This window comes from Ylistrum balloti, unplaced genomic scaffold (genome assembly GCF_031769215.1).
Source record: "Ylistrum balloti isolate Yb309-2 unplaced genomic scaffold, AGI_CSIRO_Ybal_v1 Utg370892, whole genome shotgun sequence".
NCBI classification, from domain to species: Eukaryota; Metazoa; Mollusca; class Bivalvia; order Pectinida; family Pectinidae; genus Ylistrum; species Ylistrum balloti.
Window position 1 is genome coordinate 695,094 of NW_026782507.1, and position 110,804 is coordinate 805,897.

A 110,804-nucleotide genomic window follows, 5' to 3' on the forward strand; every position below is an offset into this window, starting at 1 on the left:
GGCTGATTAAACAGAACAAATCAGACAGATGTTATGTCAGAACTACGCAGAAACACAAGTATGAATTCCTTATATGTTGGGGTTTTTTTTCATTTTAACATTCTTGTAACATTATCTATAGTGATACGAAAAAATTGATTTTTTTATGCGCTGAAGAACTCATGCTGTAATTTTTCATAAATTTTACATTTTTTTTTATTCTTATTATTTTACCGATAGACATTCACATTTTAACTTTTGAATTTTTGCTCAGTTTAATGAAAGGTTCCAAATTAATTATCCACACACACAAAGATATCATAATACTCAGTACATAGTGGTACACTCTACAGAAACTAATTACGGCTTCAAATTGAAATATTTTCCTATTCCAAAAACACGTAATTTATCTAATCACTGAACCATCAACACACTATACTTAACACGAAACAGTCGCGTAAGTGACCAAAATTTTAATGCGAGTTATCTCCCTTGTTTACAGTATGCATTTGTTCACTCTAAATATATCTACTAGCAACAACGAACCAGTGACGGAAAAATTTAAATGCATTAATCAAAAATCTTAAACATGTTCTAATGGTCAGAATGCATTGATAAAATCATATATAACATCAGAATTTGATGGATAGAACGACAAAATATAAACAGCAAGGAAGTACTGAGAAAGGAAGAACACGTGTTTCGTCAGGGTAAAGCATCATGGAAGCAAGCGATATCCAATTTCACATCCCAAAAGGAAATTTAATAATTCCCACCAAAGCCATTGGGATGACCATGAAACTACCATATGATTTTCCTCAGCCTGTAATATCTCTTTAAACAATGTGTTGAGAATTTATCTGTCAGTTTTCGACATTTTCTACGGGCACAGAGATATAGGACACAAACCCTCGAAACCGATTCAACTGTAACCCGTAAAAATCACAGGTGTGGGAAACAGATATTCACCTATCTGAAAATTGAAAAATTCACAATATGAAAATTGAAAGCATCAGACTTTATACAGCTTGGTTGAAATCTGTCCCCGTTAGTGGCTGAAGTAGAAATGTCTGTCGTGTTCTTAATTTCCGATTCTGTTGGCATATTTAGGATGAACGTGGTCAATACATTTGTTGTAGGTTTACAATGAACGAGAAGATTCGTTAGTTGCAATAATTTTTTTTTCAAAACAGAATACAAAAATTATTCGAGTCCTTCATATTCAGTTTTAGCTGTGACCATGTACATCCTACATATCCACACCTTCTTTTTAAACATACAGAAGACCTTGATTAAACATAAATACAAACCACAATGCACAGTAGCATATAAAGTCAAGTCACGCAGTCTTTGATACCACTCTTACAATATTCAAGTGCGAGAAAATGGCACGCTCACCTTTACGTTGTTATATCTATAGATGTCGTGTTTTGATACATCCAATGTTACCCAGCTTAACCAGCATATATAAATATTTATACCAGCAATTCCCGATCTCCTTTAAAATGTATCGGATTTCTTAATACTATTCAACATTTACCTACATATAAAGAGGAAAAACCGAGCAGTCATTGGAGGCAGACAACCATGACCCGATTACCATAAGGATGAAACGGAAAGACCGTGAAAGATTTTTCTCTGTTTACTACCCCTGCTATCTCAGGTCCAATACAGACAAGGTTTACAGTGTTGATCTTAAGCACATGTGACTGCCATTTACCTGACAACTCGTAATTATTAAATTCTTCAATCATAGGGCTAGTTCACCTACCCATTTAGATTTTACATTTTCTTTCGATCACCTTGGATTTTCTTCAGTCGTTTCCTATGCTTCAAAATGTCGGCCATTAGCATCACCGACGAGCCCTAGAAGGACGAGACAGCTGTATGATGCTGTTTAATTAACTTTAAATTTGTTTAAAATGTGCTTTCTTTCTTTTGTTATGAGGGCTTTCTTTGAACGGAGGTACAAATATATGGTTGTGTATACTGAAGTGAATTTCGTTTCCAGTTGACAACATCTTCGTCGTGTTTGGTGGTAAGATCTTCCAATAGGCTATTGGCATACCAATAAATGCGAGTCCATCTGTTGGCCGACTTGTTTTTATTACCATACATGGTTGAATTTGTCGAAGAGCTTATCAAAACAGGTCCCAAAATCCTTTAAAATCCTTCTTTTTCACTTTCAGATACAGTGATGTCTTTCCTTTAAATAACATGAGATTTAATGACCACATCTAAACTCTACTACATCAGCAGCTTATCTCGATCTTTATCTGCAACGAAACCAAAACAGACAGTATGATATGCATAATGACTTCAATTGTCGTTTTCCATTTAATTTTCCATTTCTGGATAGCAGTATTACTAAATCCTCAACCTATTGTCTTTACAGGTCACAGTTGATTCGGTTTTTTCGCGATTTTGTTTAATATTGTTTAAGATATAAAGTTTATGAATACATTTAGATTGAAACATTTATAATTGGTGATCATAAGCTGAGACACATATTCAGGCAAACTTTGTTGTGTTTCTTTTACTAAAAATTAAACAATTTGCTACCCAAGCGAAATCTAGAAAACGAATTTATGAACTGATGAGAAAAATAGTAAAGCAATAAATTATCAAATGCTATGTCGCCAAAACGAATCTCAAGTTATATATATGTTAATATTTAAGGAACCGCAACTTAACATTGTAATTACGGTAGAAATATTGTACTAGAAAGGAAAAGAAAAAAGTGAATATATAATGTATATCAGGACGTTGAACTAACATTTTTCACATTTGGTTTGATCCGGGATAAAAATTGTTTTCCTTTCTATTTCGGAATCAGATAAATCTGATTTACATTTATCTTTCAGCATTAGGTAGACTTGTAAAAGATATAAGATAAAAAACAGACACAGACGTTATCTCATATCTACAGGTAAGACGATACATATACCATACCCGTGTAATGATATGATACAGTGAAAAAGGTCGTTAACATAGGAACAACGTCTCGCGTCAAGATTAACAGTTCATTATCGCTTCCATATTAGGTAAGTCAATAATGTGTTTATAAGTTATAGTCTCATTCTAGATTCAGTGTCAGTTGGCGCGTAGGACATTTAATGTGATGTTCAACTTGACCTTTCACACATAAATTGATTTGGTATTTTAACCTGGCAGAGGAGGACAATTCTGTAAAGTTCACGGCACATCAACCGACGACTGCGCAGGTATGTGATCCATGAGAAAACAAACTTGGTAACAAAGTTGAAGTATCACGCTGATGACACTTGTTTAAAAGATAGGTATATCTTACCTGATAACAACTATTTTACCTAGTCAGTATGATCATAATATCACGTTTTAATTCATTCGAATAACGACTCGGTTCAAAATATCCGCCAGCACCTGACGCTTTTCTAAGATTGTATTATGATATTTCAAAATAATTTTAGTTTGGGTCTAATAACCTTCCTATCTAAATTTTCATATATTTTTCGACAAAATTCTAAATCCTCTGTCGTCTTATATGTTTTAGCACGTTAGGCCCCTGTCATTACTGACTAGTTCTGGAAAGACGAATCAGCTGAGTGATGCAGTTAAAATATGTGTTAAAAGCCACCAATCACTGCTGTGTGTTTTGTACAATCATAAGATATATTTAAAATTATGTAATCATTTGTAATACATGTTGGTAATATAATTATTTAAATGTTGTTTTATCCATAAGTCAGATATAAGCATATATTTATCATAGGATACTTGATATTGTAGACTGGGTATGTTGTAATAACATATGAAGTGTTCACTTCGTCATCGTTATTAGTATATACCCCCTATACATCATTATGCAAAAAATAAAGTTCGCCTACACTTTGCTTTCATCGTCATTCAGTGATCTGATGTCGCTCCAAATGGGTGACATTTTCTAAAAGTAGACTGTTTTAGGACAACGACGAAATGTGTTTCCTTAGAATGGCTTCAGTCATATTCGATGAGAGGATATGAAAAATAAAGCACAATGTATAAGACTTGACAGATTTGCCCACTGGATCAGCCACTTCTAGATATCTTTGTTGTTCCTATATATTCTAATGAAGAACGTTCCGTCGTGATGTTAAAAATCCTGCAGCAGCTGTTCGATTGGTTGGTGGATGATCGACTCTGAAACATTGGTACAGCCAATCAAATTAGTCTTCGTCAGATCTCCGCGTGACGAAGAAGATCGTGAACAACATTACATCACGACAGAGAGAGAAGATTACACATGGACATATTCACCATCTCACAATACAAAATATTCGCAATGAAATATACTTAGATATGTTATAATGTCAGGTATGGTATTTTTTATTAAATGGGTGAAGCATACTAGATATTATGCATTCTCTTGCGTATTTCCTCCAATGTTTAACAGCCTTACAAAATTTGTTCTCCTTGTTACTTCACTTTGAGAAATAGTATATCGAAACAACAAGATATTGATGTGAATTGAATATCAATTATGCGTTTAATTGTAAAAGTAAGAGTACTATTTGAATGATTAAAGAGTTATAATGTTTACATCACACTTCTGTGATGGTCTGTAGATATGCTACCTAATATAGATCCAACAAACACTCTCTTCTGTAATTGACATAGATTGATTGTAACTCACACTTGTAGTTAAGTATAAATAGTTATGTATACTAAAAGTTAAGTATCGATAGTAACATATACTAATAGTTAGGTATTAGTAATTACATGGAGAACTTATAAAATTATCTTATCGGTCTGAGAGAAAAACTGCGGCATGTAGACTATGGACACTCTACTGTGATTTTTTAAAGTGTCTATATCATTATTTGATGTAAAACATAGGAGACAGCCCATGTAAATTTCTACAAAGGGGAAATAAGGAAAGTATGTTTGTCTGTTGTCTGTCCGTCTGTCAGGCTGTCTGTCCTTCTGTCTGTCAATATACGCATTTTATTTGTAGACTGTCAATGTAGAATTTTACGCATGGAGGAAATTTGCACTAAATGTACCTAGAGTTTGTCTGTTGAAACTGCGTAATTTACTCCTGGCTGAATTAATAATGGCACAAAGTTTCTATTTATCTATAAGTGTAACACTGTAGCGTAAACGATCCCAAGTTAGGTATTTGAATATCCTGTATATCAGGTTATGTGTTCACATATCTGACAATGTTTTTAGCTTCAAATGATTGTGAATGCGCGACTGAGCGATTGTTTTTGCAAATATTCTTGTAAATCATTAATTTCTCTGTAGGTGTACACTCTGTGCATTCATTTCGCTTAAACCAAAATGTTCGTGTCACAGTGTTTTTGCTGGCTACTGGCTACAGCACAGATCTCTCCTACTACGTGACATACATACACAACGTTTATTTCCATATCAAATTACTATACAGTTTATCATATCTTTAAAGAGGGCACCCGCATAGACCTGGAGGTGATCTCGGCCTCGACAAAATATTCATCTTCGTATTTTGAGGACGAACCCTTGAAAGATGGCAGTGAACGTTATCGGGTTGGTGGTTATAGGAGTGTTTTATGTAATCATACTCATCATTGGCATCGTTGCTGGACGTAAGAGTACAAAAACCAATGATGCTGAGGAACTCTTCGTCGCCAACAGGAGCTTCGGTCTGTTTGTGGCCAGTTTCACCACAGCTGGTAAGTACTAGATTCCAATTTCTCAATATTTTCCACGTACAAATTTCATCTGGACATTTTACACTGGATTTAGCAGAACTTGCTATTTGCAGGAATTTTCCTGTATTGAACATTTTTTTTAAAAAAGCGATCAAGCAATATAATTGTTTAATGGTATAGTATAACCGTTCTACCTTCCATTAGCTACCATGGTCGGAGGTGGCTATATCAACGGAACAGCCGAGGCTATGGGAAGAGACGGATTGGTCTGGGCGATCGGACCCATAGGCTACAATATTGGCATGGCGATTGGTAAGACAATTGTGATGAATGTATCATTTGAGTGTAATAATACAGACGTGGGTTTGGAATACAGTAGAATACATATGTGCTAATTAATCATTGCGCTGATTTGTTAAAACAGTGCGCGAAAATTTGATAGTACCAAATTAAGTACTTTTACAGAAGACAACAGATAAGTTTTTGTACTGATATAATGTGAATTATTCTGAATGATAAACACATCAATTATCAATTCGAAGTCCAAATCATGTGTTTGAAATTCTTCGTACCAAATACAACAATGCCTTGAAGCACAGCAGGAATTTCCTAACCACCCTGAAATATGTATTATCATTGGCGTAAATATTGCAAATATTACTGGAAATGGTAAATATTTAAACGTGTTTTTTTCAGTCAGATTTGTTTAAAGATGTGTACTTTGGTTTTATATTAATTTTTTTTTATGTTTTAGCTGGTGTAGTAATTGCACCTAAAGTCCGGCGTATGGAATACTCGACCATCTTTGACCCGTTCCAGCAAAAGTATGGCGAGAAAATGGGCGGTCTGCTCTTCTTCCCCGAGTTGATGGGAGACTTATTTTGGGAGGCAGCCATACTAGGAGCTTTAGGTATCATAAAACTAACCATCGTGTATTTAATATTGTACTTCCGAGATGAACTTTAAACTAATTCGACACCTCATTAAGAATTTTTTTTATCCCTGATATCGATTTAATGTTAAAATACTTTCAAAATACTACAAGGAGTTACACAACGTCCTCATTATTTTGTGTTAATATTTTGTTTTAAGCACTATTGTTGGTTTTTAGATATGTTTGATATCAATATCAGTCATTTTCTTGTATTGAACTTATGTTATGACGTATTTCCGGTTCCTAGGTACGACACTTTCCATAGTTCTTGGTCTTGATATGACCATGTCCGTTATCGTGTCTGCTTGTGTGGCCGTCGTCTATACCTTTTTCGGTGGTCTCTACGCCGTAGCTTACACTGACGTCATACAGCTCTTCTTCATGGCAGTTGGCTTGGTAGGTAGCGTCCTCTATGACCCCATACACGTATGTTTTTCACACTTCATGATATCAGAAGAAACATATATCTTAATTCTAAATTGTTGAAACAAGGCGCTTCATTGGTTTGTAACCTATTATACTAACGAACAATCTCCGCTGTACTCATCTGACTTTAAATCAGCGTTGCTTCCATGACCCATGTTAAGTACGATGGCAGTTATGTTCATTTTGCACGGGATAAAATACCACCATAGTCTTTACCCTAAATCGTTCCATATTACATCTACTAGACAACAGTCCATGTGATATACATGGGTTTGAAAAGTCAAACCTGATACATGTAAATAGATCATTATATATAACTTCAATCATCTTTCCTGTCGATGAGTATGATAATGGCATCCAGTGCGTCTCCATCGTACTAAATGTTCCCATTGTCTGTGGCTTGTAAATTTGACATTCAGCCTTCACATTTATATATATATCATAACTTCTTTGACTTGTCTATTAGTCACATAAAGTTACATGATGAAAAAATTATACAGAAGCCGAAAATTGAACAATGTTTATATCCGAGATGGTTGGTCACTGTGTTCAGAATATCATTCGATGTCTAGAATTGTCATTCTACTGGAAAATGTGATCAATTTTATGTTAGATCGGAATGTGTAACAAAAAATAATCATCATTGTTATCTCCACTTCACTTCTTATGTCGGGGTCGGTCTACTATCACAGCAGGAAAGATGGCGCCATATTTGACCTCCTCGAGGCAGAAAAATATTGTAATGACAACAATAGATAATGAAAAATTTGTTACATAACCATTATTATAGACTGTTTGTTTGTAACAGTTTTCTCGTGTTTTCTTTTCTCATTTTTGTTTTATTAATTACCAAATAAGACGTAAATGTCATACAAACCTGTTGATTTCGTCAAATACCTCGGTAAAGGTCATAGTTCAAATGTTAGATAGCTATATACTAATTTTCAAATACATAATATATTCAGAGAGAAATATGTAGGTATGGATGTGAAAGTTAAGCGAGTGCAAGGATCTCATCTTCTTCTAGGACGCTTTAATGAATTCTGTTTCGGGACCCCGTCTTCTTCTGGAACGCTTTAATGAATTCTGTTTCAGAACCCGATCTTCTTCTGGAACGCTTTAATGAATTCTGTTTCAGAACCCGATCTTCTTCGGGAATGCTTAAATGGATTCCGTTTCGGGACCCGATCTTCTTCTGGAACGCTTTGATGAATTCTGTTTCGGAACCCGATCTTCTTCTGGAACGCTTTAATGAATTCTGTTTCGGGACCCGATCTTCTTCTGGAACGCTTTAATGAATTCTGTTTCGGGACCCGATCTTCTTCTGGAACGCTTTAATGAATTCTGTTTCGGGACCCGATCTTCTTCTGGAACGCTTTAATGAATTCTGTTTCGGGACCCGATCTTCTTCTGGAACGCTTTAATGAATTCTGTTTCGGAACCCGATCTTCTTCTGGAACGCTTTAATGAATTCTGTTTCAGAACCCGATCTTCTTCTGGAACGCTTAAATGGATTCCGTTTCGGGACCCGATCTTCTTCTGGAACGCTTTAATGAATTCTGTTTCTGCTTTAATGAATTCTGTTTCGGAACCCGATCTTCTTCTGGAACGCTTTAATGAATTCTGTTTCGGGACCCCATCTTCTTTTAGAACGTTTAAACGAATTCCGTTTCGGGACCCCATCTTCATCTAGAACGCTTTAATGAATTCCGTTTCGGGACCCCATCATCATCCAGAACGCTTTAATGAATTCCGTTTTGGGACGTAAGGCTGAAATTAGAACCAGAATGGTACACTTATATGAGTGTGTGGTAGGTAACAGTATAACACATATGTAGGTATGTATTATAACCAGTAATGTTGTAACACTACCTGGTAATCTATCATCATTTCAATGGGTTTGGAGCGCCTGTGTAATAACCTCTTCAGATACCCTTAATATATTCTTTCAAGACAATTATTCTCACAGCAAGCGGGATTTTAGCCTGGGGCAGTGGCTGGTACAACCTCGTATCACTTTTATATGAAGGTTTTGTATCAGATTGTTTAGTCCGTAACACTATAGAATTTAGAACTTTTGCTGTCTTTAAATACGAAATGTTTAAAATGATGTCAAACATTTTATCAGAGCTTGAATTTATTTCTTTTTGTTTGATTTCGTTTTCTTTTTGTTTTGTTTTTTTGTTTTTGTTTTTGTTTTTTTTTTGTTTTTGTTTTTTTGTTTATTTTTGGGGGGTTTTGTTTTTGTTTTTTTTCTCTCTCTCTTTTTGTGTTTTGTTTGTTTGTTTGTTTGTTTTCATTTTGTGTATTTGTTTGTTTGGTTATGTTTTAACAGTGTTTTTTAGATAATATTTTATACCTTCATTGCTTTTCACAATTTTGTCACAGTGGTTTTAGCGTCTTGTTGTTTGATCTATATGTAAATCATGAAGTTTTCTATTGTAACTTACTCAAATGTAACCGACCCTCACAATGATTTCGACAAAGACTTCTGTCCTGTATACTGCAAAGTCAAAGCGTTCACATATAACTTACTGTCTCAATAAAATCACACCATTTGATTTGACAGCTACTAGCGATACCATTCGGCCTCCAGAATCCTGTTGTTGATTTGTCACGTGTGAAGGAGTCATGGGCTGGAAATCTGGAACCAGAAATGATAGGAGTTTACATAGATACAATCTGTATGCTGATTATGGGAGGAATGCCTTGGCAGGTAAGACAACAACTTCGGTGCAGGATATAGATATATGTGGTAGTATAAGTTATATTTGGTTACCATGAGAAACGATTTCATATTATCAGACACTTTGTAGCAGTAGATGGTTTCAGTTATAGTAAGATATTTTGTAGCATTAGATGGTTTCAGTTATAGTAAGATACTTTGTAGCATTAGATGGTTTCAGTTATAATAAGATACTTTGTAGCAGTAGATGGTTTCAGTTATAGTAAGATACTTTGTAGCAGTAGATGGTTTCAGTTATAGTAAGATACTTTGTAGCAGTAGATGATTTCAGTTATAATAAGATACTTTGTAGCAGTAGATGGTTTCAGTTATAGTAAGATACTTTGTAGCAGTAGATGGTTTCAGTTATAGTAAGATACTTTGTAGCATTAGATGGTTTCAGTTATAGTAAGATACTTTGTAGCATTAGATGGTTTCAGTTATAATAAGATACTTTGTAGCAGTAGTTGGTTTCAGTTATAGTAAGACACTTTGTAGCATTAGATGGTCTCAGTTATAATAAGATACTTTGTAGCAGTAGATGTTTTCAGTTATAATAAGATACTTTGTAGCAGTAGATGTTTTCAGTTATATTAGATACTTTGTAGCAGTAGATGGTTTCAGTTATATAAGACACTTTGTAGCAGTAGATTGTTCAAGTTATAATTACACACTTTGTAGCATTAGATGGTTTCAGTTATATTTAGATACTTTGTAGCTGCTATCACATGATCTGTAATTAATATAAAAATACATTGTAACATTAAATGGTTTTATCTGTTATAAAATACTTTCTAGTTATTATTACAAAAAACATTAGATACCTTGTCATTATTCGTATCAGAAAAAAGTCATGTAGAGGCAACAAGCTCATAAGTAGGGACGACCGAAAAAATCAAATAGAGCCGATCAACAAAGGTTATAGGTAAAGACAACCTAAAAGGTCATATAGAGGCAATCATTAAAGGTCATAGGTAGGGACGACCAGAAAGGTCATATAGAGGCAATCATTAAAGGTCATAGGTAGGGACGACCAGAAAGGTCATATAGAGGCAATCATTAAAGGTCATAGGTAGGGACGACCAGAAAGGTCATATAGAGGCAATCATTAAAGGTCATAGGTAGGGACGACCAGAAAGGTCATATAGAGGCAATCAGTTAAAGGTCATAGGTAGGGACGACCAGAAAGGTCATATAGAGGCAATCAGTTAAAGGTCATTGGTAGGAACGACCTCAAAGAACATATAGCGGTAACCTTCAAATGTTCTACATTGAGACAATCGGAAAGGTCATCGGAAAGGTCATTTATTGCTAATGTTAATATAGAGGACACTGTCAAATGTCACACAAAAAGAAAGGTAATGATCAGAGGTCTTGCGTCTTATGACGAATGTCCTATTTCATACGCAGGTAACCGAGTCACTGTTGAGTGAGTTTAAACAATATGTTGGATAATAATACAACCTTTCTTGGATTAGGCATTGTACCAGCGTGTGTTGGCCTGTAAGAGTCCAACGCTTGCTCGGAATGCTACTCTGTTAGCTGCCGTCATCTCTCTTCTCCTTGCGATTCCTCCTGCTATCGTCGGGGTCATAGGTTCTGCTGCAGGTACGCCTACTCCTTAGCTACCCTTATCATGTATGTAATATTGCCTACATAAGCGATGCTTTTGTATCCTTTTAGTCACCATACCATGTTTCACCGAAAATATCCAAAAAATTATTTGAAGCCAGTGATTCATTTCGATTCAATGAAAATCGCACCACCGAGCATTGTACAATTCTATAAAATGGTTTCTCTTTCTTAGATTGGAATGCAACTGACTACAATGGCAACATACCGCTGGAATACCAACAGTGGACACATATTTTCCCCATGGTGCTTCAGTACCTCTGCCCTATGTCCGTCTCCATCGTCGGTATAGGGGCCGTCTCGGCAGCTGTTATGTCTTCGGCCGATTCCTGTGTGCTCGCTACAGGAACTGTATTTGCAAATAATATATACAAAAATATATTCCGACCGAAGGTAAATTAGGATTACCTATAATGGACGTTTGTTTGTTACACGTACATAATTTTTCTGTAGGTAATGCTAAATCATGCAAATGTCTCGTTTTACCAAATATTTGGGTTTTTTTTAAAAACAGACTGCTATATCTAAGGCCGTGGTTTTATATCGGGGTCTTTTAGAGTTTCTTGGTTTTTGTTTCTGTGTTTTATTGGGTATTTCTTGTTTGTTTTTTTTTAAGATGGGAGGATTGTTGTGTGTTTGTGTGTGTGTGTGTGTGTGTGTGTGTGTGTGTGTGTGTGTGTGTGTGTGTGTGTGTGTGTGTGTGTGTGTGTGTGAGGGTGTGTGAGTGAGGGTGTGTGTGTGTTTTGTTTGTCGCAGTTCGTTATCATCACATATGATCAGATGATGTACTTTTTTTATTTTACCATATACCATATTGAAATTCTAATACCTTCTATATTTGTTGAATTCCAGGCAACTCAGCGAGAGATTGTATGGGTCCTTCGCGTGACCATAATCGTTGTGGGCACTGTTGGAGCTATTATTGCCCTCACAGTGGGCAGCGTGTACGGATTGTTTATACTGTGTGCTGACCTGATGTATGTCGTGCAGTTTCCGCAGCTTGTCTGCGTCCTCTATGTTAAATGCGCTAACACATACGGCAGTCTAACTGGCTTTATCATCGGTATGTTCCTCCGGGTTGCAGGTGGAGAACCGTTCCTCAATATCGGTTCCTTAATCAATTATCCTATGTACCATGAAGAATATGGTCAGCTTTTCCCTTTTAAAACTCTCGCAATGCTGTGTTCTCTCTTCTCCATCATTGGCGTGTCCTATGTAACGGAGCGGCTGTTTACTTGCGGGACGATATCTAAAAGATATGACTTATTTCGGTGTTATACAGACAAACAGGTTGTGGAGAAGACGGAAGACACTGAATTGGATAAGAAAGAACCTCTTATGAAAAATACAGAGCCAGATCTTTGTTTAAAGTTAACAACTTGAAAAACATACACGAAATTAAGGAATGTACCAATTTTGAAAATCGGATATATTTCCTAGCTGACTGGTGTGAATATCGACAGAACACTTGTAATCCCAGAAAATTTAAAACGTCTTTTTTGTTAACCGGAGTCAGTTTAATACAACGTTTATAATTATCGACTATTTTATTGTAAAAAACTGTTCTGTATGAAATGTACATCAGGTTTTACTGTGCTGTATGAAATGTACATCAGGTGAAATTGATTTTGATTCGGTCATAAATGATTTGTGATCCATACCTTACTACCTTCGGTTAAGTAGGAATTTCCCTTTAGTCAAGCAGTAGATTTTTCGAGTAGAAACCAACGGGTCGTCAGTTCGAACCTCAGCGGGGCCGTGTTTTTTTTTTATTTCTACTTCCTATAAACATGAAAATTTCGATACATCTTGATCTTATTAATGCTGTTTAAACATACACAAAGTAGCATTTTCTCTGGCGCCAATAATGTTTGTAAAAACCATTCATGAAATATAAACATTGAAATACATTATCTATATAAGCTACTCTGCTATCTTTTTTGTACTTATATTTTACAGAAGGGTCCTGCAATATATTCACTACTTTGAACGAAAAAAGAAAAATAACAAAATCTTAAAAACCATAGTCAGTCGGCAGTTGACAAACTGCCTGACCTAGTATGTTCCATAGTAACCATTATTTTCATTCCTAGATGACGATCTATCACTTCCAGTTCAGATACTTACAAGAGACAATATTGACAGGTCGAATACATCATTTGTCACTCCGTAAGGAGGGTGTAATGATGTAGAATTAGATCGCAAATATACATGTTACTGGGGTTTAATCGAATAGACATTTAGAGGGGTATAAATATTGACATCGGAAGACCTGTGTTCCCGAACATATCCTTTAGATGTACAGTATCTACGTCAATAGCAAGCTGTTAAAGCATTTTGTTGAAAAAGTAAAATGACAAAAACAAAAGAACTACTGGCTGTTATGAAAGGCGATGAGTCTGCCGATGTCAAGGTCGGTTCAAGTGAATGGACAATCACCGGACAGCTGTTGTTCTGTGAAACATAAACTTGACCTCGGATTAAGTGAGAATGTGTATCTAGAAACAGATTATCAACAACTACGATGTCACAGCAAACATCTATGGTGCTCCAACCGACAGGAAGAAATATACCAAACATCGCCTCGATTTCGGGAACTTCACAGCTAGAAAAACTATGGTGCTTCAACCGACAGGAGGAAGTATACCAAACATCGCCTCGATTTCGGGAACTTCACAGCTAGAAAAACTATGGTGCTTCAACCGACAGGAGGAAGTATACCAAACATCGCCTCGATTTCGGGAACTTCACAGCTAGAAAAACTATGTTGCTTCAAACGACAGGAGGAAGTATACCAAACATCGCCTCGATTTCGGGAACTTCACAGCTAGAAAAACTATGGTGCTTCAAACGACAGGAGAAAGTATACCAAACAACGCCTCGATTTCGGGAACTTCACAGCTAGAAAAACTATGGTGCTTCAACCGACAGGAGGAAGTATACAAAACATCGCCTCGATTTCGGGAACCACAGCTAGAAAAACTATGGTGCTTCATCCGACAGGAGGAAGTATACCAAACATCGCCTCGATTTCAGGAACCACAGCTAGAAAAACTATGGTGCTTCAACCGACAGGAGGAAGTATACCAAACATCGCTTCAACCGACAGGAGGAAGTATACCAAACATCGCCTCGATTTCGGGAACTTCACAGCTAGAAAAACTATGGTGCCTCAACCGACAGGAGGAAGTATACCAAACATCGCCTCGATTTCAGGAACCACAGCTAGAAAAACTATGGTGCCTCAACCGACAGGAGGAAGTATACCAAACATCATCTGGATGTCAGGAACTTCACATCTAGAAAAACTATGGTGCCTCAACCGACAGGAGAAAGTATACCAAGCATCGCCTCGATGTCAAGAACTTCACAGCTAGAACATCTCTGGTGCTCCAACCGACAGGAGGAAGTATACAAAACATCATCTTGATGTCAAGAACTTCACAGCTAGAACATCTATGGTGCTTCAACCGACAGGAGGAAGTATACCAAACATCGTCTTGATGTCAAGAACGTCACAGCTAGAAAAACTATGGTGCTTCAACCGACAGGAGGAAGTATACCAAACATCGCCTTGATTTCAGGAACCACAGCTAGAAAAACTATGGTGCTTCAACCGACAGGAGGAAGTATACCAAACATCGCCTTGATTTCAGGAACCACAGCTAGAAAAACTATGGTGCCTCAACCGACAGGAGGAAATATAAAAAAAAACATATGAAGTAAATCTATTGAGGCATTCATGAGATACAAGTATCTTATACGTGATTTTTTTTTGCTTCAAAACTGTTCAATGGAGACATTTGACCTTTAACCTTAACCATTGACATGTTAATAGAATCTTATTTCAAACTGATGAGTACAAAATGAACAAGGTTCCCTTCTGCATCTTCAACGATACCGCCATGTAAATCTTGGTTAATCCAGTAGACTACATCAATACTCTACAATTGTTTGGTTCTGCTAAGTCTGTGACACTTTGGGGGGCAATGTAAGAAGTTATGCACTGGTGCTATCGGTAAGCTAAATTGGTTAATAGGATATCGACACATCGAATTGATGTGTATTCTGAATCAGCACCATTATTCGTCAGAATTCAAGCATGACCGAAAAAAAGCAGTATCGAACAATTTATTTCCTGGGAAATGTAGACTGAATAATGCATGAAACGAAATTATGCGACTGTGACCTGTTTTAAGAATCATTAGAAGTCCTTCTCTACATAATGAAAAAACAACCCACTCAAGTTTACATTTTTAAACGATTCATTTTTACACAACAGCTTTCTATTTTGTTCCCTTAACTACGTTCTGTAAGGGCTGAAGCACGTTATCTGAAAAACTTCAGATCCCCATTCATTAAGATTTAAGTTTAAATCTATCTACCATTTTTTTCAAATGTTCAGGTATCAAAAATGTTTCATAATACAGGCCTTCCATGTACAGACTTGTAAAGACAAAGAAATGCAATAAATTGATAAAGACATGAATTTAACAGCTCATAAATAACACAAATCCTACTGTGATAGATAAAGAGGATTTTAATCTTGATCAATTAAAGATGAAAAAAGATACATCACAGAAACTTTTATGATGATTAAAACAACATAGAGTATATATTAAAATTACACCCTATTTTGACATACGTGATTATAAAAATATATTGACAATAATTACATAGATCTTTAAAGCACCATGATATTTTCATATCAATTAACAATAAAAAAATATATCAATCTTCATTGCTATTTATAAATTCTATATTAAAAAGGAAGACGGGGTTAATAGACACATAAAATTGGTCAGAATTATAAACATTTTGTCAAATTAATTTCATTGGTTTAATGTTGTTACAAATTATTTAGCAATTAAAGCCTGGCGTCCACCATTGATAAATCATGGAATGTAAAATTATAAAGTTCTGGGTTTAGATGTAAAAAGAGAAAAAGATGTCAACTGTTAATGTCACATTTCACTTATTATCACATTTTCCCCTGGCAAATGGAACGTGATATTAAGCAAGTTCTCCTGTATTCATAATGTAGAAATTACTGGTAATGTTTGAGATATACAGGTAAAGCAGTCTGGTCATGAAAAATACATCCTTACATGTATACATATACTACAATAACAATTACATTGATATTAGAAAGACGATCAAAAATGTTCTTTGATTTCTGACATGTGATTGCCATGGTTGCCAACTCAAAAAATGCTAAAAATGCAAAAATACTGCTTATACCAACCTAATATTGCCACTCTGTATAAGAAATTTATCTCTGAACACTTGTCTTAAAATCATGAATACGTCACTTTTCAAAAGTTTAATAACTTTTTTCATTAGATCCATCACTTTTCGAAAAACAATTTGCGAAATTAGAATAGACAAAAATCAAGAAATTTACAGTAATACAAAAATTGTTGATATATATACATTCAGGTCCTACATAATCAAAGTGAAATAATGATATGAAAATATTTAAAATTGAGGCAGAACAAGGGACATTAAAAAAAACCCAAAAAAAAAACAAAAAACAAAAAAAAAAAACCCGCTGAAATAAATATCTTTCAATCAAAATAGTAAACAGTCAATTAACATATTGTTACCAGGGTTACAGTTTTATCTAGTGTCATGTAATATTTAAAGGTAAGGTGAAAAATGTGAATTGTTGTAAATTCAGGCTTATAACAATCAAAGCACTACACACATGCACATTCATTCAGTCTGTATCTAACCAAAGCTGATTCAGAGAAATAGGATAGGAAAGATAAGTGGTCAGCCATCTTTGAACTTTATGGTTAAAATCATTTATGAATTAAAAGGGTTACGATTCAGAACCAAAAGGAATGAAAAAAGAGCACTTTTTCCCTTAGTGGTGTCCCAGTAGCTCTATACAGCTTACAATGATCATAAAACTTGTGAGTAAAGAACAAACATTCAAAAACACCAGGATTAACTTTACTTACTGAGGTATAACACAAGAAATGGCGTTTACTTTCAACAAACTATGAAGTGGTTTAATGCCAAGAGTATACTCCATTTTCATGTTATGGGTCAATATATAACATAAAAAATACAAAGAAAGTTAATCCATCTTCGATATTTTTGACATTTAAAATGGACCATTTGCTTTGAATATTTCTTATTCTGCCCAAATGGCCAATCAAACGTGACGTTACAAAATGACATCAGTATCTTTTTAGTTATTAGTTGACAACATAAACATATTAGCCAATGAAAATGCTTGTTCCCTAGAGAATTACATTGTAACAAGACAGATAAGTAATTATCAACCAATCACAGAAATCTCATAACAGTATAGTATGTATGGTTTTCCTTTTTCTATAGTCTTTTAACTGTGACATATCATCTGCATATTGACCAAGATTTAGGTCCAATGGATTTTTAAGTGGATCCAGCAGGTTTTTCATTTTTTTAATTTATTTTCTTTTTTTATATAACATCATACAAATATCCACATCCCTAGTTTTCCAAACATAAACATGAATATAACTTACCCATACCCCGGTATCTTCCCAAATTTCCCACTATGATTGTTCTGCAGGTTTCGCTACCCAGCTTCAAATATAAAAACCACATGCATTGATCAGGTTTTACTATAAAGATGAATAGTGTTCCTAATTTATGAAATATCATGATAAATAAAAAAATAAATATATTTGTATTTGCTAAGGGTTATAAAATATTCCAGATTTAGAATAAATTCTCAAGAGTGCACTAGCTGCCACATCAGCAGAGAAGAAAATATAAGATTCATATATGTATCTTTCTATGAAATAAAGATTTTAAAATTGAGAAAAAAAATGATAAATTTGCCATAATGGTTTACACTCAGTTGTGTTCAAACTATTTCCTATTAGTTTTAACACATACGTTTTATAAATGACTAGTTTTACAATCCCCTCTATATAATATTTAAACACTGGGACATTTGTAAAAAATAAATGCAACATTTTAACAAAACCCACTGCAGACTCTCCTCACCCACTCACAGGTCAATGTTTCCTGGAGTCAAAAAATAATTGTGAAAATCCAATAACCATTTACCTTTTTACAGTAAATCATAATTTTTTTTTACTTAACAAATGTTTTTCTGTTTCAAAACACCACATTTTACTGGTATCTTGTCGTTCTTTGAAGTTTTCCACAAAATTGTGAAACATTTGAAACACGATTTCAAAAAATGATAAAATACTCCTTTTTGCCGAGTTGTATTTTCTATGTTACAAATATATCAATAAAAATATTGCTGTGTTCTATATGGTTCACTGAAGTCACAGAAAATGTAAAATGTTCAAATAGTGAATTAAGGGAAAAAATTTACATTTCTTAAAAGTTATTGATTCTTAACTATTTTTTTGGTAAATAAAAAAACTTAACAATGGCAATATGAATATCAAAGTTAATATAATATATCTTTGTTAATCACACTTACTTACATTGTCATGTTTTACAATTATAAATATAGAGTGCAAATATCATACACATATAATATTATATCACAAAATATCTTTTTCCTGTTTAAAAAAATATATGGAATCATACCTGCTTTAATGACTGCTGGCAGATAACAGATACCTGTCTATAAAGACCAATGATTACATGTACTTACAGTTTAAAATTATTTTCCCTCGATATAAACCTGTCTGCCTAAAAAGGTCAGTTTTCTTAACACCCTTAAGTGGTCCTTATAGACAGGTATAGAAAGGTGTAATAGTATTGCAAGGAGACAAATCTCTGAACAGACAAGTATAACAATTGGTATTTGGACAGAAAAGTTTTTAAGACGAGTAAGAGCTAACGACAGTGGATAAAGGATATTTGGGGTGATATATATAACTCCAACACAAGTGACTTCCTGTGGTATTGCACATGCTCAATAGCCTCCCTGATCTCCAAAGATGGCATGGATCTTGTCATTGAATGGGTTAATAGGACCAATAGCTTCAGGGTACTGGGTCTCCAAATTCTGCCATAATGCCTGGGCTGTGAGTGCTTGTCCCAGCTGATGTAGAAATGACAGTGTATTTAATGGATCTGAAGCACTTTTTTATCAAATGAGTTTCTTTTTACCAGGAATAGACTATATATAGACATCAGCAATTGATATCAACTGTAGATAATTTTAAATGAGTGTAAATGAATGTCAATTTCAATCTCAGACTATGAACATCTTCCTTACATGATATAGAAAGAACATTAACAATACCATCCTCAATACCTCAGGGGTTACGATCTTTGTAATTCACTCTCTGCACCCCTCGAATATGTCACAGCAAGGCACAAGCGAAGAAATGTGATTGGTTTCCAAAACAAGAGGCCCCATGGGCCTTTACGGTCATCTGACATAAAATACAAGATTTCAAATTTTGAATTAATTTAATCTTGATTTAAAAATCAAGTCACTTATCTACCACATTGAAAAGTTGGTCAAGGCATTTCAACAAACTTCGCAGACCTTCATTTCAGCATGGTACAAGCTAAATATCATTACCTTGAGCTTCCTGGTTATTCAGAAGATGTTTCCTGTAGGTTTTATACACATTTGACCCATGGGAGCTTGGAAAGGGGTCAAGAAAATTTAATTTAACAAACTTGGTAGCCCATCATCCCAGCATCCTACAGGTCAAATATCATTACCCTGGGTCTTCTGGTGAATGAGAATTTTTTTAATGGTTTGGTACATATATCACCGTGTGACTTAGGAAGTTGGTCAAAGTCATTCATTTTAAAAAACTTGGTAGTCCGTTGTTTTGGCATACTATAGGCCTAATATTAGTACGTTGGCCTTTCTGGTTATTCAGAAAAGTTTTTTAGAAGATGGTAAGACGTAAGACCCCTGTGACTTTGAAAATGGGTCAAGATCATTTATTTTAACAACGGAGGTTAGATCTAACAAGCCAAACCTAGAAAGTGGGTTGAGGTCATTCATTTGAACAAACTTGGTAGCCTCTCCTCCAAGCATCTTACAGGCCCAATATCAGCACTCATGGACTTTTGCTTGTTGAGAAGAAGTCTTGAAAGTGGGTTGTATATTTTAACTTGGTAGCCTTTCCTCCCAGCATGCTACAGACCCAATATCGGCACTCATAGACTTTTGCTTATTGAGAAGTCCTTTGTATATTTTAACATATTGTGACCTTGAAAGTGGTGTTGAGGTCATTCATTTGAATAAACTTGGTAGCCTTTCCTCCCAGCATGCTACAGACCCAATATCGGCACTCATAGACTTTTGCTTATTGAGATGAAGTCCTTTGTACATTTTAACATATTTGACCCCTGTGACCTTGAAAGTGGGCCAAGGTCATTCATTTGAACAAACTTTGTAGGGCTCCATGCCAGCATGCTATGGGCCAAGTATTAGCCCCCTAGGCCTTCTAGTATTTGAGAAGAAGTTATTTAAAGATTTTGACATATTTGACCCCTGCGACCTTGAAAGTTGTTCAAGGTCATTCATTTAAATAAACTTGGTAGCCTTTCCTCCCAGCATGCTACAGACCCAATATCGGCACTCATAGACTTTTGCTTATTGAGATGAAGTCCTTTGTATATTTTAACATATTTGACCCCTGTGACCTTGAAAGTGGGCCAAGGTCATTCATTTGAACAAACTTTGTAGGGCTCCATGCCAGCATGCTTTGGGCCAAGTATTAGCCCCCTAGGCCTTCTAGTATTTGAGAAAAAGTTATTTAAAGATTTTGACATATTTGACCCCTGTGACCTTGAAAGTTGTTCAAGGTCATTCATTTAAACAAACTTGATAGCCCTTCATCCCAGCATGCCACAGGCACAATATCAGCAATCTGAGCCTTTTGGTTATTGAGAAGAAGTTGTTTAAAGATTTTAACATATTTGACCCCTGTGACCTTTAAAGTGGGTCAAGGTCATTCATTTGAACAAACTTGGTAGTCCTTCATCCCAGCATGCTACAGGCCTTATTTTAGTTGCCTGGGCCTTTTGATTACTGAGAAGAAGTCCTTTGAAGATTTAAAGACATTTGACCCCTGTGACCTTGAATGAAGGTCAAGGTCATTCATTTGAACAAACTTGGTAGGGTTTCATCAAAGCAAGCTACAGGCTAAATATTAGTTGCCTGGGCCCTCCAGTTATTGAGAAGAAGTCGTTTGAAGATTTTAAGACATTTGACCCCTGTGACCTTGAATGAAGGTCAAGGTCATTCTTTTTAACAAACTTGGTAGGGCTTCATCAAAGCAAGCTACAGGCCAAATATTAGTTGCCTGGGCCTTCCAATTATTGAGAAGAAGTCGTTTGAATGAAAAGTTTATGGACGGCGCACGGCCCACGGCGGACGAAGCATGATGACTATAGGTCATCGGACCCTTCGGGTCAGATGACCTAAAAAACCAACTGACCAATCACAGGCTGATACCCTCCCTTTGAAGATTACAAAGGAGTGACACCCAACTTCAAAGTCATTACAATATACCATTATGCAATCTTGAGATTCGTTTGTTGTACATCAAAGGATCAAACTAGACTTTTTGTCTTGTCCACAATGGGTTGCACATGGAACATTCAGTTTCGTCATGTCATGTACGAAGGGTGCAGAGAGCAAACATGATCGTAAACCTTGTAGTATCGAGGATGTAGCAATGCATGAAATACATTTCTGAAATAATCTGGTACAGTAAAATGAGGTCGCATCCACCTCTTGTTTCAATAACTTTTTTAAAATTCCAATATATGCTATGTTGTAAAATGTTACTGTAGACATTTATTCCAACAGTTTACCTGATTTGAATGAAAGCCATCGACAGGTTCCAGCACCTCCCAAATTTGACCACCACGTTTCTTCAAAGCATCAATAGCTGGAATATATATATAGTAATAAGAGGTCAAATTCTATGTCCTCAAAAAATAGAGGTTAAATATCACCCTGACAACAAAGGTCAAAGGTCATACCTACAACCAAGGTTAGATCAAAAGTCATATTACTAACAAATGTTCATTAACAATTATATCACAAAACCATTTTGAGGTTAGGGCATATCTCTTCCCCCCCCCATCCCCCCTCCCCAAATCACAAGTACTACATTGTTGTAATAGACAGTTAAACATCACACCACCAAGAAATATGATCAAAGATCAATGACCACACTACCAAGATATCACCAACAAAAAATAGGATCCAGCATTACATCATCGACTTAGAGAGGTCAAAGGTCACATCACCAACAAATACGGCTAAAGAGCAAGCCATCAATGAATCACAGGTCAACAACAGCAGAACTCAAATGGCCGATAAAATTGTCACAGGTCCTGCCACTTACAAAAGGCTTTACCACCTCAAGCATGTCAAAGAATGCTGTACGCCATTCATGCATGTTTATAAAACTGACTTAACAGGAATCATACTGTACCTTGAAAAATAGGGTTTTCCATGTATGCCAATTTAAAGTTGCTGTACTTGTCTGCTTGGGTCTGTGCTACCTCCTTCAGGACATTACTTAGCTGCATGGCTCTCTGTTACCCAAACATACATAACTATCAGTTATCAAAATATCAGAAATTCCTTTTGCAACAAAAAGATAAAATAAATACACAGGAGCAACAAGAGAACTTAGTCAGAGGCAGCCATATTGTCTCCACTGCTCTTTTAGGATAATCTTGTACATTCTGTATTTAAGTCTGGTAGTTGTCATGAAGTTTTTTATGCTTAAGCTGAGAACATGATAAGTTCTCTTGTAATTTTATAAACATGTACATTACAGTGTATTTCCTAGTCTTAGTGTGTACTTCTGTAATGCAGGTCAATATTTATTTCAATGCCTCTGCTAGGATTCGAACCCGGGACCTTTGGCTGACTAGCGTGAAGCTCAACGGATCAAGTTAAACAGAAGACCTCCCTAGCTGAGTGAAATATCGCAGTTAATATTTTACCTTGGCTACCTACATTTATTTCTACAAAATAAGATGGCGAGGTTTATTCTTTAGTCCAAGAATATGTGAACGAAAGTAGTATGCCAAGCCAAGTTGTCTTTTTTTAATGCACAATATTGATCCTGTGCTTGACTAAATTATTTAAAATATCTAATTTACTAGATAAGATATATTCTATACCTGTTGATAAGATGTCTTATATTTTAACAAGATATCTTATTCAACATACAATTTGGTAAAGTACAGAATCAATATTTCTCCATGAATGAATGAAACTTGGCTTTACACACAGCAGGTTACTTCAATTCTGAAAGTTCTGTCTAAGATATAATTTACATATGAGGAGAAAACCCATTTTTTTGTGATCATTTATTACTGAAAGTATGTACGAAATTAAAATTTAAATTTGAATTTAAAATTTCAATATGAATATTACTGAAAATATTCTCTTTTTTTTTTAGATGTATTGTATCCAGGTCAATACCGTATTGTAACTATGTCAACATTCTGTGGTTACCATGGCTACATTGTATTCTAATAATTTCTATACTGTAACACACAAACAGAAAATTTATTTCCCGAGGGATACAGCATATTTCCTTCAATGGTTACCTCTGTTGTCATATTTCTAATCGTCTCGTTGGTATTCATCCATCCAACACACGGAGATATCTGCATAGAGATATAAAACACAAAAACATTTTAGTCTGAAAATATTCTGACGTTCTATCACCATCGGCACATCAACTCAATACCAATATACAAAAGTTGACAGAATGTCTGAATAATTCAGACCAAAAAATTTACTCAGGGAACTATGTTTTTCGCTGGAAGCCAAGTTCAGATTGTTTTTGTTGAGGTTGAATCCTTTTGCAAGTTACTTTCTCCAAAAGGCTCATATTGGCATGTTAGGACTTCCTGTATTATGTTTAGTGAGGTAGCTACCAACTCCTTCAAGAAAACTCAGACCCTTGCTGTTTATGGGAGAACAGATCAAACATACAAACTTTTCCCTCAGAACAGTCTCTATACAAAAATTGTCTCATGTAATTAAACATAGTGTCAATGTCTTTACCTCCAAGCAGTTGAAATAATCGTAGAAGTTTGAATATGTGACATCATTCCTCAAGGAACCAATCGGGTGAATTCTATCCTTGAGACTGTCATAAAGGACTCTTCCATCGGCCAAACCGATCAGAAAAACGTGACTCCCACGGGGTAGGTTTTTCTCCTGTAGAAGATACGAAAATATTGTTCACATTGTATTTTACTCGGCATTCATCAGTATTGACCAGTATATTCAAAATCATATCATTAAAGACATGAAAGTAGTGGGTCACCAACCTTGATGATGATAAATATTTTTGGTAAAAATGTACTTCCATCATAGGTCAAAGAAAATTCTTAATGGAACAGAAAATTCATTGGGTAAGGTATGCAGTACATGTATTCTAAAAATAGTACATTTAATAAACTTGGACAGACTAAGGTCTGGAAATTTGAAATCTGAAACAGATATTTAAACCTGTCTATTATAAAGCCAATGTAAAAAAGCCTATGAAATTTAAAAAAAATCTGAGGTAATATTACTGCTAGAGTGATGATAACAAGTGTGATGGACATGTCAGAAGTCATTATCTATTTCAATGTCTCCTCTAGGATTTGAACCTGGGACCTCTGGCGTACTAGACTGGCGCTCAACTGATTGATCTAAAGAGAAGTTCTCTCCAGCCGAGCGGTATATTGCGGCTAGTATTTACAAGGGTTACATACTCCCTCTCCAGGAAATAACTTGTCCCCAAGTTTCCAGGGGTTACAGCAATGCTGGCGGGGCATGGCTAAGTACTATTCATGGGTCCCTCCATGGGCACCGATGTCACAGAGGTCATTATTTATTTCAATGCCTCCGCTAGGCTTTGAACCTGGGACCTCTGGTGTACTGGACTGATACCCAACCGATCAGGCTAATGAGAAGTTCTCTTTAATGGAGCTGTATACAGCTAGTATCTACCAGGGTTACAGACAGATGGACAGACATACATGACAAAGACATAACACACTGTAGTCCTAACTGAACCAAAGCTGAGGGTATAAAAAGATCCTCACCAGAAACTGTAAAGTTTTCATGGAGTTGTTCTTCATTTCGTCTGGCGTTGTCATGTGGGCAAACGTATCTGGATGACTAAATCAGATTTTTATCATTTGTATAATTTGAACATAAAATGATAAAACATGATCTATTTTCTAAGACTGACAATTATTCAGTGAAATACCCTGTTTAGAGAAACCTTCCAAAAACCAATAAATTGTTTATAAAGACTCCCAATGATTGACTTAAATCTTAAGGATGAATTAAGAAATTATTCTGAGAAAAGACTTACCCGGTACATACAGAATTATAATTCTAAAGGAGCCCAAAAAAAAAAAAAAAATGTCACTGAGACTATAGTGAAAAAAATAACATTACAACATTTACAGAATACCAAAATGAATTTATCTCCAGAATTTTTCTGTTTTTTCAAATGTTTACGATCACTGCATATTCTGATTCTATATATACATGCAATGGTGCATTTTTTCTATCGCATTCATTAAATCGCTCGAACTATTTAAAAATATTATTTAACAGGTTTTACATCCACAAGACTTTCAGCGGACGAGAAATATACATAGTAAAATGAGTGGAAAACTGTGACAGGGTTATCTATTTAATCCTATTTCTGTGATAATTGATAGTTTAATAAAGCAAAAAGGAAGACACTACTCATTTAATCCTATACAGATCCACCTGAGGACACTGCTCTACTGAATCCTATACAGATCCACCAGCAGACACTACTCTACTGAATCCTATACAGATTAACCCGAGGACACTACTCTATTTAATCCTACACAGATACACCCGAGGACACTACTCTATTTAATCCTATACAGATCCAGCTGAGGACACTACTCTATTTAATCCTATACAGATCCACATGGGGACACTACTCTATTTAATCCTCCGAGGACATACTCGATTCCACCTGAGGACACTACTCTATTTAATCCTATACAGATCCACCTGGGGACACTACTCTATTTAATCCTATACAGATCCACCTGAGGACACTACTCTATTTAATCCTACACAGATCCATCCGTGGACACTATTCTATTTAATCCTACACAGATCCACCTGAGGACACTACTCTATTTAATCCTACACAGATCCATCCGAGGACACTATTCTATTTAATCCTACACAGATACACCCGAGGACACTACTCTATTTAATCCTATACAGATCCACCTGAGGACACTACTCTATTTAATCCTACACAGATCCACCTGAGGACACTACTCTATTTAATCCTTTACTGATCCACCCTAGGAAACAACTCTGTTTAATCCTATACAGATCTACCCGAGGACACAACTCTATTTAATCCTATACAGATCAAGCTGAGGACACTACTCTATTTAATCCTATACAGATCCAGCTGAGGACACTACTCTATTTAATCCTACACAGATCAACCTGGGGACACTACTCTATTTAATCCTACACAGATCCACCTGAGGACACTACTCTATTTAATCCTACACAGATCCACCTGAGGACACTACTCTATTTAATCCTATACAGATCCACCCGAGGACACTACTCTATTTAATCCTATACAGATCTACCCGAGGACACTACTCTATTTAATCCTATACAGATCCACCTGAGGACACTACTCTATTTAATCCTATACAGATCCACCTGAGGACACTACTCTATTTAATCCTATACAGATCCACCTGAGGACACTACTCTATTTAATCCTACACAGATCCACCCAAGGACACTACTCTATTTAATCCTACACAGATCCACCTGAGGACACTACTCTATTTAATCCTCTACAGATCCACACTAGGACACTACTCTATTTAATCCTATACAGATCCACCTGTGGACACAACTCTATTTAATCCTATACAGATCAAGCTGAGGACACTACTCTATTTAATCCTATACAGATCCACCTGAGGACACTACTCTATTTAATCCTATACAGATCCACCCGAGGACACTACTCTATTTAATCCTATACAGATCCACCCGAGGACACTACTCTATTTAATCCTACACAGATCCACCCGAGGACACTACTCTATTTAATCCTATACAGATCCACCTGAGGACACTACTCTATTTAATCCTATACAGATCCACCTGAGGACACTACTCTATTTAATCCTATACTGATCCACCCGAGGACACTACTCTATTTAATCCTAAACTGATCCACCCGAGGACACTACTCTATTTAATCCTACACTGATCCACCCGGGGACACTACTCTATTTAATCTTATACAGATCCACCCGGGGACACTACTCTTTTTAATCCTACACAGATCTACCTGAGGACACTACTCTATTTAATCCTATACTGATCCACCTGAAGACACTACTCTATTTAATCCTACACAGATCTACACGAGGACACTACTCTATTTAATCCTATACAGATCCACACGAGGACACTACTCTATTTAATCCTATACTGATCCACCCGAGGACACTACTCTATTTAATCCTATACTGATCCACCTGAAGACACTACTCTATTTAATCCTATACAGATCCACCTGAGGACACTACTCTATTTAATCCTGTACAGATCCACCTGAGGACACTACTCTATTTAATCCTATACTGAGGATCTACTCTATTTAACCTGAGGACACACTATTTAATCCTATTCCACCCGAGGACATCTCTAATCCTACACAGATCCACCTGAGGACACTACTCTATTTAATCCTATACAGACCCATCCGTGGACACTATTCTATCTAATCCTACACAGATCTACCCGAGGACACAACTCTATTTAATCCTATACTGATCCACCCGAGGACACTACTCTATTTAATCCTATACAGATCCACATGGGGACACTACTCTATTTAATCCTATACTGATTCACCTGAGGACACTACTCTATTTAATCCTACACAGATCCATCCGTGGACACTATTCTATCTAATCCTACACAGATCTACCCGAGGACACTACTCTATTTAATCCTACACAGATCCACCTGAGGACACTACTCTATTTAATCCTACACAGATCCATCCGTGGACACTATTCTATTTAATCCTACACAGATCCACCTGGGGACACTACTCTATTTAATCCTACACAGATCCACCTGAGGACACTACTCTATTTAATCCTACACAGATCCACCGAGGACACTATTCTATTTAATCCTGTACAGATCCACCTGAGGACACTACTCTATTTAATCCTATACTGATCCACCTGAAGACACTACTCTATTTAATCCTATAAACAGATCCACCTGAAGACACTATTCTATTTAATCCTATAAACAGATCCACCTGAGGACACTACTCTATTTAATCCTATACAGATCCACACAAGGACACTACTCTATTTAATCCTCTACAGATCTAACCAAAGACACTACACTATTTAATCCTATAGAGATCTAACCAAGGACACTACCCTATTTAATCCTATACAGATCCACCTGAGGACACTACCCTATTTAATCCTATACAGATCTACCTGAGGACACTACAATATTTAATCCTATACAGATCCACCCGAGGACACTACCCTATTTAATCCTACACAGATCCACCTGAGGACACTGCTCTATTTAATCCTATACAGATCTAACCAAGGACACTACTCTATTTAATCCTATACAGATCCACCTGAGGACACTACTCTATTTAATCCTACACAGATCCATCCGTGGACACTATTCTATCTAATCCTACACAGATCTACCCGAGGACACTACTCTATTTAATCCTACACAGATACACCCGAGGACACTACTCTATTTAATCCTATACAGATCCACCCGAGGACACTACTCTATTTAATCCTATACAGATCCACCCGAGGACACTACTCTATTTAATCCTACACAGATCCACCCGAGGACACTACTCTATTTAATCCTACACCTGAGGACACTATCCATCCTGAGGACACTACTCTATTTAATATTATACTGATCCACCCGAGGACACTACTCTATTTAATCCTAAACAGATCCACCCGAGGACACTACTCTATTTAATCCTATACAGATCCACACGAGGACACTACTCTATTTAATATTATACAGATCCACCCGAGGACACTACCCTATTTAATCCTACACAGATCCACCTGAGGACACTACTCTATTTAATCCTATACAGATCCACCTGAGGACACTACTCTATTTAATCTTATACAGATCCACTCGTGGATTCTACCACAAAGTTCCACATTCGAACTGTTGGATTAATCTTTATTTATTAAACTTGATAATATGAAACATATGTATGAAACATGAAATTCCACATGGAGTGTTGAGTGATGCTATATTTGTTTTGAAAGCACGAGTGTTTTGTCATCATTTAACAAACAATCATGAGTAAATATCTGTAACAAAAGCATCTAATTGATTTAATTGTATCTTTTAAGTAGCATAACATCCTGGATTTTATTCAACCTCCAACCCCCTAAAAATGTTAAAGAAATCTGAGATTGAAGGAAATATATAACTTGTAGTTTAAAAATCTGTTACCTCTTCTCTATAGTGTCAGCCATAGCACTAGATCTGGCACCTGTAAACATTCATTCTGATATATACATATAAAATCTAGTAAGGAATATCGACGGTATGGTTCAATATTGGTACTGGATCCTAACTAACATATGTTCGTTGGAATACTGAAATAGTTATATGATCAATGAAGTAATAGCAACAGTACAGAGAAATGAATTGTCAATATTATTGTATATTGATAATATTATTACCAGGTAAATATTGATATATCGATTACATATATATATATATATATATATATACACAAAAAAAAAAAAAAAAATCATGTACTTTAACTTTCTAAACACAGGAAGGCACATATCAACCATTTTCTTTTTTCAACAATTCTCAAAATCAAAGCAATTGAGAAAGATTCGCTAAATGCTTATCAAGAAATAGCAACATCAATGATTGTTTGATGGTGCAAGAAGGCAATCTGATGATGGTTGGCTAACATGCCAGGACATCTGAGTTATTCTTGCGGTTAACTCACCATTAACACTGAGGTTTTGGTAATCCCTGTGATTACAACGATTCCTTTGCCATAGATAGTTGTAGACAGAATACATGGGGCCATGAATTACGTTAGAATAGCTGTTGTTCATGAAACCTTAAATGATAAGAAATTTAAAAAGTACCACACATGAAAAAAAAATCACTACCATTTGGAATATCAAGCTAACAGTATTTTACTACACAGAAGATCCAAGTGATTTCCATAATCGAATAAAATTTTCAATTTTTCAAAAAATGTTACAGAGCTGATAACAGTTTACGAGGTTGTGAAATGATGTTGGAACAATCGATAAAATTTGTAAAAAAATTAAATGATCTTAACTGAATTTGAAAAGACATTCTTCTCCATTTTTAATTCTTTTTAATTATGAAAACCTGTCATTTGAAATGAAAATTTAATTAACTCTCAACTTTTTGAATTTGAAATTGAAATGAAAATTTAATTTTTGTTTTTTCTCAAATAATTTCATTTTTTCTGACATTTTTTTCTGCAGATGGAAAAGAAAAAATAGCATGACCCCCACCCCCCACTCTCTCTCTACCCCTACAGTCAGTTTTATGACTTCCACTGATAAGACATCCTCTAGCTACAAAAATTTGGATCATGGGGAACAAAACTTTACAGGTATGACACAATAGCACATAGTGTTGCCTAGAGTCTGGTCATCAACAATTCTATACAAAGCACTTATCTAATTTCAGTACAAATAGAAGTGTTTAGCATTATGCAACATTTAAAAGTCACAACGTTAGAGTGAAATTAGTAATTATTAAGGAGACCAACAGGTATGACCTTACCTGTGCCAGAAGACAATTCTGGCCAATCAAATTCATTCTCCAATATGAATGGTAATGGCTCAAAAACTGCCTTATTAAAAAAAAATACAAAAAACAAAAATTAGAAATGAAACTGGAGTAAACAGCCAATATATCTGTGAATACCATCAGTTCAATACCAAGAAAATTAGTCAAACCTGTCTACAGAGATCACTCAAGGGAGCAGAGAAAAGTGACCTTTATACACAGGTGGCCTTTACATAGAGGTTTGAATACTTTGAATTGTATTACATAGGAAACTTAAAAAGTGGCCTTTATAGACAGGTAGCCTTTGAATAAAGGTGGCTTAAGACAGGTTTGGCTGTACATTAAAACTATGGACATGATAAGTTTCTTTATGGAATTGTCAAAATTTATAAAAAGTTAATCCAACTGATCTATCATAAGTAACAGAGAAAATGACTAAAAGCACAAACATATTTGCTCATATTTTTTTTTCATTAACATACTAATTTGACTGACAAGTAAACTCACTGCTGATATTTCTGTGGTGTTGAGCCACTCCCTTGGAACATGGAAGTGAGCACTTAGGGAGTCACCAAGGATGACAATGCCTCTGGCTTGACTCTTCTTACAGTACAGATCCTCGTACGCCTGGCCACTGACCGGATCAATTCCCTAAACATGATCAGAATATGTATGATATAATAATATTTTACACAGGTGCAGGTTAAGTTTTACATGATGATGATGATGAGTCATGTGTATGAATGTTACAAGTCTCACACCACTGACATGGTCCTACTCTACCTACACACCATTAAAGTTAATGTCTAACACCACAGACATGGTCCTTCTCTACCTACACACCATTACAGTTACTGTTTCACACCACTGACATGGTCCTACTCTACCTACCTACACACCATTACAGTTACTGTCTCACACCACTGACATGGTCCTTCTCTACCTACCTACACACCATTACAGTTACTGTCTCACACCACTGACATGGTCCTTCTCTACCTACACACCATTACAGTTACTGTCTCACACCACAGACATGGTCCTTCTCTACCTACACACCATTACAGTTACTGTCTCACACCACTGACATGGTCCTACTCTACCTACACACCATTACAGTTACTGTCTCACACCACTGACATGGTCATTCTCTACCTACCTACACACCATTACAGTTACTGTCTTACACCACTGACATGGTCCTACTCTACCTACCTACACACCATTACAGTTACTGTCTCACACCACTGACATGGTCCTTCTCTACCTACCTACACACCATTACAGTTACTGTCTCACACCACTGACATGGTCCTACTCTACCTACCTACACACCATTACAGTTACTGTTTCACACCACTGACATGGTCCTACTCTACCTACACACCATTACAGTTACTGTCTCACACCACTGATATGGTCCTACTCTACCTACCTACACACCATTACAGTTACTGTCTCACACCACTGACATGGTCCTACTCTACCTACCTACACACCATTATAGTTACTGTCTCACACCACTGATATGGTCCTTCTCTACCTACCTACACACCATTACAGTTACTGTCTCACACCACAGACATGGTCCTTCTCTACCTACACACCATTACAGTTACTGTCTCACACCACAGACATGGTCCTACTCTACCTACACACCATTACAGTTACTGTCTCACACCACAGACATGGTCCTTCTCTACCTACACACCATTACAGTTACTGTCTCACACCACAGACATGGTCCTTCTCTACCTACACACCATTACAGTTACTGTCTCACACCACAGACATGGTCCTACTCTACCTACACACCATTACAGTTACTGTCTCACACCACTGATATGGCCCTACTCTACCTATCCACACACCATTACAGTTACTGTCTCACACCACTGATATGGTCCTACTCTACCTACCTACACACCATTACAGTTACTGTCTCACCACAGACATGGTCCTACTCTACCTACACACCATTACAGTTACTGTCTCACACCACTGACATGGTCCTACTCTACCTACCTACACACCATTACAGTTACTGTCCCACACCACTGACATGGTCCTACTCTACCTACCTACACACCATTACAGTTACTGTCTCACACCACTGACATGGTCATTCTCTATCTACATACACACCATTACAGTTACTGTCTCACACCACTGACATGATCCTACTCTATCTACCTACACACCATTACAGTTACTGTCCGTCCCACACTACAGACATGGTCCTACTCTACCTACACACCATTACAGTTACTGTCTCACACCACTGATATGGCCCTACTCTACCTACCTACACACCATTACAGTTACTGTCTCACACCACTGACATGGTCCTATTCTACCTACCTACATACCATACCAGTTACTGTCTCACACCACTGACATGGTCCTACTCTACCTACCATGATACCATTACAGTTACTGTCTCTGCTTTTATCTGCCTGGAGTGGTCTGAAAAAGAAATGTGACATTTTAACCATCTCAATTGTTATTGTTTTAATTACACATTTTATACTGATGTTGAACTTATTGGCTATGCTACTCACTTCACATTTATCATCTCTCTTCTATTTTGTTGTTGTTTTTTTAGAGGGTGGGGCTGTAGGGGTAGAATAGGGGAGCTGAATATGGCATGCAAGTACCATAGTTATACTACAATAAGGCTGTAGTTAGGGAGAGGTAGAAATACTACAAAAAGCTCTAGTGTAGAGGGGAAAAAATACTACAATAAGGCTGTAGTTGGGGAGAGGTAGAAATACTACAATATGGCTCTAGTGTGGAGGGGCAAAAATACTACAATAAGGCTGTAGTTGGGGGAGGGGCAAAAAAACTACAATAAGGCTGTAGTGTGGAGGGGGCAAAAATACTACAATAAGGCTGTAGTGTGGAGTTACAAAAAAATACGACAATAAGGCTGCAGTTGGGGGAGGGGCAAAAAATATTACAATAAGGTTGTAGTTGGGGGAGGGGCAACAAATACTACAATAAGGCTATACTTGGGGGAGGGCTACAAATACTACAATAAGGTTGTAGTTGGGGAGGGGCAACAAATACTACAATAAGGCTATACTTGGGGGGAGGGCTACAAATACTACAATAAGGCTATACTTGGGGGAGGGGCAAAAAATACTACAATAAGGTTGTAGTTGGGGGAGGGGCAACAAATACTACAATAAGGCTGTAGTGTGGAGTTACAAAAAAATACGACAATAAGGCTGCAGTTGGGGGAGGGGCAAAAAATACTACAATAAGGTTGTAGTTGGGGGAGGGGCAACAAATACTACAATAAGGCTATACTTGGGGGAGGGGCAACAAATACTACAATAAGGCTATACTTGGGGGAGGGCTACAAATACTACAATAAGGCTATACTTGGGGGAGGGCTACAAATACTACAATAAGGTTCTAGTGTAGAGGGGCAACAAACACTACAATAAGGCTGTAGTGTGGAGGGGCAACAAATACTACAATAAGGCTGTAGTTGGGGGAGGGGCAACAAATACTACAATAAGGCTGTAGTTGGGGGAGGGGCAACAAATACTATAATAAGGCTGTAGTTGGGGGAGGGGCAACAAATACTACAATAAGGCTGTAGTGTGGAGGGGCAACAAATACTATAATAAGGCTGTAGTTGGGGGAGGGGCAACAAAACAAATTTAGATTCAAAAGGGGAGGCAGGGTATATTTTATTTTAGTTAAAGACAATTTAATAACACTGTATTTGTACACAACGATGAAAAATGTTGTCAACTTAGGATAAATATGGTATGTACACAGTCACCTGATTTATCTATAGGACTGAATTCTTATACAAGAACACATCTCTAAATGACTAATGCAGATGTGCGGGTCAATCCAGGTCAGGATATTGGATAATTGAGTTTCACCGGTGACTTTGTTTAATAGGTTCAAGTAGTGATAGTTCAACAACAACATGGTCATTAAGTTAATCTGACCCCTTTGTGACAATACACACTAAGTATCTACATGACCGATAGGGAAATAGCCCTTGGACATTTTGGTCAATTAAATTATTAATGGACACATACATTTGATATTATATCCATGACTCTGAAACTGACGAAACTATTACGAAATTTCATGTTTAGAAACAAACGAAGATTTCATCTAATGTGTTGATGTGCTATATCATATTTCGTAAATAGCTTTATGCTTACACTGTATAATCCCTCACTGATACAAGTTATTAATTTATGAACTTTATTTATAACACATCATTTATACAGAAACTTCTATAAACTTTATATATCAATCACTTTAGCAGGTCTAGACTTTAGTGTATGAAATGTCTTAATGTGGAGGGACACTGGAGAATGGTTAACGTCCAGTCAATTTGAACAAAGTTGAATAAATATTGTGAAGAGAGTTCAAAATGTGCGAAAATATAGCGAGGAAAAATGAAAGAGAGTTTGAATCAATATCGACATAATTCATAGTCAACACATGGCAAATTGTTTTAACAAGCTAGCCAACTATAAATCTAGTGTAACATTTGCAAAATATTAGACAACAGTCTGTGACTGAAATTGTACATGTTGATGATTTCAAATTAATTTACATACACTGTTCGTCTCTGAATTTCATCATGAACCACAGCGTTAGCTCATGTTGGAAGCCATGTTGAAGGCCCCGTAACTAGGGAAAACTGTGTGATTTGGCAGGTGATTACATACCATTTCACATACAATTAGTGAAACAAACCCCTGTCATTTAAGTGAAAGCCAAGTATATTATTGCTGTGCTAATTCAAAACATGCTTAAAGCATTAGAACTTTTTTTTTCACTAGCAGAGAGTGTATTTCATATGATGGACAAGTTCTAAAATATTCAATTTCACTTTAAGACTGTGTTATGATATTACAATAAATTTTATATTTTGCAAGCTGAGAAAATATATAAGTGATGATTAGGATTCTAAAACATTTTTTCTGTGTCACTGACCTACTTCCAGGGTGAATGTCCTTGCGAGAATCATCACAGTCTTTTCCTCTCCAAGAGCTTCCCCGAAGAGTCTGTACAACAAAGTTTCCGACAAAACAATATATATTACTTCAAATGATCAAAACTATTAAGAGGACCCAGATATATAATAATTTCTGTTAAAGATGAGGTTTTACTTGTCTCTGAAATATCAGATTTCATTTAAAAGAAAATTAATAAAAATAACTTCATAACTGGTTGAAAAAGTTCAATTTGGATGTTTGAATCTGCGTGATAGGTAAAGCTCACGGGTCCCAGGCCTTTGATACAGGAATATCCCTCAGATACTATGACTTCTTATTTAATTGCCATGGAAATTAAACCAAGAGGTCCCAGGACTTAAATTGATAACATTTGTTTTACAATTTTTTAGGTAAATCTGTTTTCTATGTCTTTCAGAACAGTGCATCTACATGTCACATATATCAAACAAGAGATTGAGGACAACATTATTACCAATTAGCACACAGAAAATGGCTCACCTGATATGTGCTAAATCTATCATCATCCAAATCAATGGCAGGGTCATGTTTCTCAAATATCCTGATAAGATAGAACACATATTTCAGTATCTGTACATTTAAAAATATACTTCAATGTCAATGAAATCTCCATATTTTTGAAAAAAAAAACTCTCAAGAATTCACACTCATTGTCAATTGTTTACTTTGGAAATGAAAAGAATTCTCAATATATTGATTCTGTGCTTGGATTAAATTATTATATAGAACAGTTTAAGTATTAACATACTACTAAACAAAACAGTTTAAATTATCATTTTTACTCAGTGACCTTGTCAACGGTTGTTGTAAATATTTTCCAAATTTAATGCAGTTTCTGTCATGATTGCGTATAATTTCAATTCAAATTTATTTGGGAAAAATATATTGGTACAACAAAATATTTTACATAATATATATATATATGAGGTTAGGAAAATATTTGCACCTGAAAGAAAAAACATCATATAGCAGTTCACAACACGAAATAATTATTACTTTCTTTTTTTTCCTCATTGGCTAACATTGTATATCAAATACAATCATTCTAACTATAATTATGTATTTTCCATTTTTTCTAGTGAAAAACTTGAAAGCGCTTACAAAAATTTTATGTATATATATATTGTTTATCATATATTGTTTGTAATCTAACTAACCATATTATTTATCACAACACGATTTATATTTAAGTAAAATATCTTAGTCATAGTCTAAACAAACTTTCGTATTTATGAATTCAAACATGCAATTCCAATCCGTTCTGTACAATTAAACTATATACATGTTCATCTGACTAGATGGGCGTGTCTATCTCTATACATATTGTAACTCACATTTCTATCCAATCACAAATAGCTTTAATTCCTGGCAATTCACATATCTTAGGGTCTTGGTGTATCTATGAAAAAAAGCAAGCATGATGACGGAAATGTAGTCAGATCAAAATCAAATAATCAGTATTTAATGCTAAAAAATATTGCTACCTGTACAGAACAACATACATAACTGTGTAAAAAAACCTTCTCTATAATAAAATTTACAGTATCTCAGAAGACTCTTAAATTGTAACATTTTGGCAAAACAAAATATAAAGATACACACATATATATGTAGCCTTTTACACAAATAATCAAAAATTCACACAAGATTTGTACAAATGTAGCCTTTTATGTAAATATTATCAAACTTTTTTAAGTCTTTTTTCAATTTCATTATATGTTGTTCTATATATCAATTGGAAATTGGAAATCACTGATAACAAACTGTATCTCTAAAGATCAATATCATCTAAGATTAGTTTTCGCTCACTGACCTTGTACGGAGTTTGCTTCATTTTGTAAGTTAAAACTTCTTTGAGGATTCCTGTGTGAACATTTCGTGGACTCTGTCAAAAAAAAAATTTAAAGGAGAAAAATTGTACAGAATTTCTCACATTTTCTACATTTAACTGGAAAAGACATTTAACTTCAACCAATATCTACACACTTGAAAATTGAGTAAATAACGTTATTAGCCCTTTATCATACTTACTACAAACCCAATGTCAGTATTTGTACCATCCAATTGGGGCTATTTCAAACTTTTAACACATTTGATCTCAGTGACTTTGAAAGAGGGTCAAAGTCATACATTTGTAGGGACCTGAGAAACCTTATTCTACGCATACAATAGGCCAAATATAAGTATCTACAGGGTTTGTTAGTTCTTGTGAAGAAATTATTGGAATGTTAAAGATTTTAACTCATTTGAGATATGTGACCTTGAGAAATAGGGCAAGGCCATTCATTTAGGAAAAAAACAGGTATTCTTTTTTCCAACCTTGCTGCAGGACCCATGTCAGTATCATGAGTCTCTTGGTTATTGAGAAGAATTTTTCACAACATTTCAACACATTTGACCCTTGTGACCTTGAAAGTGGGTCAAGGTCATTGAATTGGACAAACATGAAAGCATTCATCCCAATAATCTACAGGCCCAATATCAGTATTCTGGGTCAATAATTTATTGAGAAGATGTTGGTTTAAAGATTTTAACACATTTGACTCCCATGACTTTCAGAGCTAACTGACCTGTGAGCTGTTTTAAGCAGGACCAAACTGACCCGTAAAACTTGACACTTAGTGTTTATGCATTAAGTAGGACCAAGCTTGACACTTGGTGTGTATAGATTTACTCATCATTGATAAAGTTTTCACTTCAATTATCTAAAATTTATTTATTATTTATTACTATCTTAACAGCCCGTCATCACATAAAAAAGGTCATTCCGGCCATCAATTAGTGAAAAACACAGCATTCCATAAAATGTTATTTATTTGAGTCCAATAAGAACAGTGATATTATTTTAAGATGAATGCTTTTCTGACATTGACCATTCTATAGAATTCTACAAAATTACCCTAGATTTTGGCTTGGGGAAGATGCTGCATTCCTGTTTTCCTGGTTCGGTGAAGCAGAAATGAATCTTATGGCAAAATGTGTCAGGGTTGTCTTCCTTTGTGAAACTGGAAACATAAATATGTGTAGACATTATTCAATATTATACACACATGAGAAGTGTCATGAAATAAAGAAAAATACATTTTGCAGATGTGTCAAATGTGTCTAGGTAAAAAGATAAATAAAAAAAATATTGACCACAAGATTTTATTCATCTGTCTCTCAAATGGACAGGATACTACGTCTTCTGTGAACCTGTCATTTTGATAATGTAAATGAATAATAAAGAAGACACTGTACTATTAATCTGTGTTGTGTGAGTAACAATTAGGACAACTGTGATTTGTTGTTTGATTGGTACTCCTTAGATGTGGGGAACATGCAGACAGTCAAAGAACAACTCCAGGACATAAGGAAACATACTCAGTGTCAAAAAGCACCTAAAGGACATTAGAGAGCATACAGACAGTCAAAGAACACTTACAGGACATCAGGAAACATACAGACAGTCAAAGAACACCTACAGGACAGCAGCAAACATACAGACAGTCAAAGGACACCTCCAGCACATTAGGAAACATACAGACAGTCAAAGAACACTTACAGGACATTAGGAAACATACAGACAGTCAAAGAACACTTACAGGACATTAGGAAACATACAGACAGTCAAAGAACACTTACAGGACAGCAGGAAACATACAGACAGTCAAAGAACACTTACAGGACATTAGGAAACAAACAGACAGTCAAAGAACACTTACAGGACAGCAGGAAACATACAGACAGTCAAAGAACACCTACAGGACATAAGGAAACATACAGACAGTCAAAGAACACCTACAGGACAGCAGGAAACCTCCAGGATATAAGGAAACATACAGACACAGTCAAAGGAAACACAGACTACAGGACAGCAGCAAACATACAGACAGTCAAAGAACACCTCCAGGACAGCAGCAAACATACAGACAGTCAAAGAACACCTACAGGACATAAGGAAACATACAGACAGTCAAAGAACACCTACAGGATATAAGGAAACATACAGACAGTCAAAGAACATCTACAGGATATAAGGAAACATACAGACAGTCAAAGAACACCTACAGGACATTAGGAAACATACAGACAGTCAAAGAACACCTACAGGACAGCAGCAAACATACAGACAGTCAAAGAACACCTCCAGGACAGCAGCAAACATACAGGACAGGACATTAGGGAGACAGTCAAAGAACACCTACAGACAGTCAAAGAACACCTACAGGATATAAGGAAACATACAGACAGTCAAAGAACACCTACAGGACAGCAGGAAACATACAGACAGTCAAAGAACACCTACAGGATATAAGGAAACATACAGACAGTCAAAGAACATCTACAGGATATAAGGAAACATGCAGACAGTCAAAGAACATCTACAAGATATAAGGAAACATACAGACAGTCAAAGAACATCTACAAGACAGCAGGAAACATACAGACAGTCAAAGAACACCTACAGGACAGGATATACAGGACAGCAGGAAACATACAGACAGTCAAAGGACACCTACATGACAGCAGGAAACATACAGACAGTCAAAGAACACCTACAGGACAGCAGGAAACATACAGACAGTCAAAGAACACCTACAGGACAGCAGGAAACATACAGACAGTCAAAGAACACCTACAGGACAGCAGGAAACATACAGACAGTCAAAGAACATCTACAGGACATTAGGAAACATACAGACAGTCAAAGAACACCTACAGGACAGCAGGAAACATACAGACAGTCAAAGAACACCTACAGGACAGCAGGAAACATACAGACAGTCAAAGAACACCTACAGGACATTAGGAAACATACAGACAGTCAAAGAACACCTACAGGACAGCAGGAAACATACAGACAGTCAAAGAACACCTACAGGACAGCAGGAAACATACAGACAGTCAAAAAAAAACCTACAGGACAGCAGGAAACATACAGACAGTCAAAGAACACCTACAGGACAGCAGGAAACATACAGACAGTCAAAGAACACCTACAGGACAGCAGGAAACATACAGACAGTCAAAAAACACCTACAGGACAGCAGGAAACATACAGACAGTCAAAGAACACCTACAGGACAGCAGGAAACATACAGACAGTCAAAGAACACCTACAGGACATTAGGAAACATGCAGACAGTCAAAGAACACCTACAGGATATAAGGAAACATACAGACAGTCAAAGAACACCTACAGGACAGCAGGAAACATACAGACAGTCAAAGAACACCTACAGGACAGCAGGAAACATACAGACAGTCAAAGAACACCTACAGGACAGCAGGAAACATACAGACAGTCAAAGAACACTTACAGGACAGCAGGAAACATACAGACAGTCAAAGAACACTTACAGGACAGCAGGAAACATACAGACAGTCAAAGAACATCTAGAGAACATTAGGAAACATACAGATAGTCAAAGAACACCTACAGGACAGCAGGAAACATACAGACAGTCAAAGAACACCTACAGGATATAAGGAAACATACAGACAGTCAAAGAACACCTACAGGATATAAGGAAACATACAGACAGTCAAAGAACATCTACAGGACAGCAGGAAACATACAGACAGTCAAAGAACACCTACAGGACAGCAGCAAACATACAGACAGTCAAAGAACACCTACAGGACAGCAGGAAACATACAGACAGTCAAAGAACACCTCCAGGACATAAGGAAACATACAGACAGTCAAAGAACACCTACAGGACATTAGGAAACATACAGACAGTCAAAGAACACCTACAGGATATAAGGAAACATACAGACAGTCAAAGAACATCTACAGGATATAAGGAAACATACAGACAGTCAAAGAACACCTACAGGATATAAGGAAATATACAGACAGTCGAAGAACACTTACAGGACAGCAGCAAACATACAGACAGTCAAAGAACACTTACAGGATATAAGGAAACATACAGACAGTCAAAGAACATCTACAAGACAGCAGGAAACATACAGACAGTCAAAGAACACCTACAGGATATAAGGAAACATACAGACAGTCAAAGAACACCTCCAGGACATTAGGAAACATACAGACAGTCAAAGAACATCTACAGGATATAAGGAAATATACAGACAGTCAAAGAACACCTACAGGATATAAGGAAATATACAGACAGTCAAAGAACATCTACAGGACAGCAGGAAACATACAGACAGTCAAAGAACACCTACAGGATATAAGGAAACATACAGACAGTCAAAGAACATCTACAGGATATAAGGAAACATACAGACAGTCAAAGAACATCTACAGGACATTAGGAAACATACAGACAGTCAAAGAACACCTCCAGGATATAAGGAAACATACAGACAGTCAAAGAACACCTCCAGGATATAAGGAAACATACAGACAGTCAAAGAACATCTACAGGACAGCAGGAAACATACAGACAGCCCAGTAGCACTCCACAAATCATTGATATCCTCCACATGGACCTCTCATTCTACTGGTCTACTACCAAGAGGAGAAAACTGGAACATTACTGAATACAATAACTCAACACTTTGACATCACTAAGGATCAATGTTCGAGCTATACCATTCCTGTCATTTATTAATCTTTGTAATTTTAATAAGTTGATGTTAATTAATATTCAAATATAACAAATCCTTACATATAACATTGTTTACCTTTCTATGAGAATTTTCCCGAAGAATTCCGCAAATATCTGACATTGCTGTCTATATTTGTCTGGGAGGTATTTACATAGTCGCTCTAGGGAATGTATAATGGTCTCATTATGAATCACTGACAGTTGTTCCGTCAAACTCATAATTACTGTACATGCTGTGAAAATAATATTAAGACAACAAATTAAAACAATAAAACCCCATCATACACTTCAACCCATCATATATTTCAACCTAATCATACACTTCAACCCATCATATATTTCAACCTAATCATACACTTCAACCCATCATATATTTCAACCTGATCATACACTTCAACCCATCATATATTTCAACCTAATCATACACATCAACACCATCATACATCCTAACCCCATCATACACTTCAACCTCATCATTCGTCCCTTGTCATCTGACACCCTACCCTTATTATACCATTCAACTACATCATTCACCAAAACTCCATCATACACTCACCCAATCATACACTTCAACCACATCAAACACCCCAATCCCATCTTACACCCAAACCCCATCACACATTTCAACCACATCATACACCCATCCCCGTCTTACTTCCAAACTCCATTTTATACTCCAACCCCTATCATCACTTTGGACAGCTCTGCCATGAGCTCAGTCAGAGACCCCACCTCAAAATGACCCTGACTTCTCAGCAGGCAATACACTTAGTAAACAAACAAATATCTCTGTTTAACTAAAACTTAAAAAGTTTATATTTGGCAGTGTATACTATCATTATCATAACATAAATGTTTTCTAAAAAGAATTAAAGTAATATAAAGTATTATTTCTCAGACCTAAAAATTTGCTTTGTGATTGCATTAAGGCATCCACATATCTGAAAAGGCAAAGAGTTTATTCAGGGCTCTCGATCTGCCTGATTTGGGGCTGATATTCGGCCCCATTCCCAATGCAAAATAGTATCTTTTTTCCCAATTTAGACCCCAAGTTTTCCCAATTCTAAGGAAAACACCATTATTTTTCCCAATTCAAAGGGCCCCGGGCCTCAGTCCCAAAATGGGGTGTGAGAGCCCTGTTATTATGTGATCTATGTGAAATAACTCTTGGTTTTAACACACTTAAAATATGATTGATTATACAACAAGAACTACAGCTGTTTAATTTCAATAACAAGGAAGGGTTTGAATTCAGATGTTACTAATAATTATTCCTCTTTTATTGAAAACTCACCAAGAAACAATGATCTTTTTTAGTTAAGCAGAAATAAATAAAGACATACCTATATAATTTTTTTTTTCAAATATTTTTTTTTTTTTTTTGTTATTAATTTATTTTTTGAGAAGTTTTTACATATTACAGAATACACTATATACAAGAGAATCCACACAAAAACATACACACACACTCTCACACTTGTGTGCTCTGACTTGAATATGTCTTACAGTATATACATGCATCATCATCATCATAATCATCTTTATCATCATGCACTGTATCTACTACTTACTGCACACAAACTCACTCATCAACATTCACACCCACTTACACTCACATAGCAAACTTACATGTACTTAACAAAACACTCACACACACAAGTACAATATCATATCACTGACACTTATCAAAGTTATTTCGTCACAGAGAGAGAGAATTGGGAGGGTTATAAGCATTATTAAATAAAATTAGCACTAATTTTGTGGAAATTAAATAAAAAAGTCAGTTTGGTAAAGTCAAGGCCATGGCCATTGGGAACAGACTTGCTAGCATACATACTATAGTTCTAAAATGGGCATACATTTTTCAAGTTATTCTCAAAATTTGTTTTCATAATAGTGTTTTTGCTAGAAATGTTGTACTTTTGAACATGGAAATGATCCTTAATCTTATTTATAAGAGCATTTAAATTAAGAGATTTTTGTAGACATCTTGACATATAAACATAGTGTTTAATGAGAATTAAAATTTCATTATCTACAGTGTTAGCATTAGGATAGATAATTCCAAATAAATATGTTTCTTTGTTTATCCAGAAAGGAATCAGATGAATATCAAGAAGAGATTCAAATCTCTCCAATAGAGTCTGTACCTCTATACACTCCCATAGACAGTGAATGATTGTTTCTCTTTCCATATTACACAGTGTACATAAAGGGCTAGGAATTAGATTAATATTGAAAAGAAAGGAGTTCATAACCAGAATGTGATGTATAATCCTTATTTGAAACCACTGTAGCTTAGAAATTTTTGTAATAGTAAACAGATTTATAAATATATCTTTCCACTTCTGATCATCAAAGTCAAACTCATCACTCCATTTTCGAATACCAGTAGAGGTTAGTGCTGGTTTTATAATAGAATTGTAGAAATCTTTGGCACCTTTTTCACTTTTATAAAAAAATTCACATAGAAGTGGTATAAAAGGCTGAAATAGCCCTAATGGATGGAAGTCATGTTTTCTCAAGAAACACTTGACGGCTGTAATCAAGCCACGATACTGTAAATAGTTGGTATTGATTAAAAATTTATGAAGAAACTCATCAAAGGAAAAAAATGTCAAATGATCAGAATTTTTAATTAGGTCATTGATGGTATATATACCAGCATTAAACCATACTGGATAGAAGACATATCTATTGCCCACTTGAATGTCATTATTGTACCATAAAGGGGTTTTTAAAATTGACTCTGGCATACTTTGCCTCATAGGAAAGGAATTATTCAATATAACCCAACTTTTAAAAACATCTTTCCAGAAAATATTGCTACAATTGTTACCACATGACGTAACATACTCCTTTCCACAAAATTTTTCAAAATTTTTGCATGATACATAACAACATTCACAAATATGACTTGTCGTCATCATCATCATCATCATCATCATCATCATCATCATCATCATCATCAATCAATCAATAAATCAATAAATCAATCCTATATAATTTAATTATAAAACCACTGTCAAATTGTAGAAAATAACTCAAGATTATAAGAGAAAAATATGTATCATAATAACCTTATTCTTTAATAAGTAATATCTAATCTTTAAAACAACATTTTGATGTAAAAAAATCCAGTAATTATTTTATAACTTAATTTTTCAGCAAATAATAAAAATGAAATAAAATCACATTTCATGTTATTTTCCAATTCCGTGAGTATTTGGTCTTTACATGTATCCTATTTATAATCTATCTCTTACAGGGATGTTTAATACAGATACGCCCATGCTCTTTAATGAAAAATAATTAAATAAACAAAACAACAAAATGATTTTATCACAATAAAATAATTAATCGCTATAAAATCCTTACTGTTTTTAATCGATGCTATACGTTATACGAAGGATAATTAAAGAAACTGTATGTCAGCTAAATAATACCGAAAATAAAACTCTTTTCCCACTTGTCTTACTAGGATATTATTAGCGAAGACTCGTCACACGGAATCCCCAACACGAAGAATGAGTACTTTCTTTCTCCAAAATATCTAATATACAAATAATAACTATTTATATCTCACTTGCACACGAAATCCCGCCATTTCCTCCAAAATGTATCGTCAAATCTTTCACAGAAGTTGAGGTAGATGTTGGTATAACAAAACAAAATAACAAGGGAACCGAAAGTACAAGTGCTCTGCTGTAAAACATTTTGCGTACTATTTAATCACATGATAGTCACGTGATAAGAATTCGAATATAATCTCGTTCGGTTAGTCCTCGATAATAAAATCGCGCAGTCCGCGAGAAATTACGATACTTAAAACCGCCAATTTCAAACGTTGTAAACAGAGAAGGAAGGAAGCGGTGTGGTGGATACCGTACTGCATTTGAATATTTGAACAGAATTCACGATCGTTTCATGAATTCCGTGGCCTAGAGAAGGACAAACAATGGATCCATATACAGAGGTAAGCGTAGAAAACAATTAAACTGTGAATTGTGTTCAGAATCCAGAAAACAAAATGCTATTTGATTTGGAAAGTGCAGGCACTTATTTGAAGATATCGCTGCGGACATTCGACAGGATCTGTTGGAAGGGGACTTTCTTTTGTGATTTCTTTTTCAGAAGCAGAAAGAAGGAGGTTGTTTATTAGATATTTGTGTCGGTCGATGTTGTCTTTGTAAGGTTTAATTAGAAACTGTTTTAATGGATAATCTCTTTCCAACCAACAAAGACAAAAAGCATTAATAAATTACAAATCTAAGAAGTCCACGAGAGCAACACGAAACATCGATGATTATTTTGGGAAGGATATGGAAACCGACGAAGATGTTCAGGTGCACTTAACGGAATGTATAGCAATCAAATTCCAGGTTTTAATTTTAGTGTAGGTCAACTGTATATTAGGTCACATGGTCACATGCTTCGCAAGCCTTCGGGCGTATCTGATGAATTGTAGCCTAACTTTTAAATTCGTTGGATTGTAGCCAAATCTTCGTAGCCCAATCTTCGTAGCCCATAGGTAATAGCCAAGTCAGAGTTAGACTCGTGTACATAGAAGATAACTGACTTATCATATGTGTAATAAAATGAACTAGTTGTCGTCAGTAAAATAAAAATCCGTTGGATGATAATTGAAATCTGTTTTATCAATTAACAATAACAATTATCAAGCAAAATGTATAGTAGTGGTAATGATTGTTTTCTTCAAATTATTTTTTTATTCGTTTTGTAATTTTTACAGTCACTTGAATTTGTTTTGAAAACAAGTTAAGTGTATCTTGTTTAATGTACTTTGCCCATTATGTTGATTTAATTTTTTTTTTAATATTGAAAAATTAGGCCTGCACAGTATTTTCTACAGAAAAGCTATCATTGCTCAGTTAGAAGAGTAATTGCTTTAGCTATGTTACCCATATAGAAATGCCCCATGTTATAGTTGATTATCATTATTCTGCAACTTATCGGACAGTCCATCAAATAATATCGACATGAAACATGGTATGGATTTGTATTATGGTCATATTAGCAACATATCTTTTTACATCTGACTTCATCAAGAACTTTTCAAAGAAATTTTGTGAAGATGGTTTACAATGCTTGTTGCTGATCATATATAGGCCTACAGTATATATTTATATTCCAACAAAATTATAGATTTACAAATTTAAATGTGGCTTTATATAATAAATGTAAATATATTAATGTATGGACAAATTATCTCACACTTGCATTTTTCATATTGAGTTTTATATGCCATTAATTTAATTAAGTTTGATTAATAAATTTCATGCCATACATCGGAAAATAATAGTGTCTTATCACTTAAAATCATGCAAAGCTTTTTCTCACAATTTTGGAAGAGAGCGTTTTTATTGCATTTTGTGAAGAAATACTCCCACAGAGCCCTCAAAAACAGCGCTGCCCTGAACCTTTGTAAAAATTGAGCATACAAGGGTGTATGAAAAGTATCAGTAACATGTTGCCTTCCATTTTTCTAGGGTTTCTGTGGAAACATGAAATAAATCACTAAAAACTGTTTTATTATTTTTCATTTAATAACAATTTTTGACAAATAAGGTTCATATACCGAAACATATTTCTTGTCATTGCAATTGTCTACTATTATAGCATCTATGTAGTGTCTATACTTTTATAGACATGGGAGCCAAGGTCAGTATATATATTTTTGGAATTGGCTTCTAAATGTTGAATAATGAAGTCTTGTTTAAAAGATTTTTTAGAAGAAAATCCTGATCCAATGTTTATTACTATCTGGTAGAGGTTACTGGAACGTACCAGACAAAGACGAGAGATGCTGAATCAGAAGCTTGGGAAAACCCCAGAGCCTGCTCCTAGGAAACGCATACTGGAGGATAGCACTTCAGAAAATGTTGTGTTCAAGAGCAAGGATGAAGGTAAGATATCGACTTAACAAATCACATTTAAATTCTAGTATTGATTTTGGAAAACACAACATATTGTTTTTAGGGATGAAACATTAGTGTGAGAGTATTTTTCCTGGATATTTTGGCTTTGTCACATGCTTGTTCTGAAGTTGTAGGTTTGTGAAAATTGGCAATGTATGGTTACATATGAATTGATTTTTCCATTTCTTTTTAAGAATGCTCAATTATCTCTGTAAATTGTAAGGACTGAAAAAAGTATTTCTTGTGAAAATCTTTTAGAAATATACCTCTACCTTATTTTATTACAATATCTGTTTTTGTGCAGTTTGGTTTTGTTGTTGATATTTTAGATTTGTGCTGCGGATGTGATATCAATTTTTTAGCTGCAGTTCTCCTTTCAAATGAAGTCAATCAATTTTTCATACATGTACCAAATAACATTGGTAAAGTGTACTGGTTTGACCAAATATAGTGTCTTTAACTGCACTCATGCATTATGTAGTAATTTGCAATTGACAATATATATCTGCAAGAAATCCAGGTTTCTTTGTTTCACGTTTAAAAAATGTTAGGAAATGAAATCAGTTGTTTAATTGTTACAGAATCTCCTGGGAAAAGACAATGTTTGAGGGAAGAAGTGATGCAGATCAAAGCAGATACACCTGCTATCAGTAGTGTTAAGTCACGCATGCAGCAGATTGCGAAAGCCAGGGAGGAACAAGGTACAGAGACAGTGTTTACAATATGTAATCAGGTTCTTGAGGTCATACATGACGATAAATCCTACTGTAGATAAAGTCAGGTCTATTTAACTGAATATTTCAATAATATGATGTTATGAAATTCTTCAAAAAATTGAAATACTTGTATCATCTAATGTTTATTAAACAGGTGAAATACCTACTGCACCAGTTACACAGAATCACGAGTCACCAGTTAAAGAAAATGGGGGAAAAAATTCAAGGAGAGGCAGATTAGCCAAATTGGCAGCCAACATTAATAACTGGGAAGATGATCTTAGTCACCCAGTTATACAGTAAGTCTTACTGCAGGTTATCACAACCTGCATATGGAAATTTTGATATTGGTATCTGTTTCAAAGTTGTTTGTTTCATCTCTATTTATGATACATCATAAATGTATATATCTAAAATCAAACAACATACAGTCAGACAATTGATCTAATGGGTTTTGAGCATGCAGATAAGGAAATGTATAGAAAAAAATCATTACATATAGTGGGATATCATTTGAAGATAAACAACCTTTTTCCCCTTTCAGTGTATTTTCTGATTGTTAATTAATGCAAGTTGTTGTGGTGAAGTGGTTATATCATAAATGACATATGAGATAAATAAAGGATGCAACCTGATTTTTATAAGGGGTTGCTACATGAGATGAAGATGCAGCACTATTTTGAGTGATGTTTTAGAATAAAAGCTCATGTATGCTATCTTCTCACTGTGGAAAACATCCTTTTCTTTCTTTATGGATCTGGAATCCCTCCGTGAAGCAATACATCAGAAAATGAAAGCCACTTACAGAGTTTATTATCATATATGTACCTGATCTGTTTAAACACATGTATGTACAAATATATTTATGTTTATTTAGCAAACAAGAAGAGAAGAAGCCAAAGTGGCAGCCGCCTAGGATTGACTCGGGATCTGATAGTGCTGGGTCTCCTTCTCGCTCACCTGTAAAAGCCCATAATCCAAGCAAGGCTGTTGCACCCCCACCCCCACCACCTCCTCCAGCGGTCAGCTCACCTGCTGTTTCCTCACCTAAGAGGACCACAGTCTCCTCTGCCTCACCTGCAAAACATGTGAGTCAGCATTCTGTTCGTCTGAATTCTCCAGCAAGAGACTCCCAGCCAAAGCATAAAGTTCGTCAGGTGGTTGATCAAGTTCCTGTCAACTGTAGAGATCAGGAGGAGTCACAAGATAGTGAAGAAGATCCAACAGAAAAACCAATCAGAGAGCGACTGAATTCTTGGAAAAATGCAGATACACCAAAAGAGAAACCTGTGGATCCCTCGGAAAAACCTATGTCTTCCAAACTGGCGAACTGGGAAAAAGTGTCCAGCACCCCATCCAAAACAGCAGTGACTAAGAAGGTCCACTTACCAGCCCGACAATTGGCTACTGCTGTAGCTGACAAACCACCTCTGCCAAGGCCTGTGTCAGTCTCGTCGCAGCCTAAAGAGGCAACAGAGAGCTCAGAAATGAGGGAAGACCCAGCATCTAGGCCCGTGTCATCGCGAATGGCATCTTGGCAGCAAAGAGTTGATGACGAGACCCCACAGAAAGAGGAGGAGCCGACTGCCTACTCTGTAGGAGCCAGGATGTCAGCATGGGAGGACATGTCATCCAATAACAAGGTGGCACATATAAAGAAAGTCGATCCAGGGTCCTCCTCTCCAACCAAATCTCCTCTGAAAACACCTGCTCCAGTTGATAAAACACCCAACAAGAAGAACAAAAATCTAACCCCTCATAAAAGCTTCAAAGACAGTATTGTAGAGAAAGCAGGACAGCTGAAGAGCTCACCTGTCAAGTGTACACCTGTAAAATCCACCCCAGTGAAATTACAGCCAGGAGCATCCCCTGGTAAAGTAGGCAGTGCAACCAAGATGATGCAGCAGCGCTTGTTGGAGAAGGCCCAGCACAGTAAGACAGATGACATAGCAGACAAGCTTAGAAGGGAAAGGATGAATGAATTGGCAACCCTGCAGAACAGATGGCAAAACGGCATTCTGAAGGAAGACATGAAACCAACACAGCAGTCTGACCAGGTGAGGGTCTTCAGGGTATCTTCGTACTCCCTTCTGGAGTTGATGGACTAGTTCTATTACAGTGATTTGTGTAGTTTTTACTTAAGACATGTATCCTGGTTTTACACTTGTAGAACCGACAAGTTTAAAGCAATCAAACAGCAAGTTGTAAGCTAAAGCAAAGAAAGAAAATAAGCTACCCTTACTTATATATCTAGATGTGTGATATGAGATTATCAATTTCAGAATAAGCCTGTGCCTTATGAGACAAAGTTGTCCGAGTCAGAGGAAGAGTCTGTGAAGGGAGAGGACAGACGAGAGGCTATCAAGGCTCGAGCTAGGGCAGGTAAGTCACCATGTAATGGTATCTCAAAATATTAGTCATACATAGATGCTCTCCTGTTTTATTTTCTTAACGAAACTGAACGGTGAAGCTGTGGTGTCATGCTCTATAACATCAAAGCCAGTATTTTTAGATAAGTGTTAATACTATCTGTCAGTGTAATAATTATTCCCTGACACATAAGAAAAAAGTACTTACATCACAACCAGTAAGAAAGTACAATATTTTTGATATTGATAAATTGTATAGTGTAGCAAACAACAAAATAAAAGATAATTTACAAATGTCTGAAAATTCGTTTGCAAAAATGATATATCATATAACTGACAATTTTTTAACATTTACACTGTATATACAATTTGTTTAGCACATACATTTATTTTTCCTCAATATTCTACACATCATACCTTTCATGGCTACAGCGCTTGCAGCTTTTGAGAATCAATTGTTCAAGGAGATTCATTAAGGATTGATTACGAATATCTATAAGTGAATCCATCACCCTTGCACTAGTTTGTAAAATCCACCAGTACACATGGTTTCAAATTCGTGAATAAAATCTATTCACATGAGTGATATTTATTGTTGGAACTTAAAGATTCTAAAGTTAATCAGGGATGCATATTTCAACACAGCACTTTGCACAAAAAAGATATGCTGTTAAATTTGGATATGTGAATTTCATTCAATTATGAAATGTTTTATCATTTATTCTTTATTATACATTTGCCACAAATTGCTTCACTAGTTTGCCTGCATGCATGCCATTCATGGGATAATGAACTGTATACATAGGAATATTATGTGGTGACGGCTCTTGTCATTTACAGGATTATATACCAGTAGATTCTATAAGAATATTGTGGTGACGGCTCTCTGTCATTTACAGAATAATAAATGAATCATATAGGAATATTTATATGATAATGGCTAGTTATCTATCGTGCACACCCTGTTATTCAGGGCATGATAAACTTTTTATTTGAGGATATTGCACAGATTTTGATTTTGTGGGATTGCTTGTCATGCTTTTCTTGCTTCTTGTACTCTTCACTGCTTTGCTTGGTGCTAACATTGTGTTTCCTTCACCCTTTGCTGCCAGATTTTGAGAGAAAACTTGCTGCAATGGGATTTGATATTTCAGATGAATCTGCTACCTACACCTTTACAAACCAGGATAGACCAAAATCTAACAGTCAGCCACCAGCACGACCCCCCGCTCCTAAAACAGGAGCACAGCAAGGTCAAGGCAGTATTTATAGACTGATTTCACAGAAACGTGGTGGTAATGAAAAACCAGATGTCACTCGTAGCGAATCCACAAAACGTGTACAGTTTGAAGAGGGTGATAGTTTTGACAGTACCGACGGCGAGGATTTGGTTCCCCGGAGTCGAAATCAGCCTCCACCTGTAATGTCAACAGAAGAGGAAACAGATGACATGGACTACACAGACACACAGTCAGAGGGAACTACAACCCAGGATGAGGAGGAATATACTTCAAATAATGACAAACATGATTTAATGGATGATGAATCAGACAGTGATGATGTTAGTCTGAGTGCCTTTGTACCTGCCTCTGTCCGTAGACAGAGTGTGCTACCTCATCGTCCAAATGAACAACAGCAGAAAAGTCAAAGCCGGCAGCAAAGAGTGCATGAACCTGTGGCATCAGTACCAGCTAGTGTGCGTCACCAAAGTACCACAAACTTAAGGAGTCTTGCGCAAGAGGATAGCTCCAGCAGTCTGGATAGTGAGAGCTCTGCCTCCAGCAGTCAAAGTTCATTAGGTCAACCACCTCAGCGTCATAGAGGCTACACAGATGATGACTCAGATGATGGAGATGAACAAGGAGTGAGCGACCTCCTGGATGAGGCAATAGGTGCTGAGGATGATACTGAGGATGAAGTTGTGTACAGACGCAAACAACCTGTGGCTGCCCCGGTAAGTGTTAACATTATTCTAAACTTCTTGTGCACGCAAAACACTCAATTTAGGAAAAGTTAAATGCAACTATTTCAAGATGTCTTATGTCATTTAGAATGGAAAGACTGCAAGACTTTAAATGCTGTGGTATTATTGGGTCATTGATCTTTATGTTTTGTGTATTGTTAGCGCCATCACAGACACCAGAGTTATGCCATGGCTAACGAAAGCCAGCCTGTATACAGTGTCAGCGGCTACAGAAACTCACAGTGAGTAATACAGCTAGTGCAGGTGTATTTTAGTGTTAATTGTAATGCCAAACATCAAACAGAATTTATGTGAACTCTCTCTCTCTCCAATCCTTAACGATCACTGATGTGTTGTTACAAAATGTAGTTAGTCACAGATAATGGAAACATTTACTACTTGTGAATTTCCATTAATTTAGGAACTATTAAACACATCTATCATTGATGTGCTACTTCTTTATAAATGTGGTACAAATATGCACTGTGAGCTATATGCTTTGCTCCCTATGCTACAGTTTGTTGTGCATGTGTTACAGGAACATGGATCTGAGTTCAGGTGCACATAAAAAGATTGTGAGAAACAGGACTTACTCAGCTGATGTAGTAGAGGAGGATATACAGATGCCGACCAGTCTCCCCAGAGATATGGAGCGTAAATCTATCAAGGAGAGGATACAGGTAAACAAATTCTTCAATTAGGTCAAGGAAGGAGAAAATAATTCAGTGTTGTGCGTTCAATCAAATGCACAATTGCCAGAATATTAATTAATAAGGCACTTTCCAATTCTATTTAAACTATGAATTTTAGAGAATTTCATATGTAAATGATCATGAACATGTTAAGGTAATCCAAACAGAATCAAATCTACCAGTTTTAATGTATTTTTGGTATAATGCAATTTCTTACCCAAATTTTGATAGCGACCATTACTGTGAATCTGTTGTTATATATTCATTCTTTTAAAATTGTCAACATCTTCTAAGTATTTGGACTACAATTCCATCCTATTCAGTTCAGACTTGCATCTCATTTTCAAACTTTAAATCTATTTTAGGAGTTGAATGAGTTGGTAAGCCAGGAGCAGAGTGTAATAATGCAGACAAGCAATGCCCTAAACCAGTGCTGTGCTGCCAACTCTCATTTTGCAGGCTCAGCCGAGCAAGTGGAGTGTCACAGATTGCTGCTTCTCTCATGTATGTGTAATGTCTAGATATATTGTACTTTTATTAGTAATAGCTTTTTTTCTGTCTTTTAAGTTTTCTTGGTGTTTTAGTACAATGTATGTTAGTGCATGTTTATTCAATTAAATGATATAATTGATTCCTAGTGTGCAGTATATCAGTGGTTCCTTGTGTGAGGGATATCAGTGATTCCTTGTGTGAGGATATCAGTGATTCCTTGTGTGAGGATATCAGTGGTTCCTTGTGTGAGGGATATCAATGATTCCTTGTGTGACGGATATCAATGATTCCTTGTGTGACGGACATCAGTGATTCCTTGTCTGAGGATATCAGTGATTCCTTGTGTGACGGATATCAGTGATTCCTTGTCTGAGGATATCAGTGATTCCTTGTCTGAGGGATACCAGTGATTCCTTGTGTGAGGATATCAGTGGTTCCTTGTGTGAGGGATATCAATGATTCCTTGTGTGAGGATATCAGTGATTCCTTGTGTGACGGATATCAGTGATTCCTTGTCTGAGGATATCAGTGATTCCTTGTCTGAGGATATCAGTGATTCCTTGTCTGAGGATATCAGTGATTCCTTGTCTGAGGGATATCATTGATTCCTTGTGTGAGGATATCAGTGGTTCCTTGTGTGAGGGATATCGGTGATTCCTTGTGTGAGGGATATCAATGATTCCTTGTGTGACGGATATCAGTGATTCCTTGTGTGAGGGATATCAGTGATTCCTTGTGTGACGAATATCAGTGATTCCTTGTGTGAGGGATCTCAGTGATTCCTTGTGTGACGGATATCAATGATTCCTTGTGTGACGGATATCAATGATTCCTTGTGTGACGGACATCAGTGATTCCTTGTGTGAGGATATCAGTGATTCCTTGTGTGAGGGACATCAATGATTCCTTGTGTGAGGATATCAGTGATTCCTTGTGTGAGGGACATCAATGATTCCTTGTGTGACGGATATCAGTGATTCCTTGTGTGACGGATATCAATGATTCCTTGTGTGACGGACATCAGTGATTCCTTGTGTGAGGGATATCAATGATTCCTTGTGTGACGATTATCGGTGATTCCTTGTGTGAGGGAAATCAGTGATTCCTTGTGTGAGGGAAATCAGTGATTCCTTGTGTGAGGGATATCGGTGATTCCTTGTGTGAGGGATATCAGTGATTCCTTGTGTGAGGGATATCAGTGATTCCTTGTGTGAGGGATATCAGTGATTCCTTGTGTGAGGGATGTCAGTGATTCTTTGTGTGAGGGATATCAATGATTCCTTATGTGAGGGATGTCAGTGATTCCTTGTGGTAGGGATATCAGTGATTCCTTATGTGAGGGATATCGGTGATTCCTTGTGTGACGGATATCAGTGATTCCTTGTGTGAGGGATATCAGTGATTCCTTGTGTGACGGATATCAGTGATTCCTTGTGTGAAGGATAAATACATTGGGTTTTTAGTTGTGTCTGGCTGTGTCTAGACAGAGACTAAGAAGATTATTTTATCATTATTAAAGAAGCATGCTTTCAAAATTTTCTACTTCAGGCCAGAAGAGACAAGCTTATCTGACAGAGGTACAAAGACTGAAGGATACAGGCCAGTTGGACCCCCCTGGCAGTGGACCAAAGGGCTCACTTACCATAAGTGACATCAGACTGCCTCTCAAAAAGGATTTTGTTACTAGGATAGGTACAGCACAAGGTAAGACAGCCTTGGTTGCTAGGATAGAAAACAGAGGATGAGAGATGTGTTGTTACTAGGATAGGTAACACAGGGTAAGATAACCTCTGTTACTAGGATAGGTAACACAGGGTAATATAACCTCTGTTACTAGGATAGGTAACACAGGATAAGAGATGTGTTGTTACTAGGATAGGTAACACAGGGTAAGATGACCTGTGTTACTAGGATAGGTAACACAGGGTAAGATAACCTCTGTTACTAGGATAGGTAACACAGGGTAAGATAACCTCTGTTACTAGGATAGGTAACACAGGATAAGAGATGTGTTGTTACTAGGATAGGTAACACAGGATAAGAGATGTGTTGTTACTAGGATAGGTAACACAGGATAAGAGATGTGTTGTTACTAGGATAGGTAACACAGGATAAGAGATGTGTTGTTACTAGGATAGGTAACACAGGTTAAGACATCCTTTTAACTGTTATTGTTTGAGAACTTGCCTTATGTCATTTGATGCACTTGACTTGACTTCTTGCTTTAGCGCTGGTAAGACACAGCTGAGAAATCATAGGATATAATACACAATACTGTGACATCTTAGAGTTGCTCATTCTAACTAGGACCTTCATTCCTTAATTGATTATACTATTGGGATTTAGGCTGAAAAACACTACTCCATTATATTAGTCAGTAGCTGTGAAGACACTAACAGGAGCTGTTTTTGATATTACAGATAACACCGTACATTACTTCCTGATGTTGATACGGAACCACACACAAGTGATTGTTACTCAGATGCTGTCCACACATGACCCGATGATGAGGGGCAGTCTTGACTTTCCAAATCTCATTAAGATTCACGGCATATCAGGCAGCTTTAAACTTTGTATGGAAATCTATAGTATGGTGAGTTTTATTATTCAAGACCACTCATCAGAATAAACCGTAAGCATTATTTTGTCGGTGGATATTTATTAAATGAAATGAGAATATATATAAATTGAAATAAATTTGTTAGCATTTTGAAAAAAAGGAAGAAACAAATAAAAGTTTCCAAGAGATCATCTACACCATACAATCAAGAGGTTGTTTAAATTAGATCATGTAAAAAAAGTTAGTTTAGTTTTTTGTTCTGTTTTTTTTTTTTTTTTTTATCCTAATAAGTATTGCACCGTATTTTACAGTCTGTTTCAAAGGAGTTTTCTACAAAAGACAAAAAGAAGAAAACACCAAAGAAACCATTGAAATCAACAAGTCTGACAGGTGAGAAACATCTACAATATTGTCGGTTTCCATGTCAGGTTTTTAGTTTTAATGTTTTCCTAATCAAATCAACTCTAATCAGATAGCTGAGAGGATGTAGGTCACATTAATTGTTAGTAGTGGTAGATCTCAAATATGATATGCACAATTGGTATTCAAAAGATTTAGACAGACGGAAGAAAATGAATAAACATTTCAGTAATGAAAACCTGCCACCGTACTATAGTTAGAATGGAGATATTGACAGGTGATTGGACTAGAAGTCTATTTACTGATATATATATACAGTATCATATTGACACTTGAGTTTCCATTTAATGCATGAATTATGAAATAAGTTAAAATGAAAATTTCTTCAATTCACTTTATATATGACACAGCAAGTGGAACCAACTTAGTAATTTCAGCTCTATATCAATGCATTCTGTGAGTGTGTAACATCTCTTCATTATCCAAGCCCTAAGTGGTCAAGGATATATTACACATATGTGAAAAGTGAAAATATGAGATAGGTATATTCATTGCATATCAAGCCAATCATTTAGTTTGCAGTCTGGTGTGAAACTCTGAGCCTGATTTACTTTGTTTTTTACATATCAATTAGATCATTACAGTGGAGTGTTATTTTCCACACATGTATTTTTGTAAGTGAATCATAATTGTGTTGACAGGTCCAAGTCCTGGGGGTCCAACTGCTGTTAGAACAACAAGCTTCACTCTCATCACCTCCTTACCCATCACAATGAGACACCTGGACAAAAGCAGCTTCACATTAGAGAGGGTTGGTATAGTCTCTGGCACTAAAATCATTTGTCTCTTGAGGAACATTAGCAAAGCAAAATAGTCTCAATATGTTTCCTAGGAAAGATTAGCAGGGCAAAATAGTCTCAATATGTGTCTCCTAGGAAAGGTTGGCAAGGCTAAAATAGTCTCAATATGCATTTCCTAGGAAAGATTAGCGAGGCAAAAATAATCTCAATATGCATCTTGTAAGGAAGATCAGCAAGGCAAAAACAGTCTCAATATGTGTCTTTTTGGGAAGATTAGAAGGACAATGATAGTCTCAGTATGTGTCTTGTAGGGAAGATTAGCACAGCAAAATAGTCTTAATATGTGTCTCCTATCGAAGATTAGTAAGACAATTATGTGTCTCCTGGTAAGACTAGCAATGAAAAAATAGTTACAATGATTGTCAGAGTATTTGGTCTTGATTTGCAATTGATATAAATCATATCAATCCTGTCTTTTGATTGTTTATTTGAAGATCTGTCCATGATACCTATAGATATGATTCAATGAATATTACTTGAAATAATGATTGCTTCCTGTGATATCTACATTAGCTTAATAATTTCTTTACAACAGATACCCTACCTGTCACCACTGCATGGCACCATTTACATGAGACTCAAGTGCTTGATGGAGCAGAATGTAGAAGAACGTGGATTCCTGGTAATGAAAAAATTGTCACACAATTTGACAATATTCTATCTTTTTAAGAATTTCATAAAAATACTGTTATTATCAGGTGTCGTTTATCATATTTTCATAAAACAAGTATCAAGTAGAATGTCACCAGTAGAAGATTTATATCCTGATTGCTAGGTTTCAGTCTCAGCCTTGTCACTTTTCAACTTCGCATATATATCTAAATCATAATTAGGCTTCAGATGCAGTCTGGTGACTATTAGAGCAGAAAGGAACGTTGAAATGTTCACTAATTAATACCTAAGCCTGAACATTCAAATAATAAAATGGTTTCAAATATTTGGTACCTCCCCTTATTGCGAACATGAACAAAATGTGTAAACTGGGTCTGGAAATATTTCTAACAGAATTCAGAGGATGAACATCAGAATGATGGAGACGATTAAGTGTAGCCCAGTTGCCTCTTAGGCACCTAACTGACAAATGTAAATTCACTTTGTGAGCCGTTTGTATTTTTGTTTTATCTCGGCATATAGGTGCATGTTATAGTGTAATATGTAAATGTATGACACAGATCTATGAATCCAATGCATTGTACATCAAAATTAGATTATTTACTGGAATTACAAACAAATTGTTCATTACTCTTTAAAGCAGTAACAAAGATGAGCAGGCAGGCCATCAGGTAGACTTCTGCTGTACGATCTACCTTTTTTACTTCTTGTCCTTCAAAATTTGAATGGTATATAGCTGAGTATATGTATATACATTATAGTCGGCATTACCATCCACATATTCAAATACTTTTCAAATACATTAAAGAATATTTAATTACCAAAATCTGCTATACATTTCAGCTCTAATCACCATCCCACTGTACTGTAAATGTTCTTATTTTGGTAAACACAGTGTACCTTTTTCTAGAATGTATTGGGGGTTTAATAACATGTTATTGTTGGTTCTATCTACAGACAATGTTTGAGGATGTCAGTGGTCTTGGGGCGTGGCATAGGAGATGGTGTGTACTCACTGGTAACAAACTCTGTTGGTGGAAATACCCTAACGACGAGACAAGAAAGGTGAGGTGGCCAACAGCTACTATGATATCAAGAATAGAAGACAGTAGAAAGTATACTTGGTGTAATCATTGTAATTATTCAGTAAGACAATCTGTAATGTCTAATTTGGTTTTTTATGTTATACAAGTATAAATCCAGAAAATATATCAGTTTGGAAGGAAAGATATTTTATCATAAACTGATAAATATTTTGTATGGGAAAGATGGAGCATATTGAAATATAAATTGCTAAGATTAAATTGCAATGTTTCTTATATTAGATCTGTTTTATAACCTGATGAGTTGTGGGGCTACTGAACTAACTCCTATTCCTCCCATGCTGTTGATTTAAGAACATCTCTTTATTTGTGTTTGTTGATGTATTTTGTGGTGTAGGAACCAATAGGATTAATGGACCTGAAAAGATGTATAACAGAGAAGGTTGGTCTGATTCCGCGGGACATCTGTGCCAGACCAAACACATTTGAGTTGGTTACTGTAAGACAGCCACGTAAGGGAGAACCAGACACATTGGTCACAAAAACCTACAACACCATGACAACCACACGGTTAGTTATCTCATTAAAAGCTATTTTGTAACTGTCAAAAAATCTTCAGTAATTTCATTGAGGCAAAAATATTCCTTTGATGTGTGTTGCAATGTACTTGTTCATTACCAGTACATGAAACAATGATGTATTTTAAGGAAACATGAATATTACTAATGTTTTAAGAAAAAGGTTTTTTTATATTGTAGACACAGGCTATCTGCTGATACTAAAGAGGAGAGGATCATGTGGTGCAACAAAATCAACAGAGCGCTGGCCAACATACGCACCTGGCACTCTGATGCCATGCGACCCGTTAAAGCCTCCAGGATAAACTGATGTGTTTCTTTGTCTGCAAAATTTTACACGCATGTCTTTCATCATTCATCTAAAATCATTAGAAAGCATGGTGGTAGATTGCCATTTTTGCTTTGTCGTTTTGCTCCAGTGCTACAAAATCGTAAATTTTTAACCATGTTTTTAGAGTCTTAGTATAATTAACTCTCCTATCATGATATTATAAAATTAATCAGAACTGGTATAATGATTAATGTACTTGGCTGATTGAAGATGTACCTCCTATTACTTATATATATATATATATGCAGGCTCCATAACGTCAACTTTTTAGGTTTTCATAACAAGGTAGATCTATATAACACCATAGTCCTCTTTATCTGTGATTATGTGCATAGTTTGTGTAATAGCTCATTTGCCATAATTAGCCCATCGTTGTTTATTACTGCAATAAATCTATCTCCCTACTTTGAGTTTGAGGTGATGGGCTCCTTGTAGGATAAATAGGTTAAACAATGTCTGTGCTTCCCGCAGTTTGTGATTTTCTCTCTGATTTCTTTCTTTTTTATCCTGTTGTCACATCTATCCTATATAGTCGTAAGGTATGGATTGCTTTAATCTCATCTAGTATTATATATGTGTCAATGTATTTTAAGAACTTTTCTTTTACTTTCTCCTTGTCTTTCTTTTCTGTCTTTCCATGTGTATTTGTCAATATAGTAGAGGTGTGTGAAATGTTTGTGCCAGTGACTATAGCATTGTCTATTTAATGTATACAAAAATAGTATCAATAGACTGGGATTTACGACTCTTCATGCAGGACAGGTGTTCAGTGGTAAAATTTGCATGTTTAGGACGATAGCCCAGACTTTAAAAAACTTATTATGTATCCTTATATAGCCCAAGCAGTCAAAACTGTCTTCTACCATTCACTTACGATATGGTTTAAAACAGTCCTTAGTGAATAGCATTGAAACATCGCAGTAAAGGTGCTGTGTGCACCAGGATTTATCGCATTTCATAGGAATGTGTTTCCTACAAACTGGGCATTGATCCTATTTCATGGGAATGTTTCCTGAAAACTGGAACAATTATTATTTTTTTTTTTTTTTTAAGGTTGGGATCTACTACTCAGATTTGTAATCTTAAATCACAAATCATTAAAAATGTTCATATCTAGATAGAATTCTTTCATAGAAATGTGATAATGTAGGTATATATATGTATTATATGTAGCATTTACAAAGAGCATGGCCCCAGACTCATCTGTGAGTATGTCAAACTATCGTCAGATTTAACAGGCCTGGACTTTTTAAATGATGGCCTGTACAGGAGTGAGAGTAAGCTCTGGAAGATAGATTTTCAGACCAGGTCTGAATCTCTTAAATATGTTCATATTAAATGTATAAGACTTGATGAGACTGAATTTATATCCTGTTTATCTGTCTTAATGATTGGTTCACAAATAAGCTGTCTTGATAAGTTGCTGATGTTTGAACATTTGGGCCAGGTGGTATGTTCTGCAGCAAATATATCCTTTGTGTATCACTAAAAAATAGAATTTGTGTATCACTCAAAAAGGCACATTTTGCATTTCTGAACAGAATGAAGGAACAAAATATATTTGATATTAGATGTATCCATACTTTAATGAGGCTTTTTCCACTAACTGCTGGAAAGTTTAGTGAGGTCATTGAAGGAGTCGGTATAGCATGTCTAATATCTTGTATCTTTTATTGCATTGTAATTTATTGTTATCAGAAAGATTGATGAGCGAGTTGCTCATGTGTCAGGTTTCTAATAAATCATTTTTAACTGACAAATATTTTAGAGTTTTCATTGTTAATTTTACTTGTCCTTGACTGAAGATAGTAACTACCTCTACAAATGTACAGCCAGAAACTGATCTCACTTTCAACTACTATTGGTACATATAGCTCTCATGTCCTTGAATCTCTTTGCATTTAAAAGAAACGAAATCCCTGCAAATCTGTTTTAAAATGTTAAATAATGCAGATTTTTCACCAAAGAGATTATGGCGTGCCTGAAGAGATAAGATTTTAGAAATGAACTGAGCTAGTTACAATCTTCTGTCAAAAAACAAGATAAAGACACTCCCATTTTGATAACACTAGTTTCTTGGTCAATATTTCAATTTCAGTGCTTCTGCTAGGATTCAAACCCAAGACCTTTGGTTCATTAGTCTTATGCTCAACTGATCAAGCAAAAGAGACTAGCTGAACAGTATATTGAGGCTAGTATTTACCAGGGTTACATACTCCCCTCTCCAGGAAAGAACCTATCAAGTTTGCAAAAGTGTTGCAATGTTTATAGGAATAGCTAAGCATTACTCCAAAGTCCCTACACTGGCACCAAAATAATGGAAGTCATTTATTTCCATGCTGTCACTGCCATTCAAATCCTGGGACTTCTGGTTAATTGGTCTTAACTACAACGATCAAGCTAAAGAGAAGATCTCTCTAGCCGAGCGATATATTGGGGATAGTATTTCCCAGGATTGTAATTAAATGATTACTAATTGGATTCAGTAGAAACTCTTTACAGTAGATAGCTAAACTTTGACCCGTAAGTTTTTTTTAATACCTCTACATGCTCATACGTGAGTGTTATAACATTCCAACAACAACAAAAACAAATAAAACGTAATAATTTTATTTACATTAGAATGAACAGAAATGACAACATTTCTGCCTAATTTCATACACTTTTGATTTGTTCTGACAAATTATATGTATTTATCATTCAGACACATTCCAAAAGTTTTAATTCATACATACACACTTTTAAGACTTTTTAACACTTTACAACACAATAACAAACAACATCAAGTCATGAGAATGCCTCCACTCAAACCTTAGACAAAATCTGATGAAATCTTATTTTTATGATTAACACTGACAAGGATTAGTTTGGATATCGTGACTGCACACTTTCTTCATGATAAAAAGCACTTACTTTTGAAAAAATATAGTATCAATGATAAAAAGTTGAAACAAAGCAATGACAAATATATATACACAAAGTTATATAACATTAATCTCTTACATCTTATTACACAGTTTGTGAACTGCATTTTCTGAAGTAGTGATCTCTTATAGTCATAAACTTTCGGCTAACTGCAAAAAATACTTTCTCTAATAAAACATTCAAGTTTGTAAAACTAGATCAATTGATATAGGCCTGTATATGCCAGTGAAACCCGTTTTGTTGTGTTGACTTCATCGATGTATTCTATATATAATATATATATATTCATATCGTTATTTTATTTCAAACCTTGGGGGGAAAAAAAGAGTCACAGTACTATCTTCAGACACTATGAAATGATGAGCCATGTACTTTAATACTGCAAAGTGAACACAACAAGTTAAGATTAGTTCGATTTATTGTAGCTTTACATCCTATTAAGAGCCAGGATCATTAAAGGATGTGTCAGGTTTGGGTGGTGGAGGAAAGCTGAGTTCCCAGAGAAAAACTATCAACTTGCGTCCATCACCTGGTGACTGCTCCACGTAGGCCTCAAACACTTGACCCAGAGGTGGAGGGTTAGTGATAAAGATAAAGACAACAAAACGCCTTGACCACTCTGGTACCACTGCCCCTAAAACAACATCAATGGTGGAATATCTGATAAATGCCAATACAGAATTTGTATAAAATGTTTTCTTGCGGCCCTGTAACACAAGCCGAAACAACTCACAGCAAAGAAAACACTTAAACACACCACCATTATCAATTACCTGTAATTATTTGATATATACCTGGCACTTTTCCATGGAATTTTATAGAATAAATGTTCTTATATTAAAACTGATAAGAAAATTATGTATGACATTTTAATGACCACATGGTCACCTTCAAATGACTGACCAGTACAAAGCACACCAGCACAAATGCGTTCAGTGCATAATACGGGAAAGAATCAACAGGACTATCTAGTTGTACCAGTACACCAGGATCATTAGGGTGGAAAATGGCATGATGACTGACAACAAGATCGCAGTGCTATATTTTTGGCTCTATTTTGTGTTATTCATTCATTTAATGAAAGTGTTCAATGAAATGTTGCACATTATTCTCTTACTGGTCGCGATATAAAGAACTTTTATTGAATGTTACAAAATATTTACATAGACGTAAATGACAATCAACACCAAGTAAAATTTCAACTGTCATCAAGTGGTCAACCATTAAAACATGATTGGCAAGCAATATGTTTGCCTGCAAAGCTATATCATTTAAATGACCATAATTTGTTCCACACCATGATAGTTCAATGCTTAAAATTCTAAACTGTTGTATATATGGTCCGGAGGGGACATTTCAAAATGGCAGCAATGAAGACCTATATGGTAGTACCAACATTCTGACCTTAATCTCTACAATCTCTATGACTTATTGTGCGATGTTCTGCATCAGAGATCTCGTGACTGATCATGACTCACCCCATCATCCAAGTGGAAGGTACAAAGAAGCTAGAAAATTTATTCAATAAATGTGTGTATTTCACATCTTATTTATACAGTAAGTATCAACGTATACTATTCATTCAAATTTAGAAGTGTTTTTCAATGGAGGGGGCTTTCAGCAGAAATTTAAAAAAAACAAAATGTCCACTCTGTTGACACATTGTTTCATTTTAGCAGAAAAAATTGTACAAATAATGTCAAAGAATAACTTTTATAAGTAAATCAGTACACAATGTGCAGGCATCACTCCATTGTCTGATTTCCATCGAAGCACACTTCCAAATGACTGTAAAGTTGACGTTGCTCAAAATGTCTGCTAAAAGACACTATAACTATTTTGTAAAAATTGTCTCTGAAACACTTGATAAATGTATTGAAATCAAGTACATTGCTTCTCAATTGTTTACGTGCCATAATCTTGAAATATCCTCTCCAGACTACGTATAAAATCAAAAATTAATTTAATGTTTTACTGCATGCTGTTTCAGCAGGAAATTCAGTAAATTGATAACCACACCAGAGGGAGGTAAAGCCTAACTGTGGTTATAGTATAGTTAGAAAGCCACAAAACTCTGCTAATTTCATTACACTGCAACAACAAGAGCAAAATCTCTGGTGTTTCCGACGAATAGGTAAATAGTTTCGTTGGACAAACATCAATATTTTGTCACAGGACCAACAGATATCAACAGAAATATTTTGGAGATATGTCATGATCTAAAGTTGAAAAATCTGGTACACTGATAAACCTGTAAACGTATTATATCTCACAATTGTAATACTTCTGTATAATGCTAAAGTCCAATCAAAGGGCTGGGTCAGAGCCTGTATGTTATATAAATATAACAGACAGACGTACAGGTGTAAATTTTATCAATACTTACATATGAAGTAATTTTTATAACATCTTACTTAAACCCGACAAAATAATGGTGGGACATTTCACATTGATGGATCACATTTTACATGACGCCATAGTAACAGGGATTGTGAAAGAAACCAGCTGTCGTCTTTGAACAGAAAAGAGCTGGATACACATGTTTCAGACCACTGTTCCAGATGGTCTCAACATAATTTCATAATGGCTAATACGAAGGAAACACCACAAAGAGAAACCAAATGGACAACTGTGAAGATGGCAATCCCCTGTATCAAATGTGGAAAAAAGGTCTGTGCATCTATGCAACCTTAGAAGACACGCCAACATGGCTCATTGCCTTATTGCTACTTGGTACAGATGTAAAATATGCAAACACAAATACGACAGAAAAGAAACCTACAATCACCATTTAAAGAATATGCGTCCTGGATACAGTGTGGAGCTGGAATTGTTTAAAGATGAAACAAGAATGCAAGCAAAAAAGACAGACAACTATTGTCCCTTCCAATCTCTAACAAGGAAACAAATAAACCAGGTAAAATTCAGAATTGGACTGGACAGTATGGTCGGTCCACAATACAAGCAACATCAACCTGTTTTGGACATCATTATAGAATTACTGAAGGATGATCTAGCCCTTCTGACAGTGAGGACACTGCTTCCTCGCCTATCCCCAAGAAATGGACAACTGCAATTGCAGGACATCAGAGTCCTCTACTAAAGCAGACATAGAAGATGTTAATCCAGAATACAAACCAACACAGAAGTCAGAATCTATGTCTACTTTGTGTCAAGATGAACTGGTCCTATGAATTGGTTTATCACTAGTTTGCTAAACTTGTTAATTTTGTTATTTCATTTCTTTGATTTGTATTCATCTGAAGAGACATTCAATTTTCTCAGTAATTTTACCATGAAAGAAGAAGTTAACCCACAAGGTTTAATTGCTAACCCTTATAGAGTCTATAAAAGGCCAAAGAAGGTCACACACATGATCCCCTTAACTAAGGTCACAATACCTATATGTTTGTCCACATTCTGCATAGTTTAGGAGAACATTTTCTTACTTGAGAGTCCTGATGAAGCCCACAGTTCTGGCTGTAACCATTTGATGATACATGATAAATAAATATTAACTTACTTCAAGCTTGTTGTGATCATCATTCTACTTGGCTTCTATCATTAATGTAACATACTCCTGTGGTAAAGTTAAACACCATGCATCAAGAGTTTCAATTTCTTTTTCAGTGGTATGTTCTTAATTGATTGCCAATTAATTGTTTAACAAAGAAGAATCTTACCAGGAAATATTTCTCTTAAGGTAGAGAATGTTGGATTCCTTTACTTCTAAATCAATGTGTTGAGGAAAAGTAATGCTGTTTAGAACATCCTATAAATAATGATATTATCTTATTTCAAAAGGTTATTTTAGGACTTTAAAGTATTCTTTGTGACATTACAATTATGGAAAATAAGGGAGGGTAGTAGAGCCGACATCATTAACTGTTAAATGGTGGATAGATAGGTCCTAGGCCTCTCACCTGTATACCCGAGGGTACGCAAGGGATTGATGCGATAGGGTGAGCTAAAATCCGCAGAATTGATCATAAGAGGCTGGAGGCGGTTTCTAGCTTGGAAGGCCAAGTTTTTAGGGCGAAACAGCTAGACAATACCTCATAAACTACTAGAAACTGCCTCCAGTCTGTTGTAATTGATTCTTCGCATCATAGAAAATGTCTAGAGTGGCCTAGAATCACCTCCTGCTGTGGTCACTGAAGAGTGAAAAAACAAACGTCACCATGGACACCAGCGACTAATCAGGAGACACCATTTGGCTGTAGTTACCTCCTGTGAGATCTATTGTGTTACATCAAGTCCAGGTATAATAACACACCACAAAGACAACCATGCTGAACTATGATCTAAAATTAAGTGGTGCATACAATACTGTTGTTGATGACTTATGTTGGGACATTTTAAAGTAAAAATGCTGACAAATTTGTCAATGAAGTAGGATATACATAAAGGAATTAAGTCTGCAATATTCCAAATGTCTTCTCTGTCACCGACTTCTTTTCCTTGGGCTACCTCGTAGTCCTAATTCTAACCGTCCATATAGTCATGTGGTCGGTCGTGGTTTTAAAATCAACTTCCCAGTCTGGAAAAAAAAAAAATCACCGTTAAATCAATAAACGCATGGTAGTGACTGTTACTAAAATAAGAGCACAGATTTTTGTTCATGCTGATAATTACACTATTTGAAGGGGAATATATCATATAACGTGTGGTATCATCAATGCCTCTCTTGTCCCAAAAGTCTCCAGTCAGTATCATCACTCTAGCAATTGAATTTCTTGTGGAATTTTGACCAGTGCCCATTTAAAAATCACATCCGAGATTCACTTTCAGGGTTGTAAGGCTAAGGTCAAGGTCACCTTTTCCATACACAGAAAATTAACATTACCTTGCACTTCATTTCATCAGATCTTTGATTAAACTATTTCCATTTCATTGACTCTATTTTTGTCGTGTTTTGATTTCTAAATGAGCGATGATCCTTCTGTATGTGCAGGTCGTGTACAAGTACATTTCAAATGAGTTCTTGATTAAGAGGCTAACATGTCAAGGTTATATTATTACATAATGTAACCCAATCCGTAACATCACTACCAAATGCCAAGTTCATTACCTAGTGTGTTTCAGGATGCATATATCAGGATTAATGTTACTTGAAAAGCATTTCAATTCACTGACATCACCAAACAGATTTCATTTCTTAAGGGATTTGATCAAGTTCATTAACATCAGCCAACTGACTTCATTTCTTAAGGGATGTGATCAAACTCATTCACATAAGCCAACTCACTTCATTTCTTAAGGGATTTGATCAAGTTCATTAACATCAGCCAACTCACTTCATTTCTTAAGGGATTTGATCAAGTTCATTAACATCAGCCAACTGACTTCATTTCTTAAGGGATTTGATCAAACTACATTATGAGAATAAAAACGTATCTTGAATGAGTTAGTATTTCAGCAGTCAATGTAATTTACTTTTTTATAGAAAAACATCCATACATTTAGCAAAATAATGCAAGTGGACAACGATTTCTCAGTCTGTGGAGTAAGAGACTTTTCAACCTTAGGTGAAATTCTTACGAAGGTGCACGATTTGATCCCTTCTTGGGACACTGGTCTCCAAAGAAGCCAAAATCACAGACCTTTCTTTGCATTTGATGTATCCTTGATCAAAACACCTGAGCTCTGTTGCTCTGAAAAGCATGCAGTGGGCCTCCTGCATGATGTTCACTGAAATAGTCACTGGTTACGAAGGGACCCCACCTCAAAAACAACCTGGCTGTTCTTAGGGCATTAAACTCAGCAAGAAATATCTTCATTTCTTAAGAGATTATGATAATACTATCCAAAGGTTATGGCTGATAAAATTGCTGAGTACATCTCAATGTTAAATTTATTTTCTATCTAAAACTTTATGAAACAAGAGTGATAAATATAAGTAGAAATAATGTGTTTTGCAATTGTTGTACATAAAGTTTATATTTCTATCTAAAAGTCTTGACCAATCGCTATTCATTGAATGATAATCCCCTCACTTTCACTTCCACAAACTACCATGTATGTACTTACATCATCACATGACATGTTATAATCAGCTAGCACTTGGCGACACCTGGAGGCTATTCTGGGAACTGTCAAGGTCAACAATTAGGTATGTTTTCATAAATGAATATAGAAATTATTAGAGCTCCTTTAAGTCATTAAAAATGTTTAAGACAAATAGCACAAAAGACATTTGACAATCAGACAATAAAACCGTATACTTCAGAGAATGAATTAATTGGTATATAATTATATCAATTTTCATATTCTAAATTTGAAGTGCTAATGGAGATTTTTACTGCTTGTGACAGATGGTTCCTTCTATCTCCAGCTGAATATAGCATAAAACATTTTCTACAGATTGGTTAAGTATATTTAACTGAAGTTCTTTAATCACAACCAATAAGAAAATCGTAAGTGACATTCCGATGACTATAATGTCATCTCCATCAGATCAATGACAAGTGAATATGACAAGCTGAATTTATTTTGTTCAACTGAAGGATACATTGATGGTGATACAACTCTTTTATGAATTCCACAAAGAAACAGCATGACCAGCATTATGCAGCTGATGGTGAAGAATGGATGGTTCAGGAGGGACTGGGCAAAGGGGATCTGGAATACAAGTCATATATTACACTAAATCTGTGTCATGAACATTACTGAACTCATTATGATGTAATACAAATCTTGTGGTATAATACAACCCATGTTAAGAATATAAAAAATCTGATATCCAAATATGTCATAAGTCATATAAAGTACTGATTTTTAAAAATTTCATTATCAATTGTCCAAATTGTTCTTTTCTTTATATTGTCTTAAATGTATAACAATGTTTGCCATGATGTTACCGTCTGACTTTTTGGTATTACAGTAACAGAGAAGTATGTACCTGTGTAGTCTGTGGATCCCATATCCATGTCCATGCTCCAACAGCTGTACATACCGACATTACAATGAGTACCACTGAAAGGGGGAAAAAAACCATTCTTGGGAATATATTCAAAATGTTTTGTGATACAAAGTTACCAGTTATAATAAGATATCTAATTTGATAGTTGCATACAATCTCCAGTAAATTGCAGTAATGGTAATTCATTAAACAAAACCTACTTCTCCATAATCGTGCAGTTGGCTGAAGTTTGTCGATCACCTCAGTCAGTCGTCTCTCAAAAGCCTTCAAATCTGAAAAAAAGGAAAAAACATACTAAATTTAGTTTCAAAACTAACTACAGCATATATAGCTATATTACCTGATCAGACATATGTGATAACGAAATTATATACTCTGACTGGTTAAGATTGATATCATTATCTAATAATCAGTGGAATAAGTATATCATTCTTTCTTTACATCCAATGTCACATAGTAAGCCAGGCAGATTGTCTGAAGCATTTCTTTGTAAAGAGTAAAAGGAACATCTTCAGAAAGAAAAGACTGTCTCGATTTTGTGCAATTTCTTTGTGTTTTACAACTTAGCATGCCCTATATAAAACATCATATCTCTGGCATCTGATGTTGGTTTTGGCACCACTTTAGGTTAATTATCAACTTCTGTTGAACCTGTTTCCAACAAAGAGAATTTGAATGGTTTCTAATGCTTTTGAAATTGTTTTTCAGGTTTAAACAAATGTTTTAAAATAAAAACTGTTTCAGCAAATATTTTAAAACAAACACTGTTTAAAAAAAAGAGATGCGAACACCAACAAAATTAATTGTATTAAAAAATGTTCATGTTTTACATAGGGCACATTTAATTGGTAAATAGACGTTCAATAAGGTGTTTCCAACCTGTTGTAGTTGAGTGGGAGTGATTGACATGGTTAGTCCCAAAAGGATGACAAGGATACTTTACATTACTCATTCCAATAACATTTGATGTTATTTGACCACTTTCAAGGTAACTAGAAACAGTGATATGAAAACGATATACATTGCTGGAAGATATTACACTTGGGTCACTAATCACATCCAATCACATGTATGGCTTCACGAGTACTCTTGGGATTTCCCACCGTCTCCAAACGTCTCTGAATATTCCCCAAATTTAAACATATGCTTGATCGTTTCGGACACGAGTTTAAACTTCGACGCTACAATTCTATGTTTGACGCTACTAATTCTTCCTTAGTTGATGTACTAGTTCTATTTCTTAAATTTTGTTATTCTTAGTTTGAATACCCAATCAAATATACAACAGACTCTCCAGTGTTTCGTTGTTTATATGACAGTTCGAAGTAGTAAACCGGGAGTCGGGCTTCTAGTAAATGTCAGCTGACTAGATTGGTTGCTTCTTAAACCCCCATAGAAAAGACCACGTGTGCAATAATATATGTTTGACAGAAACTCAAGAGGAGAATCTTAATTTTTGTCAGATGACTACCTTCTGTTTGTTCTGCTGACATTATTCGGTTTCTCTTCATTATTCGAGACTGAAAAACTTAAGACGTCTAACTTGATTAGCTTTCTCTATAACAACGCAACCAATCAGAATGTTCGTTGCAAGAGTAAAAATTGTCTTCAGAAAGAGGCTTCGCAGTGCGAATATATTATGCGTGAGCCCTAGCAGGCTTCGGATTTCTTTGTTTTCTTCAATACAGTTTTTGGTAAGTATCTAAATATATTAGCTCAAACGATTTAATTATTATTCCTCATTTCAGAATATGACTCAGAGATTTTTTGGATCATTTGTGCATTTTGCGATCATTTTGGAGGCGCACCAAACCACATGCTTTGCAGTCGCGGCCATTTTCCCGTCCTGTCTTACCGGGTGTAAATGTTAAGGAAAGCAACATGAAAAGGAATACTCACGAGACATATAATAAAGACAACACTTCTAGTCACTGCTCCAGTTGTTTGGTCAAATAATTGATTTGTTATTTTATTAATTGCTATTAATAATAGCCAGTTCGATGTCCAAATGTTTACAACAGCTAGGCTATTTATAGACTGGCTGTTCATAAACAGGTGTACACTGTGGTTTTATACCTACTCCTGCAAAATTTCTTCTTACGGTAAATACATCACACTGCTGATGTTTAATTCACAATATTGTCAATAATGTTCGGGTCGGCAGAAAATATTCTGCCACTGTAAATTTCTTAAAAATCTCAGAGACGGTAAATCAACCTTTACATATTTGCATATGTGTGCACTTGGCTATAGCACGATATGAACAAACAAGAAAGTATTATTCAAGGTACAATAAGTGACATCCAACATGTGAGTCTATATCAAGGTACTGTTTGCATTGACACGGTGATGGTTCATTGCCAAAAGGACTTGTTTCACTTGACAAGATTACACATGTTGATCATGTTTATTTTACTGTATGGAGTATCAGCACAAGATAGCAACACACATATGGAAGTGTCATGTGGAATTCATGATTGTTATAATTAAATTTATAAATGACAGAACATCATGTTCATGAGGTTTTTAAGGTTAGATAAAGCCACAGTGTCTTGTCACAATGTTGAACAAGATATTAAAAAAAAAAACCTTTTAATGTTACCTGCATTTACTAAAACAAGACCAAAGCAATTTGACATTCTCCCATGTCTGGTCGTGGAAATGGAATAAATATCATGTCTTTATTATCATTGCTCTTGTATTATCATTTGACATGTTGTTTTCGATAATGATCAGATCAGGAGATGTGTTCCAGATCATGATCATAAAATTTGTCTTGTTTAAACCATTCATATAATGTGAATAATAAATCTGGAAATATGTACAGAAGGTATACAGAAGTTTTTTCCCTTTTTTATGTAGTAAAGGGAGATTGAAGTTTTCATTTAATTCATTCATTCCAATTTCATCCTTTTGAAATTATTTCGGTACCTTTTTCGCATCTTTCTTTTCGAGGATTTGCTGGCTTACTTTAATGGAGAATGGCATAATTGGTAATTTACGGATTTTTCGGAATTTTTTTTGACTTTTGTTTTTTGCAGCCAGACAGCTTCTGTAATAGTGGAATTAACAATTTTGGTATGCATCTTCTATCATTTCCCTCAAAATTCATCCATTGCAGAAGCTTTTTCTGTGATAGATATTGACTAAAATATGGCTTTCATTTGAACTTTAAGATAAAGAAAAATCTTGTCATTACATCTTCCTAACTTTGTAGCAAGATTGTGTAAGTATCATACTTGTATTATGGTGGTTGTGATATGTTGGAATTATTTGTTATTGGAAATCTTATGCAAAGTTCAAGCTACTTGTCAGATTTCAATTACCACTTCTATGCAATTATCGCACTCCGAGTCTTGATGTTTGGAAAGCAGCTTTTCTACCAGTATTCAGGAATAAATTATCAAAATGAGAAAAACGAGGACCTCTGCAAAAAAACAAAAATTGTAGATCCTGGTACACATGCATGAGAAAGTTCTGAAATCTTAATAAGGAAACATATTCAAAGCTCATGACACTGACACAGATCATCACAGATTAAACAGTATCTGCCCTGATGGAAGAGCAATGGCGATATACATATACTGAAAAAATATCTATCAAATCTTCTATTCATTTTTTTAATTCTCAGTTTTGAGATAGTTTTGGTAAAAAACATATCACTCTGCACTCATAAGTGAATAGTTACCATTTTCAACTATCAAGAGGGATAGTACTGAGATTTGGGTTACCCAGGATAGTTAATAGCAGAAATGTTGTTTGTGATAGTAGATGTTGACATGTTCTAATGTGATGGTATTATGTGTTTCAGCTGTAGTCTGTTTCAGAGTCATTGATTTGATACAATGGGATCAAGGTCCCGATCTCGTAGTAATAGTCCAGCCCAGGTGGACCAATTTGGACGAGTTATACCTAAAAAGCGTAGTCGAAGCCGTGATGGAGACAGATCCCGGAGCTCAAGAAGTAGAAGCTCACGTAGGAGTCGAAGTCGAAGTCCGTACAGAAGTCACAGGCATTCAAGAGGTCAACGCAGTAGGAGTCCAAAACCAGTGCTAATGAGAAACATTCCGAAAAGCAAACGACGTGTCTTCAAAAGAGACAGTCATGACCGATTGGTGTCTGTATCACCTTCTTCATCTTCATCTAGATCACCTACACCCCCTCGATTTCCGCGATATCTTCCTTCAAGAAGTCCAACAAATGAAACCAACGTGAATGACCCAGACCTGATGAAATCACGAGTATTTATCGGAAATTTGCCTTATGACAAAATAACAAAGGCAGAAATGGAAGAAATCTTTTCCAAATATGGAAAGATTCTAGGTATGCTATATTCTTTATATTTATCATTTAATTGAAAATTTAACCTTTCTTTCTATACCTCATGTTGGATGGAACTAAAAATTTGTTACATATATATGCATAATTTCTTTACCTATGACAATACAAATATTAATATTTAGTGAAGGAACTTACAAATTTAGAATATGTCTTCAAGGATGTGAAAACAAAAAAGACAAAAGAAATAAGTTTCTGGATTAAAATGCATCTAATGTATCTTATGACATCTAACTTAATTCCAGTTCAAATTTGTTTCATTTCAAATAAATTTCATTATTTAAATATCATCAAAACAATCCGTTAAATATTTTAAAATGTAAATTAAATTAAAATAAGATATAAAATTAAATTAAAATATGCCAAATTCCAGTAAAACAATGCTCATTAATTTATAGATGAAAGTAACATATTTTTGAATATTGCTCACCTGCTTGGGTAAATGTGTTGTCACAATTTACCCATGATAGGTACTGAAATACCTGTGAACATCTCACAGTCACAATTTACCCATGATAGGTACTGAAATACCTGTGAACATCTCACAGTCACAATTAACCCTTGATAGGTACTGAAATACCTGTGAACATCTCACAGTCACAATTTACCCATGATAGGTACTCAAATACCTGTGAACATCTCACAGTCACAATTAACCCTTGATAGGTACTGAAATACCTGTGAACATCTCACAGTCACAATTTACCCATGATCGGTACTGAAATACCTGTGAACATCTCGCAGTCACAATTTACCCATGATCGGTACTGAAATACCTGTGAACATCTCGCAGTCACAATTTACCCATGATCGGTACTGAAATACCTGTGAACATCTCGCAGTCACAATTTACCCATGATCGGTACTGATATACCTGTGAACATCTCACAGTCACAATTTACCCATGATAGGTACTGAAATACCAGTGAACATCTCGCAGTCACAATTTACCCATGATAGGTACTGAAATACCAGTGAACATCTCGCAGTCACAATTTACCCATGATAGGTACTGAAATACCTGTGAACATCTCACAGTCACAATTTACCCATGATTGGTACTGAAATACCTGTGAACATCTCACAGTCAATAAGAGCAGATAACATTATATTCCAGTCATATTTCTGTAAAACAGATTGCAATATAATTATTATCAAATGTTTAGGACATTTGGGATACTTCACCTCTGATTTTAGATTTGAAAGCCAAACAAAATTAACTGAGGCTTCAATGTCGTCCTAATTGTTACAGTACACAAGTCATATGATAGACTTAGCATATCAGCTTCCACATATTTTATTACTGTTGACATAAGTGTATTGCTATAAGGAGATATGGCTCAAACTAATTTGGTCGTTGTCACCTTTTATTGAAGAACATGTAAGAATCCACACCATCATAGATTCTGAAATATGTTAATTGCACAGATATAACAGGAAGGAAACCTTACTTATTCTTTCTTACCAACAGTATGTAGGGTTTCTGCGTTTGGTATACAATGCAAGCAATCATAATATTTCATGTGCACTTGTTGCCCACTGTCTTTACTTCAGAGTCCTATCTTAAGGACTTAAGTTGTGCCATGGCTATTAAATGCCATCGCAATAGATGCTTGTCCCTAGAATTTGTCGAAGTCTTCTTGAGTAAACGACCAAAGATATCTCCTAAATAAAATGACAGTTTTTGCTTAAAGCATGGTCAAATAGTTTTTAGCGCTGAAACAACTATTTGTCGTTTGACTTATGTATTGAAGTTTACCTTAAATGAAAAAATAATCTTAAATATCGGACAAATTGGAATTTTATCGGTGCAAAAATTGCATATTTTCCTAGCCTGCTTTGATCAATATTTCATTTATGGAAAGCCGACAGAAAAAGCAGATAATCACTGTCATCAGTGTGCTGTTCACTAATGGGATTATCATGACAGTTCTAGCTTTGACCTTTAACCGTTACTTAAAAGACTGAAATTTGATTGAAATGCACATGGTTGGAATATATTTTCATAAATATATTGAAATGAAAGTTTCCAGAATAATGCTTCAACAAATGTAACAGACTTTGACTTGAGATTTGCAAGTATTTATTCATATCAATAAGTTAAATCTGTATTATTTTCACGATAACCTTAACAACATTGATTTTGATGTGTGGAATTTTATAAATAGACCGCAGAATTTTTACAGATGCAAATAATAGCAATGTGATCAAATTACACTTTAATATCGGTCACTGTAACCTTTGGGCAGTTCAAATTAAACTGAACACAGTGCTGCCTCTCTGAAAATGTTTCTACAGAGCTGAAAATTAAAGGTTAATGTCTGGTGACTTTAAAATATAATTTACTGGAGTTACCTGATAGATGAGATTATATTTTTTTTTTTTTTTCATCTCAACAACTTTCATAACACAGACTATTGCTTATCTTTTGTATGCATTAATAATATATCACATTTCTGACTGACTCCCTGGCATATTACTTGAATTCCATACTGTCACAAGAATAACATCGCTCATGACATTTGGATACGGTTATACCTTGTATGCGGCGTGAAAATGCAAAATTACATAATTAAGTGGACGAAGCAATATCAGTGGTGAAAACTTGAAAATTACCAAGTGTATCAATACGATACCAGGTATACAGTTAACTGGCTCTCATTTTATTGGTCCAGTCTCCTAATTGTATTATTTAAGTCAATTTCTGTTTAGTTAAACATGGATGACGAGCTTTAAATTAAAATTGTTAGGTAATTAACTTGTTTCTTTTTGTTAATCACTGACAATTGATTTTTACCATCATGATTAGAAAGTTGAGGAAAAGAATTCATTAAAATAAAGAGAAATTGACCAATACATTCAGAAATTTAAACGGAAAAAATGCAATTTGTAGATTGTGATTATGTTAAAAGAAATTTGACATTCAATATATGTAACTTTTAAATCTTCTCCAAGTGAAATAGTTCTATGTGATCTTTACATTCGTGTAATGAGTGCTAACCTCCATCTGGACATGTCCAATAAACTATTATTTATTTAAGAAGTGTTTGTTTTTTCTTGTGATTTCAGAGTGAAAGAGAGATGTATGTGTGTTTATTCCATAAATATATAATCACATTACATGCCAATCAGTGAGTTAAACATTGATTTAAAATATGTAAAACAGTGGACGGTTTAATTGGCATCTGTGTTTACATTGCCGATTGAAAGTAAATTTGTGGGACATTTTTGATAACTTGGGTGTGTCTGTGTGTTCTGTGTGCTAGTTTTTCAAAGTGATATGATTAAGGATTACACTAAAATGGAATGAGCTTCATTAAAGTTCATTCATCTTACTTTGAATTATGATTCAACATGAAAAATGTTAACGCGATATTTGCAGTTATTCATCCCCGTGTAAAATTTTATCGTGTTATTTCGTTTACCGTTGAATCGAACGTGACATCAGTATGAAGCTTTCGATTGTATTGCGCTTAATTATGCTGATGGTATAGGTATGGTATGGAACTTTTAATGCGTGTTTCTGAATCAATTATATAAATTTGACTAAGTACATGATTACAGATTAAATAGACTTTGTCGGATACGAAATTTAGAGCATAACAGAAATAAAATGATGTCGGGGGGAGAAAAGATAAATGGTGTTGCACAATATGGCACACATTTACACTTGACATTGATAAATAATTCACCATATGGGTATAAAACTTCTATGATTTATCGTAATATTTCAAATAGTAATAGATCAACTATTTACTGAAGAATTTTAATATTATACCAGTATCTGCAAAAGAGGATCACGACTTCCTCATGTTTAAGATTACATTCACGTGGGTATGAATGCATCTTAACTTTATATTAAGTATAAAATGTACTTGATACATCACTTTTATATATATACACATAATGGTAAAAAGACATATTAGGCTTTTGGTTACATAAATACATGATGTATGAATTAAGTAATAAATGAATCATGTGATTCATTTAAAGTGTTCTGTATTTATCATCATCAACATGAGTTTTCACCTACAGATTAACACTTATGCATTTCTTGTTTAATTCATATCACACAAGCTTGATATTTATCCAGAAATATTGTAATTAAGGAGAAAAGGCCAAAAATGATGATCTGGATTTTAAATCCTATTCAGAAGGAAATGTTCAATGATTTTGTAACTTGAAAAGTTGTGAATGATACAAATGTAAAGTAAAATTAAAAGAAAATAAAGATCCTTTGTAATAAATATTGATCAGGATTTCCTGTTGATGTGTGCCATTGACATTTTAAGAAAATAATGGACAAATTTTGAAATTTTGTGCACTTGGTTTTATAGGTATATCAATCCACGAGCGAGGGTTTGGGTTTGTGCAATTTGAGAAGGAGGAGGACGGACTGCGGGCAGTAGAAGTTGAGAACGGAGGACTGCTGAAGGGGAAAAGAATCGGTAATTATGTCTTATAGTTCAGTGCACAAGTCCAATCCCTGAACACTTGTATTAATAAAAGATGACCTGTGTCATGGTATAGTTGGACCAATGATAATGAAATCTGACCTAGCAGATGTAATTTTTTGACGGAAAGTTGCTGAAACAACACTTTTCTCAAAATGCTAATAGAAACTACTTTATAGTTATCTTCAAATCTAGGGAAAATAGAATTCACTGTGATATGTTTACTTAGATTATTTATGGAAGCTCAAATGGGTTGAATTAAGCAGTATATTATTAGGTCATCTGACCCCAAGGGTCGAGATGACCTCTAGCCATCGTGCTTCGTCCGTCATCATCCGTCGTGTGCTGTCCGCCGTGTGTCGTCCGTAAACTTTTCATTCAAAAAACTTCTTCTCAAATACTAGAAGGCCTAGGGGGCTAATACTTGTTTTAGATTAAATGGTGTATATTTTGACAAGAGTAACAATAAGAAGTGGTCTGCAGATAGACAAATCAGATAAAGGACATTGGGGTAGATTGAGATTTCTTGAGTAAAATGGTAATTACAAGGCCACACTCCTCTCATGAGGGTTTTAAGTGTTCAGCCACAATAATTTGGTTCCATAACACAGTAAATGAAATGATTTTCTTATTCATGACCTCTCACATTTCTTCATTTGTCTTTGGTTTGGAGGGGCAGTGAAATGCCTCTTTAGGAGCCAAGGATTTCAACAATCCCAAATTGTTCCAATTTTCCAATATATAACAAAAGATTATTACTGAAGAAGTGGTTGAAATTGTAAAGTAAATCTGCTTATTAAACAAAGATGCTTTTTGTTTTGTTTATACAGACGTCAAGATGGCAATGACTGGAAGGAGATCAGGCCCACCCAAACCTCCAGGAGCACCTGGTGGAAGATCTCCACCCCCTTCAGGCTATGACCGTGAGCGTGACAGAGGGTGAGTTTTCCTCATGCTTGTGGTACACATTAGCTACACAAGACTGATAGGGTATTCTAACACACACTAGCACCAGTCGAGAAGTCTGAGCAGGATGCAGCACACAGCTACACAAACTTTTTAAGTATGAGTATATTTGGGTACATTTGTCAGCCCATATTTACAATTCTAGCTGTCCATTACGAAAACATCCAGAAGACTGCTGTGCTATGTTGATTTAGATACAAAGGGTTTTTGTTTTTACTATCATGACTTTAAGTTATTGGAAAAGGTATGACAAAATTTCAAATTGGGGGGAAATAACAGAACATACATAAATATTCAAATGTAATCATTATTGATGGATTGATATCTTGGATGTGGATTGACCATCAGAACTAAAGAGTGAATGTCAGTAAGTTTTACATCAGACATCATCAAAGTTGCTTTACAATTTGTAAAATGCCATTAGTTTGGGATATTTGATGTTTGGACTTTTTAAAATATAAAGGTTTTGCTGTTAGGAGTGTAGCCCATATTCAGCCCCAAATTTTACTGAAAAGGAGGCAAGTGAAAACCACTTTCTTTGACATGTTTACATTAAAGGATCAGATACTTACTAAAGGGATTAGGCCTATTACAGTCTCTATGTAGGTACAGTAAAGGCTGACATATAACATTTCTTCAAAGGTTGATATACTTTGAAGTCCTGTTGTGCCTTTCCTTGCCAGAGTACCACCTCCTTTACTTGGGAGAGATGGGCGGATGGATCCGCTCAGACATGGTGCAGTGGATCCATCTGATAAGGAAAGGTAACTCCAGGCCTGCAGTTGTGTTTGTTTAGTAGTAGAAGCTTCTATACTGCGTTTTGATGTGCATGTAATTGGAAAGCTTTTGATAAAAATATTGCAGAATTGTTTATTTCGAGGGAAAATGTCCCATCGTGCTACTTAACGTATGTTGTAAAACCAGCAGACCTTGATGTGAAAACTTAATCAACACTTTACATGTTAAAATGTATCACCAAGTCTAAAAGTCTACATATTGTTGCATTTGGTTTAAACTAGTGAGAAAGGAATTCAGTATTTGGAAACAAAATGAAAAACAAACAAATTCTTTACAGATTATTCTGTAGAAGTCTAACTATTGAACTATCAACTACCCTGTATGATCCTTAAATATTACAAGAAGGCCCATTATCTGATTCAAATCACCCCAAATCTAGTCTGTTACTTAAACAATGCTCATCGTTGCTTTTTCTTGAGAAGTTATGGATAGATCTTCCTAAAATTCATATTGGTCTCTATTTGAACAGTTTTAATTTTGAGTCTGATCTGAAAAAACAAAATTGATGACATGTGGCCATTTTGGATTTTGACTTTTGAAAGATTATCTGTTATTGCTATTTCTGAAGAAGTATTCTATTGATAAATGTTATTTGAAGATTCTCCTTGGTTTTCATTTGTGCCCTTTTGATTTTGAGATTTTTAGAAAATTGGCTGACAGACAGCCATTTTGGATTTTGATAATGAAAGGATGTTATCACAATTCCTTAAGAAGTACTGGACAAATCTTGTTCAGATTCTAAATACAAGTCCCTCTGGTCCCCTTTTATTTTATATTTTTTTTGTTCAATTTTTGGTCTGATCAGAAAAACATAAGAAACAAACTTGTGTAGTTTTAGCAGTGCATGGTTGTTTATATTGCTATTTAATTCTTGGGTGGCTATTTTCAAAGTTCAGCTTGGTCTGCAGCATAATTGTGCAACGCCCATCTTGGAAATTGAACTGATCAGGAAAACAACATAGCTAACCGGAAACCATCATTGATTTGGCACTGAATGATTATTATTACAGTATTTCTCAAATGTTACATACCATATTTTCCGGATTAAAAGCCACAGGTTTTTGCCTTGGCGATCAGGCGTACGGCTTATATACCAGTGCAGCTTTTATGCGGACATGTACCTGTCCATCAACCGTTTGTGACTGAAATAGATCTTCTAGAACCGTCATTTGCTATAATATACAGGATGATTTTAAGATTAAAATAAAATAACTTTCTCGTGGATTTAATTAATCATGCCTTTTAATATGAATCACAATAATGTCTTCTGAACTTTCCTGGTTGGTTCGGAAGCCATAGGGGAAGTTTACAATAGCCTGTTGCATCCTGGGATCAATAGGTAATCCGATTATAGGTAAAATTCTAGAATGACGGCCATGCTTGTTTATAATAGAATGGCTTCCTGTCACTTACAAGAAATAATATGGATTATGATAATTTTATGAGCATGCAACAGTCTTTGCTAACATTTAACAGTAGGGACACAGATGAAGATATTGCTAAGTAAACCGTATGTAACGTCAGGCCCTATATCTGTGGGTAGACAATCTTTGGAGGCTCCCAAACCAAACAGTATCATTAATTGCTATTTTAAGTTTTTGAAACACATCAATAAAATAAAGGATTATCTGTGAATAATTCATTTGCAAACTTACATTAAATTATTCACTGACAATCTTAATAAATTTCTTTCTGTTGTCTGTTATGTCAATGAACTTTGGTCAACATAACATACCACTTTAAAATAAAGGGTACAACTTACATTCCGTTGCGGCTAATATGTGGATCAAATTGAAAAAATTGTTAAAAATTGGCTGTGTGGCTTATATACCATTTGGCTTATAACCTGGAAAATATTGTAATTATGAGTTTGGAAAGAAAGGGAAAGAACATCAGCTTATTAGGAACAAATAAAAATCATGCAATGGGGGTATTAAAAGATCCCAATGGGATTTGGTAAAATAATTCCACAACCATATGAAAACAAAATAATTTTGAATTTGTAATTTGAAAAAAATTCTTCTGACTAGAAAGACTGGACAGTTGGACAACAAGATGTTCAGTTGCTGATATTTATATCTGAAATGCTTTCCTGGTTAGTTTTTGATTTGCTTCAATTATTATTTTCTTTTCAGTTGGACATTTGCATCTTCATAACTTTTGATTTCCTATCTATAGATGTTGTTTTGGTTTTGATGTACTTTATATAGACTGTGGTACATCACTGGTTTTATTTCATGATTGAAGTATTGTAACTGTGCATATTAGCTTAAGTAGCTTATTAACACAAAAACAATACATATCAACGTTTTAAGTAACACTTATATAAGTAGCATTAGGAGACACTATAACACCTTTCTTTTTACACCTTTGTCCAACATTTCTGTTTAAAGTCATCACACATCTTAGGAAAATCTATCATTTGAAATCAAATATATCTAACTTGACCTCAAATTTCATCGCTGAATGAAATAATCCAATTTCTGTTTCCTTAGACCTAATAAGATTTTCAAATTTATCATGTAAAAAAAAAGATTTAATATCTATGTTGATAAGTGGTCAATTCACCATCAGATTTTCAAATTGGTTTGATTTAATCCAAATTGAATGACAAGATATTTTTTTCGTATACAGTATATATCAAATTTACCTTGATTTTCTGGATTCTGTTATTTGACATTTTTGATAGTGCTTCTCCTGGAAGACAAACGAAATTTGAACCTACTCTATCTTCTAGTGATGGGACTCGATCAAAATTTTGTTAGTAGTGTGCTGGTCTTGCCTAAAAGTTCCTACAAAGATCGCCAAATAACTTAAAAATACGGAAATGCTCAACAACAGGATGTACTGTATTCAATGTAAAGTAAACCCACAAAAATTCTTGATTAGGACAGGATGAAAATGTTCTGAAGAAAGAAGGAAAAACTACCAGTGTTTTATTAGAATAAAAAGACAATTTTTAAGTACTATTTGTCTTGTGTGTCATAAGGGGGTGGGGGTGGGGAATAAGGACAATAAAACCCCAAAGTCAAACTGCTCCGGACCCTGTTAATAATTAAAACATTTGCAGTATTGAAGTAATCGGAGATTGGTCGTAGACTGTCTGATAGAGATACATTGTCTGTTAATGTATTAATAGTCTTTTTTTCTTTTAATCAGTCCTATCTGTGAATGTGCTGATGTTTTCACTAACTTATAATGTCATTGTCTGGAATTTTACGGGAAAGAAATGTTTTGTTATTTATGGCATTGTTCATTAACAGCAAAATATAACACATAGCAAGCTGAATACTTTTGTGCTGTAATATTTAAACAATCTCAAATGGAGTAAAAAGTTGATTACATGTTGTTACTTCGTACGTTATTGACCTCATCCTGTAGAAAAAGAATGCTATTGACATGGAGAATCATTTTGACTTGTTCATATGCATTCTCTGGCTTAGAGTGCCATTCTGTTATTTGGTTTCACACAAAAACAAACTTCCATTTGGACATTAAGTTGACTAAAATAAGAAACAAACAAGTTATGCAGCAGATAATGGTACATATGTGTATTGATGCTGTCATTAATCCCTTATTAACTGCTGTTCTGTTAGACACTGTATAAACACACACAGTAGTTATGAAAGTAGAAGATTCAGTCCGATGTGACATGAGTACATCTTGGCAAGTGTGACACCTGGGGGGGGGATAAATACTGACAGTGAATTTTATTTGAGGGATAACAATTCAAGGAATCCAAGGTTGAATAACAAGCGACCAGTTCAAGGAATAGAGGGTATTGAGCAAGAATAATATCTAGTTCTTCGTATGTTGGATTCAACCATTAAACCTCAAGTAGTGTTATAAAGCATCATCCACATATTGTACCTATAGAAAACTGAACAGAAATTATGGTGTCTAATAATAGTGCAATGTCCTACACATTATGAAGTTTCCAACTAGAATAACAGAACATACTGGGACCTGCATCATTATAAATAATGATAGTGTATTAGATCACAATACTGATCCATCTTCAGTCAACATGTAGATTATTTACATGTTGTTAATGTGAGATCCTGTTTACGTCAACAGCTATCCCCCTGGTAGAGCACTACCTCCAGAACGTGAAAGATCGCCATTGAGAGGTGACCCCTATGATGACCGATACAGAGACCCCTACAGAGATCCTGCTTTACCTCTACCCCCTGTCAGGAGAGATGACCCTTACTATGACCGTGACCCCTACAGACGTCCACCACCTCCTGATGACCCCTATTTTGACAGATACAGAGATGATCCCTACAGGCTGTAAGTAAAAACATCGAAGTGAAAGTCATCAAAACGCTCAGCATTCATATCCATAAGTGTTGGAAGAAATATATATTTATTATTACAATAAAGCACAGATTTGTCTGGGTTATAGATACAAAATTTAATTACATACATCGTATTAAGAAAATAATGCTCAATATGTTTGATTATTAAATGTCATATGTTGTATTGCAGGCCAAGACGTGATCCTTATGCTGATCCCTATAGAGATCCCTATTACCGAGACCCTTACCCTCCATCAGCATATGACCCACCGCCAAAACGACCACTTCCCATTGACTGTGAAGTCATCATCCTCAATGCACAGCTCAAGTAAGTTGTCTTTAACACTGATGGGGGTAGATATTGTATAGTTCTGTTTTTTGTATGTATATCTTGTAAAATCACAAATCATCTTTACCTTTTATTGTTTAATACTGTTGGGGTGGATATTGTATAATTCTGATTCGGGTTTTAATGTGTATCTGGTAAAAATCACAAATCATCTGCATCTTTTATTGTTTAATATAATAATATTCAGCTGAGCTTATTGTGAAAAAGAATATTTAGCCAGTCATAGTAAACTTAAAAAGGTGCTCAGAAAAGAAATAGCTCCTATTGTTTACATTATTGAAACTGATCACTACACTGGAAAAAGAAAATTTGATTGATAAAAACTGAAACATATAGACCATAAGGTCAGAGGATAAGAAAGCTTACAATCATCATTAACTTCCTTTAAAGTTGTTTTAAAGTTAATAATCAGTACAGAGTTGAATTAAAAGTAAAAGCAGATTTTATGAAAGTATGCATAGCAGTGGGTTCCTATAGCATAACATCGAATTGAATCATCATAATTTTGAATAAAACTTTTTTTTGGTGCTCTAGGAATTATGCAGAATTCTTGGAGCGAAAGTTAAAAGGAATTTCGTTGTTTTCCAAAACTGTTGTGATTGCTGAAGACCGGACTATCCCACAAATGATTGAGGATGCCACGAAGCGAAATGTCTTATTTGCAATTGTTGTAAACAGCCAAAATGAGGTGCATCAGTCATTGACTCTAAATATTCTCCATGGCACGCCCCAAGGTAAGTCTTTGTTTTCATGGTTATGGTCGGTTCTGTAATCTCTTTTTATCCTCTGCTACTTATCCTTTACCAGTACTGTAAACATATTTTTCCAGTGCATGTATATTTGAAACAAAAGTACAATGTATATTACAACTTTTGACGATCGGTGCATGTAGATTGCTGCAAGTGATTAACATGGATATGTCTACACTACGATTTACTTCAGCTTTTACGGTGAAAGGTATTTAGGGAACAGGTTGTGTTCACCTTCCCTGGATCACCAGACAAAACAACCCTTACTGTTGAATAGGAAATTGTGTCACCATCCCATTTTACAATAATCATTTACCTTCTGAAATGTTGAAGCTTGCTTGGAATATGTGTTTAATATGTTATTCCGAAGATTTTTGTTGTGTTTTCTGTTGCTGTTGTTATCAATTAAACATACACCATGACCAAGAAACTATCCTAAATATTGATACATTAAACTGAACAAAACGTTGAGTAACCAATGAATACATTGAAATTTCAAAATGATTTATCAACAAATTAGATAACTGCAGAGGAGAAATCCTTACTAACGAAAAGCAAAATTGCGGCATTTTCATTACGTCAGCCTGTAGCAGTATTTGCAGCAAACATTCGGGAAAAGTCCTTCAAAATCTGAAAGTCATTGTGATATTTACAGACGTTTGGAAAGTTTTACCTACTGGAACAACTATTAAAAAATTTCTCCTGTTATCCGTTTTATTTCTGCTGAAATTTCTAACAACTTTTATTCTGACATGTCAACCTTTTGGCATTTTTTTTCCGTGGCGCTGATATTTTGTTTGCGAAAACATTCTGATGCTGGGAGAAACTAGTTGTAACACTACTTTTTCACCCAATGAAAAATTTGTCATAAAAATACATAAAAATCAATTTAAGATGCAACATTAGTTAAACGGCGAGTCACGAGATAATAAACCTGGTGAAAATTTCTTCTGACAGTATAAACACAATAGTATGTAACAGACAATTATGAAGATGATAAGGCATTTAATAGATAAAATATTCTATGGCGACTAAAGATATGCGTTGTGTGTTTAAAAATAAAATTTCACACACTTCCTTAAAAATGTGATCCGAGATGGCATCAACAATATAAATCAAACTGATAAAAACATTACATATAAACTTGTTAAGATGGCATCTGATTAAAACACATATACTTGTTAATCAAACTGATTAAAACATTACATATAAACTTGTTAATTGCTTACTAAACCGGTATTGATTTCATCCAGATGAACTGATTAAAACATTACATGTAAACTTGTTAATTGCTTACTAAACCGGTATTGATTTCATCCAGATGAACTGATTAAAACATTACATATAAACTTATTATTTACTAAACCGGCATCAATTTAATCCAGATGAACTGTTAAGCGGTTATTTTTTTTTAAAATAAAAGGAGTTCTGCAGCTTCGCGCTTTTCTGTAATAAAATGAAACGTGCCATTGCAGTGTATGTTGTCAACTTGATGTTCAATGTAAAACAACTGTAAGTGTTTGCTCGTAATTGCAAATGTTTGACCGTTTTGAAAAAAAATATAATTATATAAAATAAAATTTCAAGATCACTTTATCGGCCTTTTCGAGATACTTTAAATTAAATTTAACCAAGAAGATACTCTGACGAGCAGACGGTAGACATCAAATAGATAAAAATGCAGTCACACGGAACATTTTCTGGAATGTTAAAAAAAGGTTGGAGCAACCAATCATAAGGATGAGGTTAAATTCTGTGAATATATATTAATTGGTGCTGATTTAATCGTCATCAATAAAGTTTTAATGTTGTATTTAATTCTTTGAATATGTCTTTGATTTTTGAATAGAACACAGAAATATGCCAGTAGATGACGCCATAACATTGATCAATCGGAGTTTTGATCAGTACACCAAAGCAACCCGAGAGAAGGCTGCCGCGGCCATTCCTGCTGCTCCTGCGGCACCCTCAGCTGCTGCCCCAGCCCCTGCTGTCCCCTCGGCAAGAAGCTCTGCCCCCTTTGTACCCCCTAGCTCAGATTTATTGTATCTGTTGAATCTCTTGGCTGACAGTAGGCAGTTGACTGTGGAAGAGCTAGATAAAGTTATCTCGTATCTGAAGGAAAGACGAGAGAAGCAAATGGCAGCAGAAGGCCGTCATTTGCCTAGTATGGATGATGGTAGGTATCTTCTTCAGTTTGTCCATCATATGACTTGGAAGAGGGTTGCAGCTAAATTAGTCTAATGGCTGTATGTATTTTCTTTAGCATTTGATGTCAAGTCAGAAGTCAAGAAACATCAGTGCTGTGTAAACAAAATGGAATGTCCATTAATTTGGTTTGGGGGAAAAAAAGTGATTATGATATTTCATGTAAGCCACTAGCTTAATTAGACTTAACGGCTCAGGAAAATTACATTTTCTTTAAAAGGCTTTTCTTGATGTTATAGGGAGGGGAAGCTTTGGAGGTGCTGGAGAACAACGGAAGGAAGAATCTGCTTCATTACAGAGAGAGCAACAAGAGCTTCAGGCCAAAATTCTCAGTATTCTTAATGGCCCAGGAGATCCTAGTCAAGCAGCAGCGCTTCAGAAGGCTAATGCACAACGTCCTGGCCATCCAGGACAGCAGCATATGGGCAATGGTGCACCTCCGCAAGGTGGCCAGACTGGTATGTCATCCCTGATCAACTTTGATAGTCCCAGTGTTCAGAAAGCACTCGACAATCTCATTCAGAGCGGGCCAAACTTACTTAAGACAATCTCGACTCCCCAAGGGCCAACAATGGCCCAAAGAGCCCCATTGATGTCCCGTCCCGAACACACTCAGCAGCCAGGGTTATTGTCACGCGAGCCATATGGAGGTATGGCTGGAGGAATGAACAGTGGCCACACTCCAGGAGTACCATCCCAGCACCCACCCCAACAGAGACCTCAGTTTAACCAGCAGATGGGTATGCCAGTAGCAGCACCAAGACAGGCCCCTCCTCCACCTGGTCGAAGGCCATTTTGAAATGTTAAGAATCACTCTCTAGTCATTGGCTTTCATCGTTCACATTCAGACTTGGATATATGTGTCATTGCTTTACATAACTCAATATTTCACGAGTGTATGTTTTAATGGCCTAGCTGTCATGATTTTGTACAGGTAACTTCAGTGATTATGTAAATTAATGCAGGTATTTTACATTTACAATAATCATGGCTTTCTGTTGAATTTTATTGTGTACATTATGTGACAGTATTTTATATGCATAATGTAAAACTGTTTTACCATTTCTAGTTGGAATGCGATTTGGAATAAAACATTATGAATGTTGCAAGTGTGTAAAAGAACAAATAAAATGTGAAATCACAGTACAAGAAGTTGTATTTTAATTTGAACATTGAAAACAGGTTAATTGCTGTAAATTGAAATGCATGCCTTGTACATTTGTGTTATAAATGTGTGCGAGGGACAGAATTTTAGAGAATTTTATCAGTATGTGTACAGGAAAGGGTTTCTTGTTGTTAGTTGTTAATATACAGCAAAAATCCCAATCTTGCAATAAAGCATTGAAAAGCAGTTGGAATTTTCAGATAAACAAAGAAACCAAAAAATAAATCAATTTTTATATTTTTATTAGCATTCATTTATTTAAGTGGTATTGCATGAAGTTGTATAATTTTGTTAACAGCTGTAATAAGGATATATTTGTTTTGTGTCCCCGTTTATATAATTCTACCCGACCAAAGAAGAAAACTGATATATGAATGATGATTCTTCTTTGTAATATATCATTGCAACAATGACACAACAACTGCTATGATGGCAGTGTCTAATGGAGTCTACAAACGTAGCGAAATACAGTGAAGCATTATCAGTAACACTATTTCACATAGCTAGCTGTATGTTTTCCTTCAATACTGGAGTATTTCAGTTTGAAATGCTATACAATTGCTATAATCATGTGAAGAAGAAAAAAGAAATAAACATTCAAGAGGACTCTTTAATTTGTGTTTGTTATTTTATAAAGAGACTTAATTTTCTCACAGATGATAGATATATCATCTGCATTTGATCTGGAATAAACTATCTGCAATATTTCTCAAAGTTTAATCTTTTCCCAACCTCTGAAAGTTACCGAAAGTAACGCTCACGCCTTGTTAGCGTTATGTTAATAATGAATTAGTGGAGGTAGATTTAATTAAGCTAGTAAGCTTCTAGTAGCAGATTACTCTCACAAATGTATGTTAAAGATTGGTTTCTCTAATCTTGAAGGAATGCTTGTGATTAAAATTGATTAAACACCATTCAATGTTTAACAGAAGTTAAAGTGAATGCAGTGAGAAAATATTCATGTTGCTTATATGTAATTATGCATTTTTATCAAAATTGCTGATTGGTTGGATAAGGTTCATGCCATAAATGTTCTTAAACATGAAAAAAGTTTATGAAGAGTGGTTAGAACAGCCAATAGTAAATGCGGACAATTTTGTCTAATTGATACTGTTCTCCTGCGAATTATGAAAACGCATTTTGACACCGTTAAAAATCTCCGTAAAATCCGATTGTGGCCAAACAATTAAATAGTAATTGTCCTTGTCAAATTCATTTAAACATAACATTGAATGAAAAGTCAGTCAGTTTCGTTTGTTCTGATAGTATCAAGGTTAGTAATTACATTCGTCGATATGAATCATTGACTTTAAGAATACCCCTTAGATTATATGCGCTTGTCTATGATCTCAGACATTCGTTGTCAAAAATTGCGTGGCAGTTATGGCGCGTAAGAGCGATACGGTAAATAATAAAAACGAAAAGAGGTGAAATAAAACTGAAAATACCGTTTATTGGTTAGATAGTACCTTTATTTCTTTTTTGTGAAATTGGTAAAGTATATATTTTATAAAAAATCACTTGCTTTGTAATAAGTACTTAAATATGTAATTCATATTAGCTTACGTTTGTATGTAACAGTAAAACTGTAATGCAACCTAGCATTGAACTTGTTCGTAAACATTAAAAGAGGAAGTCTTAACAGTTAAAAGATATCCTATCAACATAAATATTTTAATCGAAATTTCACTGTGACTAATATGGTGTCTATAACTTTTTGCATTGCGTCGCCACTATAAATATCACGTTGACAAAAGTTAAAGATGTATAACATAGATGTTTTTAAAAAAGAAAAATCTTTTTACAGTGAGTCACTTATGTTTATTATAAAAGAACAACAAACAAAACATATTGCCGTCATTACTAAAACCTGCATTTTGCAAGATGTCTGCAAAGCACCAAGACTACCACATCGAGAAGGAGAGAAAACTTTGGGTGACGCCGTGCTATGAGGAATACCAAAGATGGGATGCCTGATGTCAGATTGTCAATTGTAATTCATCAAAGATTGCCAAGCACAAACAACATTCAAAAAGTCCGTGACTGGATTCTTGATATGAAAAAATACATTTATGCGAAGTACAATAATAAGATGTGATTGAAACTGTGAAATGCTAATCTTTTAGACAAGAGTCAAGCACCTATATCAATGTAAATCATTTTGAAAATGTTCAATACTTTATGAAATGCATAAGCTGAAACCTGAAGTACTTTGTACCTGTCAGTTCTATTTTACAATACCTCTTTAAAAGAAAGATTTCTAGAGCTATATAGCGATAGAGTGATGAAATTTCAATAGAAATTGTAAATGCTTATATTAAAAGAAAACTGCTACAAAGTGGCAATGATGCGATTTGAAGTTGATAACAACTTGCGGGTTGTAATGTATAAATTTAACTATTTAATTTCAGACCCCACTGAAGAACATCATTTAACTTGCGGAGGCATTGACGCAAAAAAAAAAGGCTAAATTAGTAGCTAACATAGTTGGACAGTATGTTTTAATGTATCTTAACCAGTTAAAAATCGACACAAAGCCACATGAAGTGATATTTTAAAAAACAAAGTTACAAAATAGCTACAAATATTCTTGTAATGTATATCTGATGATATTAGCCAAAATAGATTCAACATGTGGTTCCTATGACAATATGTATGCTCCGCTTCCAATTTCGTTCACTGGAGTGACCTGAGAAACTCCATACATAACTTTACCGTTGTATATTTTACAGTCGATCTGTATGATTAGTGCTGCCTATCGGACAAAATACCCAAGTTTGCCAAAGTTTATTCGATTTGTTTCAGAACTTTGTGTCGTGGGTAGTCAATATTATCAAAGAAGAAGTGCAGAACAGACAGTTAAATGGTTGCATTTCTTTCATGTGATCACAGGCAGGTACTGGTTCTTGTATATCGTTACAAGTGCTGCTGTAATTGGCGAAATTACTCGATAAATGACGAATATGTACCATTTAATGTTTGCACACGATATACTGGTCAACATGAAAAGTCATTGTTTAAGATTTTGATAAAATCGTTTTCAAACTAATCTCAGCAATGAAATATTGCATGCTAAACATCACCAGAAACTTATTTAGTTGCACTATTGTGGCGTGATCATGTCTTTATGACGTCACATGGTTGGAAAATGTACTGGCCGCTTCGTAATATGCCTGTCTTTAAGGGAAATTTATATGAATGCTCACATATTTTTCAGAAATATGAGTTATATGGTATATATATAAATAGAATCTTACCCACGTGTCAAAGTAATAGGAAATCTATTAAGCGAGTTCACACACAATAATTTGAAATGTCAATCAAAGCGAGCGAGGTATTGAATGTTTCCACTCATTTGCGGAACTCCATATTACATCAACACTCATGAAAGATTTTCCGTTAAATCAAGCTTCGTGTAAGCAATTAAAAGCAAAAATGATTTCATTCACACTGATAATGAAAAGTAGAATCACGCCTCAGTTAACGCAGGCCTATATTTGGCCAGTACATCCCAGCTCTTGCTCAATGCGGTTGTCTTTCTAAAACATAGCAGCAAGATGTTTTGATAAAAATGAACTCTTTCAGCAGAAGAAATCCAAATATTCATTACAATGAAACAAGAAGCAGTGTGTAAAATGTAGAAAGATTTGACCTTTTTGCGCTTGAATGCTTGCCCTGTGATACCAATGATGTACATGACGGATGCAGCGGCATATTGAACTACCGTCATAAATAGACATTGGTATCCGAATCCTGGCGTTCATTTGTAATGGCTGTCCGGAGCGAGGTGATCGTTCAAACTGTGTCCTGTAGTACACTCTGCTTATAAACTGATGTTGAATTGCTTGTTGTCGCGCGTCGAGCACTTGAAAGTGGACAATCTGTCGAAGATGACCTCAGTTATATAATACAAAAATGAACTAATTTGGTTACATCGGTGAATGACACATATTTACAGTGTAAAACCAATAGGGCGAAAACCTCACGAGAATTGTAAATCATTGGATTAGGTTTAGGTTTTTAAAGTAAATCAACAAAAGGATTGCTTCTATTTTCACCTAAATATAACCATGTATGAGCTTACATGGTCATGATGACCTATAACCATTGTGTTTCGTGCTTCGTCGTACCCAGTCTGCCAACTTTTGACATTTTAAATTTCTTCTCACGTTTCATTGATTGAGCTCTAACTTGCATGAGAAGGTCCAGACCAATTATTGTTATTTTTCGAGTATGTCTGAAATCCAAGATGGCCGCCATCTTGAAAAACATATTTTAAAGTTCTTTAGTTCTACTGGTGCCATTGAGCTGAAAATTGATGGGGATGTGAAGGCAAGTTAGCCAACAGGGTGATGTTATCTTTTTGACCTTGTCAAAACTTTGACATGGCGGCCAGAGAGGCCATTTTGTAACATAATTGCGCAATCAGTTTTCCTTTGCAGCATTTCTTCACCAGTTGGACTAAGCTCCAACTTTTTACTGTCAAAAAATAGGTAACACTTGTTACAGTTACCTACTCCTCACCAAAACTACCATCTGCATAATGGAAAACAGTATCTTAGTAAGATTTCATTCTGAGTAGCAAAAATAACCCTTTTTTCTACTGAAAGTTTATGTAGGCAGATGACCATTAAGGGTAATGGGCCTCTTGTCTCTATTTACCTTAGCTGTCGGATGGAATTTGACCATATTCAAAGCTGTAGAATATTGAAAAAATATGTGCAATTTTGCATTTCTTTGGATATTATTTTGCAATGCTAGTATCGTTGTCTGGCAATGAATGCAAGATATCAGAAACAAGGATTTCCAGAAGTTATTGTGGTGGTGGTGTTAAATCGGCACATAACATTGTGGATTGAAGAGGCGATATAGTACAGAATCTTAGTGGAAAGACTCCTGTTCTTTTGTCAAAGTAAAGCTTGGAACAAATTCAAATCTGGGAGCACCACCTGGAACAAATTTCGAATTGGCTCCGGACATCAAAATGAATAATTTACACTAGAAAAAACATCTTTTATGAAGCAGATGTGAGGAAGCTGATTTGAAGAAATAGAGGTCATTATGGCAGTTACAGAAAGACAGTTGCTGAATAGAAAGTAATTTCCAATGAAAATCACATCTCTTTAACTGAAAGCGATATAAGACAATACACAACCTTAAATACAGTTAAGAATAATGATAAATAAAAAAATGTAATCATGCATAGGTCTGTTCCTTGGACAGGAATATCTCAACCCTTGTGTAAGACTAATCAGCGCAAGGTTTGTCCAATGTTGGCGATAGTCAAACCTTAGCTCAGTGTAAGTGGTGAGATATCCCTGACCACAGGTTCTTTTATACCCACAGATGTTGTGAACTGTCGAAATTGGTGGCAATATTAAATAAAGCGATCATACTTTAGTTGATGTCGAGTTTCACTTGCTATCTTGTATTTCACGCACTAGTGTGAGAAAAATTTTCCTTACAAGCCGAATAACTTTTAACACATCAACCTTACTTTACCCTACATTTCATGAAATAAAGTAGTTATAAGCATGAAAACTATGCTTACCAAACGTTATTAGTGTGTAAACTATGTTTACCTAACGTCATTGGTGTGTAAACTATGTTTACCTAACATCATTAGTGTGTAAACTATGTTTACCTAACATCATTATTATGTAAACCATGTTAACCTAACCTCATTGATATGAAAACTGTGTTTACCTATCATCATTAGTATGTAAACTGGTTACCTAAAGTCATTATTATGTAAACTGTTTACCTAACAGACAATAGTAGTATGTAAACTGTGTTTACCTAACGTCATTAATAGGTAAACTGTCTTTACCTAACGTCATTATTAGCTCACCTAGCCCAAAGGGCTTATGCCATAGCGCGGAGTCCATCGTCCGTCTGTCGCCTGTCTTTCTGGCGTCCGTCAACTTTTCATTTAAACAACTTCTGAAATACCGACAGGCATAGAGTTATCATTTTTAGCTGAAAGGTTCCTTTGATGAAGCCCAACAAATTTTGCACAAAGCAATGACCTTGACCCATATTCAAGGTCACAGAGGTCAAATTTGTTAAAACATTTAAACGACTTCTTGCAAAATACCAGAAGGCCTAGAATCATTACATATGGCTTGAAGGTTCCTTTGATGAAGCCCAACAAAGTTTTCAAAAAGAAATGATCTTGACCCATATTCAAGGTCACTGAGGTCAAATGTGTTAAAAACTTAATGGGACTTCGTCCAAAATACTGGAAGGCCTAGAATCATTATGTTTGGCTGGAAAGTTCCTTTGATGAAGCCCAACAAGTTTGCGAAAAATAATGACCTTTACCCATATTCAAGGTCACAGGTCAAATGTGTTAAAAACATTAAGGGACTTCTTTCAAAATACTGGAAGGCTTAGAATCATTATAAGAGGCTACTATGTTACTCTTATGGTGTCCTACAGTGTTGCTAAAAGAAATGACCTTGACCAATCTTCAAGGTCACAGGAGTTAAATTTGTTAAAACAATTTCTTCTGAAATATCGAAAACCTAGAATCATTATATTTGGCCGGTATGTTCCTTTTATGAAGTCCAAGAAAGTAAAAGAAATGACCTTGACACATTGTCAAGGTCACAGGAGTCAAATGTGTTAAAAATTTTAAGGGACTTCTTTCAAAATACTTGAAGGCCTAGAATCATTATATTAGGCTAATATGTTCCTCTTATGGTGTCCTACAGAGTTTGCTTAAAGAAATGACCTTGACCAATCTTCAAGGTCACAGGAGTCAAATTTGTTAAAACGTTTAAACAATTTCTTCTGAGATATCGAAAAGCCTAGAATCATAATATTTGGCCAGTATGTTCCTTTTATGAAGTCCAAGAAAGTAAAAGAAATTACCTTGACCCATAGTCAAGGTCACAGGGTCAAATATGTTAAATGTGGAACATATGCACAGATATAGTAATGTTGGTCATAAAGATCCAGGTTAGCGATATAGGCCCTCTGGGCCTCTTGTTATGTAAACTATGTTTACCTATCGTCATTAGTATGTAAATTGTGTTTACCTAACGTCATTAGTATGTAAATTATGCTTGCCAAACGTCATAAGTATGTAAACTATGTTTGCCTAACGTCATTGATATGTAAGCTATGTTTACCTAGCGTCATTAGTATGTAAACTATGTTTACTTAACGTCATTGGTATGTAAACTATGCTTGCCAAACGTCATAAGTATGTAAACTATGTTTGCCTAACGTCATTGATATGTAAGCTATGTTTACCTAGCGTCATTAGTATGTAAACTATGTTTACTTAACGTCATTGGTATGTAAACTATGTTTATCTAACGTCATTAGTATGTGAACTATGCTTGCCAAACGTCATAAGTATGTAAACTATGTTTGCCTAACGTCATTGATATGTAAGCTATGTTTGCCTAACGTCATTGGTATGTAAACTATGTTTATCTAACGTCATTAGTATGTGAACTATGCTTGCCTAACGTCATAAGTATGTAAACTATGTTTACTTAACGTCATTGATATGTAAGCTATGTTTGCCTAACGTCATTGGTATGTAAACTATGTTTATCTAACGTCATTAGTATGTGAACTATGTTTACCTAACATTATTAGTATGTAAATTATGCTTCCTAAACGTTTACTTCATATCTGGTTTACAGGGAAATTACATGTTCTTGCAAACGTACATTTAACTCTCTTCTGCTAAAAAATAATAAGGAAACACAGCGAGTGAAGTACAAGTTAAGAACTGCACCTCTGGAGGGGAGAATTTCTTGATTTATATACGCGTCCGCAGCAACACGTCCGACAACCATTCACAGGTCGAAATGAATTAAGATACTCAATTGAAGTAGTACAATGAATGTTCAAACACCGCGGTATTGGAAAAGGCGATTTCTAGCGACGAGTAAAAGCTGTTGACTATTTAACGGTTTTCAATTGTTTTAGTGTCCGTCTCATTAATGATTTTAAGTTCATAAACACACGGAAAAGCAGCAATGATGTACCTCATTGCAAAATGCCAAATACCTAGTTCATTGACTGTGTCAATACCAATAATATATTCTGACTGTTTGGGATATGAGATCTGTAATAAATAATTACCAACCTAAGAAAATGTTTCACGCTACCCCCTGCTGTTGTTTCTCCAGGTCGTTTTAATGAACGTTATGTCGATTGATTATGGTACCTGCAGGCATTTATTCGAGTCCGATGAGAATGAAATTTGCGCGTGTATGTTTGTCCAAATTACCCAACCGCATGTAGCAAATACACCCTCGACGGCTTTGAAACTCTTATTACTTTATCGAAAGTCTATACTTGGATCTGATGTCTAGTTAGTTTATAAGCCTATCGCTGAACATCATAAACATTACGTAAGTGTATTTGTTGTCTTAAATAAAACCGTACAGAACAGAAATCGATCGTAATGGTAGTTTAAAAACAGGCTTTAAAATGCATACAAAATAATATCGTGAATTTCTATGGTATTGGGTCGACTAGAACTGCAAAAAAATGTTAATATTTCTTGAAAAAATAACTAATGCTGATGTCTTTGCCGAAAATGATATTTTAGGCCACGTTTGTGCGGAAGAAAAGGTCGTTTAAGACGATATGCGAAATAACATCGATTCAATAACAAAGGGTTTTGCTGTAATGATCATTTGGAAAGGAAATCGAGAGATGTTGAGAATGGGGGACATGGCCACGTAGGTGACAGAAAGTATTTGCATTGTTTTAAAATGTCACCTTGACCTTTTGGGTAATGAATTTAGAGTTCTTGAAACGAAGTTTTTGTTTCCGCATTGTGACTTCGAGGAAATATCAAATTCACCTTATTAGAAATGAATGATATTGCATATTTCTTCTAGATTTATGAGCAAAACTGGTTCATATTGGATTTTTATGTAACTGAAGCAAGTGGGGATTCCCTGATGGGGATAATGAAGGTGATGGCCTGCATGGGTCTGCATTGTGTCGCCCAAGGGAAAAAAAGGGACAATTCTCCAGTTCTTATCAATCCTCTACATGTCTATGAAATCCTCAGCTGAATTGTTCAGGCTGAAGATATATTGAGTTGATAAGGAAATGATAGTATTTTAAGTTAAAACTTAACTATCCAAAACCATTGGAGCAGACAATTTGAGCAAAGTTCAAAAGAATTTACCGATTTACCCTATTGGCATGGACTTCGTCTGATTTGTCTCGAGTATTCACAGAATATAAACAAGTTCACTGGTAAGGATTTACATGTGTCATTGTTGTGCGTCAAAAGTAGTCGTGTTGGCTAGCTGGTTGAAAATTGATGTACGGCATTTTGCTAACATTCTTCCGACTAGCATGACTAGCAGAACATGTTTTGTCACTTCTCCAGATTACCTGGCCATCTACAAAACCGGCTTTTGTAAGTCACGGTCTCCGTGATAACGTTGTTTCCTGATCACGGTGTAAATGACCAAACCGTGTGCAAACGTTCGACATCGCGACAACTTTTTACGTGTTCCGTTTTGAAATGACTTCATCAAACCTTCCTGATTTCGTCTAGAGCGTCGGCGAACATGACCATTTTGTCACCGTAGTGGATTTAGAATTATTGAACGGTACATGTGGCTTGCTATTACGTTAACAAGGTATCGAAGGCAAAAAATAGTCTGGAACATAAGATTGGCCAACTAAGGTTTAGTAAAAGTCACTTAATACATTGGATGATGACATATTTCGCACGTGATTTCTTGTGATAATTGCATTTCAAATATCGAGTATTGAGTTCACTGTGGTCAGTTTATCAACTAAATTACCCACACAAGAATTAATTAAAATGTCAAAAGTTATTTCGAATTTGGTATAAGCTGATTTTCCCATTCATTTTAGTGTAAAGAGGTATGGTGTTTTTCCTTACCGGAACGCCTATTTTAGTTCAGCGATTGATCTGCATTCGAACGCACGACCCCATCAAAATACATTGTACGACTAACCGCCGAAAGATGGAAAACATGAGCTCGTAGCATTTTTGTTTTAGTTTTTCAGTATCGGGTTTTGAGGATTGACGATAGAAAGTTTTATTCGATCTCACTGGATAAGGTTCGGCTGCCTTTAAGTGTACGATTTTTTTTCAAGATTGCATTTGAATCCAGGGAATCTCCTGATTGTAGTACATATTGCTCTAACCGTCCGTAAAATAAAATCAAAGAATATAACGCACGCATATCCACGATTTTTCTTGTTGATTAAGATTTGGATATAACTGGAAATCAACATTTCAGATTTTCAGAAGTTAAATATCCATTTCATTGTTCCTTATATTTAGGTTGAGTCCGGCGTTTACACTCCGCACGTCTTTTTAAATGTTGCAGAAATAGACGTCTTTCAGTCATACATAAAATGTAACGTTAGGGTATCTAGAACAGAGCATTCTTATTTACCGATGTAGCACATTAACATTACAATATAAACCATTTTACAATTTAAATGAATGTTCATTTACATATTTTATAGAAAAAAAAATAGAAACGAATCGCCGAAATGTTTGCAAACAAGAAAAACATGAAAAAAAACAAACGTGTTAACAGATGGAATGAATTTAAAAATATATATTGCAATGCAATTTAGCTATGAATTGTTACAAGATTGTTTTAAATAATTGGTAAGGAAACTTGGGTGACAGATAAAGAGAGTGCGTCATGATTATTTATCTGTCGCCAAAATTTTAAAATGACATGGTATTCATCTGTCACACGTATTGCATTCATATCGACAGTATACTGCCATCTGCTAATAGTTTGTTCCTTATATTAACATTCCTATATAAATAGTGATCTTAATCGATTATTGTGTTTAAATTTCCCGCTTAAGTAAATATTGATATCGGCGAGTTCAAATCCGAGAACTGGCGTTATAATATAGTTCCTGGTGTCACCATTAGTAACAATCATATTTACGTTTTTTGTTTGAAATAAGATAAGTTTACTGCGCATTGATATATAATTGAAGTGATGCGGCTCGTAGTAACAGTTAACAGAGTTACGTGTGTAGTGTTTCTTTGGGGGTTACGTTTTCGTGTCATTGAGTGGATTGATGTCCTTTATCAAAATTGAATAACCATGGAAACAATAAAAGGAAGTCGCTCCTGTCAGAAAGTGACGTAAATTACAAGGACATTTTGTTTGGATTGGTGTCTAATATCGTATGTTAAGGCAATACATTTTAAGGATTTTTTTTATTCAACTTAATTGTTTTATAATAAATTTGTTTTCAATATGATAAAGCTTTGTTTATTTACTTAAAATCTTTGCGAAGGTCTCTTTAGTCCTAAAATTTTGGATATGTCGGTATATACACATATATTGATACCGAAAGTAACCGGCGGCTATGTTATTTTTACTGAGGAACCATCTATCTGTATTTAATAGTACACAATCTCATAACTAGAACTTACTATATTAACGACATCTTGGTGAATGTAACAAAATGTGAATTTTATCATATGAATCATTTAAATAAAGATTTATCATGACCATACAGAATTTATTTGAAGTATGATATCGCCGTTTTAGATGTTTGAACACGATGACATCAGTCTTGAGTGTTCTTCTGCTTTCTATTCAGCAAGAAGTGCCCATATAACGTGTCATGTCCTGAATAAAACATCATACAATGTCGACGGGCATACAAAAACGTTATTTCCCGTTTTACGTTCTTATCGTAATACTATCTTAATTTTAAGTAACCTTTATAGACTGTTTAGTCGAAATAAGCAAGAGGTAAGAATCTTATGTTCGTTACGCTGTTTTAAGCACTGACCACTGGTACCATCTCTTCTATCCATATCTCAATCTACTATTGGAGGTCTGTATGTCCATCGGCACAGCGAAAAGACCAAATTTCGGGAAACTTGTGATGGTCACAAGACCATTCCAAGATATCTCACAGGGAATTGTCTTAATCGTAATGTTTTACTTTTGTTTGATATATTTTTCACTATGCCCTAAAAGTTTGCCAAGACTTCTACGAAGTTAGATCAGGAACTGACTGGCTACTTTCCATTCCTTACGATATTCTTTCGAACACTGTAGCTCAGATTTTGAATTTTGAAACTCAAGGTACCTAATAATGAGATCTATGGTTACTTTGTGACCAAAATTAAATTGACCAAATATTCACATTTGCATTGTTAATGCTTATTCTAGATGCCTACCTTTGTAACGATTGATGAACCAACAGATGAATATAATTTTATCACTGATATACTCTCTATTTGAAATGAAATGTTTCGATAGTTTAATTATGGATTTGAGAATTCGAAGGATTTACGAGTTTAAACAGGTCAGACTATGCATATGGTTCTTTTTGAAATTTGATGATCTCAGCGTCTCGCATTTCCCACTTGGAATGGTGGTAATCCTACCATAGTATATCTCGAAAACAAAACGACTCCTTGGAGCAGAAATCATTTAAATTCGAAGTTTGCTCGAGTCCTTAACACGAGATAGCAATTTGTGTTTTGCACAATTCACATTTTCATCGTGTATACAAATATATCTTATTTGATTAACAAGATTTTTCTGTAATATTTCACTATAACATGGTAGCTTTTTATTCTTTTACAGAATGTAGGTGACCAGTATGCCTTTTGAGCCTTTTGTGAAAGAAGCGGAATGCCTATCGCTCAAGCTCAACTGATGATGACGTTGATGTAATTGGAACATCGTTCAGATGAAGGAGATGAAAACCCTTTGCTATTGACTCAATGATTTGATCCATGGAATCGGAGCCCGTTTGGATGGAGGAGCCTGAAACACCATCACCTATTGGTTTGCTATTTGATTGAACCTGATTTCTCAATGACCTTAATTAATGAGGCATTCCCAGAAATCGGGTATCTAGATAGCGCAGCCAACTATCAGCACGATGATGTGGTGTTTCAGGTCTGGACTCGTCATCAGAAGTTTTTCTTTAGAATTTGAAGCATTTTATGGTTTTCTGTTTTTAATGATTTTAATATTTTCATCTTAATTTCTCCGGTTTGTGAAGTTTTTGGTTGGTCTTTGTTCAGGAACCATCAGCTTTTCGAGCATGTTATATATATATATATATATTGACACCTCTAGCATCATAGACAAGACCTATAAAAGCAGTTTAATTGTTTTTATACGATATATATGGCCAGTAGATACCTTGTTATTTAAAGACAGGATATCATCAGTATATAGAGTTGGGATACACACACGATAAAACCACTTGATTAATCGACATTTAACGACCTGCAAGCTTTTTATATCACGTTAGATATTTTGAAGGTCGAAACAAATGTATAATTTGGTGAAACAACGGATAAATATCATTTTTTCAAATATACCCTCTGCTTGAAATAAAATGTTTCGATAGTTCAATTATGAAATTGAGAGTTCAAAGGATTTAGGAGCTTTAACAGGTTAGACCATGCATAGTACTTTTTGAAATTTGATGACCTCAATGTCCCGCATTTCTCCTTGGGATGGTGGTAAATCTACTAGTGTTTATATTGAAAAAAAAACACCTTTGAGCAGAAATCGTTTAAATTCAAATCTTGCTTGAATCTTTAGCATGGGATAGCAGTTTTTGTTATGCACAATTTACATTTCCATCGTGAGTACAGAGATTAATTTTATGTTGTTACATGGGTTTTTTTCTGTAACATTACACCGTAACATGGTAGTTATCTTTTACAGAGTTGGGGTGACCGGTATGCCTTTTGGGCCCCTTGTGAAAGAAGCTAAATACTTGTCGATCCAGCTCAACTGATTGTGTTTGTACAAAAGAAGTGTACGTATTTGGAACATCGTTCAGATAAAGAGACGAAAAAACCCTTTGCCTATTGACTCAATGATTTGATCGATGGAATCGGAACCCCGTTTGGATGGAGGAGCCTGAAACACCATCACCTATTGGTTTGCTATTTGATTGAACCTGATTTCTTAATGACCTTAATTAATGAGGCATTCCCAGAAATCGGGTATCTAGATAGCACGGCCAACTATCAGCACGATGATGTGGTGTTTCAGGTATGTCGGGTACCAATAGTAATGTCTGGACTCGTCTTCAGAGGTTTTTCTTCATGAAGTTGTAGCATTTTTTAATTAATTGGTGCTCTATACTTGTTGTCATCCTAATTTCTCCTCAGAAGTTTTTCTTAAAGAAGTTGAAGCATTTTTTAATTAATAGGTGCTCTATACTTGTTGTGTACCCTTCACGTTTCTTTATTAATCTGCTATCATCCGCAACCTCTTGTTATAAGACTTATTTAGAAATAAGTCCTTGCATTTTTAGCTACGACATATAGATATCATAGATTGAAGGAGCGGAGCTGTTGCAATCAAACATGGAAAGTTTTCAACAAGGAAATTGAAATCATGCTTAATACTGAGGATTAATGAAAAAACTGTCACAGTTGGTTTGGCTTAAGGTAAAGATCGAGGTTGGTGACGGAAGTGTAGAAGAATTTGTCATGTCCTTGGGTTTTCCAATTCTGGTGAGTAAATACAATATATATGATTAGTAGATACCTTGTTATTTAAAAACAGAATATCATTAGTAGAGTTGGGATACACACACGATAAAACCACTTGAATTATCGACATTTAATGCCCTACAAGCTTTGCATCTCGTTAGATATTTGGGAGGTTGAAAAAATGCGTGATTTGGTAAAATGTTTAAAAAAAAAAAACCAGAAACTTCGGGATGCACAAAAGTTTTAATCTATTCTGAAAACAAACTGAAAGGTAGGTGCCCTCTGTTTTATGATGCAAGCAGTTACGTTCGGACAACCTAAAACCTTATACTGTAACAGGTCGGTATCCTCCATAACTTCGTAAGAACGTTAATTTACATGCTGTTTGAAAATGAGACTCTTTGTTTGAATAAACTGATTTTTTACCATATTTACATTATATTTCTAAGTAACGTGAAATACAACACGAAAGATGTTAAATGTTCTTGTTACATTTTTAAATGGATAGAAGCCTTTACAAAGATCTTTGACGTCAGATATTTGGACGTTACGCTTGACATAAAGACGACGTTATTTCGAATAGGCGCCTTTACGTTGTATTGTATTAAATTTATGTTGTTATCAGGTCAGAATCGCTTACAAAACGTTTTGTATACCAAAGAGAGCAAAGTAGAAATGTACAGGGACATTATTTGATTGTAAATTAACTTATCGACCTTCGCTTCATTTCAAGTGTCTGAATCGCCGTGTAGTGACTAGGAAACGTCTCTCTGGTTGGTTAAAACTATGAATTATTTCACTGACAAAAATAATCAATAGAAGTGTTAATTATTCATCTATTATGCATTTATTTCTCCCCTCGCGGCCACCACAGAGGGAATATAGTGTTCCGTTTGTACGTATGTGCGTACATTCACTTTTTGTCATCACTCTAGCAACTTCATTTCTCAACCGTTTTTAATCAAACGCAAAAGTATCATGATACCTGGAACGAGATCGTGTTTCAGCGTGCCAAGGTCAATGTTAAGGTCAACGTTACTATTTATAGAAAACATCAGATGTATACAACTTTGTTATAATTGGGAGCGAGGAATTTTTTTCCCGTTTGCAAAGCCTTGTCTATTTCTTTGAATTGTTTATACAAGCCTGGCTAGATATCATTTTTATAAGTTTTAATCTATTACCTGTATTGCTAGGTCACTTGAAATGATTGACACTCTGACATTTTTTAATAAAATGTATTGTATAAAAGTGAAAGCAATGAATATGACAAGTTGTTGATAAGCTCTTAGATGACTGTGATGAGGAGTTAGTTTCTAATGTTGTGTATATTGTCTGTTGGAAGATCATGCAAGGAAACTCGACACAAATATTGTCAAAAGTACGTCAGTCACTCACGATTTCAGTTGTCGGAATGTTTCGAAAGGCATTCTAGTTTAGTTAATAACTTTAAACTCATACCGCTTTCTGTTGGATTGAGAGCTCCCGTACCCATGGTATTATGATAGTGTGGGTAAATGTTTTATATAAGATTACAGACACTTGCCCAGTCCCTGTGTATAAGACGCGTTTTTCTGGAGCGGATGTTCAAGATTAATCAAAAGCATCCTCAGGCGAAAAGGAATCAGGTCTGTATTTACTCTGGTTCAAAGCCCCGTTGGGCCATTAGCCCAGAGAGGCGTGCCTCAACAGAGTAAAAATGCAGGTATTAATGAGTCCAGCATCCCCTAATGGTGAAGAACGAGACTTAATGAAGGAGATTCTTCAACAGACAATTGAATAGAACATTTCACGTTAGGTTAGGTACAGTAGTACCAAATGCCAAACTGCATCATACAGATGTTTCGCCCTTCTAAGACTCTTCAATAATGCAAATAACCTATTTTTTGTTTGGGGGGAGGGGGGATCAATGAAAATACCAAGATTAACCCCAAAATTCAATAGAATTCATAATCTAAAATGTATAGTCTTAACCATATCACGTTCAAATGAACCAATAACATTGTTTTGTCCACGGGTGATATTAGTTTTGCTAAAACGGTTGGTCTGAAGTCCATGGGACAGGGAAAAGGTATTCTTGTAGGCGTCATTATCCTTCTGGATAAGTCACAGGATTTGGGACAAGTTTATTCGGGGCATTCTTATAGGGAGTTGTTTATATATAAATACATGATGGGTCAAGGTCCCGCGGCCTGCATGGAAACACGAGGAAAGGGGCTAAATTGTTCTTCTCTATTTACCAGGTTACCAAGGACACCGTTATATAGACGGTAACTAATAATTATGTGCAAGTATTATGTATATTCCTGGTAAATGTTGGCCTTTGAATATATTTTTTATCCGCAGTGCTGGTTCCAAAATATGTTCTACTTTTTCCATCGTACAAAATGCTCAATCGTAACTCTTCAACTCGTGACAGTGGCATGTTGATGCTGTACTCGATACCTCCAGCCGACACACCTTTACGGTGAGACGTGAGAGTTTTAATTCACCAAGTACGCCGACTGTATGGTTGGAATGGCCAGCTGACATGTTCTCCCTACCACGTTGTTCCTTTATTTATACGATGATTTGCGAACGATGTTCATACTTCGCAACATTCAAACTGACTTGCACAATAATGTTTTGCGCGAAAACCGCATTCCGTTTCCAAACTTTGTCTTATGAGCTGGACTTTATTTTATAGCATGGGTAATACAATAGGAATGTCTGGATAGGTTAAGATTTGTATTCAATCAAATAATGTTAAGAACAGTCTGGATTAATTAAGAATGATTCAATTCAGTAAAGTCTAGACAAGTTAAGATTTGTAATTAATCAAATATTGTCTAGACCAGTCTGGATTAATCAAGACTGATAAAATTCAGAAAAGTCTGGACTGATCATTTAATAGTTTAAGATTTGGTTTCAAATTTTCATAGAAAATATATAAATACATGTACTTATGATGAACTTGACACATTCTTGAAAATTTCTTAAATTTTACCACACAACACATGTACACATAAACATAATGTATCTGTTCTCGAGCATTCTAACTTGCGACAGTGTCATAATGTTGACTTCAATCTAAATACTTACCTTAAAGGAGTTGGAAACCATAATTACCATCAATTGCTGGTTCAAAGTACAGATGAGTCTGGCAATGATATAATCTTATATGAGTCCGTCTGTGTGTTATGGACAGTGATACCTCAACACGAATGTAAGGACTTGTCTATTCAGCCTGAGGCTTGATTATTTTAATCACAAACTTACAAATTAAATTAAACTTTTTGGCAGTTGTTGTGAATCACATATTATGCAATTACGACATATGTGTCAAACGAAAAGTGATTAAACGATCCTATTGTGAGCAGTGTTGTAGTGTGTGTGTGTGTGTGTGTATTTCCCCACGCTATGAAAGATTAATTGGATCTCTCCCTAGTGGGAGGATGGGACAGAGAAATCTCTACACGAGGAAGATATTCTTGATTGTCTTACCCAAAGGCTTTATCGAGAGTTAGACTGTCAGGAATCTCCTCCAAGAGTAAAAATTTCTCTTTCCTACCCCAAGGTAGGGAATTATCTTTTTTCTGTCAATTTTCCCCCTTAAAAATAAATATGCAAATAAACAAAGATGTGACATTATAACTATCGATATAGCCATTTGCTTTTGATAATGTCATTGACTACAACTTACCCCGACACGTCATAAAAATGACGTCATTAACAATTACACGAACCCGAAATGTCACTTCCTGTACCTGCAGACTTCCTTCCCAGGATAATATCAGCAATCTCTATCTTGCCCTCACCGGAAGTGTGGATATTTCTGTCCGGTAGGGTAGAAATAAGCTATCTCATCCTTGGCAGAAAAGATCCCCCCTCTGAAGTATGCGAGATCATACTAATATCTGTACATCTATCCATTTATCTCATAATCACATCCATAGGCTAGGAGGACATTGAAATTCAACATTATTTTTGTTAATCAGCTGATACTCTTGATTTACAGCCTGTACATTAAGTATGCCTTTTCTTTACTGAAATTAAATCCAAAACGCAGGATGTTTCAGACAACATTAATCTGTGTCTTCATGGCTCAACATTTGTACACAATAATTATGTTTGATACAGCGCAGTTCAACACAATAACAATACCACGGGGGTTAGCAATGTATACCAATGTATGATAAGTAATACATAATGGAAGTGATTTTTTGTCTTCATAAAAATCCCAATGTAGAAGAGATAATCAAGATCATATGGTTGAAAATGGCAAAGGACAATAGCTGGTTGAGTCAACTGGTAAAGTGTAATTATATCTTCTTGCTATGAAGGTTTGGTCTACCAAGTTTGAAAGATGCAAGTTTAAAACTGAAACCGGAGAATCATGGACTAGATCGAGGAAATGAAACAAACAAGGGGCAGAAACTCTTCAAAACCCAAGTAGATAAAAGTGTTGTTTTAGAAAACATTACCTCATATCTAGGTTATTAATGCTACCAAGTTTCAAAGAAATCGCTTGAAAAATGACAGAGGAGATCTGTGGACTATTTTAAGAATATTAAACAGAAAAGGGCAATAGCTTTTCCAAATATAGCAAAATCAAGCTGCCGTTCAGGAAAACCCAACTTTATGTCATTGTTTACCAATTTTGAAAAAGATCAGTTGAAATTTGCAAGAGAGGATCTACGGACAAAGACAGATTGATTGGACAGACAGACGGACTGAAAATAGTTCATTGCCGTAGATCTAAATTTTAGTGCCAATCTATAATATGTCATGGTATGCTCTTCTGAAGAGTTTGATACGGTGTCTTATCCCCATACATTGGATTGCGAATGACGTATCAAAGCGTTATATGAGGATACCTGAAATAAAATGTTTTAATAAGGATTGTTTTTATTTTCGATAAAGACTCATAACAAGTATAACCATATATATGTAATTTCCTTTCAGGCCTGACCGTCTTATGCAAATCATGGAATTAATTTTTAGTATTGAATCTTGGATATATTAGCTTTTCTGAAATCTACCAACTAAAAACAGTCTTCTCTCCTCGTCTAGAAGGTCCTGTTTTCAACCGACATGGAAGAGTGTTGCCCCAAAACACTACACTTCACTAGTTCTTCAATGGTAAACAATGGCATACCACATCCATAATTTCCGTTGCAACCTTCATTTCTCACAACGGACTGGTAGCAGTTGTAATGTATTTTCTATAGTTAAGATAAAAAAAATATATGATTATAGACAACAGTGAAAATCAAGACCTTTAAGAGAAAACTTTTTATCGGGTGCATAAGATTTTTTTTCATTTGAAATTTTGGGGTTAATAATTGACTTAAATATAATGGGCAAGAAACGAACAACTGGTCAAAGTGACCATTTTAGAGTCCTGATATCTAGATGTTTTACTGGAATAGCCCTTAAAGAGTGTTTTTTAAACATCACTGTTGCGTTTAAGTAACTAAAATGCTTGAATAAAACTAAATTGTATTTTGCTATGTTAAGTATTGAGGCAGCGAGATCACTATGCCTATTGGCTTTGAGTCAGACTAGATGTTACATAGAAAATTAATTCAAAACTAAAACATGTTTTTGAGGAGGAGCATTTTTACAAATAATGGATGACGAACCAGGTCAGCTACATTGTAACAAGAGGTCCAATAAGTCTGAATGACTCGCTTGTTCTGTACCAATTTTTAAGAAACACAAATACAATTACCAAAGTTATAATGGTTGTAGTAAATGTAACATCATGAGTTGTTTCCCTTTAATGAGAAATTAGAGTTATCTCCCGGACTTTTTGAAGTCCATGTGGACTAAGACCACAATTAATTTCACTA

General features: G+C 35.3%; 5 protein-coding genes across 7 annotated transcripts; 3 read left to right on the plus strand and 2 right to left on the minus strand.

The window, feature by feature from the left end:
* Positions 1 to 5,485: 5,485 nt before the first annotated feature.
* On the plus strand, positions 5,486 to 12,730 carry LOC132559339 (high-affinity choline transporter 1-like). Its single transcript, XM_060223953.1, has 8 exons — positions 5,486 to 5,651; positions 5,835 to 5,942; positions 6,385 to 6,540; positions 6,812 to 6,960; positions 9,560 to 9,706; positions 11,194 to 11,323; positions 11,523 to 11,740; positions 12,200 to 12,730. The coding sequence occupies exons 1-8, from the start codon at positions 5,486 to 5,488 to the stop codon at positions 12,728 to 12,730; spliced, it is 1,605 nt and encodes a 534-aa protein (XP_060079936.1).
* A 6,514-nt stretch (positions 12,731 to 19,244) lies between these two features.
* Positions 19,245 to 46,508, minus strand: LOC132559340 (acyloxyacyl hydrolase-like). Its single transcript, XM_060223954.1, has 18 exons — positions 46,379 to 46,508; positions 42,869 to 43,025; positions 39,123 to 39,228; positions 38,037 to 38,108; positions 37,558 to 37,622; positions 36,704 to 36,764; positions 36,183 to 36,253; positions 33,623 to 33,671; positions 31,713 to 31,856; positions 31,200 to 31,269; positions 30,379 to 30,495; positions 29,865 to 29,904; positions 25,376 to 25,451; positions 24,345 to 24,500; positions 23,882 to 23,941; positions 22,750 to 22,852; positions 22,121 to 22,197; positions 19,245 to 19,373 (listed from the first exon to the last, which is right to left on the minus strand). Exons 1-18 carry the CDS (start codon positions 46,506 to 46,508, stop codon positions 19,245 to 19,247), a joined length of 1,683 nt encoding a protein of 560 aa, XP_060079937.1.
* Positions 46,509 to 46,703: 195 nt separating this feature from the next.
* Positions 46,704 to 61,392, plus strand: LOC132559320 (anillin-like). 2 transcript variants are annotated; one of them, XM_060223929.1, is made up of 18 exons: positions 46,704 to 46,768; positions 48,584 to 48,719; positions 49,313 to 49,432; positions 49,602 to 49,746; positions 50,325 to 51,504; positions 51,730 to 51,829; positions 52,929 to 53,770; positions 53,942 to 54,021; positions 54,318 to 54,459; positions 54,837 to 54,975; positions 56,512 to 56,667; positions 57,384 to 57,556; positions 57,835 to 57,913; positions 58,585 to 58,694; positions 59,279 to 59,365; positions 60,313 to 60,420; positions 60,796 to 60,968; positions 61,157 to 61,392. In XM_060223929.1, exons 1-18 carry the CDS (start codon positions 46,751 to 46,753, stop codon positions 61,284 to 61,286), a joined length of 3,918 nt encoding a protein of 1,305 aa, XP_060079912.1. In that variant the 5' UTR covers positions 46,704 to 46,750; the 3' UTR covers positions 61,287 to 61,392. The 2 variants fall into 2 exon arrangements, with proteins under 2 accessions (XP_060079912.1, XP_060079914.1); XM_060223931.1 differs by having other exon boundaries at positions 52,971 to 53,770.
* Positions 61,393 to 63,901: 2,509 nt separating this feature from the next.
* On the minus strand, positions 63,902 to 72,665 carry LOC132559314 (nuclear envelope phosphatase-regulatory subunit 1-like). The gene is made up of 6 exons (XM_060223924.1): positions 72,626 to 72,665; positions 71,355 to 71,426; positions 71,134 to 71,207; positions 70,744 to 70,853; positions 70,263 to 70,317; positions 63,902 to 68,772 (listed from the first exon to the last, which is right to left on the minus strand). The coding sequence occupies exons 1-6, from the start codon at positions 72,663 to 72,665 to the stop codon at positions 68,734 to 68,736; spliced, it is 390 nt and encodes a 129-aa protein (XP_060079907.1). The 3' UTR covers positions 63,902 to 68,733.
* A 143-nt stretch (positions 72,666 to 72,808) lies between these two features.
* LOC132559312 (nuclear receptor coactivator 5-like) lies at positions 72,809 to 91,096 on the plus strand. Of its 2 annotated transcripts, XM_060223921.1 has the most exons (10): positions 72,809 to 72,848; positions 74,966 to 75,477; positions 79,830 to 79,940; positions 80,777 to 80,885; positions 81,596 to 81,676; positions 85,788 to 86,003; positions 86,202 to 86,339; positions 86,895 to 87,094; positions 88,959 to 89,288; positions 89,557 to 91,096. In XM_060223921.1, the coding sequence occupies exons 2-10, from the start codon at positions 75,000 to 75,002 to the stop codon at positions 90,114 to 90,116; spliced, it is 2,223 nt and encodes a 740-aa protein (XP_060079904.1). In that variant the 5' UTR covers positions 72,809 to 72,848; positions 74,966 to 74,999; the 3' UTR covers positions 90,117 to 91,096. The 2 variants fall into 2 exon arrangements, with proteins under 2 accessions (XP_060079904.1, XP_060079905.1); XM_060223922.1 differs by lacking the exon at positions 81,596 to 81,676.
* Positions 91,097 to 110,804: the final 19,708 nt, after the last annotated feature.

What these genes read in the sequence shown, in the direction of transcription:
- LOC132559320 (XM_060223929.1), top strand. An exon ending in GTTCAAGAGCAAGGATGAAG is followed by an intron (nt 48,720 to 49,312) that starts GTAAGATATCGA and finishes TAATTGTTACAG; the next exon opens with AATCTCCTGGGAAAAGACAA. An exon ending in GAAATCAACAAGTCTGACAG is followed by an intron (nt 57,914 to 58,584) that starts GTGAGAAACATC and finishes TTGTGTTGACAG; the next exon opens with GTCCAAGTCCTGGGGGTCCA.
- LOC132559312 (XM_060223921.1), top strand. Translation starts at nt 75,000, where the DNA reads ATGGGATCAAGGTCCCGATCTCGTAGTAATAGTCCAGCCCAGGTGGAC. An exon ending in GCTGAAGGGGAAAAGAATCG is followed by an intron (nt 79,941 to 80,776) that starts GTAATTATGTCT and finishes TTGTTTATACAG; the next exon opens with ACGTCAAGATGGCAATGACT. An exon ending in TTTGCCTAGTATGGATGATG is followed by an intron (nt 89,289 to 89,556) that starts GTAGGTATCTTC and finishes TTGATGTTATAG; the next exon opens with GGAGGGGAAGCTTTGGAGGT.
- LOC132559340 (XM_060223954.1), bottom strand. Translation starts at nt 46,508, where the DNA reads ATGTTTTACAGCAGAGCACTTGTACTTTCGGTTCCCTTGTTATTTTGT. An exon ending in TTAGAAATATGACAACAGAG is followed by an intron (nt 22,853 to 23,881) that starts GTAACCATTGAA and finishes TTTGGGTAACAG; the next exon opens with AGAGCCATGCAGCTAAGTAA. An exon ending in ATGGCTTTCATTCAAATCAG is followed by an intron (nt 19,374 to 22,120) that starts GTAAACTGTTGG and finishes TTTCTACATCAG; the next exon opens with CTGGGACAAGCACTCACAGC.
- LOC132559339 (XM_060223953.1), top strand. Translation starts at nt 5,486, where the DNA reads ATGGCAGTGAACGTTATCGGGTTGGTGGTTATAGGAGTGTTTTATGTA. An exon ending in TGGGAGGAATGCCTTGGCAG is followed by an intron (nt 9,707 to 11,193) that starts GTAAGACAACAA and finishes TTCTTGGATTAG; the next exon opens with GCATTGTACCAGCGTGTGTT. An exon ending in AAAATATATTCCGACCGAAG is followed by an intron (nt 11,741 to 12,199) that starts GTAAATTAGGAT and finishes GTTGAATTCCAG; the next exon opens with GCAACTCAGCGAGAGATTGT.
- LOC132559314 (XM_060223924.1), bottom strand. Translation starts at nt 72,665, where the DNA reads ATGAAGAGAAACCGAATAATGTCAGCAGAACAAACAGAAG. An exon ending in GTCAGCAGAACAAACAGAAG is followed by an intron (nt 71,427 to 72,625) that starts GTAGTCATCTGA and finishes CCTTTTTTTCAG; the next exon opens with ATTTGAAGGCTTTTGAGAGA. An exon ending in AGAGTTGTATCACCATCAAT is followed by an intron (nt 70,318 to 70,743) that starts GTATCCTTCAGT and finishes GACAGTTCCCAG; the next exon opens with AATAGCCTCCAGGTGTCGCC.